This window comes from Scyliorhinus torazame, chromosome 5 (assembly GCF_047496885.1).
Source record: "Scyliorhinus torazame isolate Kashiwa2021f chromosome 5, sScyTor2.1, whole genome shotgun sequence".
NCBI lineage: Eukaryota > Metazoa > Chordata > Chondrichthyes > Carcharhiniformes > Scyliorhinidae > Scyliorhinus > Scyliorhinus torazame.
In genome coordinates, this window is record NC_092711.1 from 126,209,738 (window position 1) to 126,353,916 (window position 144,179).

A 144,179-nucleotide genomic window follows, 5' to 3' on the forward strand; every position below is an offset into this window, starting at 1 on the left:
GCGGAGGGAGGCCAGTTGGTATGGGGCCTGGAACAGCAGGAGTTCCTCCGGCGATGTGTGGAGGAGCTCAAGAAGGAGGTGCTGGCGCTGATGCTGCAGGCGATTGAGGGGCTAAAGGAGGCACAGAAGACCCAAGAGATGGAGCTCCGTGGAGTGAAGGCAAAAGCTGCCGAAAATGAGGACGAGATACAGGGCTTGGTGGTGAAGACGGAGACGCACGAGGCACTGCACAAGAGGTGTATAGAGAGACTGGAAGCCCTGGAAAATAGCTTGAGGAGGAAGAACTTAAGAATCTTGGGTCTTCCCGAAGGGGCAGAGGGAGCGGACGTTGGGGCGTATGTGAGCACGATGCTCCATACCTTAATGGGAGCTGAGGCCCCGACGGGCCCCCTGGAAGTGGAGGGAGCGTATCGAGTCCTCGTGAGAAGACCAAAGGCAGGAGAAATACCTCGAGCAATAGTGGTGAGGTTCCACCGCTACAAGGACAGGGAGATGGTCCTGAGATGGGCGAAAAAGACACTGAGCAGCAGGTGGGAGAACGCGGTGATCCACGTGTATCAGGATTGGAGTGCGGAGGTGGCGAGAAGGAGGGCGAGTTTCAATCGGGCCAAGGCGGTGCTCCACAAGAGGAAAGTGAAATTCGGAATGTTGCAGCCGGCAAGACTGTGGGTTACACACCAGGGTAAACACCACTACTTCGAAACGGCAGAGGAGGCGTGGACATTTATTGAAGAGGAGAAGTTGGACTAGATTGAGAAAGAGTGTTTGAAATGAAGTAGTGAGGTGGTGGCAAGGGACTGTGAATCAGATAGGGGAAAATTTTCTTTCCCCTCGAAGGGGGGGGACACAAAGAAATGTGGGCGCCGGTTGGGGAGGGGGAAGGAGAGAGGGAGCTGCGCCATCAGGGGCGGGGCCAAGAGGGACACGCGGGCTTTGTCCCCGCGCTATGGAAATTGTGGCGGGAAAAGGGGGCGCAGGAAGGAGGGGGCCTCACATGATGGGAGGCTAAGGATAAACGGGGAAGCCGAGGTCAGCCAGAGTTTGCTGACTTCCGGAAGCAATATGGGGGAGCAACTAAGCTAGAGAGGGATCTAGTGGGGGGGGGGGGTGGGGGGGGTTAACTGGGTTGCTGCTGCTAAGGGGAAGGGGGAGCTGTTACGGGATGGGATGGTCGGGACGAGAAGGCGCCGTCGGGGGGATAAGCGGGTGCGTGGGAACCGGGTGAGGAGCTGGTCTAAAAAAGGGGATGGCTAGTCGACGAGGGGGGGGGGGGGGGGGTAAAGTGCCCCCCAACCCGGTTGATCACGTGGAAAGTGAGAGGGTTGAATGGGCCGATTAAGAGGGCAAGGGTACTTGCGCACCTAAATAAGCTAAAGGCAGACGTGGTCATGCTTCAGGAGACGCACCTGAAACTGGCGGATCAGGTCAGACTAAGAAAAGGATGGGTGGAACAGATATTCCACTCGGGCTTGGATGCGAAAAACAGAGGGGTGGCAATACTGGTGGGGAAACGGGTATTGTTTGAGGCAAAGAACATAGTGGCGGACGGTGGGGGTAGATACGTGATGGTGAGTGGCAGATTGCAAGGTGAGGCGGTGGTGCTGGTGAATGTATATGCCCCGAACTGGGATGATGCAAACTTTATGAAGCGTATGTTGGGGCGCATCCCGGACCTGGAGATGGGAAAGTTGGTAATGGGGGCGGGGCGGGGGGGGGGGGGGGGGGGGGGGGGGGACGACTTCAACACGGTGCTGGACCCAGGGCTGGACCGGTCCAGATCTAGGACCGGGAGGAGGCCGGCAGCGGCCAAGGTGCTTAAGGGCTTTATGGAGCAGATGGGAGGAGTGGATCCCTGGAGATTTACTAGGCCAAGCAGTAAAGAGTTTTCCTTCTTCTCCCATGTCCACAAAGTGTACTCCCGGATAGACTTCTTTGTCCTGGGAAGGGCGCTGATCCCGAAGGTCGCAGGAACGGAGTATTCAGCTATAGCCATTTCAGATTATGCTCCACATTGGGTAGATTTGGAAGTAGGAGAGGAAAAGGAACAGCGCCCACTCTGGAGATTAGATATGGGACTGTTGGCGGATGAGGGGGTATGTGTAAGGGTGAGGAGATGTATTGAAAGGTACCTAGAGACTAATGATGACGGAGAGGTCCAGATGGGAGTGGTCTGGGAGGCGCTGAAGGCGGTGGTTAGAGGGGAGCTGATCTCCATAAGGGCCCATAAGGGGAAACAAGAGGGTAAAGAAAGGGAGAGATTGTTGAGGGAGATTTTGAGGGTGGATCGGCAATATGCGGAGGCTCCAGATGAAGGGCTATACAGCGAAAGACGGAGATTGCACACGGACTTTGAATTGTTGACCACGGGTAAGGCGGAGGCACAATGGAGGAAGGCACAGGGAGTGCAGTATGAATATGGAGAGAAGGCGAGCCGACTGCTGGCCCAACAAATTAGGAAGAGGGGGGGCGGCGAGAGAGATCGGAGGGGTTAGAGACGAGGAGGGAAAGATGGAACGGGGAGCGGAGAGGGTGAACGGGGTGTTTAAGGTATTTTACGAGAGTCTATATAAGGCTCAACCCCCGGAAGGGAAAGAGGGAATGATGCGTTTCCTAGACCAGCTGGAGTTCCCGAAGGTTGAGGAACAGGAGATGACAGGACTGGGAGCGCAGATTGAGGTGGAGGAGGTGGTAAAAGGAATTGGGAACATGCAGGCAGGGAAGGCCCCGGGACCGGATGGGTTCCCGGTGGAGTTCTATACGAAATAAGTGGACCTGCTGGCCCCACTTCTGACGAGAACCTTTAATGAGGCTAGGGAAAGGGGGACACTACCCCCGACGATGTCGGAGGCGACGATATCGCTGATCCTGAAAAGAGACAAGGACCCGCTGCAGTGCGGGTCATACAGGCCTATTTCCCTCTTGAACGTAGATGCCAAGCTTCTGGCCAAGGTGATGGCGGCGAGGATGGAGGACTGTGTCGCTGGGGTGGTGCATGAGGATCAAACGGGGTTTGTTAAAGGGAGGCAATTGAATGCTAATATACGGAGGCTGCTGGGGGTGATGATGATGCCCCCACCGGAGGGGGAGGCAGAGATAGTGGTGGCGATGGATGCAGAGAAAGCATTTGATAGAGTGGAGTGGGACTACCTGTGGGAAGTACTGAGGAGATTTGGATTTGGAGAGGGGTTCATTAGATGGGTTCAGCTCCTGTACAGGGCCCCGGTGGCAAGTGTGATCACAAATAGGCAACGATCTGACCACTTCCGACTATATAGGGGTACAAGACAGGGATGTCCCCTGTCCCCGTTACTGTTTGCGTTGGCAATTGAGCCATTGGCCATAGCGCTGAGGGGCTCTAGGAAGTGGAGGGGGGTACTTAGAGGAGGAGAAGAGCATCGGGTGTCATTATACACGGACGATTTGTTGTTGTATGTCGCGGACCCAGTGGAGGGGATGCCTGAGATAATGCAGACACTCAGGGAGTTTGGAGAATTTTCAGGATATAAATTGAATACGGGGAAGAGTGAACTGTTTGTGATGCACCCCGGGAAACAGGGCAGGGGAATAGACGATTTACCGTTGAGGAGGGTAACAAGGGATTTCCGGTATTTGGGGATCCAGGTGGCCAGGAACTGGGGAACCTTGCATAAGCTTAACTTGGCACGACTGGTAGAGCAGATGGAAGAGGACTTTAGGAGGTGGGGCATGGCGCCCCTGTCATTGGCGGGCAGGGTGCAGGCGGTTAAAATGGTGGTCCTTCCGAGGTTTCTTTTTGTGTTCCAGTGCCTCCCTGTACTGATTACAAAGGCCTTTTTTAAGAAGTTGGACAAGAGTATTATGAGCTTTGTGTGGGCTGGAAAGATCCCAAGAGTAAAGAGGGGGTTCCTGCAGCACAGTAGGGACAGAGGAGGACTGGCACTGCCGAGTCTAAGTGATTATTATTGGTCCGCCAACGGGTCAATGATATGTAAGTGGATGAGGGAAGGGGAAGGAGCGGCATGGAAAAGACTGGAGATGGCGTCCTGTAGGGGAACTAGCCTAAAAGCACTGGCGACGGCGCCGTTGCTGTTCTCCCCGAAAAAATACACCACAAACCCAGTGGTGGTGGCAACTCTGAAAATTTGGGGGCACTGGAGACGACATAAGGGAGGGACAGGTGCCTCAGTGTGGTCCCCGATAAGGAACAATCATAGGTTCGTCCCGGGAAGGATAGATGGGGGATTTAAATCTTGGCAGCGAGCAGCAATTGTGAAACTGAAGGACTTGTTCTTAGACGGGACGTTCGCGAGTCTGGGAGCACTGACAGAAAAATATGGGCTGCCACCGGGGAATGCATTTCGCTATATGCAAGTGAGGGCATTTGTGAGGGAATTTCCGCAGCTCCCGGCGCAAGAGATCCAGGACAGAGTGATTTCGGGGGCATGGGTGGGTGATGGCAGGGTGTCAGATATATGTAGGGAAATGAGAGACGAGGGGGAGACGGTGCTAGAGGAGCTGAAGGGAAAATGGGAGGAGGAGCTGGGGAAGAGATTGAGGAGGGGCTGTGGGCAGATGCCCTAAGTAGGGTAAACTCTTCGTCTTCGTGTGCCAGGCTCAGCCTGATACAATTCAAGGTTCTACACAGGGCGCATATGACTGGAGCAAGGCTGAGTAGATTTTTTGGAGTGGAGATGCGCGGGAAGCCCGGCGAACCACACCCACATGTTTTGGTCATGTCCGGTATTGGATGGGTTCTGGGTGGGTGTGGCAAAAGTGGTTTCAAAAGTGGTGGGGGTCCGGGTCAAACCAGGCTGGGGGTTGGCTATATTTGGGGTTGCAGATGAGCCGGGAGTGCAGGAGGCGAGAGAGGCCGATGTTTTGGCCTATGCGTCCCTAGTAGCCCGGCGAAGGATTCTACTTATGTGGAAAGAAGCTAAACTCCCGGGCGTAGAGGCCTGGATAAACGACATGGCAGGGTTCATAAAATTGGAGCGGATAAAGTACGCACTAAGAGGTTCGGCTCAAGGGTTCACCAGGCGGTGGCAACCGTTCCTCGACTCTCGCAGAGCGATAAGGGAAAATAGGAAAGACAGCAGCAGCAACCCAGGGGGCGAGGGGGGGGGGGGGCGGGGGAGAGGGAGGAGGACTAATTTGGGTCCTCAGGGGTTTTATGTGTGTGTTTATATATTAGTTATTTATATTGATTTTATGAAGCTACTATTTTAGTTACTATTTCTGTTATTTCTTATTTTGTTGTTGGCAGTTGCCGTTAGTTAGTATATTCTTTATTTAAAAACGATCAACGTATATATTACTACAAAGTTGTAAAATGGGAAATTTTTGTTTTTGTTTGATCGAAAACTTTAATAAAATATATATATTTTTAAAAACAACCAGAAACATAACAGAGAAAAGGGCGAAGCTGTGCCTGCCCCTTTAATTGGGAGCTGAACAGTGTCAGAGCCCCGACTGTCCCTTTAAGAATGAGTGGTGTCAGCTGAAGATTCCTGTTGGCCGTTTTCTGAGTGGTCTCCTTATTCTGATCATTCTCAGTGATGCTCGGGTGTGTGAACCTGCTCTCCTGTCTCCCATTCACTGATCATCTCTCTTCTCTCTCAGATTCTCACTTAACCTCTCTCCGCTCTCACACTCACTCATTTCACATACCTCCCACCTCTCTCTATCTTTCTCTCACACACTCACTCCTTTAACCTTTCTATTTCACAGAGCGTCTAAATTAACTCAACTTTTCTCTCTCATTATCTCTCTCTGAAGAAGCACCGAACACACTGAACCTCTCCGCTTTCTGAGTGAACATCTCATTTATGGAGACTCAGTCCTTTTTCTCTCTACCTCTCACTTTCTCTCTCTCTGATTGGCTCTGAATCACTTTTAATCTCCTATTTTCTAATAACCCTCTTTGAGGAAAATTTAAGTTTCTATAATGTCCCCTCATTTCTCCCAGTGATAATCCTCAGTCCACCTTCCAATTCAGTGAATAAGTTAAAAAATTAAATAACCTCATGTTTTAATGTTTAAAATGGGAATAGAGGTGAATGTATTGGTGACATCAGCAGCAATCTGTGTGGGGGTTCTTGATGCTGTCAGAGTGAGTTCACCCTCACAGGCAGGAAGACTGTTCACGGTGATAACATGAAACTGACGCCTGCTGTTTCATTCTCAGGTAACACAACTTCCTGTTTCTCTGCTGCCGGTTCCAAACCGCACATCTCACTTCTGAGCAGAAAATAAATCCAGGGACCACAATCTGTTGAGAACATATGTCAGTGCAGCCTATATCTGCCCACAGAGTCAGGGCAGAGTCACACAGATCACATTGTGGTGACATTTACAAATGAGCCGGTTATTTGTGTTCAGAGTCTCCATTCCCGGACAGAACCGGCTGTGTTTGTGGATCAGTAGCTGGGAACGGATAACCTGCTCCCTTATATTTTATATCATTCTTCCTGTGTTACTTGTTTCCTCTATTTCTCAGCTTTTATCTCTTGCCACCTCACCTTTCTGTTTTTTTAAATCTCTCAGTTCTTCTATCAGTCTTTCTTTCTCCTTCCATCTATATTTCACTCCTATTCCTATTTAATTGAGGTGTTCAAAATCATGAAGTGTTTGTGATAGATTGAAGAAGGAAAAAGAGGGAGAAAAACAGAAAATGTTGGAAAAACAGAAAATGTTGGAAAAACTGGGCCATTCTGGCAGCATCGGTACAGAGAGAAACAGAGTTAACGTTTTGAGTCCCTGTGACTCAGAGCAGGGGAAACTGGGATTGTCCCTCTGAGATCAGGGAAAGTGAAGGGGAGATTTAATAGAGGTGTTTAACATGAGGAAGGATTTGTGATGGTGTCGATGGGGAGAAACTGTTTCCCAAGTGCAGGAGGGTTTGTAACCAGAGGACACAGAGATTTAAGATATTTTACAACAGAATCCAAGGAGGTGATGAGGAGAATTGTTTTTACACAGTGATGTGATCTGGAATTCACACTGACAGGCTGCAGGAAGCAGATTTCACAGTAAATTTCAAAGGGAATTGGATAAATTCTTGTAGACGGTAAATTGGCAGAGTTATGGTGAATGGGATTAATTGGACAGTTCACTCATCTTTGTGACATTCTGAATTTTCCTCAAACTGATGTTTTAACATTTGACCTTTTCAATCACAGTGTGTCTCAAAGAGAAGATTAAAACTTTGGTTTTGATGAGCTGTCGGATACATTTCCTGTGTGACTGTAACTCGAGAACCACAAGAAGGAACTGAATATTTTCAGTACCTCTAACAGATGTACCTCAGATGTATCAGAAATCTCTGGAATTCCCCATGTCCTCATTGCTGTCCCCTTGGGTATAACAGCTCTCAGTCAGGTGGAGTCAGTCACACGTGTCTCTGTCATGTTTTCATTCCTATTTTATCACACACCTCCCAGTGACACTCACCACAACACAGAAACCTCAAAATATCATTGCTTCCTTCCACCTTGTCCTCCTATTACAATTGGATATTTACTGGGCCTTTTGACTCCATTAATGTCAGCTTACCTGCAGGTCAAATGACCTCAGAGGCACTGGAACCAGACTCTGTTTATTGTACCAGACTCATTCAGCCCAGGACCTACAGTGGTAACATACACTAGAATTGGAATAAAAGGCAGGTTATTGTCTAATAAAGGGGGCAGCATGGTGGCCGCCTAGTGCTTAGCGCTCAATCATAAAACATAGAATTTACAGTACAGAAGGAGGCCATTCGGCCCATCGAGTCTGCACAGGCCCATGGAAAGATCACGCTATCTAAGCCCACACCTCCACTGTATCCCGGTAAACCAGTAACACCATCTAACCTTTTTGGACACTAAGGGCAATTTTGCATGGCCAATCCACCAAACCTGCAGTACTTAGGAATGTGGGAGGAAACTGGAGCTCCTGGAGGGAAACCCATGTGGACACGTGGAGAACGTGCAGACTCCGCACAGACACTGACCCAACATGGGAATCGAACCTGGGACCCTGGAGCTGTGAAGCAACTGTGCTAACCACTGTGCTACAGTGGCACTGCTGCTTCACAGTGCCAAGATCCCGGGTTCGATCCTGGCCCTGGGTCACTGTCCGTGTGGAGTTTGTAAATTCTCCCTGCGTCGGTGTGTGTCTCACTCCCACAACCCGAAGATGTGCAGGGTAGGTGGATTGGCCACACTAAATTTCCCCTTGGAAAAAAATGAATTGGGTACTCAAAAATTTTTTTTTTTAAAGGTTATTGTCTAATGGGACAGAGTAACACACACCAGAAGCAGATTATATTATGTTGTCAACAAACCATGACTACTTCACTATTATTTGAAAACCAAATTTAGTTTTGGTTCTCTAGATACTGACTGAATCATCATTACATTTGATCCAATGATGTTTTCACTCACATACTGCAGCCTGACTTATTATGAGAACAGACAAATTGCTCTCAAATTGAGTGAATCCTTTGCTGTTTCTCCTCTGGGCCCCATCTCCACTATTATTGTTACTGAGACTCTCACTGTTATTATTGGAGACTCAAGGAGCACGGTGGCACAGTGGTTAGCACTGCTGCCTCACGGTGCTGAGGTCCCAGGTCCCATCCTGGCTCTGGGACACTGTCCATGCGGAGTTTGCACATTCTCCCCGTGTTTGCGTGGGTTTTGCCCCACAACCCAAAGATATGCAGGGTAGGGGGATTGGCCACGTAGTCTAAAGTTATTTTTAAAAACATTATTGGACAATCAGCCTGAGCCTGTGGCGGCTCTCACCATCTGGAACTGTCACAATGCCCGGGTGATTGACAGCGGCTCCGGACCAACAGAAAGAGGAGGGGCGGGACTGGAGGCCCGACCGAGAGGGGCTGGTCTTCCAACCAATCGGAATGAATGAGGGGCGGGTCCAGCTGATATTGAAGCATGCGCAGTATCAGTAATGGCGATGGAGAGCGGCTGCTTCTTCTTTGCATCCATAATTTGTACGAGGCAGTTAACAATATGTAGGGTGCGTGAGATCGCGGAGCAGGTCGGAAACGCTGCGTAAGCACATTGTGTGACCCAGATTGTACTGAGCGGGGCTGCAGCCCCTCATTTTCGGCCTGGATTAACGGCCGCCATCTTTATTGGATTGAGTGTGTACCATGGCGCATGCGTGGTCGCCATCTCGATGAGTGGGAGGAGCTTGTTACCCATTGTTCAGAATGGAGACAACTTGTCCATCAAACTGTATCACCCCTTGAGTCCAAATGTCTGAATGATGGGGCGGTGGATTGATGGAAAGAAAAGGAAATACATCCTCCTCTCCGGATCCCAATACCTGATGGTCTCAACATCTGTGGTTCTGTACACCCATGGCAAAAACTCAAGACCCTGAGTAGACGTCATCCTCAAATGATGGACTGCTGATGACGACGAGGGGCAAAGTAAAAGCGTGGAGAGGGCAGGACAGTGGTTAGCACTGGGACTACGGCGCTGAGGACCCGGGTTTGAATCTTGGCCCTGGTTCACTGTCCGTGTGGAGTTTACAAATTATCCCTGTGTCTGCGTGGGTTTGACCCTCATGTGCAAGGTAGGTGGATTGACCACGCTAAATTGTCCCTTAATTGGAAAAAGTGAATTGGGTAGTCTAGTTCGTTTAAAAAAATGATTGGACAATCAGCCTGAGCCTGTGGCGGCTCTCACCATCTGGAACTGTCACAATGCCCGGGTGATTGACAGCGGCTCCGGACCAATAGGAAGAGGAGTGGTGGGACTGGAGGACCGACCAAGTGCAGCTGGTCCTCCAACCAATCGGAGTAAATGAAGGGTGGGGCCAGGCTGTGATTAAAGCATGCACAGTATCAGTATTTGCCCCATAAATTGCCCCTTAATTGGAAATAAATACATAAATAAATAATTGGGTACTCTAAAAAAAAAAATGTTTTAAGTGCAGTGGGGAGCATGAACAGTCACACTGGATTAAGGAGCAGGAGAAGGAAATGTTGGGAATTTCTGTCCTAGACTGACAATCATAGAATCCCAACAGTGCATAAGGAGGCCATTCAGCCCATCAAGTCTGCACAGATCCTCTGAAAGAACACCCTACCGAAGTCCCCATCTTGTTCCCGTAACCCCACCTAACAAACATATCTTTGGACATAAGGGACAATTTCACACGGCCAATCCACCTTTGGACTGTGGGAGGAAACTGGAGCAGCCTGAAGAAATCTACGCCAACAGGGGCAGACAGTGACCCAAAAGGTCAAAATTGAATCCAGGTCCCTGGTGCTGTGAGGCAGCAGTGTTATTCGCTGTGCCACCGTGCCGCCCCACACAATGGTGGATTTGGGAAACTCCTTTTACAGGAAGTTAGAAAGGGAGAATTTACGCACGACAAACCCAAACCACAAATTTATTTTCTGAATTCCATTTTTGGATTGACATTGATACCTTTTGTAAATTTCATTTTCAGTGTATTAGAATTGGATTTACAGAGAGGAACCTTAAGCAATGTGACAGCTTCACTCGATTCATCAGGAAGTGAACATTATCGTCCTTTGAACGTAAGTGTTTGCGTTTCAGGTCATTACCATTCGCTGTGTTTACACACTCTCACTCACACACACACATACACTCCCTCTCTCTGTCTCTACCTCTCTCTCCCAAATGCTGTCTGTCCCACACACACTCTGTCTCTCCCTCTCTCTCGCACCCTCTCTCTCTCGCACCCTCTCTCTCTCGCACCCTCTCTCTCGCACCCTCACATACTCCCCCTCTCGCACAACTCCCCCTCTTTCAAACACTCCCCCTCTCTCACACACACTCTCCCTCCCTCCTCCCCTAGAGGTGAACCAGTTGTTTTTTATGACAACCCAGCAGTTTTCATGGTCACTTTTTCCCCAGTGCCGGACCCACAAATGACCAGATTCATTCAGCTCAATTTCACAACCTGCCTTTGTGTTTTTGTGGGTTCTCTCTCACTCTCTATTTTCTGTTTTGAATTAATTTCACAGAGTATTAGAAGTGAAGGAACTTCAGTCAGGAAATTCAAACTAAACATCACATCAAGATCGACACTCACCAAAACATTTGTAACATAAACATCATGGGTGTTTGAAGATGGAAGGAAGATGCACCGTTCACAGTGGGGAGAAACCGTACTCGTGTTCTGTGTGTGGACAAGGCTTCAGTCGATCATCTGGCCTTTCGAAACATAAATGCAGTCACACCGGGGAAAAACCATGGGAATGTGGGGATTGTGGGAAGGGATTTGATTATCCATCCAAGTTGAAAATCCATCAGCGCATTCACACTGGGGAGAGACCGTTCACCTGCTTCGAGTGCGGGGAGGGATTCATACACACATACCACTTGCAGGCACACCAACACATTCATGCTGGGGAGAGGCCATTCACCTGCTCAGTGTGTGGGAAAGGATTTGCTCATTCCTCCAATCTGCTGAGACACCAGCGAATTCACACTGGGGAGAGACCATTTAAATGTCCAGACTGTGAGAAGTGTTATAAGAGTTCTGGGGAACTGATGTCCCATCAACGTGTTCACTCTGATGAGAGGCCGTTTAGGTGCTCTCACTGTGGGACTGGGTTCAGACGATCATCTGACCTCTCTGTACACCAGCGAGTTCACACTGGAGAGAAGCCGTTCACCTGCTCAGAGTGTGGGAGGGGATTCACTCAGTTATCCAACCTGCTGATGCACCAGAAAGTTCACAAGTAACTTCAGTGATTGGGGCTCGCTGTTAATCACATCCTGGACTGCAACATGTTCATTGGGGTCAGTTGCTGCTGATGTTCATAAACTCTAATCCAGTTACAAGGAATTAAATTCTGAATAAAAATCAAGTCAAATCAGTTTGTGTGAAATGAAGCGTGTTGTGTCTTTTTAATATCGCTAACACAAGTTAGTTCCTTTTGAAGGTCTCCTCCATCCTCACCTCCAATAACAAGTGTGAGGACCTCACGCAGCTTCTTTGTCACTAAGGTTAAGACAATCCGATCAGCTGCCTCTGCTGCTTTCCTCCACTAACCTACCGGACCAAACTGTCTCTAAAGCCCATTTTTGTCTAAGTTCTGAACTTGCATCTTTCTCCATTTTCTCTCCCGTCAGAACTCACCTTGTCCATGAGACCCCCGTTCTGCTCGATTGATAATTCCCATGAACTGCTGACATCCCAACTTTTCCATGTGAGCTGATATTGTGAACAGCTCTCTCTCTCTGCTGGTACTGTCTCTCTCAGCATTGAATCCACTGTCATCACCCATCCTAAAAAAACACTTGTTCCTCCCATCTTTACAAACTACTTCTCCATCTCCAAACTCCCTTTCCTCTCCAAGTCCTTGTACTCGGTTTCCCCCAAGGATCTACCCTCAGTCCCTCCTATTTTCCCATCTACACACTGCCCCTAGGTGACATCATCCAAAAACACCGTGTTCGTTTTCACATGTACACTGACAACACCCAGCTCTACCTCATCACCATCCCTTTCCATTCCACCACTGTTCCTCAATTATCAAACTGCTTATCCCACATCCAATACTGGATGAGCAGAAATTTCCTCCAATTAAAAATTGGGAAGACCAAAGCCATTGTCTTCAGTCACCATTAGAAATTCCGTTCCCTAACTCCCGAGTCCATCTCTCTCCCTGGGAACTGTCTGAGGCCGAAACGCTCTCTGCACAGATTTGGTGTCAGATTTGACCTCAGGAGGACACTGCTGCCTCGTGGCGCCGAGGTCCCGGGTTTGATCTCAGCCTGTGGAGTTTGCACATTCTTCCCGTGTCGGTGTGGGTCTCACCCCTACATACAAATGTGTGCAGAGTAGGTAGATTGGCCACGCTAAATAGCCATAAATGAATTTTATAAAATCTTCTATTTCTACATTCTGTCCCTTCCTGTCACATTCTGGTTATCATTGTCTGTCTTGCTACCCTGCACTATTGCCTTGTCCCTTCTCATCAACTTTCCAAATTTCTCCTCACCACAACCCTGTCTCCTCACCCACTAATAGGTTTAAAGCTCTCTGCAGCCCTGGTTGTGAGATTCATCCGGGCACTAGTTCCAGCGTGGTTCAAGTGAAGGTCACCCCAATAGTCTGAATACTCTCTTTTGTCACTACTGGTGCCAGTATAATAATTATCTTTATTGTCACAAGTAGGCTTACATTAACACTGCAATGAAGTTACTGTGAAAATCCCCTAGTCACCAATCTCCGGCGCCTGTTCAGGTACACGGAGAATTCAGAATGTCCAAATTACCTAACAGCACGTCTTTCGGGACTTGGGAGGAAACTGGAGCACCCGGAGGAAACCCACACAAACACGGGGAGAAAGTGCAGACTCTACACAGACGGTGATCCTGGTGCTGTGAAGCTACAGTGCTAACCACTGTGCTACCATGAGTACCCTATGAATCAAATCCCATTTATCCAGGCAATCACTGAACAAAGCGAACATCTCATTCACTCTATGCTAATTTACTCATGGCTCAGGTATTCATGTGGAACACATTTTTGATCACTTTTTAATTGAGGTCAGGGCTGTTAGTGCGCCTTTAACAAATTCAGTTAAAGAAGCACGATTAAGATTAAAATCAAAATTTCGTGCCCAGAGATATAGAGATTTTCAGAGAATCAAAAGATTTGGGGAGGAGGGCAGGAAGTTGGAGATTAAACCAAGATCAGCCATGATCATAGTGAATGTTGGAGCGGCTCAATGAGGCTTATGGTTTACTCCTATTTTATATGTTCATATAGAGGCCAGAATCCTGTGTAGGCCCAGACCGGGTGGTAGGCTCCCTTCCCTGAGGCCATCACTGAAACAGTTGGGTTTTCATGACAACTCAGCAGTTTTCATGGTCACTGTTTCCCAGTGCCGGCCCCACAAATGACCAGATTCATTTCGCTCAATTTCACAACCTGCCTTTGTGTTTTTATGGGTTCTCTCTCACTCCCTATTTTCTGTTTTAAATCAGTTTCACAGGGTGTTCGAAGGGGAGGATTTGCAGTTGGGAAACTGAAACCAGACATCACATCAGGATCTGGATATCATCGGATTTTGAACATGCAAGAAAATAGCAATGCTGGCAGTGCGGAGAAATGTGGGCACTGTGAGCAGGGATTCAGATCCCTGTCGGAGCTGGAAGTCCATCAGCCCAGTCACACTGGGGAGACTTCACCTGCCCAGAGTGTGGGAAGGGATTCACCTGGTCATCCAACCTGCTGAGACACCAGCGAGTTCATAGTGGGGAGACGCCATTCACCCGCCCAGAGTGTGGGAAGGGATTCACTCGATCATCAGGGTTGCAACAACACCAGCGGGTTCACACGGACGAGAGACCTTTTAAATGTGTTGACTGTGAGAGGTGCTATAAAAATTCCCTCAACCTAATGCGTCATGAGCGAGCTCACACTGATGAGAGACCGTTCAGGTGCTCGGACTGTGGAACTGGGTTCAGGCAGTCATCTGAACTCATTGTACACCAGCGAATTCACACTGGGGAAAGACCGTTCGCCTGCCCCGAATGTGGGAAGGGATTCACTCGATCATCAGGGCTGCTATAACACCAGCGAGTTCACACTGGGTAGAGGCCATTCTCCTGCTCCAAGTGTGGAAAGGGATTCAGTGATTCATCCACCCTGCTGAAACACCAGCAGGTTCACACTGAAGTGAGACCATTTCAATGCACTGACTGTGGGAGGTGCTATAAAAGTCCTGTGGACCTGATGCACCATCAGCTTGTTCTCACTGATGAGAGACCATTCAGATGCTCTCACTGTGGGACAGGGTTCAGACGATCATCTCAACTGACTGTACACCGGCGAATTCACACCACGGAGAGGCCATTCACCTGCTTCGAGTGTGGGAAAGGATTCACTCAGTCATCCACTCTGCAAAGACACCAGCGAGTTCACACTGGGGAGAGACCATTCCCCTGCTTCGTGTGTGGGAAGATTCGCTCGGTTGTCCATCCTGACAAGTCACCAGCGTGTTTGCAAATAATTAGTGATTATATTTTACTGTTAATCACATCCAGGAATGAACCTTGTTCATAAATGTCAATTTCTTCTGATGATTTATCAAGAAAATTTGTCAGAAGAATCTAAGAAATTTAACTATTTTCTATGTGTAATATTATCATTTTTTGTAACTGGTGAAGTGTGAGAGTGGTCCTTACGGCGGGAGAAAGAGTAGCTGTGTGAATTTAAACTGAGTTTGATGTGTTAATGAGCCCAGCTAGACTTCAAACCAGATGTTTACCGAAAAAATGTAGTCAGGTTGGGTAGAGAACAGAAACAGATGTGAATGGGTGGTTGTGATTCAAAAGATGCAAGGTGTGAAAGAAAAGTGTCAGGAATGAAGTATGGATAAAGTAAATTCACTTTTTAAATTATGAATGTTAAAGTAAAGAGACTATGTTAATCAATTCTGGGAGAGATTAGTTCGAAAGAAATTGGGTAAAACGATGGCGAGATCAAAGGGAAAGAACGTCGTTAAGGGGATACTGAAATAAAAATGTCTTATTGTCACACGTAGGCTTCAAATGAAGTTACTGTAAAAAGCCCCTGAAACCTGTGAAGATACTGTTTGAATCTCAGCCCAGAAAGCTGTGTGAAGGATGACAGATTTGAAAAGCCAGTTAACTGCTGGTTAATCTCAGGAGCAAATTGGAGTAAAGGCACAGTTTGGGACAAGATTTCTGCATTTTATAGATCTTAAAATCTATAAGGCGTTGCTGGACAGATTGAGGAAGGTTAGCTCTGAGGTAGTTAAATTAAGATTGTTTGGAACTGTTTAAAGTATTGGGGTGTGTGAAGCCCTTTTATTTATTTTCCTATTCCATCATAAACATTTTGCTTTGTTAAGAAACCATCACAAGTAGTCGGGGACATCATTTCTGGAGTTCACAACCTCTCCTTGTGCTATACAAATTGCAAAGACAAACTGTGAGGACAAATGTCTCAACTTTCCTTTCTGGCCGTGCCCTTAACAGTAAATAAACTCCAGCTCAGTTATGGGTTAATATTCCAGGTAAAAGTCAAATAAATCAGCATTGCGTGAAACAATGTGCATCAAGTATTTCAAAATATTTCGAACAAAAGTTCTTCCTTCTGAAATGTTGTCCCCCCTCCCCCTGTTCCATCCATCCTCACCTCCGACAACAAGTGTGTGGAGTTCATGGGGTTCCTTTGTCACTGAGATTGAGGCAATCTGATCAGCTGCCTCTGCTGCTTCCCTCCCTCCCACTAACCCACCAGACCAAACTGCATCTAAAGTTCCTCCTCGTCTGAGCCCTGAACTCGGATCTTTCTCCAGTTTCTCTCCAATCTTCTATCTCCCTCTGAGCTTATTGTCCATCAGACCCAACTTCTGTTCCCTTGACTCCATTCTCACAAAACAGTTGACCATCCAACCTCTCTATGTCAGTTGATAGGTTTCCAGTTCTCTCTCATTTGGTTCTGTCCTTCTCACTTTAATGCAACATCATCACCCATCCTAAACAGAACACTTGACCCCACTATCTTTGCAAATTTCGAAGACATCTCCAATCTCCCTTTCCTCTCCAAAGTCCTTGTACTCGGCGTCCCCCAGGATCTATCCTCGGCCCCTCCTACTTCCCATCGACAAGCTGCCACGAAGTGACATCATCCCAAAGCACTGTGTTAGTTTTCACATGGACACTGACAACACCCAGCTCTACCTCACCACCATTCCTCTCCATTCCTCCACTGTTAATAAATGATCAAACTGCTTATCCCACATCCAGTACTGGATGAAAGGTTTTCCTCCAATTAAAAATTGGGAAGACTAAAGCCATTGTCTTCAGTCACCATTAGAAATTCAATTCCCGACTTCCGGGTGCGGCGATGACCAGCTGAGTCGCACGTTTCGGCAGCTGCCTGTGAAACGGACTTTTGGGCTCTTGATAGGAGCCCCAACGGCAATTTTGACGGCTAAAAACACTGTGCGGTAAACCAGAAGGGAATCCCCCCTGGATACGGATGGAAAAAGGAGGAGAGAGTGGCCAGATTGCAGTGGATCCTTTAGAACAGCGGCAAGGAAGGCAAGCAAAAACCAAGATGGCGTCGGAAGGTGGCAGTTTAACATGGGGCCCTGAACAACAAGAGTTCTTGAAATGCTGTGTGGAAGAGATCAAAAAGGAAATGAAGAAAGAGCTGTTGGCCCCGATACTACAGGCGATCGAAGGGCTAAAGGAGGAACAAAAGACCCAGGAGCGGGAGCTTCGGGTCGTGAAGGCAAAGGCAGCCGAGAATGAGGACGATATACAGGGCCTGGTGGTGAAGACGGAGACGCAGGAGGCACATCAGAAACGATGTGTGGAAAGGTTGGAGGCACTGGAAAACAACGCAAGGAGGAACAACCTGAGGATTCTTGGTCTTCCTGAAGGTGTGGAGGGAGCGGACGTCGGGGCATATGTGAGCACGATGCTGCACTCGTTAATGGGAGCGGAGGCCCCGGCGGGTCCGTTGGAGGTGGAGGGAGCATACCGAGTGATGGCGCGAGGACCGAGAGCAGGAGAAATCCCCAGAGCCATAGTGGTGAGATTCCTCCGTTTTAAGGATAGAGAAATGGTCCTTAGATGGGCGAAGAAAACTCGGAGCAGTAAATGGGAGAACGCGGTGATCCGCGTTTATCAAGACTGGAGTGCGGAGGTGGCGAGAAGGAGGGCGAGCTTTAATCGGGCCAAGGCGGTGCTTCATAAAAAGAAGATAAAATTTGGAACGCTGCAACCGGCAAGACTGTGGGTCACATATCGAGGGAGGCACCACTACTTTGAGACGGCGGATGAAGCGTGGACTTTTATTGTGGAAGAAAAACTGGAATGAGCGGGTTATTAAAAAGAACGTTCGAACAAAGTGGTGGGGCGAATGTGGGGGGCAAAGAGGGGTTTTATGTACTAATCCTGCGATGTGGTAACTTTTCTCTCTCCCACAGGTGGTGATGGGGGGAGGAGGGGAGGTGGAGGAGATGGGGCGTTGGCCATTGGGGGCGGGGCCAAGGGAGAAGCGCGGGCTTGGTTCCCGCGCTATGATAATCATGGCGGGAATAGAGAAGCAGGAAGGAGGGGGCGTCGCACGGTGCGAGCCGAGGTCACGGGGAAGCCGAGGTCAGCCAGAGTTTGCTGACTTCTGGGAGCAACATGGGGGGAGTAATTACGCTAGCGGGGGATCTAGCGGGGGGGGTGGGAGGGGGGAATTACTGGGTTGCTGCTGCTGGGGAGAGGGGGGAGCTGGTATGGGAGAGGATGGGCGGGGGGGCACCGCCTGGGGGAGATACAGCTGCGTGGGAACCGGGTGAGGAGCTGGAAAAAGGTGATGGCTAATCGACAAGGGGGGGGGGGGGGGTAGGAAGCCCCCCAACTCGGCTGATCACGTGGAACGTGAGAGGGCTGAACGGGCCGATAAAGAGGGCACGGGTACTCGCACACCTTAAGAAACTTAAGGCAGATGTGGTTATGTTACAGGAAACGCACCTGAAACTGATAGACCAGGTTAGGCTACGCAAAGGATGGGTGGGGCAGGTGTTCCATTCGGGGCTAGATGCGAAAAACAGGGGGGTGGCTATATTAGTGGGGAAGCGGGTAATGTTCGAGGCAAAGACTATAGTGGCGGATAACGGGGGCAGATACGTGATGGTGAGTGGCAAACTACAGGGGGAGACGGTGGTTTTGGTAAACGTATATGCCCCGAACTGGGATGATGCCAATTTTATGAGGCGGATGCTAGGACGCATTCCGGTCCTAGAGATGGGAAAGCTGATAATGGGGGGAGATTTTAATACGGTGTTGGAACCAGGGCTGGATAGGTCGAAGTCCAGGACTGGAAGGAGGCCGGCAGCAGCCAAGGTACTCAAAGATTTTATGGAGCAGATGGGAGGTGTAGACCCGTGGAGATTTAGCAGACCTAGGAGTAAGGAGTTCTCGTTTTTCTCCTATGTCCATAAAGTCTACTCACGAATAGACTTTTTTGTGCTGGGTAGGGCATTGATCCCGAAGGTGAGGGGAACGGAGTATACGGCTATAGCCATTTCGGATCACGCTCCACACTGGGTGGACTTGGAGATAGGGGAGGAAACAGGAGGGCGCCCACCCTGGAGAATGGACATGGGACTAATGGCAGATGAGGGGGTGTGTCTAAGGGTGAGGGGGTGCATTGAAAAGTACTTGGAACTCAATGATAATGGGGAGGTCCAGGTGGGAGTGGTCTGGGAGGCGTTGAAGGCGGTGGTTAGAGGGGAGCTGATATCAATAAGGGCACATAAAGGGAAGCAGGAGAGTAAGGAACGGGAGCGGTTGCTGCAAGAACTTTTGAGGGTGGACAGACAATATGCGGAAGCACCGGAGGAGGGACTGTACAGGGAAAGGCAAAGGCTACATGTAGAATTTGACTTGCTGACTACAGGCACTGCAGAGGCACAATGGAGGAAGGCACAGGGTGTACAGTACGAATATGGGGAGAAGGCGAGCAGGTTGCTGGCACACCAATTGAGGAAAAGGGGAGCAGCGAGGGAAATAGGGGGAGTGAGGGATGAGGAAGGAGAGATGGAGCAGGGAGCGGAGAGAGTGAATGGAGTGTTCAAGACATTTTATTAAAAATTATATGAAGCTCAACCCCCGGATGGGAGGGAGAGAATGATGGGCTTCTTGGATCGGCTGGAATTTCCCAAGGTGGAAGAGCAGGAAAGGGTGGGACTGGGAGCACAGATCGAGGTAGAAGAAGTGGTGAAAGGAATTAGGAGCATGCAGGCGGGAAAGGCCCCGGGACCGGATGGATTCCCAGTCGAATTCTATAGAAAATATGTGGACTTGCTCGCCCCGGTACTGACGAGGACCTTTAATGAGGCAAAGGAAAGGGGACAACTGCCCCCGACTATGTCTGAAGCAACGATATCGCTTCTCTTAAAGAAGGAAAAGGACCCGCTACAATGCAGGTCCTATAGACCTATTTCCCTCCTAAATGTAGATGCCAAGGTCCTGGCCAAGGTAATGGCAATGAGAATAGAGGAATGTGTCCCGGGGGTGGTCCACGAGGACCAAACTGGGTTTGTGAAGGGGAGACAGCTGAACACGAATATACGGAGGTTGTTAGGGGTAATGATGATGGCCCCACCAGAGGGAGAAACGGAGATAGTAGTGGCGATGGATGCCGAGAAAGCATTTGATAGAGTGGAGTGGGATTATTTGTGGGAGGTGTTGAGGAGATTTGGTTTTGGAGAGGGGTATGTTAGATGGTTGCAGCTGTTGTATAGGGCCCCAGTGGCGAGCGTGGTCACGAACGGACGGGGATCTGCATATTTTCGGCTCCATAGAGGGACAAGGCAGGGATGCCCTCTGTCCCCATTATTGTTTGCACTGGCGATTGAGCCCCTGGCGATAGCGTTGAGGAGTTCCAAGAAGTGGAGGGGAGTACTTAGATGAGGAGAAGAGCACCGGGTATCTTTGTATGCGGACGATTTGCTACTATACGTGGCGGACCCGGCGGAGGGGATGCCAGAAATAATGCGGATACTTGGGGAGTTTGGGGATTTTTCAGGGTATAAATTGAACATGGGGAAAAGTGAGTTGTTTGTGGTGCATCCAGGGGAGCAGAGTAGAGAAATAGAGGACCTACCGTTGAGGAAGGTAACAAGGGACTTTCGTTACCTGGGGATCCAGATAGCGAAGAATTGGGGCACATTGCATAGGTTAAATTTAACGCGGTTGGTGGAACAGATGGAGGAGGATTTCAAGAGATGGGATATGGTATCCCTGTCAATGGCAGGGAGGGTGCAGGCGGTTAAGATGGTGGTCCTCCCGAGATTCCTCTTTGTGTTTCAGTGCCTCCCGGTGGTGATCACGAAGGCTTTTTTTAAAAGGATTGAAAAGAGCATCATGGGTTTTGTGTGGGGCGGGAAGACCCCGAGAGTGAGGAAGGGATTTTTACAGCGTAGCAGGGATAGGGGGGGCTGGCACTACCGAGCCTAAGTGAGTATTATTGGGCCGCTAATATTTCAATGGTGAGTAAGTGGATGGGAGAGGAGGAGGGAGCGGCGTGGAAGAGATTAGAGAGGGCGTCCTGTAGGGGGACTAGCCTACAGGCTATGGTGACAGCCCCATTGCCGTTCTCACCGAGGAACTACACCACAAGCCCGGTGGTGGTGGCTACACTGAAGATTTGGGGACAGTGGAGACGGCATAGGGGAAAGACTGGAGCCTTGGGGGGGGTCCCCGATAAGAAACAACCATAGGTTTGCCCCGGGGGGAATGGATGGGGGATATGGAATGTGGCAAAGAGCAGGAATAACGCAACTGAAAGATCTGTTTGTGGATGGGATGTTCGCGAGTCTGGGAGCGCTGACCGAGAAATATGGGTTGCCCCAAAGGAATGCATTCAGGTATATGCAACTGAGGGCTTTTGCGAGGCAACAGGTGAGGGAATTCCCGCAGCTCCCGACACAAGAGGTGCAGGACAGAGTGATCTCAAAGACATGGGTGGGGGATGGTAAGGTGTCAGATATATATAGGGAAATGAGGGACGAAGGGGAGACTATGGTAGATGAACTAAAAGGGAAATGGGAAGAAGAGCTGGGGGAGGAGATCGAGGAGGGGCTGTGGGCAGATGCCCTCAGCAGGGTAAACTCGTCGTCCTCGTGTGCCAGGCTAAGCCTGATTCAGTTTAAGGTATTACACAGGGCACATATGACTGGAGCACGGCTCAGTAAATTTTTTGGGGTGGAGGATAGGTGTGCGAGGTGCTCGAGAAGCCCAGCGAATCATACCCATATGTTTTGGTCATGCCCGGCACTACAGGGGTTTTGGATGGGGGTGACAAAGGTGCTTTCAAAAGTAGTGGGGGTCCGGGTCGAACCAAGCTGGGGGTTGGCTATATTTGGGGTTGCAAAAGAGCCGGGAGTGCAGGAGGCGAGAGAGGCCGATGTTTTGGCCTTTGCGTCCCTAGTAGCCCGGCGCAGGATATTGCTAATGTGGAAAGACGCCAAGCCCCCGGGGGTGGAGACCTGGATAAATGACATGGCGGGGTTTATAAAGCTAGAGCGGATTAAGTTCGTCCTAAGGGGGTCGGCTCAAGGGTTCACCAGGCGGTGGCAACCGTTCGTCGAATACCTCGCAGAAAGATAGACGGAATGGGAAAAAGAAGGCAGCAGCAGCAGCCCAGGATCCGGGGGGGGGGGGGGGGGGGGGGGGGGAGGAGGAACCAGAAGGACTCTCAGGGTTGTTAATATATACTGTATAGTATGTATAGGTCGTTGCTACAGATAATTATATATTGGACTGTTAAATTATATTTTTGGAGAGTGTTACTTGTGACAAGGCAGTTGCCAATTAGGGCTAGTTTTCATTTTTGTTATTTATTATTTATTCATTTTTTGTTTATAAAATAGGTCATTGTTATTTGTGTTGTTATAATATTGTGTAAAGGATGCACAATGTACTGTGTTGGTTGACCAAAAATTTTCAATAAAATATTTAATAAAAAAAAAAAGAAATTCAATTCCCTAACTCCCGAGTCCATCCCTCTCCCTGGGAATGTCTGAGGCTGAACCACACTCTGCACAATCTCCGTGTCAGATTTGACCCCAAGATGAGTTTCTGACCCCATATCCACACCATCACTAATACCAGATATTTCAATCTCCATAATGTGACCTGTGTCCATCCCCACCCCAGCTCATTTGCTGCTCTTATTTTGTGTAACTACCTTTGATGTGGCACCTTGGGAAATACCTTCTGGGAATGCAGATAAAGCACATCTACAGGTTCCCCTTTATTGACATCCCTTGTTACTTCCTCAGAGAACCTTGATAAATTAGTCAGTCACGATTGATTCCCTGAACCCCATTTTCAAACACTGTCAAAAGAAAAATCAAATCTCCTCTGCCCCCTTTGCCAATTACCTTAGAGGGATCACTTTCTGTTAAAGAGCTTGTCAACCCCTCTCACACACTTTCCCGAAAGTGAATAAATTTAATCAGGAAAAGTCCAACAAATTCAAATATTTTCCTGTTAAAAGTTTATTGATGAAACAGAAACATGGCTAAAAAAAACCCCAGAAAATTACTTGAGGATCAAAGACAACCAGAGTATCAGGATGTTCACAATGTTCTGGTCCCAAATGGTTCCCCTTTGGCTTCTCTGTACCGTTCTCGTGACTCCCTGCTTTGGACATGGGGGCGCTGGACCCTGGGGGTCGCATCACCGTCAGCCCCGGTCACCCTCCCCTGAACCCTGATTGGTTGGAGGTGCAGTTCTCAGTCAGTCTTCCAGCACCTTCCTGTCTCTATTATGAAAAATGAAATGAAAATCGCTTGTCACAAGTAGGCTTCAAATGAAATTACTGTGAAAAGCCCCTAGTCGCCACATTCCGGCACCTGTTCGGGGAGGCTGGTACGGGAATTGAACCATGCTGCTGGCCTGCCTTGGTCTGCTTTAAAAGCCAGCTCTTTAGCCCTGTGCTAAATCAGCCCCTATTAGCGACGCCGATGGCAGTTTCCCACCTGGGGAACAAGCCCCGTTATTCTCAGCTAAATTCTGCCCTCAGCTCCATCACCTGGCTGTCACTGACACGAGCAATAGAGACAGAAAGGTGCGCGAGGCTCAAATAGGAATACAAAACCTGTGGATTAGGATCTTCGTAAAGGTCAGCAACTTCTTCGAAAAAATCAAATTCCCAGTCAACAAATTAAAGGATCACATGACGGGACTTTTAATACAACAAACAAACAAACTAGAAGCTACTTTAACTCGGAAACCTACACATTAAACTATAAACTAGAACTTTGCCCTTTTACATAACCTACAATCACACTCCAAGATTATAGTTACTCTGTCCTGGAAGTTGAAACTTAATTGTGTCAGAACCTGTCCAAAGTGATGATTCATTCCCGAGGATTTACTTCCGTTCTTCAACCAAGATACCGAGGAAAAAAAGGGAGAATAGAATAGAATGTGAACTGGCAAAATACATACAAATGGACTGTAAAAGCTTCTGTGGCTACGTAAAAAGGAAATGTTTTGCTCAGACAAAAGGTTTGTCCGCTCCAGATAGAGTCAGGAGAATTCAGAATGAGGAATAGAGATCTCTACAGCCACCTCGTTCAACACTCTGGGATGTGGATCATCAGCTTTTGGGGATTTATTCACTTTCAATCCCATTAATTTCTCCAGTGCTACTTTTTCACCAATACTAATCTCTGCCAGTCCCTTGGTTCTCTGGTGTTTGGGGGACAATTTCTGTATCTTCCTCTGTGAAGACAGACACACATTGTTTAGTTTATCTGCCATTTCCTTACTCCCCATTATAAACTCTCCTGTCTCTGCCTGGAATGGACCAACATTGGTCTTTCCTAATCTTTTTCTTTTCACATTCCTGTGGAAGTTTTTCCAGTTGGTTTTTATGTTTCTCGCCATCAGTTTCTTGGTCCTTCTTTGCTGAATTCTAATGGATCTCATGGAATCTTTAACTTTTCTTGTTAGCCACGGTTACATCACTTTTCCTCTTGGATTTTTGTTCCTTAAAGGAATCTATATTTGTTGTATATATGAGAAATGAAAGTAGCAAAAATCCCAGAGGACCATAGGCTGCGCTCCCCTTTGACAGAGAGAGAGCTGACTGGAGGCGATTTAACCTGAGGGTCAGCACACCTCAGACGAGGGGCCTGGTTGAGAAGGCGGGGCCTTCATGAATAAACTCAACCAGTACGGGAGTTGAATCCTCACTGTGCGCCTTGCTCTGCATCACGAACCAGCCGTCCAGCCAACTGAGCTAACCGACCCCTGATAAATATGTAATAATTCCTGAAATATTAGGTATTCCCTGTGCCAATCAGTTTCCCAGTCCACTCAGACAACTTGCACCTCATACCCTGATAGATTTCTTCTGTGAGGAACACCCAGATAAATTAAACAAAAGAACCATGTAACCACCAGGACCCATCTCCATGGCAACATGGCTTTGGGGGGGTTTGAAACAGAAATGGAAACTAAATATCTCCAAGCTTCCAAACACCCTTTCACTCTGTGATCCTTGTACAATGTGAAGCCAGGTATTAGCAACAAGGTTCAAAGAGCATCAGCCCACTGGAGGCAAAGTGGTGAGACCGGCCAGTCCAGCAGAAAGAAACCCTCCGACCATCCCCACTGACCACCTGTCAGAATGAACAAAATGCAGTCCTGGGTGTAGAGCAGAAACAATAACAGCAGAATCCAACCCGTTATCAATTGTGAAATTGTTGATGTCACAGCAGGTGCGATGAAACATGCAATCCCGTCTCACATTGAGAGGTGGACGGCGTCTCCCCAGCGTGAACTCGCTGGTGTCTCTGCAGGGTGAGATAACTGAGTGAATCCCTTCCCACACCGAGAGCAGGTGAATGGCCTCTCCCCAGTGTGAACTCGCTGGCGTGACTGCAGGTTGAATACTCGAGTAAATCCTTTCCCGCACTGAGGGCAGGTGAATGGCCTCTCCCCAGTTTTTGAATTATTATTGTCACATGTATTAGTATACAGTGAAAAGTATTGCTTCTTGCATGCTGTACAAACAATGCATACCGTACATAGGGACGAAGGAGAGACTGCAGAATATAATGTTACAGTTATAGCAAGGTGTAGAGAAACGATCAACTGAATACGAGGTAGGTCCATTCAAAACTCTGACGGCAGTAGGGAAGAAGCTGTTCTTGAGTCGGTTGGTACGTGACCTCAAACTTTGGTCTCTTTTTCCTGACGGAAGAAGGTGGAAGAGACTATGTCCGGGGTCCTTAATTATGCTAGCTGCCTTTCCGAGGCTGCGGGAATTATAGATAGAGTCAATGGATGGGAGGCTGGTTTGCGTGATGGAATGGGCTACATTCACAACCTTTTGTAGTTTCTTGCGGTCTGGGGCAGAGCAGGCTCCAGACCAAGCTGTGATACAACAAGAAAGAATGCTTTCAATGGCGCATCTGTAGAAGTTGGTGAGAGTCGTAGCTGACATGCCAAATTTCCTGAGTCTTCTGAGAAAGTAGAGTCGTTGGTGGGTTTTCTTAACTATAGTGTCGGCATGGGGGGACCAGAACAGGTTGTTGGTGATCTGGACACCTAAAAACTTGAAGCTCTCGACCCTTTCTACGTCATTCCCATTGATGTAGACAGGGGCATGTTCTCCACTACACTTCCTGAGGTCAATGACAATCTCCTTCATTTTGTTGACATTGAAGGAGAGATTATTGTCGTTGTACCAGTTCACCAGATTCTCTATCTCATTCCTGTACTCTGTCTCGTCATTGTTTGAAATCCGACCCACTACGGTGGTGTCATCAGCAAATTTGAAAATCGAATTGTAGGGGAATTTGGCCACACAGTCATAGGTATATAAGGAGTATAGTAGGGGGCTGAGGACACAGCCTTGTTGGGCACTAGTATTGCGGATGATCGTGGAGGAGGTGTTGTTGCCTATCCTTACTGATTGTGGCCTGTGGGTTAGAACGTTCAGGATCCTGTCGCAGAGGGAGGAGCCGAGGCCAAGGCCACGGAGTTTGGATATGAGATTCGTAGGAATGATGGTGTTGAAGGCTGAACTGTAGTCGATAAATAGGAGTCTGACATAGGTGCCTTTGTTATCTAGCTGTTCCAGGGTAGAGTGCAGGGCCATGGAGATGGCATCTGCTGTGGACCTGTTGCTGCAGTAGGCGAACTGTAGTGGATCAAGGCAATCCGGGAGGCTGGGGTTGATTCGTGCCATGACTAACCTTTCGAACCACTTCATAGTGACGGATGTCAGAGCCACTGGACGATAGTCATTTAGGCACGCTGCTTGGCGTTTTTTTGGTACAGGGATGATGGTCGTCTTCTTGAAGCAGATATGGACCTCAGATTGTTGTAAAGAGAGGTTGAAGATGTCTGCGAATACCCCCGCCAGCTGATCCGCGCAAGACCCGAGTGCTCGTCCGGGTACCCCATCCGGGCCAGTGGCTTTCCGTGGGTTGACCTTCGAGAAGGCTGCTCTGAGTGTGATCTCCCTGGGTCTCCGCGGGTGAGATAACTAAGTAAATCCTTTCCCTCACTAAGAGCAGGTGGATGGCCTCTTCCCAGTGTGAAGTCGCTGGTGTGTCTGCAGGTTGAATAATTGAGTAAATCCCTTCCCACACTGAGGGCAGGTGAACGGCCTCTCCCCAGTGTGAACACGCAGGTGTGTCTTCAGGTGAGATGACCGAGTGAATCCCTTCCCACACTGAGAGCAAGTGAATGGCCTCTCCCCAGTGTGAACCCGCTGATGGTTCCGCAGGGTGGATGAGTCAATAAATCCCTTCCCACATTTAGAGCAGGTTAACGGCTTCTCCCCAGTGTGAACTCGCTGGTGTGTCCGCAGGGTGGATAAATGTGCAAATCCTTTCCCACACTGAGAGCAGGTGAGTGGCTTCATCCCAGTATGAACTCGCTGGTGTGACTGCAGGTTGGATACTTGAGTAAATCCTTTTCCACACAGAGCAGGTGAATGGCCTCTCCCCATTGTGAACTCGCTGGTGTGTCCACAGGTTAGATGAATCACTGAATCCCTTCCTGCACAGAGAGCAGGTGAACGGCCTCTCTCCGGTGTGACTACGTTGATGAGTTTCCACCTCTGATGGGACTCTGAATCCCTTCCCACAGTCCCCACATTTCCACGGTTTCTCCATATTTTGGGTCTCTTCGTGTCTCTCCAGGCGGGACAATCAGTTGAAGCCTCGTCCAGAGGCACAACACGTGTACGGTCTCTCCCCACTCTGAATGTTGTTATGTTTTTCAGGCTGTGTAACTGGTTAAAGCTTTTTCCACAGTCAGTTCACTGGAACACTCTCACTCGGGTGTATGTTGCTAGGGTCTCGGTGCTTTTCCAGTTACACTGATGTTTGAAATCTTTAGCTGACAGTTCGGGCAAACATTTCTCCTTCTTGATTCAAAGGCTGATGATATTCAGGCTCCAGAGAATCGAGTGACTGTCAGATCGAGATGTAACATACATAGATTTACATAGAATTTACAGTGCAGAAGGAGGCCATTCGGCCCATCGAGTCTGCACCGGCTCTTGGAAAGAGCACCCTACCCAAGGTCAACACCTCCACCCTATCCCCATAACCCATTAACCCCACCCAACACTAAGGGCAATTTTGGACACTAAGGGCAATTTATCATGGCCAATCCACCTAACCTGCACATCTTTTGGACAGTGGGAGGAAACCGGAGCACCCGGAGGAAACCCACACACACACGGGGAGGATGTGCAGACTCCGCACAGACAGAGACCCAAGCCGGAATCGAACCTGGGACCCTGGAGCTGTGAAGCAATTGTGCTATCCACAATGCTACCGTGCTGCCCTTAAACGTTTGAGATTTCTGTCTGTAATTCCTCCTTGTCTAATATCCTGTAAAAACAATTTACAAAATTCATCACTGTTAGTACAGGATAGAAACTCAGAACAGACAATTCTAGTTTCTATGTTACATTTTCTCCTCTCTCTTATTCCCTGAAAGCTGTAAATCTCCATCCCACACACTCTCCCTCCATTCTCACTCTGCTGTATCTAATATTCACCCTCCCTATTCTCCTGAAGGTGCTGATTCAGGCTGATTGACAGATCCAAGCTCACAGCTTCCTGTACAGGAGATCACAACAAATATGAGCTACAGTATGCCATTCGGCCCATCGAGCCTGAACCATTCAATGGGATCATTGGCTGATCTACCACAACACCGTTTTCCCACATTATTCCTCATTTCACAGTGGTTAGCACTATTGCTTCACAGAAACAGGGTCCCAGGTTCGATTCCCGGCTTGAGTCACTGTCTGTGCGGAGTCTGCACGTTTTCCCCTGTCTGCGCGGGTTTCCTCCGGTTGCTCCGCTTTCCTCCCACAGTCCAAATATGTGCAGGTTAAGTGGATTGTCCAAGCTAAATTGCCCTTAGTGTCAAAAAAGGTTAGGTGGGGTTACTGGGTTACGGGGATAGGGTGGAGGCTTGGGTTTAATAGAACATAGAACAATACAGCGCAGTACAGGCCCTTCGGCCCACGATGTTGCACCGAAACAAAAGCCATCTAACCTACACTATGCCATTATCATCCATATGTTTATCCAATAAACTTTTAAATGCCCTCAATGTTGGCGAGTTCACTACTGTAGCAGGTAGGGCATTCCATGGCCTCACCACTCTTTGCGTAAAGAACCTACCTCTGACCTCTGTCCTATATCTATTACCCCTCAGTTTAAAGTTATGTCCCCTCGTGCCAGCCATATCCATCCGCGGGAGAAGGCTCTCACTGTCCACCCTATCAAACCCCCTGATAGGGTGCTCTTTCCAAGGGTGGTGCAGATTCGACGGGCCAAATGGACTCCTTCTGCACTGTAAATGCTCTGGGGTACAGAATTTCAAAGCTTCACCACATCCTCAAGAAAATAAATCCCTCCTCATCTCAGCTTTCTCTTCATTTATCTGCCAGTTCCCCATAACCCTCGGCACGTTCATCGATCAGAAATCTGTCTGTGCCGGGGCGTCGGGCATGTGGTGCGGGAGTAGCTGCTTTTCCGCAGGTTTTGGTGCCACTCACCTATAATCTGATCTTTAAATTAATATTGTTATCATGTCCCCTGGAAGACGTCAGGGTTCAGTTTAGTAGGATTCTGCCAAATAAAGTGAAGAAATCTGTTGACAAAACAGCGCAGGTGGATTCAGCGGGGGTGGAGCCACCTCTTCAACATGGCGCCCTGACCCTCAGTAGGTCTCTTGACCCCCGTGCTCTCTGGGGCTCTGGGAGGCGGCAAAAATGATACCTGCCGGCATTATCCATGTTACTGACCAGAGGCGGAGTGTGCTGACTCAATATCTGTGAGCTCATGAGGACCAGCTGCAAAACACCATGAAGAGGCCCAATGATCTGGGCAGCACGGTGGCGCAGTGGATAGCACTGCTGCCTCACGGCGCCGAGGTCCCAGGTTCTATCCCAGCTCTGGGTCACTGTCCGTGTGGAGTTTGCACATTCTCCCCGTGTTTGCGTGGGTTTCGCACCCACAACCCAAAGATGTGCAGGTTTGGTGGATTGGGCACGCTAAATTGCCCCTTAATTGGAAAAAATGAATTGGGTACTCTAAATTTATTTTTTAAAAAGATAAAAAAGAGACTCGATGAACCGGAGGAGAGAATCCTGAACGTTCAGCGAGATGCCTCCGTCGAAATTCAATCCTTTGAAAACCAACCGAGTGGCTTTCGGAGGTCCTGGAGGACTTGGAGAAACGAGGGTCAGAGAAAGAACATACGAATCATCGGCCTGTCAGAAGGTGTGGAGGGTAAAGCTCCCGTTAGATTCTTCGAGGACTGGCTGCCATGTTGGGCGCCACGGTAGCGCAGTGGCTAGCACAGTTGCTTCACAGCATCAGGAACCCCGGTTCAATTCCCAGCTTGGGTCACTGTCTGTGCAGAGTCTGTACATTCTCCCTGTGACTATGTGGGTTTCCTCCGGGTGCTCCGGTTTCCTCCCACAAGTCCCAAAAGACGTGTTTGTGGGAGGAATTGGACATTCAGTGTGCCCGAACAGGCGCCGGAGAGCGCCGGCTAGGGGATTTTCACAATAACTGGCAGTGTTTATGTAAGCCTACTTGTGACAATAATAAAGATTATTATGAATGAGCCGAAGGGCTCCTTTCCGTGCTGTAAAACTCTCTGACTCTAAAGATAGAGGTGGTAGAGGGAGGGAGGGAGGGAATGAGAAGGACTTTATAGAGAAACTGCCAAAGCCCCAACATTCACCAGCTGAGGACACACCTTAGCTCCCTTTCCAATCTGAAAGCAGCCTGAGCTGGATTTACATTCCCCTTAATTGATCATTGCTGGGTGATAATCCTGTACTTCCTGACCTCACACCACTGTGACAGCACCTTCACTACACAGACTGCAGCAACTGACCACACATCACCTTCCCAGTTATTCCTGAAGGCACCGCCTTCCCAACCTGGCCCCTTGCCTGAGGTGCGGTGATCCTCAGGTCACATCACCGCCGGTCAACTCTCTCCCGGGACCAGGCCCTGGTTCACAGCCGCCATCTTGGGGAAGCAGAGCGCATGCGCTGGCGTATTGGTGATGCAACAGCTAGTGGGCGGGACCTGAAGATTTCTGTTCCCAGCCGGGTCCTAGTGCCCGGCCGTACATTCCCGGGCAACAGGTTTTTAAAAAGTATCACCCACTCACTCCCAAGCTGCAGCTGATGTTTGTAGCCTGGAGGTGTCTCTGGATTACGTACTCATTCAGTGTGAGAGGCTGCAGCCTCTGTATAGCTACCGGAAGGGGGTGTACAGCATTTGATTACATTTCGTGGTCCTTTCCACTCCATTATCAGGATGTTTGTGTGATATTTTCTCACCCTCAGGGTGATATTTCTTTATTTAAAATACATTTCAGCAGCAGGCTTACTGGTGATTTTTAAATGAATAAAGTTTATTTATTATCACACTATTTCCCTGGATGTTTGAACATCTCAGTCTCTCGTCTCTTTCACACTCACTGACACATACACAGAAATTAGGGACAGACCAAGTTGAAGCTGTAATGATGAAAATGGAATGTTCACTGAAATCTTTATATCGCTGCAGGTCTGTTGTCTTCTTGTTTAGCTGGTCCTTTAGTTGGAGTGATGGGTTTTTAGAAACATAATTCTCATGAGGCTCTGAAGCTTCTTGTAGATGAATAGCCAGGAGGTTGGTTCTCAGGTGGACTTGGAAGCTGGAATAAGTACATTACTGTGGCTGCACTGGGAGACATTCAACTCTGCTGTTTCAGCTGGTTCCTGGTGCTTCAGATGCTTCTCACACATTTACTTTGTTCAGAGTTTATTGTACTGCATCCCTGACAATTAACTGCAGGGTTAAAACTCTAAGACCCAGAACACCCCAATACAATAGCAGTTTACGATGCTCGCTCACGCTTATCTCTGTCCCAATTCGAGCTCATTCTCCTCTGTTCAATATGACACTTGGAGACCAACACTCCAGAAATTTCATATTCCTTAAATGCTGGTTCATCCTGACACAAGACATTTAAACTTCACTGGTGGCTGCAACGTTTCCTTATTCAGATCCATTTTAAACTAAATTTTGGTCACAGAATCGAATATTACCCACAGTTTAATGTCCATAATAACCTGTTAAGTTGCAGCCATCTTGGCAGAGTTTGTGGATCTTACAGTCTATAATATCTAGTATCCTTGTGCTGAGCGTGACATCTTGAATCTACTCTTGGGTCTGATTAAAACAGTGCATTGTAGCTGGGTGGGATGGGCGGCATGGTAGCACAGTGGGTAGCACTGTTGCTTCACAGCTCCAGGGTCCCAGGTTTGATTCCCAGCTTGGGTCACTGTCTGTGTGGCATCTGCACATTCTCCCCGTGTTTGCGTGGGTTTTCCTCCGGGTGCTCCAGTTTCCTCCCACATGTCCCGAAACGTGCTGTTAGGTAATATGGACATTCTGAATTCTCAATCTGTGTACCCAAACAGGCACCGGAATGTGGCAACTAGGGGCTTTTCACAGTAACTGGCACTGTTTTAAAAAAATTTTTTTTAACAATTTATTCTTCTTTTTCACATTTCTCCCAAATTTACACCTACCAACAATAAACAATAATCAGTAACAAATATGTCAATCGCCATATCAATAACAACAATCCCATCCTCCCACCAAACCCCAAATCACCAAAGCCCGCATGTTCACACAAACAAATGACAAAAAGGAATTTGGGATCACCCATTGTCGCCATTAACACACACAGCCCCCCTCCCCCCAATCCTCCCACCCACCCCAACTAATGTTCAATGCTATCCAGTTCTTGAAAGTGCATAATGAATAATGCCCATGAATTGTAGAACCCCTCCATCCTTCCCCTCAGTTCAAACTTAACCTTCTCAAGAGTCAAGAATTCCAACAGATCCCCCCACCACGCCAGGGCACAGGGTGGAGAGGTTGCTCTCCAACCTATCAGGATCCGTCTTCGGGTGATCAACGGGGCAAAGGCTACGATATCTGCCTCCGCATCAGTTTCCAACCATGGCCGGTCCGACACCCCAAATATGGCCTCCCGGAGACTCGGGTCCAGTTTCACACGCACCACCTTGGAAATTATCCTAAAAACCTCCTTCCAGTAATCCTCTAGCTTTGGACAGGGCCAAAATATATGAACATGATTAGCGCCCCCATGTACCCCCCCCCCCCGCAACGCTCACACACATCTTCTACTCCTTCAAAGAATTGGCTCATCCTCACCCTCGTGAGGTGTGCTCTGTATACCACCTTCAGCTGTATCAGTCCCAACCTCGTGCATGAGATGGAGGATTTCACTCTCCGGAGCACCTCACACCAGAACCCCTCCTCCATATCGTCTCCCAACTCTTCCTTCCACTTTGCTTTGATCCCTTCCAGTGGTGCCTTCTCCTCTTCCAAAATAGCTCCGTAAACCGCCGACACTACCCCCTTCTCCAGTCCCCCTGTCGTCTGCACCTCCTCCAGCAATGTGGAGGCCGGCTCCACCGGTAAACTCTTTCTGGCAAACTCTCGAACCTGCATGTATCTAAACATTTCCCCCTGCTCCAGCCCATACTTCGCTTCCAGCTCCTTCAATCCTGCAAACCGACCCCGAAGAAACAAATCTTTTAGTGTCTTAATCTCCTACTCCTCCCATTTCCGAAAATTTCCATCCCACTTCCCTGGCTCAAATCTCAGGTTCCCCTGAATCGGCATCTCCCTTGACCCTACCCCTAACCTGAAGTGTTGGCGAAACTGCCTCCAAATTCTCAATGAAGCTATTGTTACCGGACTCCCTGAGTATTTCCCCGGGGCCATCGGGAGCGGCGCTGTTGCTCGTGCTTTCAATCCCAACCCCCTGCACAAACTCTCCTCCATTCTGACCCACTGGGAATCAACCCCTCTGACCCAGCTCCGCACCTTCTCCACATTCGCTGCCCAGTATTAGTCCATCAGGTTCGGAAGACCCAAACCCACTGCCTGCCTTCCCCTCTGTAGCAGCACCTTTCTAACTCTGGCCACCTTCCCTTCCTGTATGAACGGAGTAATCCTTCCCTCTACCTCTCTGAAAAAAGCCTTTGGTAGGAAAATCGGCAGGCATTGGAAAATAAACAGAAATCGCGGCATCAAGTTCATTTTAACCGCCTGTACCCGACCCGCTAGCGACAGAGGGAGACCATCCGACCATCCCACCTTGTCAGATCAGCTTTCACTCTCCCCACCAAACTAGAAATGTTGTACCTGCGGAGCCCCCCCCCCCCACTCTCGGGCAACCTGCACCCCCAGGTTTCAAAGGTGAGTCCCTGCTCCACGGAATGGCAGCCCCTCCACCCCTGCCCCCACCCTGGCTGAGACACCTCAAAATACTCACTCTTGTCTAGATTTAGTTTGTACCCCGAGAAAGACCCAAACACCCGAAGCAGCTCCAATATTCCCCCTATCAACACAATCGGTTCCGACACGTATAACAGCAAGTCATCGGCATATAAGGACACCCTATGCTCTATCCCCCCCTCCCCCACACTATTCCTTTCCATACCCCTGAACCTCTTAATGCGATGGCTAACGGCTCAATCGCGAGTGCAAACAGCAGGGGAGACATAGGACATCCTTGCCTAGTCCCACGGTGGAGAGAAAAGTATCTTGAGCTGATGTTGTTTGTGTGGACACTCGCCCTCGGCTCCTTATATAGTAGCTTTACCCAGTTCACAAATCTTGGTCCCATCCCAAACCGCTCCAGAACTGCCATCAAGTACCCCTATGCTACCCAGTCGAACGCCTTTTCAGCGTCCAATGCCACAACCACCTGTTTCCCTCCCCTCCTCCGGTGCCAGATCTACTTTTAATGCCCTTCTAATGTTTGAAAAGAGCTGCCTCCCTCTCACGAACCCCGTCTGATCTTCACCTATCACCTTCGGCAGGCACTCCTCCAGCCTACACGGCAGTGCCCTGAAATAAATTTAAGGAATTTTTTATGGGCTACTGATGAATGCAGAATAGGAGAGGGTGGGCATAGTTATTGTAGTAGATATTGTTGCCAGCAACACAGTTGGAATAAAGCAAAAGGTTCTTCTCAGGGAGTATGAGCAGCTAGATTCGAATTCAAAAGCGAATAAAGAACTAATAACCTCCAGAGTACTATCTGGGCCATGAGCAAATTGGCATTGGGTAAATGGGATCAAAATGTTGAATGTGTGATTTGTGCGGTAGAAATGGGTTTCAATTCATATGGTACTATTGCCAGTAGTAGGGAAAGAGGGAGCTGTATCATTGGGATGTTCTTCACTTGAACCACATTGGGACTCGTGCCCAGGTGAATCACATATTTGGGCTGGAGAGAGAGAGATTTAAACAAAATAGTTGGTGAGGGGACAGGGTTGAGGTGAGGGGAAAGACTGAAAGTTAACGAGAAAAGATTAGATTATAGTTAGAGTAGCAATACAGGCAATGATGCCCAGAGTGTAACAGGAATGGTCAGAACATACAAATACAACGATGAAACAGTAAAGAGGGTCAGAGGAGGAAAACATGATAGAAAGTCAGATTTTAAAACTTTATCTGACTGCATCAGTATTTCTAATAAGATTGATGAACTGATGGAAGAAATAGAAATAAATTTGTATGATATCATAGCCACTGTAGGGATATATTTGTAAAGTTACTAAGGCTGGGGACTGAATATTCAGGTTTGGTTGACTTTTCAGAAGCTTAGGACAAAATGAAAGGGTCTGGTTTAGCTCGGTTCACCAAGTTTGAGATCGATATAGTTGTGAGGAATGATCTTGGCTCAGAAGACGAAGACGTAGAATCAACTTGTTTGGGGATAAGGAAAGTGAATGTAGTAAGTCACTGTTGGAAGTATTTTATATGTCACCTAACAGTAGCAGCATCATAGGATTTATAATAACTGCAGAAATAATGGAGACTTGTAACAAAGATACCTCAATAATCATGGGTATTTAGAACCTGCTTATCAGTTAGACAAAGTGAATTGACAGGGGTAGGATTCAGGATGTGTTCATTGGGTGTATCCAGGACAGTTTAAATTAACACTTTTTTGTACATTCAAAGGACGTGCATTAACTGGCTCGGCCAACATTTATTATGCATCTCTAATTGACCACAAGAATGTGGTGTTGATCTGCCTTCTTGAACAGCAGCAGTCCAAGTGGTGTAGGTACACCCACAGTGTTGTTGGGGAGGGAGTTCCACAATTATGAGCCAGTGACAATGAAGGAATGGCATTATATTTCCATGCTGTGGAGATGCCGGCGTTGGACTGGGGTGAGCACAGTAAGAAGTCTTACAACACCAGGTTAAAGTCCAACAGGTTTCTTCTTCAGGCAGAAGAAGGAGCAGTGCTCCGAAAGCTCGTGTTTGAAACAAACCTGTTGGATTTTAACCTGGTGTTGTAAGACTTCTTACTATTATATTTCCAAGTCAGGATGGTGAGTAACTTGGAGGGGAATTTCCGGGTGGTGGTGTTTCTATATATGTGTTGTCCTTGTCCTCGTGGATGGTAGTGGTTTAGGGTTTGGAAGGTGTTGTGTAGGGAGCTTTGGTAAGTTTCACCAGTGCACACTGTTGATGGCACTACTGCCACTGTTCACCAGTGGAGATGGGAGTGAGTGTGTGGAAGGGGTGCCAATCAAGTGGACTGCTTTGTCCTGGATGGTTTGATTTGATTTGGTGTCAGGTTTCTTGAGTGTTGTTGGAGCTGTACTCAGGCAAAGGCAGAGTATTCCTTCACACTGCTGACTTGTGCAGTGTAGATTGTGGACAGGCTTTGGGAGAAGCAGTTGAGTTCCTCGCTGCAGCATTCCAAGCCTCTGACCTGCTCTGTAGTTACAATATTTATGCAGCTCGTCCAATTCACTTTCTGGTCACCTGCAAATACCTAAATGCACTCGTCCTCGGGACTTGAAATTTCTCCTCCATCTCGTCTAGACCCGGAAATCTACCTTCCACAAACAAATCCCTGACCCTCTCAACCACCCTTTTTCCCCCAGATCCTGTACTTTGAGTCCAGACCTGACGGTGCAAACCTATGATTATCACAAATTGGCGACAGTAATGACATGTCTCTCAGTCCAAAATGTTGTCTAAACTGGTTCCAATTGCTTAAAGGTGCCACTACCACTGGGCTCATCGAGAGTCTGGCCGGGGAGAACAGAAGAGTGGCCGTAACCAATGCCCTTAGACATGACCCTGCACAAGAGGCCTCCTCCATCCATCCCCACCCAGTGTCCGACTCCTCAAACCATCTTCGCACTTTTCCAATGTTCACGGCCCAGTAATAGAGCATCATGATTGGTCGCGCCAACCCACCTGATTGTCGCCCTCTCTGCAGGAAAGCTCTTCTAATCCCGGGAGTCTTTCCCTCCCAAAGGCAGAGATGAATCTATTAACTGTAGTGAAAAAGAGATTTAGGGAGGGAGATCTACAGGCTCCAGAACACGAATAGAAACCTCGGTGAAATGTTCATTCTGACCATATCTCCTCTATCCGCCAAGGTTAGTGGGAGGGCATCCCACCTATTCACGTCCTCCTTCACCTCCTCCACCAGACCGGCCAAGTTCAGCTGATGTGACAGTGTCCAATCGTGTGCCACCTGTCTCTAAATACCTAAACCTGGTCTTGGTCAGTTTAAAGGGCAGCCTCCCCAGATCTGTCCTGTACCCCAGGGAATTTAGTGGGAAGATTGCACTCTCGCTCATGTTCGGTCTGTACCTTAAAAAGGATCCAATTCTTTTCAACAGTTTCATCATTTTTCCCATACCCGAGAGAAGATCAGAAACGTACAACTCATCTGCATAAAGGGGCACTCTCTGTTCCTCCCCCTCTCCCCTCTCAATCCTTTCCGTTTCACTGACGATCGAAGCGCAATGGCCAACCGTTCAATCGCTCGCGCAAACAATAGTGGAGACAGCAGGCATCCCTGTCTCGTACCCGTGTAGTCAGAAATATCCTGAGCTCACAGCATTGGTCTGGACATTAGCCATAGGAATTATATCGCAGTTTCACCCAGGAAATAAAAGTGCGACCAAACCCCAATCGCCCAGACCTCGAAGAGGTAGCTGCCCTCCACATGGTCAAAGGCTTTCTCCAGATCCATGGAGATGGTTACCTCCAGCACCTGCTCCATCGGGGGCGACATGACTACATTCAAAAGCCTCCTGATGTTGGACGATAACTGTGGCCCCTGACAAACCCTGTCTGGTCCTCAGAGATCACTTCCGGTGTGCACTCCTCCAAACATTTCGCCAGAATCTTAGCTGGTATTTTCACATCAGTATTTTACAGTGAAATAAGTCGATAAGACCCACACTCAAGGGGATCTTTGTCCTTTTCCAGGGATTAGAGAAATCTGTGTGGCCGGCAGCACCCCCCTCAGCCGAGAGTCATTGAACATTCCCAGTAAGTACAGCACCAATAAGGCCGCAAACTGTTTGTAAAATTCCACCAGAAAACCATCCGGCCCCAGTGCTTTCTCCGATTGCTAGGAACCAAGACAGTCAATAACTTCCTCCAACCTCAACTGTGCCTCCAGCCCATTGCTTATCACTCTCTCTACCACTTGGAAATCCAATCCATCTAAACATTGCTCCGTCTCCGAGCCATCCTCCAGTGGTTCAAACTTGTATAGCCCTCGATGAATAACCTCAAAAGCTTCATTAATCTTATCCGGGGCAGTAACCAGCTCTACCCCCCTCATCTTTAAGCTGAGCTGTTCCCCGTGTGGCTGCCTGCCGTCTCAATTGATGAGCCAATAATCGACTGGCTTTATCCCCATACTCATAAAATGCCCCTCGCAAATGGTAAAGCTGGCTCACCGCATTCCCCGTTGATTCAAACTCAAACATAATTTGTACATCTTTCTCTCTGCCAACAACTCTGCCGTAGGGCCCGTGGATTACTGCCAATCCACCTCCAACATTAAATCTACCAACCTCTGCCTTTCAGCCCTGCCAACCTTATCCATGAGGGAGATTTTATTTTAATATTTTGAAGCGAGTTGTTCTGATCTGCCTGAAAGTAGATTCATAGAACATAGAACAATACAGCGCAGTACAGGCCCTTCGGCCCACGATGTTGCACCGAAACAAAAGCCATCTAACCTACACTATGCCATTATCATCCATATGTTTATCCAATAAACTTTTAAATGCCCTCAATGTTGGCGAGTTCACTACTGTAGCAGGTAGGGCATTCCACGGCCTCACTACTCTTTGCGTAAAGAACCTACCTCTGACCTCTGTCCTATATCTATTACCCCTCAGTTTAAAGTTATGTCCCCTCGTGCCAGCCATATCCATCCGCGGGAGAAGGCTCTCACTGTCCACCCTATCCAACCCCCTGATCATTTTGTATGCCTCTATTAAGTCTCCTCTTAACCTTCTTCTCTCCAACGAAAACAACCTCAAGTCCGTCAGCCTTTCCTCATAAGATTTTCCCTCCATACCAGGCAACATCCTGGTAAATCTCCTCTGCACCCGCTCCAAAGCCTCCACGTCCTTCCTATAATGCGGTGACCAGAACTGTACGCAATACTCCAAATGCAGCCGGACCAGAGTTCTGTACAGCTGCAACATGACCTCCCGACTCCGGAACTCAATCCCTCTACCAATAAAGGCCAACACTCCATAGGCCTTCTTCACAACCCTATCAACCTGGGTGGCAACTTTCAGGGATCTATGTACATGGACACCTAGATCCCTCTGCTCAGCCACACTTTCAAGAACTTTACCATTAGCCAAATATTCCGCATTCCTGTTATTCCTTCCAAAGTGAATCACCTCACACTTCTCTACATTAAACTCCATTTGCCACCTCTCAGCCCAGCTCTGCAGCTTATCTATATCCCTCTGTAACCTGCTACATCCTTCCACACTATCGACAACACCACCGACTTTAGTATCGTCTGCAAATTTACTCACCCACCCTTCTGCGCCTTCCTCTAGGTCATTGATAAAAATGACAAACAGCAACGGCCCCAGAACAGATCCTTGTGGTACTCCACTTGTGACTGTACTCCATTCTGAACATTTCCCATCAACCACCACCCTCTGTCTTCTTTCAGCTAGCCAATTTCTGATCCACATCTCTAAATCACCCTCAATCCCCAGCCTCCGTATTTTTTGCAATAGACTACCGTGGGGAACCTTATCAAACGCTTTGCTGAAATCCATATACACCACATCAACTGCTCTACCCTCGTCTACCTGTTCAGTCACCTTCTCAAAGAACTCAATAAGGTTTGTGAGGCATGACCTACCCTTCACAAAGCCAGGCTGACTATCCCTGATCATATTATTCCTATCTAGATGATTATAAATCTTGTCCCTTATAATCCCCTCCAAGACTTTACCCACTACAGACGTGAGGCTCACCGGTCTATAGTTGCCGGGGTTGTCTCTGCTCCCCTTTTTGAACAAAGGGACCACATTTACTGTCCTCCAGTCCTCTGGCACTATTCCTGTAGCCAATGATGACATAAAAATCAAAGCCAAAGGTCCAGCAATCTCTTCCCTGGCCTCCCATAGAATTCTAGGATAAATCCCATCAGGTCCCGGGGACTTATCTATTTTCAGCCTGTCCAGAATTGCCAACACCTCTTCCCTACGTACCTCAATGCCATCTATTCTATTAGCCTGGGGCTCAGCATTCTCCTCCACAACATTATCTTTTTCCTGAGTGAATACTGACGAAAAATAATCATTTAGTATCTCGCCTATCTCTTCAGACTCCACACACAATTTCCCATCCCTGCTCTTGACTGGTCCTACTCTTTCCCTAGTCATTCGCTTATTCCTGACATACCTATAGAAAGCTTTTGGGTTTTCCTTGATCCTTCCTGCCAAATACTTCTCATGTCCCCTCCTTGCTCGTCTTAGCTCTCTCTTTAGATCCTTCCTCGCTACCTTGTAACTATCCATCGCCCCAACCGAAACTTCACACTTCATCTTCACATAGGCCTCCTTCTTCCTCTTAACAAGAGATTCCACTTCCCTGGTAAACCACGGTTCCCTCGCTCGACGCCTTCCTCCCTGTCTGACCGGTACATACTTTTCAAGAACACGCAGTAGCTGATCCTTGAACAAGCCCCACTTATCCAGTGTGCCCAACACTTGCAGCCTACTTCTCCACCTTATCCCCCCCAAGTCACGTCTAATGGCATCATAATTGCCCTTCCCCCAGCTATAACTCTTGCCCTGCGGTGTATACTTATCCCTTTCCATCATTAACGTAAACGTCACCGAATTGTGGTCACTGTCCCCAAAGTGCTCTCCTACCTCCAAATCCAACACCTGGCCTGGTTCATTACCCAAAACCAAATCCAACGTGGCCTCGCCTCTTGTTGGCCTGTCAACATACTGTTTCAGGAAACCCTCCTGCACACACTGTACAAAAAACGACCCATCTATTGTACTCGAACTATATCTTTTCCAGTCAATATTTGGAAAGTTAAAGTCTCCCATAATAACTACCCTGTTACTTTCGCTCATATTCAATGGTATCTTTCCAAACATAAATACTTGAAAGGGAATAATTTGCAGGGCTGTGGGGAAGAGCAGAGCAGTTAGATGAATTAGAGTCTTTTCAGAGATAGCAGGAGTGATGGGCCAAACGGACTCCTCCTTCAGCGTGTGCATCAGAGCCTCCTGCCTTTATGCAGGTTAAAAGAGACAGATTTCATTGCAGCCTCTTCCCTGTATATGTATTGAAAGAGAAGGGTTTCCCGTTCGCTCCGAGTGACTGATGTAACCGGTTGGAGGCCCATTTCCCACTCAGTCCTCCAGCACCTTCCTGTCTATTAGTGTGATGCCCACGGCAGTTTCCCAACTGGGGTGCAGGCCCTGTTATTCTCCTCCAAATGCAGCCCTCAGCTCCGTCGCCTGGCTGTCATTGACACGAGCAATAGAGACAAAAAGGTGCCCGAGTCTCAAAGTCGAAAATTGTGGCTCTAAACCAACGCTCTAACATTTGTTGAAGTTAAATCCATGTTATCTAGACTGGGGTCTTTATTATTAGATTTAGGCAAAAGTTGGGGGGTTTTAAAGGGTAACTTTCTCTTTCTAACTTTGTATTGTCTATCGTGTCAGCCATGGCTCAGTGGGTGGCACTCTCACCCTGAATCAGAAAGTTGTGGGATTAAATCCCAGTCCAGGGACCCGAGGACAAAAATGACATCCAATATTCCTCGTGCCAGCACTGAGGGAATGCTGCACTGTCGGAGGTTCCTTCTTTCAAATAAGATGTTCAACTGAAACCCTGTCTGCCCCTCTCAGGTCCTGTAAAAGTTCCCGTGGCCATTATTGTGAAGAGGAGTTGGGGGGTTATCCCCAGTGTCCTGGCAAATATTTATCCCTCAATCAACATCACCAAAATCAGGTCATCTGCTCATTATCACATTGCTATTTGTGGGATCTTGCTGTGTATAAATTTGCTGCTGTTTTTACTACATTACACCAGTTACTACCCTTCAAAAGTACTCGATTGGCTGTAAAGCACTTTGGGATGTCCTGTGATTGTGAAAGGCGCGACAGAAATGCAAGTTATCTGATCTTCTTATCTGTAACTTAATTGATCTCAGCCACCCCCAACATACCATTTAATCAAATCACTTTGTTTCACTGTTTCAGTCACGTTTTTAATCAATTAAAGCAAAAGCAGAATTCTCTGGATAGTAAATTTAAAATGTTTGTTGAAAGAAAAAGGTTTACTGAACGACTTGACGACATTGACGTTTACAACTTCATGCAGGTGATCAGTCTGTGGAAGCGTAACCCTCCCTGGCTCCTTCTTTGACGGTAATTTCCTTGGAACTCGGCCTCGGTTCTTCAGTACTTGGTGAGCAAGGAAGTCCTTCGGAACGTCGACCCTTATCCCCAAAGTGACCATTACCTCATGTCAGAGTTGGGCCTGTTGTAACATGACCATTGGTCAATTGGGCACCAGTATAATTTAATTGGATCTCCAATTACTGACATCACCTTCTCTCATTAACTTAGCCGGAATACAATCGAACTGTTTCATACTATCCCTTTACCTGATTCTGTACAATTCCTTATTCATAGTTTCAAATGTTGAGGCTAATCAGGGCTGGAAGGTCTCTCTTGCCGGTACATTTATCCTCATTGCGCATACACAGCAATTAAGCTTTTACAATTTTACAGCAAATAAAACTCAATCCTTGACTATAACTACTGATTCATTCATTACTACTATTTTGATCACTTATGAGTTCCTTCCTTAATAATAATAATAATCACTTATTGTCACAAGTAGGCTTCAAATTAAGTTACTGTGAAAAGCCCCTAGTCGCCACATTCCGGCGCCTGTTCGGGGAGGCTGGAACGGGAATTGAACCTGCGCTGCTGGTCTTGTTCTGCATTACAAGCCAGCTGTCTTAGCCCACTGTACTAAACCAGCCCTTGTGCTAAACCAGCCCCTTTGATCTAATGGAATATTTCCATTTCCAAGGAACTGATCATCAACTTCAAGAAGCGTAGCACGACACACACTCCCGTCTGCATCAATGGCTCAGAAGTGGAGATGGTCGATAGCTTTAAGTTCCTGGGGGTCACCATAACCAACAGTCTGTCCTGATCCACTCACGTTGATGCAACAGTCAAGAAAGCCCAACAACTTCTCTACTTCCTACGGAAGCTAAAGAAATTCGGCATGTCTACATCGACTCTCACAAACTTCTACAGATGTGCAATAGAGAGCATCCTATCCAGCTGCATCACAGCTTGGTATGGCAACAGCTCGGTCCAAGATCGCAAGAAACTGCAGAGTGTGGTGAACTCAGCCCAACGCATCACACAAGTTTGCCACCCACATTGATTCTGCATACACCTCCCGCTGCCTCAGGAAGGCAGACAGCATTATCAGAGATCCCTCCCACCCAGGCATTGCCTTCTTCCAGACCCTTCCATCAGGCAGAAGGTACAGAAGTCTGAAGACCCGCACATCCAGACATAGGAACAGCGTCTTCCCCACAGCTATTAGACTCCTCAACGACTCCCCCTCGGACTGATTTGTTCCCTGCAAGAACGATGTTCACGACGTCCTAAGCTGCTCTTGCTCATGTATTTGCTTTGTTTGGCCCCTTATTCCGCACTGTAACCAATCACTGTTTATCGATGTACCAATTGTCAAAATTATTCTTTGTGTCTACTATGTACGTACTGTGTATGTTCCCTCAGTCGCGGAAAAAAAAATACCCAGAGATCCACAGGCTGCTTTCCCCTTTGAGCGAGAAAGTGAGAGAGAGCGAGCGAGCTGACTGGCGGCGATTTAATCTGAGGGTCACCGCACCTCAGGCGAGGGGTAATGTTGATAAGGCCGGGCCTTCATGGCTAACCTCAACCGGTGTGGGAGTCGAACCGTGCTGTTAGCCTCGCTCTGTAACACGAACCAGCCGTCCAGCCAACTGAGCTAACCGAACCCCTGGTAAATATATAATAATTCCTCAAATATTTGCTATTCCCTGTCTCCCATCGGATTCCCAGTCCACCTCAGACAACTTGCCCCTCAAACCCTGATAGTTTTCTTGTGTAAGTAACACCGAGGAAAGTGAGTATTTTGTTTTTGAAATTTAGAATACCCAATTCTTTTTTTTCCAATTAAGAAGCAATTTACCGTGGCCAATTCACCTACCCTGGGTTTTGTGGGCGCGACCACTGACATTGCGAGAATGTGCAAACTCCACAAGGACAGTGACCCGGATCCCTGGTGATATCCAGATCAATTAAACAAAAAAAATGTAACCACCAGGGCCCATTTCCATGGCAATGTGGCACGTTTTTTTGGGGGGAGGCTGTTCCAAGGAGAAATAGGAACTAAATATCTTCAAACTTCCAAACACCCTTTCACTCTGTGATCCTTGTGCAATTTGAAGCCAGGTATTAGCAACAAGGGTCAAAGAGCATCAGCCCACTGGAGGCAAAGTGGTGAGACCGGTCAGTCCAGCAGAAAGAAACCCTCCAACCATCCCCACTGACCACCTGTCAGAATGAACAAAATGCAGTCCTGGGTGTAGAGCAGAAACAATAACAACAGAATCCAACCCCTGTAATCCATTGTGAAATTGTTGGTGTCACAGCAGGTCCGATGAAACATGCAATCCCGTCTCACATTGAGAGGTGGACGGCGTCTCCCCAGTGTGAACCCGCTGATGTATCTGCAGGTTGGATAACCGAGAGAATCCCCTCCCACACTGAGAGCAGGTGAATGGCCTCTCCCCAGTGTGAACTCGCTGGTGTGCCTGTAGGTGAGATAACTGAGTGAATCCCTTCCCACACTGAGAGCAGGTGAACGGTCTCTCCGCAGTGTGAACTCGCTGGTGTCTCCGAAGGTCGGATAACTGAGTGAATCCTTTCCCACACTGAGAGCAGGTGAATGGCCTCTCCCCAGTGTGAACTCGCTGGTGTCTCCGCAGATCGGATAACTGAGTGAATCCCTTCCCACACTGAGAGCAGGTGAACGGTCTCTCCGCAGTGTGAACTCGCTGGTGCGTCTGCAGTTCGGATAACTGAGTAAATGCTTTCCCACACTGAGAGCAGGTGAATGGCTTCTCCCCAGTGTGAACTCGCTGGTGTGTCTGCAGTTTGGATAACTGAGTAAATGCTTTCCCACACTGAGAGCAGGTGAATGGCCTCTCCCCAGTGTGAACTCGCTGGTGAATCTGCAGGTTGTATAACTGAGTAAATCCCTTCCCACACTGAGAGCAGGTGAATGGCCTCTCCCCAGTGTGAACTCGCTGGTGTTTCTGCAGGTTGGAAAACCGAGTGAATCCCTTCCCACACTGAGGGCAGGTGAATGGTCTCTCCCCAGTGTGAACACGCTGGTGTGTCTGCAGGCTGTATAACTGAGTAAATCCCTTCTCACATTGAGAGCAGGTGAATGGCCTCTCTCCAGTGTGAACTCGCTGGTGTTTCTGCAGGTTGGAAAACCGAGTGAATCCTTTCCCACACGTAGAGCAGGTGAACGGCCTCTCCCCAGTGTGCCTGCGTCGATGAACCTCCAGCACAGATGGGGCTCTGAATCCCTTCCCACAGTCGCCACATTTCCACGGTTTCTCCATGTTTTGGGTCTCCTCCTGTCTCTCCAGGTTCGACAATCAGTTCAGAATACGGGTAGGGTCTCTCCTCACTGTGAATGGTGTGATGTTTTTTCAGGCTGTGTAACTGGTGTAAGCTCTTTCCACAGTCAGTTCACTGGAACTCTCTCTCTCGGGTGTGTGTTGTGTGGGTCTCGGTGCTTTTCCAGTCACACTGATGTTTGAAATCTTTAGCTGACAGTTCGGGAAAACATTTCTCCTTCTTGATTCAAAGGTGGGAGATATTGATGTTCCAAGGAAGGGAGTGACTGTCAGATCGAGATTTGACTATTGAGATTTCTGTCTGTAATTCCTCCTCGTCTAAAATCCTGTAAAAACAATTTACAAAACTCATCACTGTCAGTACAGGATAGAAACTCAGAACAGACAATTCTAGTTTCTATATCACATTTTTTCCTCTCTTATTCCCTGAAAGCTGCAAATCTCCATCCCACACACTCTCCCTCCATTCTCACTCTGCTGTATCTAATATTCACCCTCCCTATTCTCCTGAAGGTGCTGATTCAGGCCAATTGACAAATCCAAGTTCACAGCTTCCTGTCCAGGGGATCACAACAAATATGAGCTGCAACTGGCCACTCGGCCCATTGAGCCTGCTGAACCATTCAATGGGATCATTGGCTGATCTACCTCAGCACCGTTTTCCCACACTATCCCCATATCCCTCGACATCTTCAATATCTACAGGAGGGACATAGAGAACCAAGTGGAGTGGCGTAGCAGCAACAATCTCTCCGTAAATGTCAGCAAAACTAAAGAGCTGGTAATTGACTTCAGGAAGCGAAGTATCGTACACACCCCTGTCTGCATCAATGGTGCGACGTGGAGATGGTTGACAGCTTCAAATTCCTAGGTGTGCACATCACCACAAATCTGTCCTGGTCCACCCACGTCGACCATACGCCCAAGAAAGCACAACAGTGTCTATACTTTCTCAGGAAACTAAGGAAATTCAGCATGTCCACATCAACTCTTACCAACTTTTACAGATGCACTATAGAACGCATCCTATCTGGCTGCATTGCAGCCTGGCATGGCAACTGCTCGGCCCAAGATCATAAGAACCTCCAGAGAATCGTGAACACAGCCCAGTCCATCACACAACCTGCCTCCCATCCACTGACCCTGTCTACACCTCCCGCTGCCTAAGGAAAGCGGGCAGTATAATCAAAGACCCCTCCCACCCGGGTTACTCACTCTTCCAACTTCTCCCATCAGAGAAAAGTCTGAGAACACACAGTGACAGGGTCAACAACAGTTACTTCCCCGCTGTTACCAGACTCCTGAATGATCCTCTTATGGACTGAACTGATCTCTTCACACATCTTCTCTACGGAGTAGTAATGCACTCTGTATGCTCACCCCTTGCCTGTGCATTTATGTAAGTCCTATGGGTTTTCTTTCATGTATGGAACGATCTTTATGGACTGTCCGCAGAACAATACTTTTCACTGTACCCCGGTACACGTGACAATAAATAAAACCAATCAATAATCTCTGAGCGTAACCTAACCCCTGTAGTCCAGGTATTGTGGCGTATCGTTTTAGTCAACCGATATTGCAGTCCCTCCAAGGCCACAATATCCTCCCGAAGGTGTGGTGCCCAGAATGGCTCACAGTTCTCCAAGTGGGGTCTTACCAGGGTTTTGTATAACTGCAGCATAACCTCTGTGACTTCATACTCCAATCCTCTGGATATAAATGCTAGCATTCCTTTTTGATTATTTTCTGCACTTGTTCGTGGCATTTTAAGGATCTGTGCACCTTCGCCATCCACTGTACTCAATCCCTTTCCATTTAGAAAGTCCTCTGTTCTATTCTTTTTTGGTTCAAAACGGATAACCTCACACTTGATTATATTGAATTTCATCTGTCACAAATGTGCCCATTCACCTGGTCTGTCAATATCTCCGTGCAATTTTATGCCTTCATCTGGGCTGTCAACAATGCCACCTAACATTGTATCAACAGCAACAGTGAAGAGGCCTTTCGCCCATCAAGTCTGCACGAGTCAGAATACAGGAGGGAGATAGAGAACCTAGTGGAGTGGTGCAGCGACAATAATCTATCCCTCAATGCCAGCAAAACTAAAGAGCTGGTCATTGACTTCAGGAAGCAAAGAACTGTACACACCCCTGTCAGCATCAACGGGGCCGAGGTGGAGATGGTTAGCAGTTTCAAATTCCTAGGGGTACACATCTCCAGAAATCTTTCCTGGTCCACCCATGTCGACGCTACCACCAAGAAAGCACAACAGCGCCTATATTTCCTCAGGAAACTAAGGAAATTCGGCATGTCCACATTAACTCATACCAACTTTTGCAGATTCTATCTGGCTGCATCACAGCTTGGTATGGCAACTTTTCGGCCCAAGACCTTAAGAAAGTCATGAACACTCAGAGAGTCATGAACACAGCCCAGTCCATCACACAAACCTGCCTCCCATCCATTGACTCCATCTACACCTCCCGCTGCCTGGGGAAAGCGGGCAGCATAATCAAAGACCCCTGCCACCCAGCTTACTCAATCTTCCAACTTCTTCCATCGGGCAGGAGATACAAAAGTCTGAGAACACGCACGAACAGACTCAAAAACAGCTTCTTCCCCGCTGTTACCAGACTCCTAAATGACCCTCTTATGGACTGACCTGATTAACACTACACCCTGTATGTTTCACCCGATGCCGGTGTTTATGTAGCTACATTGTGAACCCTGTGTTGCCGTATTATGTATTTTCTTTTATTTCCTTTTCTTTTCATGCACTTAATGATGTTGAGCTGCTCGCAGAAAAATACTTTTCATTGTACCTCGGTACACGTGACAATAAACAAAATCCAAACCCAATCCAACACTGACACACGAAAAACACCTGACCTACCTACCTAACCCCATTTGCCAGCAGTTGATCCATAGCCTTGAATGTTATGACGTGCCAGTCTTCATCCAGGTACTTTTTAAAGGATGTGAGGCAACCCGCCTCTACCACCCTCCCAGGCAGTGCATTCCAGATCGTCACCACCCTCTGGGTGAAAAGGTTTTTCCTCAAAACCCCCCTAAACCCCCTGCCCCTCACCAGTCCCCTTGTGACTGACCCTTCAACTGAGGGGAACAGCTGCTCCCTACCCACCCTGTCCATGGCCCTCATAATCTTGTGCACCTCAATCAGGTCGCCTCTCAGTCTTCTCTGCTCCAATGAAAATAACCCACGCCTATCCAACCTCGCTTCATAAAATGTTCCATCCCAGGCAACATCCTGGTAAATCGCCTCTTCACCCCCTCCAGTGCAATCACATCCTTCCTATAATGTGGCGACCAGAACTGCACACAGTACTCCAGCTAATAATAATAATCTTTATTCGTGTCAGAAGTAGGCTCACATTAACACTGCAATGAAGTTTCTGTGAAAATCTCCTCGTCACCACAGTCTGGCGCCTGTTCGGGGACACAGAGGGAGAATTCAGAATGTCCAATTCACCTAACAAGAAGCCGTTCCCCATTTAGAAAATAGTCGCCTCGATTCTTCCTTCCAAAGTGCATAACCTCACACTTTTCCATATTCTATTACATCTGCCACTTCTTTGCCCACTCTCCTAACCTGTCCAAGTCCTTCTGCAGCCTCTCCGCTTCCTCAACACTACCTGTCCCTCTACACATCTTTCTATCATCTGCAAGCTTAGCAACAGTGCCCTCTGTTCCTTCTTCCAGATCGTTAATGTATTGAATAGTTGTGGTCCAGCACTGACCCCTGTGGAACACCAATAGTCACCAGGCTGCCATCCTGAAATAGACCCCTTTATCCCCACTCTCCGCCTGTCAACTAATTCTCTTAATCATTCAAGTACCTTGCCCCTAATACCATGGGTTCTTATCTTTATTTAGCAGCCTGTTGTACAAAACCTTGTCAAAGGCCTTCTGGAAACCCAAATGGATCATATCCAGTAGCTCTCCTTTGTCTAACTTCCTTTTTACCTCCTCAAAGAATTCTAACAGATTTGTCAGGCATGACCTCCCCTTGATGAAGCCGTGTTGACTCCGTCCTATTTTACCATGCACTTCCAAGAACTCCGGAATCTCATCCTCAACAATGGACTCTAAATCTTATCAACAATCAAAGTCAGACTAATCGGCCAAACATTTCCCATCTTCTACCTCTTGCCTTTCTTAAACTGGGGTGTTACATTAGTCACTTCCCTGTCCCCCGGGAGCCCCTTGACTCCAGTGATCCCTGAAGGATCACCACCAATGGCTCCACAACCTCCGCAGTTATGTCCTTCGGAACCCTGGGGTATAGTCCACCCGGACTGGGTGATTTATCCACCTTCAGACCTTTCAGCTTCCCCAGCACCTTCTCCTTAGTGATGGCCACTACACTCACCTCTGCCCCCGACTTTCTTTCCTCTACTCCCAGTTTTCTCTTTCCCTCCCCTCTGTTGGATTGCCCTTCTTGCCCCTGGATTTGGAGCATCTTGTGAAGGCACTGCTGGAAGTACTGCTCCAGTGCCTTGGAGGTGCCTGCTCTAGGTTTTCCAAGTTTCTGAAGCCTTTCGAGGGTAGAAAGAGTGAGGGATAGCCAACAGCTCATGGAAAGCAATGGCATGCACGGTTTCACCAGCGCTGCCAATACAATTGATGACCTAAGCAGTCAATGGCCCATCCCACTGAGAGCAAAGTGTGGAGGGGAACTCATCAAGGACAGAGAGTCAGTCAGTGCTCACTGGAGGGAACATTCTGAAGAACCACTCGACCGAGACTCTGTCTTTGGCTTTAACGTCCTCAAATCCATTCCTCAATATCCTGTCCGGCTCAGTCCCCGTGGTACCCCGGTCTGGAGTGGAGTGAAAAAGCCATTGAACAGCGGTAAAACACCACGGCCTCTGGAGCAGAATGAATCCCTGCTGAAATTCTGAAGCATGGCGGGGTTACATTCCTGGCATAGCTACACAATCTCATATTCCTCACCTGGGAAGATCGATGCATACCGGGGATCTCAGAGACACTGTGACTATATTCAAGAAGAGAGACAAGTCTGATTGTGGTAACTGCACAGGCGACTCCCTGCTGTCTGCCACAGAGAAGATCACTGCCAGGATCCTCCTCAATGATCTCCCCTTCGTGGCCAAAGAGCTCCTTCCAGAATCACAGTGAGGTTTTCTCCCTTCACGAGGCACCAAAGACATGATCTACACTACTTGACAATCCCAAGGAAAATACAAGGAACAGCACCAATCGCAGTTCTTGGTCTTTTCTGACCTCACAAAAATGCTTTACGCCGTCAAAGTGATGTTTTTTTCAGTATGTTCTTCAAATTTGGCTGTCCTCAGAAATTGGCCACCATCCTCCGCCTGCACAATGATGACACACAAGCCATGATCCTCATCAATGGAAACACCCCAGACACTATCTCAGTGAAGACTGGGATCAGACAAGGCTGTGCCACTGCACCAACCCTCTTCCCCGTCACGGTAGCACAGTTGTTAGCACTGTTGCTTCACAGCATCAGGGACTTGGGTTCGATTCCCACTTGGGTCACTGTGCGGAGTCCACACGTTCTCCCCGTGTCTGCGTGGGTCTCCCACAAGTCCCAAAAGATGTGAGCTGAATTGTAAGTTGAACTGGACATTCTGAATTTTCCCTCAATTTACCCGGACAGGCGCCAGAGTGTGGCAACTAGGGGATTTTCACAGTAACTTCATTGCAGTGTTAATATAAGCCAAATGTGGGGGACTTCCGGTTGCGGCAGGGATGAGCTAGCCGCACGTTTCGGCGGCTCCAGCTCCGACGGAACTTCGGGCTCTTTTAAGAGCCCCAACGGGGACTTGGACAGCCGTAAAACCCGGTGCGAGGCGCGAGGGAAGGGAGCCCCCCCGAAAGACGGAGGGAAAAACCGGCGCCGGCGGCTGCAGCCCGAAGAATCTGCAGCCAGAAGATCAGAGAGAGAGAGAGAGAGGGAGTGAAACAAAATGGCGGCGGAGAAACCACAGGTGACATGGGGGCCTGAGCAGGACGAGGTGGTGAGACGGTGCGTGGACCTGCTGAAGAAGGAGGTAATGACCCCGTTGTTACAGGCAATTGAGGGGCTTAAGGAGACTTTAAAGACCCAGGAGACGGAACTTCGCGTGGTGGAGCACAAGGTATCAGGTATTGAGGACGAGGTCCTGGGCCTGGCGGTCAAGACTCAGACGCACGAGGCACTTCATAAAAAGTGTGCTGACAGGATTGAGGCCCTTGAAAATGGAGCGCGAAGGAAGAACCTTAGGGTACTAGGTCTCCCGGAGGGTGTGGAAGGAGTGGACTGTGGAGCGTACGCAAGTAAGATGCTGAGCTCACTGATGGGTGCTGAGGCCCCTGCGGGCCCCATGGAGGTGGAGTGGGCAAATCGGATCCCGGCGAGAAGACCAAAAGCGGGAGAACCACCGAGGGCGATAATCGTGCGATTCTACCGTTTAAGGACAGAGAAGAGGTCCTGAGATGGGCCAAAAAGGTGCGGAGTAGCAGATGGGAGAATGCGGTGGTAAGGATCTACCAGGATTGGAGTGCGGAGGTGGCGAGAAGGAGGGCGAGCTTCAACCGAGCCAAAGAGGTTTTGCACAAAAGGTGAAGTTTGGGATGCTGCAGCCGGCAAGACTATGGGTCACGCATCAGGAGAGACATTATTATTTCGAGACGGCGGAGGAATCACGGTCCTTCATCAATGAAGAGAAACTGGACCGGAACTGAGGGACTGATGCTGCAGGGAACTGTTATTGTTGTTATTATTGTTTTTGTTAATGGGAAGGTGAAAGTTAAGCGAGAAGTAAACAGGGAAGGGGGGGGAGGGACACTGGGGAAATGTGGGCGCCGGTGAGGGGGGAGAGGCGGGACATAGTCAGAGAATGGGGAAGGAGAGGGGGAGGGGAAAGGGAGCTGCGCCATAAGAGGCGGGACAGGTAAAGGGATGTTCCCGCGCCAGAAAGAATAAGGCGGGGAAACAGGCGCAAGGCGGATGGGAGTTCCCTCACACCGGGGGGGGCCGAGGAGCGAGCAGGAGTAGCCGGGGTCAGTTGAAGTCAGCTGACTTACGGAAGTGATATGGGGGGAGCAATCAAGCTAGATAGGGATCTAGCAAGGGGGGGGACAACTGGGTTGCTGCTGCGGAAATCCAAAAGGAAATGGCTAAAGAGAAGGTGGTCGGGGGCGGAATGCGACGCTGGGGGAGCGAGCGGGAGCGCGGAGATGGGATATGGGACTGGCCTAGAGAAGGTAATGGTTAGTCGACACGGGAGGGGGGCAGGTAGCCCCCCAGTGAGGCTGATCACGTGGAACGTGAGAGGCCTGAATGGGCCGATAAAAAGGGCCCGAGCGCTCGCGCATTTGAAAGGACTAAGGGCAGACGTGGTTGTGCTCCAAGAGACGCACCTAAAGGTGGCGGACCAAGTTAGGCTAAGGGAAGGATGGGTGGGACAGGTGTTCCACTCAGGACTGGACGCAAAGAATAGAGGGGTGGCCATATTGGTGGGGAAACGGGTAGCATTTGAAGCAAAGAACATCGTAGCAGATAGTGGAGGTAGATATGTAATGGTGAGTGGTAGGCTGGAGGGAATGGAGGTCGTGTTGGTTAATGTGTATGCCCCAAATTGGGACGATGCGGGGTTCATGAGACGGATGCTGGGGCGTCTTAGACCCAGGGCTAGGGAGTATTCCTTCTTCTCCCACGTCCATAAAGTGTACTCCCGGATAGATTTTTTTGTTCTAGGAAGGTCGTTGATCTCTAGGGTGGAAGAAGCTGAATACTCAGCCATAGCGGTTTCGGATCATGCCCCACATTGGGTGGACCTGGAAGTAGGAGAGGACAGGGAGCAGAGAACACTCTGGCGATTAGATGTGGGACTGATGGCGGATGAGGGAGTGTGTGCAAGAGTGAGGGGGTGTATCGAGAGATACCTGGAGGTCAATGACGACGGCGAGGTCCCTGTGGGAGTGGTCTGGGAAGCACTAAAAGCGGTGGTCAGAGGAGAGCTGATTTCTATTGGGGCCCACAAAAGGAAAACAGAGGCCAAGGAAAGGGATAGATTACTGGGGGAGATTTTAAGGGTGGACAGGGAATTTGCAGAGACCCCTGAGGAGGAGCTGTACAGGGAGAGGAGACGACTCCAGACCGAGTTTGACCTTCTGACCACCAGAAAGGCGGAGGTACTGTGGAGGAAGGCACAGGGGAGGAGGTATGAATATGGGGAAAAGGCTAGTCGCCTGTTGGCGCACCAACTGCGAAAGAGGGCAGCAGCGAGGGAGATAGGAGGAATTAGGGATGAAAGGGGAGACACCGAGCGAAGGGCAGGAAAGATAAATGAGGTGTTTAAGACCTTTTATGAAGAACTGTATAGGTCTCAGCCCCCAGAGGGAGAGGAGAGGATGCGGCAGTTCCTGGACCAGTTGAGGTTCCCGAAAGTGGAGGAGCAGGTGGTGGCAGGCCTGGGGGCTCCGATTGAGGTGGACGAGGTTATTAAGGGACTGGGAAGCATGCAAGCAGGGAAGGCCCCGAGGCCAGACAGGTTCCCGGTGGAATTCTACAGAAAATATGTGGACTTGTTGGCCCCGTTGTTGGCGAGGATTTTCAATGAGGCCAGGGAAGGGGGGACACTACCCCCGACAATGTCGGAGGCGACGATATCGCTAATTTTGAAGAGGGACAAAGATCCGATGCAGTGTGGGTCCTATAGACCTATTTCACTATTGAACGTGGACGCCAAACTGCTAGCAAAGGTGCTGGCATCGAGGATAGAGGACTGTGTCCCAGGGGTGGTAAAAGGGAGACAATTGAATGTTAACGTGCGACGGCTATTAGGGGTGATAATGATGCCCTCAGTGGAGGGGGAGGCAGAGATAGTGGCGGCAATGGACGCAGAGAAGGCATTTGATAGGGTGGAGTGGGAGTATTTATGGGAAGTGTTAAGGAGGTTTGGGTTTGGGAACGGATTTATTCGCTGGGTTAGACTACTTTATGGGGCACCAACGGCAAGCGTAGTTACAGGTCGACATAGATCGGAGTATTTCCGATTATATAGGGGAACAAGACAGGGATGCCCGCTGTCTCCATTGTTGTTTGCGCTGGCAATTGAACCTCTGGCCATGGCGTTGAGACACTCCAGGAAATGGAGAGGGGTGACTAGAGGGGGAGAAGAACACCGAGTCTCGTTATACGCGGATGACCTATTGCTATACGTGTCGGACCCAGCGGGGGGGGGGGGGATGATAGAGGTTATGTGAATCTTGAGGAGGTTCGGGGAATTTTCGGGGTATAGGTTAAACATGGGGAAGAGTGAATTATATGTGATACATCCAGGGGACCAGAGTAGAGAGATAGAAGGCTTACCGCTAAGGAAAGTGGAAAGAAACTTCCGATACTTGGGGATTCAGATCGCTAGGAGCTGGGGAACCTTGCACAGACTTAATCTGACACGGCTGGTAGAACAAATGGAGGAGGACTTTAGGAGGTGGGACATGCAGCCTTTATCGCTGGTGGGCAGGGTGCAGGCAATTAAGATGATGGTCCTCCCGAGGTTCTTATTTGTATTTCAATGTCTCCCTATTTTAATTACCAGGACCTTTTTTAATAAAATAGAGAGGAGCATTACGAGCTTTGTGTGGGCAGGGAAAGTTCCGAGAGTAAGGAGGGGGTTCCTGCAGCGCAGTAGGGACAGAGGAGGACTGGCACTACCGAACTTGGGAGATTATTATTGGGCCGCCAATGTGGCAATGATACGTAGATGGATGATGGAGGGTGAGGGAGTGGCGTGGAAAAGACTGGAGAGAAGGTCCTGTAAAGGGACGAGTTTAGAGGCGCTGATGACGGCGCCGCTACCGTTCTCACCTAAAAAGTACACAACGAACCCGGTGGTGGCGGCAACACTGAACATATGGGGACAGTGGAGGCGACAGAGAGGGGTGCGGGGAGCCCTGGTGGGGTCCCCTATCAGGAACAACCATAGGTTCGCCCCAGGAAGAATGGATGGAGGATTTCAGAGCTGGTACCAGTTGGGAATTAGGAAGGTGGGAGATTTATTCATAGATGGGACTTTTGCGAGCTTGGGAGCACTGGAGGAAAAGTATAAGTTACCCCGGGGGGATTTCTTGAGATATATGCAGATGAGGGCGATTACTAGACAACAGGTGAGGGAATTTCCGCGGCTCCCGACACAGGGGATACAGGACAGGGTGCTTTCAGGGGTGTGGGTCGGAGAGGGCAAGGTGTCAGAGATTTATAGAGAGATGAGGGAAGAGGGGGAGGAGTCGGTGGGCGAACTAAAAAGAAAGTGGGAAGAAGAATTAGGGGAGGAGATAGAGGAGGGTATGTGGGCTGATGCCCTAAGCAGGGTAAATTCCTCTTCCTCATGCGCCAGGCTTAGCCTGATTCAATTTAAGGTGCTACATAGAGCACACATAACGGGAGCAAGATTGAGCAGGTTCTTTGGAGTGGAGGACAAATGTGGGAGGTGTGGCGGGAGCCCGGCAAACCATGCACATATGTTTTGGGCGTGCCCGGCACTGGAAGGGTATTGGAAGGGAGTGACGGGAGTGATTTCGCAGGTGGTGAAGGCCCGGGTCAAACCAGGCTGGGGGTTAGCTCTATTTGGAGTTGCGGAAGAGCCGGGAGTGCAGAAGGCGAAAGAGGCCAATGTCGTGGTCTTTGCGTCCCTCGTAGCCCGGCGCAGGATCCTACTCATGTGGAAGGAGGCGAAACCCCCCGGACTGGAGGCCTGGGTAAACGATATGGCGGGGTTTATTAAACTGGAGCAGATAAAGTTTGCCCCAAGAGGATCGGCTCAAGGGTTCACCAGGCGGTGGCAGCCATTTCTCGACTACCTAGGGGAATGTTAGAGGGAAGACGGATGACCAGCAGCAGCAACCCAGGGGGGGGGGGGGGGGGGAGGGGGGGGGGAGAGGCAGTTGAGTATAGGGCAATAGAGTACGGGGTTTTGTTACTTGTATATTATTACTATTGTTAAAAAGTTTAAAAATTTCTGTTTTGTTACTGTTATCGTTTCGCTTGTTTTGTAAGTGGGAAAAATGTTGCTCAGGGAAAAAAATTTCAATAAAATATATTTTTTTAAAAATATAAGCCAAATGTGACAATAATAAAGATTGTTATTATTATTATGGTGTTCATAAACTCCAACCTTGTTATAAGAAATTAAATTCTGAAAATAAATCAAGTGATATCAATGTGCTAATCATATTTAATCACTGCACTGTTAATGGAAGCCTACTCATGACACAAATAAAGATTATCTCACCTCCAGCAAATTACCCACGGGTGTGGAGATAATCGACAGGACAGGAAACCGACACCACCTTCAAAACAAAACCAGAATCAGTTTAACCTCAGACATTAAGCTCCAGTTTGCAAATGTCTGATCTGTTTGTTAAATTCATCCAACTCCCTTGATTTTATAACCATTAATACTCTCGTCTCACAAACTTCTAAGAATCTCAGTTTTTATAGTTTCTATTGACAGAATCTGATCAGAATTGCAGATTTCACTATATTTTCTGTGAAGTGATTTCTGACATTGCTCCTGAACAGCCCAGTCTCAGTTAAACAAATAAATATCACTGACTTGGACATTTAAATGGTGACAATTGTTTTACTCTTAACAGGTTATGTAACAGAATTTCAAAAACATAATAATTTGAGTAAAACTCTGCAGAAGCTGGAAATGTGAAGTGAAAACAGAAAGTTGTGGAAATCCTCAGCAGGTTTGGCAGCTTCTGTGAAGAGAGAGAAAGAGAGTTAACATTTCCAATGCAATCTGATTCTTCTTCAGAACTGAGTGTTTGCAGCATTGTGATTTCATTTAACAAACATACTGAATGTGAACTTTGTGGTTCTTACAGATATCTGGCTGTAAATCTGATTTCAGACCTTCCTCTGAACACTTTCCAACCTCAGCTCCAGCTCATTGTCCTTCACTAAAGACCCGGATAGAGAATCACCGCCACAAAATGGCGGCGGCCGCCGGGTGTTGTCACCGGAGCGGAAACCCCACCCACTTCCTTTTCCCATACTAAGTTGGCCGCCCCAGCGCTCTGCTCCAAGAACAAAAGACTCGACTTCCATTCCCAGGATGGAGGCGGTTGCCCCGGGGTCTGTCATCGGGGATGAAGCCCCGCCCACTCCCTCTTCCCTAACCAAGATGGCCGCCCCAGCGCTCCACGCCAGGAACAAAAAACCCGACTTCCATTCCCAAAGTGGTGGTGGTCGCCGGTGGCCCCGGGCCTGTCACAGGGGAGGAAGCCCCGCCCACTTCTTCTTCCCATGCTAAGATGGCCGCCCCAGCGCTCCATTTCAACAACAAAAGACCCAACTTCCTTTCCCAAGATGGCGGCCAGTTGCAGGGTAAATCCAGACCGGGATTACCTTCTTCTTATTGGTCGGGACCCGCCGTCAATCACTCCACAGCCATTGTGAGCTGGAGCATGCGCAGTGCAGGTTGAAGCTGGACTCAGGCGGGTGAATGGAAGCCCAAATCCCCCAATAAGACCCATTGGTTTTATTGTCAATCTGCAGACAGGAGCTGGAGAACTGAACCCAGGCAGAGGAGAGGGAGGGAGAAAACTGGCAGTGGAGAAAAGAAATGGTGCAGATGGGTTTGGATTTCAGCCCAGGGAGGAGGGAGAGTGTGTGGGACGGGGATTTACAGCTTTGGGGGAACAAGAGAGGGAAAATGTTCCAGAGGAACTAGAATTGTCTGTTCAGAATTTCTATCCTGGACTGACAGTGATGGCTTTTGTAAACTCCTTGTCCAGGATATTAGAAGCGGAAGATTGGCTGACAGAAAACTCAAACCAAACGTCAAGATCTGCCAGAGTCACTCAATTCTTTCGAACCTGACTATCACAGTCTTTGAATGTGGAAGGAGTAATGTTTGTCTGTTAAGTTTGTGGGAAAAGATTTCAAACATCCATGTGATTGGAAAAGCACAGAGACCCACACAGACAGTGAGTGTTCCAGTGAACTGACTGGAAAGAGCTTTAACCAATTACATAGACAGAAAAACCATCACACCATTCACAGTGGGGCGAAACCATCCATGTGGTCTGTGTGTGGACGAGAGTTCAACTTGTCATTCAACCTGGAGAGACACAAGGACACCGGCACCATGGAGAAACCGTGGAAATGTGGGGACTGTTGGAAGGGATTCAGTTACCCTTCTGAACTGGAAATGCATCGACGCAGTCACTGGGGAGAGGCCATTCACCTGCTCCACCTGTGGGAAGGGATTCACTCAGTCATCCAGCCTGCTGACACACCAGTGTGTTCACACTGATCAGACACCTTTCAAATGTTCTGACTGAGAAGAAATTTAAAAGTAAAATGTATTTGTTGAGACACCAACTCATTCACAGTGAGGAGAAGCTATTCACCTGCTCCTTGTGTGGAAAGGGATTCACTGCTACATCTAACCTGCAGAAACATCAGCGAGTTCACACCGACAAAATACCTTTTAAATGTCCAGACTGTGGGAAGTGCTTTAAAACTTCCGGGGAAGTGACCTGTCATCAACGTGTTCACACTGACGAGAGACCATTCAGATGCTCTCACTGCGGGACTGGCTTCAGGCGATCATCTGAACTTACTGTACATCAGAGAATTCACACTGGGGAGAGACCGTTTACCTGCTCTGTGTGTGGGAAGGGATTCATTCAGTCTTATCACCTACTGAAACACCAACAAATTCACTCTTGATATAAAACCTTTTAAATGTTTTGACTGTGAGCAGAGCTTTCGAAGCAGCAATGGCCTAGTGATGCATCAGCGAGTTCACACTGGGGAGAGACCGTTCACCTGCTCTGTGTGTGGGAAGGAATTCACTCAGTCATACAACCTGCTGAAACACCAACAAATTCAATCTGATATAAAACCTTTTAAATGTTTTGCCTATGAGCAGAGCTTTAGAAGCAGCAATGAGCTGATGGTACACCAGCGAGTTCACACTGGAGAGAGATCGTTGACCTGCCCCGAGTGCGGGAATGGATTCACTGACTTACAACTTATGCTGAGACACCAGCGACTTCATGAGTGTCTCCAGGGATTGGATTCGGCTGTTTTTGCTGCTGTCAATCAGATCCAGGACTGAATGTGTGGGTTAACCCTGAGGTGTGTAAGAAACATGCCCCAGTCACTCTCTTCCATGGTTCAGACTCCGAGATACAGACAGAAGACTCCTTTACAACTGTGTTTAGAGTCAACAAGATTAATTCCCATACCAGCCTCCCGGAAGAGGCACCAGAATGTGGCGACTAGGGGCTTTTCACAGTAACTTCATTGAAGCCTACTTGTGACAATAAGCGATTTTCATTTCATTTCGTGATGAATGCTGGAAACTGCAAGATTTTAGTCCAGGAGTCAAGAGTTTACCCAAAAAGGGGATCCAAGTCATTGGTGATTTTAAAGCAATTTATGAAAAAGCGACAGTTTAGATTTGGTACACCAGCTAAATCGGCAGGAAATACATGTGACCCACAACATGTGAGAATGGTTTACTGGTCCCGGATCAGGGAGATGCTGATCTCCGAGGCTGGAGGTGATATTCTCCTTGGAATGGTTTGCTGATCCCGGATCAGACACTCGGACAGATGGAGCGATCTCCGGGGCGGAGGTGACAGTCTCCTCGGAATAGTTTTTTAAAAATATATATTTATTAAAGTTTTTTTAACACAATTTTTCTCCCTTACAAACAATAACCCCCCCTTCATGCAGAGCAAGATATATACATGGCAAAATGATATATTTACACAGCTTTGTACACTGGCCCTCACCCATAGGTGCCAGATTCCCCAACCCTTCATGTTATCCCCTTGCTCATCCACCCTCCCAGGCAGTCCCCCCTTCCCCCCGCCCCCCAAGGTTGCTGCTGACCGACCTTCTTCTAACGCTCCGCGAGATAGTCTAGGAACGGTTGCCACCGCCTGTAGAACCCCTGCGCAGACCCTCTCAAGGCGAACTTAATCCTCTCCAACTTTATGAACCCAGCAATGTCATTTATCCAGGCCTCCAGGCTGGGGGGCTTCGCCTTGTTCCACATTAGCAAGATCCTTCGCCGGGATGCAAAGGCCAGAATGCCGGCCTCTTTCGCCTCCTGCACTCCCGGTTCGTCCCCTACTCCAAATATTGCTAGCCCCCAGCTTGGCTTGACCCGTACTTTCATCACCTGAGATATTGCTCCCGCCACTCCTCTCCAGAACCCCTCCAGTGCCGGGCATGACCAAAACATATGGACATGGTTCGCCGGACTCCCTGAACACCTTCCACATCTGTCCTCTACCCCAAAGAACCTACTCAATCTCGCCCCCGTCAAGTGCGCTCTGTGGACCACCTTAAATTGTATCAGGCTGAGCCTGGCACACGAGGCTCCTCGGAATAGTTTACCGATCCCGGATCAGTCACTCGGACAGATGGAGCTGATCTCCGGGGCTGGAGGTGACAGTCTCCTCGGAATGGTTTACTGATCCCGGATCAGACACTGGGACAGATGAAGCTGATCTCCGGGGCTGGAGGTGACAGTCTCCTCGGAATGGTTTACTGATCCCGGATCAGACACTGGGACAGATGAAGCTGATCTCCGGGGCTGGAGATGACGGTCTCCTCGGAATGGTTTACTGATCCCGGATCAGACACTCGGACAGATGGAGCTGATCTCCGGGGCTGGAGGTGTCGGTCTCCTCGGAATGGTTTACTGATCCCGGATCAGACACTCGGACAGATGGAGCTGATCTCCGGGGCTGGAGTCTCTTGTGTTCTCCTTCCTCTGGATCCAGTCAGAGTGTTTGGTGTTAGTCTGAATCCAGCACCGATCACTTTGACAATCTTTCCTGTCCAAAGTGATTTTCCTGTCGAACCGTTTTAACCTTTACTCAGACAGTTGGTTTATATTTGGGTCGTCAGATCCAACCTTCTCCAGTTTAGAAATCTGGTTTCAGGGTTTGTGACAGAGAGAACAGGCCTGTGCTGTGTGTGTCACCCAGCAAGCTGCTGTGGAAGCTTTGTTACTGAGAGCCAGAGAGAGCTCATTCTATTCACAGTCAATGAATTTCTGACATTTATGAACATTATTAGATGGTGAATTTTTTTACAAAATGTGCTGTCCAATCCGAGATTGGTGTAAAGCTGTGATCTGTTTCTGACTGAAAGTGAAGTTTCCAGCTGAGAATCTTCGGCCTGAAGTTTCCGAGTGTTTTTGTGACATTCCTGAGTTTTCCAATGTGAGGCAACGACAACAACAACTGGCATTTACCCATCAACAGGTTGAAATGTCGGGGACCCTTCACAGAGGGACAGAAGCTGGGTGGAAAAGGTAAGGAGACAGGTTTAGTGAGGGGCTTCCAGCCCTTAGGACCTCGGTAGGTGAAGGTGCCTCTGCCAGTGGTGGAGTGAAGCAAGTCGGGGGAGCTGAAGGTTTTTTTTATTTTGATTGTTTTATGGGATGTGGACGTCACTGGAAAGGCCGGGATTTGTTACCCATCCCTAATTGCCCTTCAGTGGAGTGGCCAGCTTGGCACTAGAGTCAACCACATTGCTGTGGGTCTGGAGTCACATGTGGGCCAGGCCAGGTAAGGGCGGCAGATTTCCCTCCCTAAAGGGCATTAGTGAACCAGATGGGTTTTCCCAACAATCGATGATAATTGTCACGGCCGCTGAGACTAACTTTCGAATTCAGGTTTATTCATTGGATTTGGGATTTGAATCCGTGTCTCCAGAGCATTAGCCTGGGCCTCTGGATCACTAATCCAGTGACATTACCACGATGCCACCTTCTCCCCTAATAGGAGGAGTGCAGGGAGCTTGGAGGGTTGTAGGGCTGGAGGAGGTTCCAGAGACTGTGTCATGGAGAGAGTGGCTGCCTCCATGGAGCTTCAAGCACGGCTCTGAAATGGGTCAGTGCAGGTCATGACCTCGGCCGTGCAGGAGATGCCTGCTGCCTTGAACAGGATGACAGATACTGTCAACACGTCACTGATCTAGAGCAAAGGGCTCCCGCCTTAGACCCGTTATCCCCAAACCCACAGGCAGTATCCAACACGCCGCCCCGTCTCCAGCTGAATCTGCCCGGCACAGGTAAGATGGTTCAGACTTTCCCAGGACCCTCAGGAGCTCTGAAACCCAGAGGGTGGAGACCCTCCAATGATGTGCAGGTTAGGTGGATTGGCCATTCTAAATTGCCCTTCGTGTCCAAAAAGGTTAGGTTGGGTTATGGGGATAAAGGGGAGAGGATGGAGTTGTGGGGCTTGAGTAGGGTGCTCTTTCCAAGGGCCGGTGCAGACTCGATGGGCTGAATGGCCTCCTTCTGCACTGTAAATTCTATGATTCTGTGGCAAGCCTTTGGGCAGTGAGGGCAGGGATGTGAGCAGCCTGTTCTACCTCTGCTGAAACCACACAGGGCAGCACGGTAGCATAGTGGTTAGCACAATTGCTTCACAGCTCCAGGGTCCTAGATTTGATTCCCGGCTTGGATCACTGCCTGTGCCGAGTCTGCACGTTCTCCCCGTGTGTGCGTGGGTTTTCTCCGGGTGCTCCGGTTTCCTCCCACAGTCCAAAGGTGTGTAGGTTAGGTGGATTGGCCATGCTAAATTGCCCTTAGTGTTTACAATTGCCCTTAGTGTTGGGTGGGGTTACTGGGTAATGGGGATAGGGTGGAGGTGTGGGCTTGGGTCGGGTGCTCTTTCCAAGGGCACGTGCAGACTTGATGGGCCAAATGGCCTCCTTCTGCACTGTAAATTCTATGATCCACCAAATAGAAGCACCAGGACGGGTCTGGGCTCCAAATTGTAATTCATCAAGTGTCTGAAATGGGGATTGGACAAGATATGAAGTTTCTTTATTTAATAATGATGCACAAACTGTATTGACTGGAACCACTTCCAGCTCTTGTCCATTCTTACATCCCGGGGCCAGCTCAGCCTTTCACTGACTCCATGCTGAATGTGAATCCAGGGTGGGGCCACTGGGTGGATGTGCAATGGGAGGATGAGTGGGTGAAGGAATGTTCAGTGAACAGGGAGGGGAAGGGGGGTTGGTGCTGCTGGTGGGAAGTGTTCATTCTGAAGGAGTCCCCCCTGAAACAGAGACCATTCATTTCTCACTTTGAAATGATCGAGCTGCAGTCTGTCCCCATTTTTGTTCAGTTTTTCAATATTTATATATTTAAATCTCGATTGAAACATAGTCTTGTTGTGACGCTGAGATCCAGAGGATTTTAAATCTGTTAAAGTCAATCCCCATTGAGTGCACAGGAGGACTCAACTGGTCCGAACTTTTTATGTTACAGATAAACCAAGATCTTACAAGATGTTTATCAGGGAATTGTTTTTCTCTGAGACCAGGGATGGTCAAACTCTGTCCCAAAGTTCAGATATGGGCCTTGAGCCTGGGCTATGGGGCCCACGTACATGGAGCATTATTCCTGGATGTCCTTTATCCCTGACTTTAATCACATTCCAATTGGGGGCCGTGCCATCAGCTGGCTGTACTCTAAGCTCTGGAATTTCTTCTCTAAACCTCTCTACTTTTCCACTTCATTTTCCACCTTTAAAACTCCCCTTATAACAAAACTCTCTGACCAAGACTTTGGTCATCGAACCTAATGTGTTCTCATGTTCCTGTGAAACTGCTTGGGACATTTAATAATGTTTAAAATCGTGATGTAAATATAGGTGTTATCGTTCAGTCAGACCTAATCTGATCACTGAGTGAGTGAGTCTGTACAAATGTAACTCAGATAGACGCAGCTTGTGACATAGTTCAGTCAGATCTGATCACTGAGTGAGTTATTTGTTAGGATGAGAGTGAAGGAGTGGGATTGAGCCACAGTCTGAGTCACCAGTTTAAGGACAGGGGGAGAGAAAATCTGGAGAGGGGAAAAGTATCAGGAGGAGACTGGAGACTGAATCTGGAACAATGAGCAGAGAGGGAGGGGAGTGTGTGGGGCTGAGATTCATAGATTTGGGGGAATGTACCAGAGAAACTGGAATGGTCTGTTCTGAATTTCTATCCTGCATTTACACCGAAAACCTCTGTAAACTCCTTTTACTGGGAGTTAGAGGGAGAGGGTTTGCAGACAAAAAATTCAACGTCACAATCTTGACAAGATCTTTCAGAATGACTTATTCCATGTATCTGATTATGAAAGGAGAAATGATTGATCTCTCTGGGGAAAGTTTTGAAATAATTTTGACTGAGAAAGCCTGGGACACACAGACACAAGGGCCAGCAGTGCTTCTCGGATTCAAACATGAGGTGTGCAAACAGGTCTGGTTTAGTGTCAGACGTTACCAGGGAGAGGAATGGAGCTGGTAGCTCGGGAATGAAAACAATGACTTCGGTTTTCCCAATATTTAATTGGAGGAAATGTCTGCACATCCACCACTGGATATCAGACAAACAGGCTGAGAATGTAACAAAGGTGGAGAGAGGTGGTGGTGAGCTGGAGCTGGGAGCTGTCAGTGTAAATGTGACAACTATCCAGATGGTGTTATTGTGGGAACATGTGGACGAGAAAGAAGAGGAGACAAGTCTGGATCCTTTGGGAACACCAGAGGTAACTGTGGGAGTGGGAAGGGAAGACATTACAAGTGATTCTCTGGCTCTGATCAGATGCAGAAGAATGGAACCAGGAGAGAGCAGCCGCACCCAGCTGGGTGACAGTGGAGAGGTGACGGAGCAGAATGGTGTGGCTGACCTTGTCAAAGGCTGAGGACAGAGGGGAGGACAGAGGGGAGAGTTTATCTTTGTCACAGTCACAGAGGATGTCATTTGTGACTTTGATAAGAGTTGTTTCAGCACGGTGACAGAGCAGAAACCTGATTGGAGGGATTCAAACGTGGCTTTCTGGGAAAAATGGACAGGGATTTGGGAGAGGAGAGGGGTGCTGGCGATGGGGCAGTAATTTGTAAGGATGGTGGAGTCAAGGGTTTGCTTTTTGACAAGGGTAGAATGACAGCAGAAGGGGAGGGACAGTACCTGATAGAGAAAAGATTCAACAAAGTCAGTGAACATGGGGAAGTTGGGTGATCAGTTTTGTGGGAATCGGGTCGATGGAGCAGGAGCTGGGTCTCATGGACAAGATGAGCTCTGAGAGGGCATGAGGGGAGATGGGAGAGAAACTAGAGAAAGATGTGGGTTCAGGGCTCGGGAAAGGATGAAATTTAGAGACAGTTTGGTCCGGTGGGCTCGTGGAAGGGAGGGAAGCAGCAGAGGCAGCTGATCGGATTTACTCAATCTCAGTCACAAAGCTCCACAAGCTCCTCACACTTCTTGTTGGAGGTGAGGATGGAAGAGACAGGGGAGAGCGAGAGTACTTCAAAAGGAACTAACTTGTGTCAGAGATATTAAAAAGTTCCAACACACTACGTATTTCACACAAATCTAATTTATTTGACTTTTAGCCAGAATATGAGTCCCTGTAAGTGGCTGCAGTTTATTTCCATCAGCAGAACCAGACCCCAATGAACACGGTTCAGTCCTGGGTGTGATTAACGGAAAATTCCAATCACTGTAGTTATTTATGAACTCGCTGATGTCTCAGCAGGCTGGATGAGGTAGTGAATCCCTTCCCACAATGGGAGCAGGTGAAAGGCTTCTCCCCAGTGTGAACCCGCTGGTGTGTCAACAGCTGTGACAACTGAGTGAATCCCTTCCCACACTCGGAGCAGGTGAAGGGCTTCTCCCCAGTGTGAATTCTCTTGTGCGTCAGCAGGTCAGATGACTGAGTGAATCCCCTTCCACACTTGGAGCAGATAAACGGCCTCTCCCCGGTGTGAATCCTCTGGTGTACAGTGAGTTGGGACGATCGCCTGAACCCAGTCCTGCAGTGAGAGCACCTGAACGGTCTCTTGTCAGTGTGAATACATTGATGGAGCATGAGTTCCTGGGAACTTTTATAGCATTTCCCACAGTCTGAGCATTGAAATGGTCTCTCCCCAGTGTGAACTCGCTGGTGTCTGAGCAGGTTAGCTGAAATAGTAAAACTCTTCCCACACTTGGAGCAGGAGAACGGTTTCTCTCCAGTGTGACTGCGTTGATGTGTTTCCAGCTCTGATGGGGAAATGAATCCCCTCCCACAGTCCCCACATTTCCACGGCTTCTCCCCAGAGTGACTCCGCTTGTGTCTCGACAGGCCTGATGTTTGTCTGAAGCCTCGTCCACACACAGAACACGTGTACGGTTTCTCCCCACTGTGAATGGTGCTGTTTCCTTCCATGTTCAAAATCCGCTGATATTCAGGCTACGGTAAATGGAGCAACTGGAGCTGATCTTGATGTGATTAAGTTTCTCGACTGTAAATCCTCCCCTTCCAATGACCCGTGAAACGGATTTAAAACTGAAAATAGGGAGTGAGCGAGAACCCCCAAAAACACAAAGGTAGGTGGTGAAATTGAGCTGAATGAATCTGGTCAATTGTGGGGCCGACACTGGGAAAAATGAAATGAAATGAAAATTGCTTATTGTCACCAGTCGGCTTCAATGGAGTTACTGTGAAAAGCCCCTAGTCGCCACATTCCGGCGCCTGTTCGGGGAGGCTGGTACGGGAATTGAACCGTGCTCCTGGTCTGCCTTGGTCTGCTTTAAATCCAGCGATTTAGCCCAGTGAGCTAAATCAGCCCCTGTTAAAAAGTCACCATGTAAACTGCTGGATTGTTGTAAAAACCCAACTGGTTCTCAGATGTCCTTCAGGGAATTGAACCTGCCAACCTGGAGTCCCACTCACTCATCATCCCTGTGCTCACTGACCTACATTAGGACTCCGTTAAGCAGCATCTCAGTGGAACATTCACATCCTTGTTTGCAAATCTTGCTGAATCTCCTGTGAAATTGATTAAAAACAGAAAATAGGGAGTGAGAGAGAACCACAAAGGCAGGTTGTGAAATTGAGCTGAATGAATCGGGTCATTTGTGGGGCCGGCACTGGGAAAATGTGACCATGAAAACGGCTGGATTGTTGTAAATACACAACTGGTTCATTGACATCCTTCAGGGAAGGAACCTGCCAACTGGTCTGGATCTACACTGGACTCTGACATTCTGCGAGACGGAGAGAGAAAGGGAGTAGTAGAGGCTGAATGATTGAAACAAGTATTTAATATATCTTCAACATGAGCAGAACTTTGACAGAATCTCCCAAACATCGATCTCCACCACCTCGAAGGAGCAGGGTAGCAGGAATATCTGAACACCATCATTTCCAAGTTCTTCTCCAACTCGCACACCATCCTGACTTATCTGACAGACACTACTGGATGTACAAAGCCATTGTCTTCATTCCCGGTTACAAACTCCGCTCCCTCACCGCCGACTCCATCTCTCTCCCTGGGAACTATCTGACACTGAATCAGACACTTCACAATCTCGGTCATATTTCACCCCAAGCGACTTCCGGGTGCGGCAATGACCAGCTGAGTCGCACGTTTCGGCATCTCCCGTTGGAACTTTTGGGCTCTTAATAGGAGCCCCAACGGCAATTTAAACGGCCAAAAACACTGTGCGGTAAACCAGAAGGGAATCCCCCCCCCGGACACGCATGGAAAAGGGAGAGGATAGCGGCCGGATTACGGAGGATCCTCTGGAGCAGCGGCAAGGAAGGGAAGCACAAAGCAAGATGGCGTCGGAAGGTGGCCGTTTGTTATGGGGCCCGGAGCAACAAGAGTTCCTGCGGCGCTGTGTGGAAGAGCTGAAGAAGGAGCTGAAGAAGGAAGTGTTGGCCCCGATATTACAGGCGATTGAAGGGCTAAAGGAGGTGCAGAGGACCCAAGAGCTGGAGCTTCGGGTCGTGAAGGCAAAGACTGCTGAAAACAAGGATGAAATACAGGGCCTGGTGGTGAAGGCAGAATTGCACGAGGCACAGCACAAAAGGTGTGTGGAGAGGTTGGAAGCACTGGAGAATAACTCGAGGAGAAAGAATTTAAGAATCCTGGGTCTTCCTGAAGGCGCAGAAGGGGCGGACGTCGGGACATATGTGAGCACGATGCTTCACTCGCTAATGGGATCGGAGGCCCCAACGGGCCCTTTGGAGGTGGAGGGAGCCTATCGAGTTCTGGCGCGAAGACCAAAGGCTGGAGAAATACCTCGAGCTATAGTGGTGAGGTTTCTCCGCCACACTGACAGAGAGACGGTCCTCAGCTGGGCGAAGAAAACCCGGAGCTGTAGCTGGGAGAACGCGGTGATCCGCGTATTCCAGGATTGGAGTGCGGAGGTGGCGAGAAGGAGGGCAAGTTTCAATCGGGCTAAGGCGGTGCTTCACAAAAAGAAGGTTCAATTTGGAATGTTGCAGCCGGCGAGACTGTGGGTCACACACCAAGGGAAGCACCACTACTTTGAGACGGCAGAAGAGGCGTGGACATTCATTGTGGACAAGAAACTGGAATAGTCTGGTGAGAGAAAGAGCTTCTGGGATCAAGTGGTGGGGTGATTATGTGGGGCGAGGAAGGGGAAGGGGGGGGGGGGATGATTTTTCAATTTGTTAATTCTGTGATCCTGTAACTTTTCTCTCTTCCCCATGTTTGGGGGGGGGGGGGAGTATGAGGAACTGTGGGCGCCGGTGGGACGGAAAGGGGAAGGACGAGAGAAATGCGCCATTAGGGGCGGGGCCGAGTGGGAAATGCGGGCTTTGTTCCCGCGCTATGGTAATTATGGCGGGAACAGGGACGCAGGAAGGAGAGGGCCTCGCACAGTGGGGGCCGAGGACAAGGGGGGAAGCCGAGGTCAGCCAGAGTTCGCTGACTTCTGGGAGCAACATTGGGGGTGCAATTACGCTAGAGGGGGATCTAGCGGAGAGGGGGGGGGTTAACTGGGTTGCTGCTGCTAAGGAGAAGGGGGAGCTGTTATGGGATGGGGTGGTCGAGGCGGGAGGGCACCGTCGGTGGGATATACGGGTACGTGGGAACCGGGTGAGGAGCTGGGTTAAAAAAGGGGATGGCTAGTCGACAAGGGGGGGGGGGGGTAAAGAGCCCCCCAACCCGGTTGATCACGTGGAACGTGAGAGGGCTGAACGGGCCGATTAAAAGGGCACGGGTACTCGCACACCTAAAGAAATTGAAGGTAGATGTGGTTATGTTGCAGGAGACGCACCTGAAACTGATAGACCAGGTCAGACTACGTAAAGGATGGGTGGGGCAGGTGTTTCATTCGGGTTTAGATGTGAAGATTAGGGGGGTGGCTATCTTAGTGGGGAAACGGGTACTGTTTGAGGCAAAGACCATAGTGGCGGATAGTGGGGGTAGATATGTGATGCTGAGTGGCAGATTGCAAGGGGAGGCGGTGGTTCTGGTGAACGTATACGCCCCGAACTGGGATGATGCAAATTTTATGAGGCGTATGTTGGGACGTATCCCGGACCTGGAGGCGGGAAAGTTGGTAATGGGGGGAGACTTCAATACGGTGCTTGATCCAGGGCTGGACCGGTCGAGGTCCAGGACTGGGAGGAGGCCGGCAGCGGCCAGGGTGCTCAAGGACTTCATGGAACAGATGGGAGGGGTAGACCCCTGGAGATTTATTAGGCCTAGGAGTAAGGAGTTCTCATTTTTCTCCCATGTTCACAAAGTATACTCACGGATAGACTTTTTTGTCTTGGGAAGGGCACTGATTCCGAAGGTGACAGGGACGGAGTATACGGCCATAGCCATTTCGGACCACGCTCCATATTGGGTAGACCTGGAGGTAGGAGAGGAAAAGGAACAGCACCCACTCTGGAGAATGGATATGGGCTTATTGGCGGATGAGGGGGTATGTTTAAGGGTGAGGGGGTGTATTGAAAGGTACTTGGAGCTCAATGACAATGGAGAGGTTCAGGTGGGAGTGGTCTGGGAGGCGTTGAAGGCGGTGGTCAGAGGGGAACTGATATCCATAAGGGCACATAAAGGGAAGCAAGAGGATAAAGAAAGGGAGCGATTGTTGAAAGAACTTTTGAGGGTGGACAGGCAATATGCAGAGGCACCGGAGGAGGGACTGGACAGGGAAAGACAAAGATTACATGTGGAATTTGACCTGCTGACCACGGGTAAGGCAGAGGCACAGTGGAGGAGGGCACAGGGTGTACAGTATGAGTATGGAGAGAAGGCGAGTCGGCTACTGGCCCACCAATTGAGGAAGAGGGGAGCAAAGAACAAAGAAATGTACAGCACAGGAACAGGCCCTTCGGCCCTCCAAGCCCGTGCCGACCATACTGCCCGACTAAACTACAATCTTCGACACTTCCTGGGTCCGTATCCTTCTATTCCCATCCTATTCATATATTTGTCAAGATGCCCCTTAAATGTCCCTATCGTCCCTGCTTCCACTCCCTCCTCCGGTAGCGAGTTCCAGGTACCCACTACCCTCTGCGTAAAAAACTTGCCTCGTACATCTACTCTAAACCTTGCCCCTCTCACCTTAAACCTATGCCCCCTAGTAATTGACCCCTCTACTCTGGGGAAAAGCCTCTGACTATCCACTCTGTCTATGCCCCTCATAATTTTGTATACCTCTATCAGGTCGCCCCTCAACCTCCTTCGTTCCAGTGAGAACAAACCGAGTTTATTCAACCGCTCCTCATAGCTTATGCCCTCCATACCAGGCAACATTCTGGTAAATCTCTTCTGCACCCTCTCTAAAGCCTCCACATCCTTCTGGTAGTGTGGCGACCAGAATTGAACATTATACTCCAAGTGTGGCCTAACTAAGGTTCTATACAGCTGCAACATGACTTGCCAATTCTTATACTCAATGCCCCGGCCAATGAAGGCAAGCATGCCGTATGCCTTCTTGACTACCTTCTCCACCTGTGTTGCCCCTTTCAATGACCTGTGGACCTGTACTCCTAGATCTCTTTGACTTTCAATACTCTTGAGGGTTCTACCATTCACTGTATATTCCCTACCTGCATTAGACCTTCCAAAATGCATTACCTCACATTTGTCCGGATTAAACTCCATCTGCCATCTCTCCGCCCAAGTCTCCAGACAATCTAAATCCTGCTGTATCCTCCGACAGTCCTCATCGCTATCCGCAATTCCACCAACCTTTGTGTCGTCTGCAAACTTACTAATCAGACCAGTTACATTTTCCTCCAAATCATTTATATATACTACAAAGAGCAAAGGTCCCAGCACTGATCCCTGTGGAACACCACTGGTCACAGCCCTCCAATTAGAAAAGCATCCCTCCATTGCTACCCTCTGCCTTCTATGGCCTAGCCAGTTCTGTATCCACCTTGCCAGTTCACCCCTGATCCCGTGTGACTTCACCTTTTGTACTAGTCTACCATGAGGGACCTTGTCAAAGGCCTTACTGAAGTCCATATAGAAAACATCTACTGCCCTACCTGCATCAATCATCTTAGTGACCTCCTCGAAAAACTCTATCAAGTTAGTGAGACACGACCTCACCTTCACAAAACCGTGCTGCCTCTCACTAATACGTCCATTTGCTTCCAAATGGGAGTAGATCCTGTCTCTAAGAATTCTCTCCAGTAATTTCCCTACCACTGACGTAAGGCTCACCGGCCTGTAGTTCCCGGGATTATCCTTGCTACCCTTCTTAAACAGAGGAACAACATTGGCTATTCTCCAGTCCTCCGGGACATCCCCTGAAGACAGCGAGGATCCAAAGATTTCTGTCAAGGCCTCAGCAATTTCCTCTCCAGCCTCCTTCAGTATTCTGGGGTAGATCCCATCAGGCCCTGGGGACTTATCTACCTTAATATTTTTTAAGACACCCAACACCTCGTCTTTTTGGATCACAATGTGACCCAGGCTATCTACACCCCCTTCTCCAGACTCAACATCTACCAATTCCTTCTCTTTGGTGAATACTGATGCAAAGTATTCATTTAGTACCTCGCCCATTTCCTCTGGCTCCACACATAGATTCCCTTGCCTATCCTTCAGTGGGCCAACCCTTTCCCTGGCTACCCTCTTGCTTTTTATGTACGTGTAAAAAGCCTTGGGATTTTCCTTAACCCTATTTGCTAATGACTTTTCGTGACCCCTTCTAGCCCTCCTGACTCCTTGCTTAAGTTCCTTCCTACTTTCCTTATATGCCACACAGGCTTCGTCTGTTCCCAGCCTTTTAGCCCTGACAAATGCCTCCTTTTTCTTTTTGACGAGGCCTACAATATCACTCGTCATCCAAGGTTCCCGAAAATTGCCGTATTTATCTTTCTTGCTCACAGGAACATGCCGGTCCTGTATTCCTTTCAACTGACACTTGAAAGCCTCCCACATGTCAGATGTTGATTTGCCCTCAAACATCCGCCCCCAATCTATGTTCTTCAGTTCCCGCCTAATATTGTTATAATTAGCCTTCCCCCAATTTAGCACATTCATCCTCGGACCACTCTTATCCTTGTCCACCAGTACTTTAAAACTTACTGAATTGTGGTCACTGTTACCGAAATGCTCCCCTACTGAAACATGTACCACCTGGCCGGGCTCATTCCCCAATACCAGGTCCAGTACCGCCCCTTCCCTAGTTGGACTGTTTACATATTGTTTTAAGAAGCCCTCCTGGATGCTCCTTACAAACTCCGCCCCGTCTAAGCCCCTGGCACTAAGTGAGTCCCAGTCAATATTGGGGAAGTTGAAGTCTCCCATCACCACAACCCTGTTGTTTTTACTCTTTTCCAAAATCTGTCTTCCTATCTGCTCCTCTATCTCCCGCTGGCTGTTGGGAGGCCTGTAGTATACCCCCAACATTGTGACTGCACCCTTCTTATTCCTGATCTCTACCCATATAGCCTCACTGCCCTCTGAGGTGTCCTCTCGCAGTATAGCTGTGATATTCTCCCGAACAAGTAGCGCAACTCCACCTCCCCTTTTACATCCCCCTCTATCCCGCCTGAAACATCTAAATCCTGGAACGTTTAGCTGCCAATCCTGCCCTTCCCTCAACCAGGTCTCTGTAATGGCAACAACATCATAGTTCCAAGTAGTAATCCAAGCTCTAGGTTCATCTGCCTTACCCGTAATGCTCCTTGCATTAAAACATATGCACTTCAGGCCACCAGACCCGCTGTGTTCAGCAACTTCTCCCCGTCTGCTCTGCCTCAGAGCCACACTGTCCCTATTCCCTAGTTCTCCCTCAATGCTCTCACCTTCTGACCTATTGCTCCCGTGCCCACCCCCCTGCCATACTAGTTTAAACCCTCCCGTGTGACACTAGCAAACCTCGCGGCCAGGATATTTATGCCTCTCCGGTTTAGATGCAACCCGTCCTTCTTATACAGGTCACACCTGCCCCGGAAGAGCTCCCAGTGGTCCAGATAATGGAAACCCTCCCTCCTACACCAGCTGTTTAGCCACGTGTTTATCTGCTCTATCTTCCTATTTCTAGCCTCACTGGCACGTGGCACAGGGAGTAATCCCGAGATTACAACCCTCGAGGTCCTGTCTTTTAACTTTCTGCCCAGCTCCCTGAACTCCTGCTGCAGGACCTCATGCCCCTTCCTGCCTATGTCGTTAGTACCAATATGTACAACGACCTCTGCCTGTTTGCCCTCCCCCTTGAGGATTCCCTCTACCCGTTCGGAGACATCCTGGACCCTGGCACCAGGGAGGCAACATACCATCCTGGAGTCTCTTTCACGTCCACAGAAGCGCCTATCTGTGCCCCTGACTCTCGAGTCCCCTATTACTATTACTCTTCTGCGCTTTGACCCTCCCTTCTGAACATCAGAGCCAGCCGTGGTGCCACTGCTCTGGCTGCTGCTGTTTTCCCCTGATAGGCTATCCCCCCCGACAGTATCCAAAGGGGTATATCTGTTCGAGAGGGGGACAACCACAGGGGATTCCTGCACTGACTGCCTGCCCTTTCTGGTGGTCACCCATTTCTCTGCCTGCACCTTGGGTGTGACCACATTTACATAACTGCGATCTATGACGCTTTCCGCCACCTGCACGCTCCTAAGTGCATCCAATTGCTGCTCCAACCGAACCATGCGGTCTGTGAGGAGCTCCAGTTCCTCACAGTGAGCAGCGAGGGAGATAGGTGGGGTGAGAGATGAGGAGGGAGAGATGGATCGGGGAGCGGAGAGAGTGAACGGGGTGTTCAAGGCATTCTATGAGAGGTTATATAAGGCTCAGCCCCCGGAAGGGAAGGAGGGAATGAGGTGTTTCCTGGATCAGCTGGAATTCCCGAAGGTGGAGGAGCAGGAGAGGGCGGGACTGGGAGCACAGATTGAGATGGAGGAGGTGGTAAAAGGGATTGGGAGCATGCAGGAGGGGAAGGCCCCGGGACCAGGCGGATTCCCGGTGGAATTTCATAGGAAATATATGGACCGACTGGCCCCGTTTTTGACGAGAACCTTTAATGAGGCCAGGGAAAGGGGGCAGTTGCCCCCGACTATGTCGGAGGCGACGATATCGCTCCTTTTGAAGAAGGAAAAAGACCCGCTGCAGTGTGGGTCCTACAGGCCCATTTCCCTTTTAAACGTAGATGCTAAGCTCCTGGCCAAGGTGATGGCGACGAGGATAGAGGACTGTGTCCCGGGGGTGGTCCACGAGGATCAAACTGGGTCCGTTAAGGGGAGACAGCTGAACACGAACATACGGAGCCTGCTAGGGGTGATGATGATGCCCCCACCAGAGGGGGAGGCGGAGATAGTGGTGGCGATGGACGCCGAGAAAGCATTCGACAGAGTGGAGTGGGACTACCTATGGGAAGTGTTGAAGAGATTTGGGTTTGGAGAGGGGTTTATTGGATGGGTACAGCTGCTATATAGGGCCCTGGTGGCAAGTGTGGTCACAAACAGGCAGAGGTCTGACTACATCCGTCTTTATAGAGGAACGAGGCAGGGGTGTCCCCTGTCTCCGTTATTGTTTGCATTGGCGATTGAGCCCCTGGCCATCGCACTGAGGGGCTCCAGGAAGTGGAGGGGAGTACTCAGGGGAGGAGAAGAACACCGGGTATCTTTGTATGCAGATGATTTATTGCTGTATTGTATGTTGCGGACCCAGTAGAGGGGATGTCTGAGATAATGCAGACACTCAGGGAGTTTGGGGAATTTTCGGGGTACAAATTGAATATGGGGAAGAGTGAGTTGTTTGTGGTGCATCCGGGGGAGCAGAGCAGGGGAATAGATGATTTACCGCTGAGGAAGGTAGCAAGAGATTTCCGGTACTTAGGGATTCAGATAGCCAGGAGTTGGGGAACCTTACATAGGCTTAATTTAACACGATTGGTGGAACAGATGGAGGAGGATTTTAAGAGATGGGACATGGTGTCCCTGTCATTGGCAGGTAGGGTGCAGGCGGTCAAAATGGTAGTCCTCCCGAGATTCCTTTTTGTGTTTCAGTGCCTCCCGGTGATGGTCACGAAGGCTTTTTTCAAGAAAATCGAGGAAAGTGTCATGAGTTTTGTGTGGGCTGGGAAGACCCCGAGCGTGAGGAGGGGGTTCTTGCAGCGTAACAGGGATAGGGGGGGACTGGCACTACCGAGCCTAAGTGAATACTACTGGGCCGCCAATATCTCAATGGTGTGTAAGTGGATGGGAGAAGGGGAGGGAGCGGCGTGGAAGAGATTGGAGATGGCGTCCTGCAAAGGAACCAGCGTACAAGCACTGGCGACGGTGCCGTTCTCCCCGAAGAAATACACCACAAATCCAGTGGTGGTGGCAACATTGAAAATTTTGGGGCAGTGGAGACGGCATAGGGGAAGGACGGGAGCCTCGGTGCGGTCCCCGATTAGAAATAATCATAGGTTTGTCCCGGGGAGAATAGATGGGGGATTTAGAGCATGGCAGAGAGCTGGGATTGTGCAACTGAGAGATCTGTTCGTAGACGGGACGTTTGCGAGTCTGGGAGCGCTGACGGAAAAATATGGGTTGCTCCAAGGGAATGCATTCCGGTACATGCAACTGAGGGCTTTTGCGAGGCAACAGGTGAGGGAATTCCCGCAGCTCCCGACGCAGGAGATTCAAGATAGAGTGATCTCAGGGACATGGGTGGGGGATGTAGGGTGTCAGATATATACAAGGAAATGAGAGATGAGGGGGAGAACATGGTGGATGAGCTGAAGGGAAAATGGGAAGCAGAGCTGGGGGAAGAGATTGAGGAGGGGCTGTGGGCTGATGCCCTACGTAGGGTAAACTCGTCGTCCTCGTGCGCCAGGCTAAGCCTGATACAATTCAAGGTCTTGCACAGGGCGCATATGACCGGAGCAAGGCTTAGTAAATTTTTCGGGGTAGAGGATAGGTGTGGGAGATGTTCGAGAAGCCCAGCAAACCACACCCACATGTTTTGGTCATGCTCGGCACTGCAGGGGCTCTGGGTGGGGGTGGCAAAGGTGCTTTCGAAGATGGTGGGGGTCCGGGTCGAGCCAGGCTGGGGGTTGGCTATATTTGGGGTTGCAGAAGAGCCGGGAGTGCAGGAGGCGAGAGAGGCTGATGTTTTGGCCTTTGCGTCCCTAGTAGCCCGGCGAAGGATATTGCTTATGTGGAAGGAAGCCAAACCCCCGGGCGTGGAGACCTGGATAAATGACATGGCAGGGTTTATAAAACTAGAACGGATAAAGTTTGCACTAAGGGGTTCGGCTCAAGGGTTCACCAGGCGGTGGCAACCGTTCATTGACTACCTCGCAGAACGATAAAGGAAATGGGAAGGTAACAGCAGCAACCCAGGGGGAGGGGTGGGAGGGAGGGGGGCTCGGGGGGGTCCTCAGGGGTGGTTTTGGTATAGATATTTGTACTTGGTCATGTATATTGGATTGTTTGATTTTATTTTTGGAGAGTTATTATTTTTGTTATGGCAGTTGCCATTTAGTTTATATATTATTTATTTACTTGTTAAAACGGTCACTGTTATTTATATTGTTTTATTGTTGGAAAAAGGGAAAAACCTTTGTACTGTTTTGTTTGGCCGAGAAATTGAATAAAATGTATTAAAAAAAAAAAAAAAAATATTTCACCCCAAGCTGTGCTTCTGTCTACATATCACTGTGGCCGCCTATTTCCACTCAGTAACATTGCCCAGCTGTGTCAGGGCATGTGCTGCTGAAACTAATCCATTCCTTTGTTTCCTCTAAACTGGACTATTCGAATGTGGGTCTTGTCGATCTCCCAGATTCAACTTCACAGGAACTGGAGGTCATCCAAAGCTCAGCTGCCCCTGCCCTCACTCTCACCAGGTCTTATTCACCATCACCCCTGTGCTCCCTCACCTACATCGTGGTAATCGCCAGTCCGACAATCCTCTGGGCTCATCGAATTGTGACCCTCCTCCGGCTCCAGTTCCTCCCCTGTGCTCACAATCGCCTCCCTGAGCTACCTGATCCCATCGGTCCGTCAGCCGCCCTGAGCATGCACAGAACACAGCACAGCTTGCTGGGTTCCTTTAGTCACCGATAAGGGACTTTCTGACCTATTGAGAATTCTGGGTAATCCCACCACCATCAAGATCAATCAGTGAACAGGCAAACGTTTTCTCAAGTTGGTAAAAGGGAAGATCCATGGATGATGGGGATAGGGGACAGGAAGCAGAATCAGAGATTCAGACATTGTATTGAATACTCCCAGCATGAGAACATTAATCTGATAGATCAGTTCCACACGAGAAGACAGCAGTGTGAAGCTTCCTGAGATTCTGGTCCCTTCCCAGTCAGTGATTACTGGAGCCGGGTGCAGAAAAGAGTCGTAATGAATTCAGGGATTTATTTGTTCAGTTTTACAAATGGGTCATGAGTCGCATTCGAAGTTTGTTCAGACTGTAAGTACCTGGCTTTATTAACCCTCCCTTTCCAGAACTTTGGGGAAGGTATCTGGTATTCAGGACAAATATTACAGGAACTATTTTAAAGCTTGTGTCATCATTTACGCTTTATGAGTACAGGTCATGACTGAAGCATTCATGGGACCTATTTCTTATAACAGGGGTTAGTTAATAAAGCAGACTAGGTCTTGAGCTGAGGAACTCAAAATCGTCATTTGGTGTCAGAAGTGGGATTTCAAGAGCGAATTCCCGGCTATCCGCGAAATCAGAATTAAACCAGCCTTGGATGGAGAGAGGGGAAATGGGTCCCTGGTGTGAGTAGATTATAAAGGACCACGTCGGTTTTCCCCTGCCTCGTAGTCTGAAGCGGGTTTGGTCACTCGTCTATGGTCGGGTAAGATCGTTCGACGAAATCAAAGGTCAGTCAGGAGGATTAGAAAAATTAATTTCGGTCGATGTAGGTACGGCTGAGAATTAAACGAGACTGAGGGAATATTGGGCGATAATTCAGTTGGAAACTGAGGGAATACTGCAGTGATAGTTCAGTTCCATGCATGTGGGTTGAAAATTTAAATTGGATACATTAAATTACACTTTAATTCGGTTAAGGTCTTTAACGGGCTGAGGGAATGTTGCAGAGACAATTCAGTTAAGACCGCTGATGGAATGTCCTGGAGACAATTCAGTTCCGTACAATTACAATTGGTTAAGTTAAATTTTGTTCTTGGACTATAGGGGTGAATAATGCAGTCCTAGTACTAGTTCGATTATGGAGACAGAGAGTGAGGCAGAGAAACCAATATAGATTGGGAGATGTGTCTGATATCAGAGTTTTTAAAAAAAAGTTGGGAGATGAATGGCCACTAGGGGGAACCAAAGACTTGGAAAATTCAGGAAAGTATCTGAAAACAAAGGAGGGGAGCTAAATTAACAACTCAGAAATGGTTGGAATTATCTTCTGACTGCATATGTGAAATAATTTGGGAAATTATTGGTTTTTAAGGAATATAAGGTTAAGGAGCAGGATAAGCTGTAAAGCAATTGTTCAAGTGCAAGTGTGGGGATTCTGGAGTAGTGGAAAAGCCCCGTCTTTGACATTGTTTTCTTTGCAAATTCAAACTTTTATTGTCCAGTTGGTTGAGATGAATGAAAGTATAATGCTTTGAATTCCTTTCGTTTGAGTGGAAATCTCAGTGGATGAATGAGTGTGTGTTTAATAAGAATTTGTGAACTTCCTCTGGTATTCCTAGTTTTTAAAATGTTGTGTTTTGCAAAACAAAGTTGCACATCAATTAGGAGGCACACACGGCAGTTAAAGTGAGATTTAAAACGGGGTAAGTATTTGAAAGTTCTTTAGAAAATCAGTAATAATGATTAACATTGTGGAAGTTATTTAGAACACAAGTCTCGGGGAGTAAACAAAAAGCAAAAGCAAAATGTATAAATTGGGATTTGTAAATGATTAGTTTGAACTCGGCATAGTCTTGGGTGGTTAAAGAAAAAAAAGAGAGAACAAAGGAACCTAAATTGAAATGCGAAGACAAGGCATTCGGTGTGGGCTGGGTCCATGTGCTCCTTTGTTAAAGGCAGCCATGATATACCTACATTTAAAAATGTTGTTCTCTGTGTTCCAAATTTTTAGAGATTTCAGTATTTTCTCTGTAAACTCACTACACGTCAAATTTACTGATCGGGGATTTTCATACAGCAAAGACTATGGATTTTTAACTTTATTTTAAGATTACACAGGGGAAAGGAAGTAGGCCATTTTAGAGATGCCCAAACCCCAGACCGTAAGAGGGGTTAGGCAAGTACTGGGGACTATTCACTACTGTAGGGCCTTTGTGTATAAGCACTCAGAACTTGAGGGGATGCTACAAGCACTGACCCCAGGGGGGTAGGCAGTCCTGAGAGCAGGTAGAATGGGGACCGTAGCAGTATACCGCTTTCAAGAAAAAATTAATTCAAACATGCCCTCATGTTATATTGGGATAGTGGTGAGGGGTATTGCGGCAGTAAGGGGCCAGAAACACGGGGACCGAATGTGACCAGTATTAGGAGGTAGTCGGTGGAATTGACACGACACAGCTCCACCGGGGTCCTAGTGCCCGCTGACTTACTAGAAAGTCACCAGCAGAAGAAATGAAGTTTAGACTGTTAACTACATTGCAGATGGAGCTTTAGGGAATAAAGATATGGGACCAGAGCTTAGATTAGGAGTATTACTTGCAGTATCAGGAAATGAGAATCTGATGGCAGGGAAAGATTTAATAAAAATAGAGGCAGAAATAAAAATTAAGATATTAAAACCAATTGATAACGTAGAGGAAATAAGGAAACAGGAAGAAAAAGTATTTTACGGATTTTGGAGTGTTCCGTTAGACCCAGACAGCAGGGAAAAGACAGCAATTACCTTTGGCACTAAACATTATGTATACTTTAAATTGCCACAAGGATATGTTCATTCCCCGAACCACTTTCAGGCAAGAGTCAGGGAGCGGATTAAATATGATTTGGCTTTAGTATCATAGAATTTACAGTGCAGAAGGAGGCCATTCAGCCCATCGAGTCTGCACAGGCTCTTGGAAAGAGCACCTTACCCAAGGTCAACATCTCCACCCTATCCCCATAACCCAGTAAACCCACCCAACACGAAGGGCAATTTTGGACACTAAGGGCAATTTTGCATGGCCAATCCACCTAACCTGCACATCTTTGGACTGTGGGAGGAAACCGGAGCATCCGGAGGAAACCCACGCACACACGGGGAGGATGTGCAGACTCCGCACAGACAGTGACCCAAGCCGGAATCGAACCTGGGACCCTGGAGCTGTGAAGCAATTGTGCTATCCACAATGCTACCGTGCTGCCCCGAGCGCCCGTTTCACGAAACGAGGTTCAGCAAATCATGGGAATTTTGGGGTATTTGAGACCAGTAGTGGAAGACTTTAGTCTTCATGCCAGACCCATTTATGAAACTTTGAAAGGGGATTTTAGGTGGACCAGTGAAGCACAGAGAAGTTTGGACCAGTTAAAAACAGCTGTAGCAACATCCGGGCCATTAGAGGAGAGACATGAAGAGGACGATTTGAGCATTAAATTCGATCTGTACGCAAATGGATATGGTATGGTGCTCGCTAGTCATAGTACTCAGACACCCATCAAACATTGACAGGAAATTGGTCAAGGGCTGAACAAAAGTTTCGGACATCGCAAAATGTCTGGCAGCCATAACAAAAAGGATAGCAGAGATTGAAAATTTATCAGCTGGGAAGAAATTATATGTCACAACTGAATTTCTAGAATTGACAGAGTTGACCAAGAGACAGGGTTGTCCGCAAGGCGCAAATACAGCTCAATGGGAAGATGGGGAAATCATTCTTTTAAACCCTGCCTTAATGTTTATTCCTAACATTTAAAAGGGACAGAAACTTGATAAATCAGTTAGCAGAACAGCGTTAGTAAATGCTTGGGTGGTATATACAGATGGTAGTAAAGTTAAGGAGGACGAAGAACAAGCCAGATGGGCATCCATTTTAAGAAAAATATTCAGGAAAGAAAATGGTGGAGAAACAGGGAGTAGCATAAAAAAATGAGACACCGATGGAAGAATGGCCCTTAGAGACTGCAGGACCTCTTTTTTCTAGGAGCAGCAAAGGTCATTTGTACTTTTTAATCAAAGCTGATAGCAGCATGGGGGAAGTTGAATTAGAGAAAGATGGCATCTGGAGCAAAATAAATTGTATCAGAACTAAAACATCCGACCCAATTAAATAATAACAGAGGGATTATTACAATCCATAGGCAACCTATCGGCAGCAAACGAAGAAACAAAATCAGTAAGGAATTGAGAATATGGGATGATAGATCAAGGGCTGTTATTAATGGACCCCAGTTTAAAATGATTCATTGTGAACATAATGAAACATCGTGTCAAGGATGTGGCATGTTCTGTGGCCCAGTTGTTTGGACAGGGAGTAATCATATGAGACCTAGGAGAATGGCAGATACAGAGTATTCAGGTGAGTTGATATTGCATTTAGAACAACAGAAATGGGGAAATGCTTCGGCTCCCAGGGAAATTTGGGGAATTCAGTTTGTCATGATTGGTTTGTGAAACATCAGGCAACACTGATGATTGAAGTTTGGGACCACAAGATAGATTTTGACCATAGGATAGTGTGATAATGACAAATTGTAATTACTGCAGAGAAAACCTAGCTGACGACGAAGTGATTGTGAAAGGATGTGCAGGATTGTGGAGAAGTGACAAACTTGTGGTACCAATTAGTGAGGGAGTACGTAGTTTAAGAGATGTTGGGATGACCCAGGGACGTAAAATTAGCCTAACAGTGTTTAGAGACTGGATCACTGCAATGATGTTGTGCCACAGGATAGATCAGATCCCCAAACTGCTCGGACAAGGGAAAAAGAATGTTGTACTAAATTAATGATTGACCCGGGATATGAATTTGGAAAATATATGAATCACAATAGACCTGGAGAAAGGGAAGGTTTCTGTGGATAAATTCAAAACCCCGGACGATGGACAGGCTTTGGGGGGAAAAAGGAATGTTTGGTTGTGAGTGTCAGGGGCTTACTGCACTTACTAGTATTATGTAATCAGTGGAGTGGGATGCCAGTGAATTGAAAACTGTTAGCAGCATCGATAGGACAGATGATAAAGTGAAACTGTCATGTTCAGAACTTATCTTTCATAAAAATCCTGTCATAATCAGAATTTAAAAACATGGAAGTAAAAGCAGTAGCAATACCCGAAATGCATCAGGGAAAGTTTCGACCTGATTGGACCACTGAGAGAGCAAAGGAGGAGGAGTTTGAGATTTTTCGAGTCTCACTCAGGGGTGCAACGATAAGAGGAGGAGGCCTAACAGGCCTTAATCATATGATGTACGTACATGATCAGGAAAACAAATCAGTTCAAGAAAAAAAAAAGGAATGGTGGCAACAGAAATCCGGAAGTCCTGGAGAGGGCACTTCTGGAACATCCAAACAAGAAATAGGGCCCTCTCCGCCTTTGAGCTGTTCCATTTGGTTTTCAGATGAAGCAAAAATAATACAGATGAAGAACGAGAACTGCACTCCAGAGAAGAATGTTTTAGACTGTATGGGGGGGGGAAACTAATGATACAATTGGCTACATATTTGAGGGAATTAAATGACAAGAGCCTGGAGGAAAAACCTTACGGGTTAGAAACAAATCAAAATATCAAATTATTACTGAATAGTGAAACCTCCGGTCAGACATCTCTAACTGGACATCAGCTGATGGATGATCTGTGGTCTCCACGGGGTATGTACTACGCGGTGGAGTTATTCAGGGTCTCGGCAGACAGCAGCAACTGACGAGGAACCTCCGCATTTTAAATGACAATAGTTTAGGAATTTTGGCAGCTTGATGCCACGACGTGAAATTTGTAACCAATGCAGCAAACAATATTGCAATGGAGAGTGTAATAGTTATTACGGACAAAATGTCCTGTAAATTGTTAGGGACTGTTACGTATGGATTCAATTGGGTTGTAATCCCAAAAGTTGACTATTAAATGTGCAAGTGGTGTTATTGCAAAGTAAAAAAACAAACAAATAATGGCAAGTGTACGCTTCATGCTGTAAGGGAAATGATAACAGACAAAAGGGATTTGAAGAAAACTGAGTTATTGTCTCATGTAAGCCAGGGCTGGCAGACTACATGGTTCAGTCCAATGTTAGACGTTAGTGTGAGGAAGTCAGGAATAGAAACAGGATCGATTGAAGCTTCTGAAATCAATAAAGCAAGATAATCAGTGGATAGTACATATCATCATAATTTACCATTCCAATGAGAAACGGAAAGCACTTCCTGAACAGCCGGTGATGGACAAACGACCCTTTTCGTCGCTGATGGACTGAGTGGTGTGCTGTTTCTAGGGTACATGAAGCTTCTACGGTGCTGCTACCCCAAGGCAGTCAGATGCCTTGGAGGTAGTGGAACACACAAATATAGCTATTGAGTTGCCTCCCTGAGCAGCGACAGCTATGGTTCACGGTGATTGGACTTGAGGATCTATCGACTCTGGTCTGCGAGATGGATGAATTTACAATTGATTTCCGTGCACAGTTTACAAATCACGACATGTACACACAAATGACAAGGATCAGGGATATCTGCTAGTCAGTACAACTAGAAGTGGGATATAAACCCGAAAGCAGGATTCAGCTCAGAGTCAGCTCTCATAGCTTGGTCATGGGGTTTTACCAGATACATGGATTGATAATACTTGTTAGTATAATTGTATACTGTATAATCATTGGATGCCTTAATATGTGTTGTAAGATGACTATGGCTCAGGATGATGCCAACAGACTCGGCCCATCACCAAGATGACATCCCGTTACTGGCGACCATCAAACCAGGAGGAACCCGGACAGAGAGCCAGTGGCTGTAAAAATGTGATGAGGTGTTTTATGTACGGAATGTAATGAATTGCGGCACGGTCTTTCAGACCAGACATTGATGCAGGTTATTAACCTGGGGATGTTTATAACGGACACTGGAAGTTGTATTCCTAACCAAAATCCAAATTTGGACCGAAACAGCAACAGGACTATTGTTGGTCTGGCGAATTGTTAGCACACTTTTTGACCATCAGGGGAATACCTACCCAAACATTTCTCTACCAATAGAGACCCCCGTGGCAGAGGTGAAAGAAAATATAACATGTCTGTTCTCCACCTGCACTGAACGGAGGTGTAGCGTAACCCAGACGTCAGGCCAATGCATCTGCCACAACGCCACCGGCGTCCCGTTGTCGGTGGATAGTGGAAGGGAATGTTGGATAGGAGGCGGAATAGTAGTTATCATAGAATTATAAGAGGAGGGAATGAGGAAATGAATAAAAAGGCATGGTACTAAAGCATGATGGGTAGTTAGGCCAAGTTAGGAGTAAAATCTTACTGCAGTAGAATAAGGAGTTAGGTTAGCGGATTTGGTAAAGATCTCTAGCTTATGCTGGGGAAAATGTGTAGCCTGCAAGTGGGATTCAAGGTAGGAAGAGGGGGGGATGGGCAGCCACTGGGACCATTTCTTTGTTGCAGGAGATACTGGTGAAAGGGGCCTCCCTTTGGTTAAGGGATGTGGGGAAAGCCTATGGGAGCTTTGCATTTGCCACCGTTGCCTTATTTGGGTGTGTGATTGAAACTTGATGCTACATGAATGTATATGAAAACGAGATGCTTTGTCCCTTTGTCTCTCACTTGCTCTGGGAATCTCAGGGACTGTGTTGGTGTCCTGTGTTATCAGAGCGAGTCTAGCTTGCAAGCTGCTTGGAATAAAATAGATTTTTACCGACAAATCTGACTTGGTAATTTTACTGAGTCCAGACTGAGGGCAAAAAGAACTCAAAATCGTCATTTTCAAGAATAATAATCTTTATTGTCACAAAATCATAGAATTATAGAATATCATAGAATTTACAGTGCAGAAGGAGGCCATTTGGCCCATCGAGTCTGCACCGGCTCTTGGAAAGAGCACCCTACCCAAGCCCACACCACCCTATCCCCATATCCCAGTAACCCACTCAACCAACACTAAGGGCAATTTTGGACACTAAGGGCAATTTATCATGGTCAATCCACCTAACCTGCACATCTTTGGACTGTGGGAGGAAACCGGAGCACCCGGAGGAAACCCACGCAGACACGGGGAGGATGTGCAGACTACGTTCTCCTTGCAGACACAAGTCGGCATACATTGCATTGAAGTTACTGTTAAAAGCTCCTTGCCGCCATGTACCAGCGCCTGTTCGGGTGCACGGAGGGAGAATTCAAAATATCCAAATTACCGAACAGCACATCTTTTGGGACGAGTGGGAGGAAACCGAAGCATCCGGAGGAAACCCACGCAGACACGGGGAGAACATGCAGACTCCACACAGACAGTGACCCAGCCAGGAATCGAACCTGGGACCCAGGCATTGTGAAGCCACAATGCTAACCACTGTGCTGCCATATGGCAGAAGCAGTTAGATATAGCACTTAGGGCAAAGGCGATCAAAGGATGTGGAGGGGAAAGCGGGATTAGGCTATTGAATTAGAGACAAGCCATGATCATGATGGCTGGTGGAGCAGGCGCAAAGGGCCAAATGGCCTCTTCCTGCTATTTTCTATTTTTCCATGTAATCCCTTCCGCAGACTGGATAACTGTATGAATCCATTCCGAAAGGGAGCAGATGAATGACTTCTCCCCAGTGTGAATCCGCTGATGTTTCCGCAGGGTGGACGAATCAATAAATCCCTTCCCTCACTGAGAGGTGAATGGCCTCTCCCCAGTGTGAACTTGCTGGTGGCTCTCCAGGATGGAAAAATCACTGAATCCCTTCCCACACTGAGTGCAGATGAATGACGTCTCCCCAGTGTGAAGTCGCTGATGTCTCCGCAGGGTGGATGAATCACTGAATCCCTTCCCACACTGAGAGCAGGTGAATGGCTTCTCCCCAGTGTGAACTCGCTGATGTCTCTGCAGGGTGGATGAATCACTGAATGCCTTCCCACACTGAGAGCAGGTGAATGGCCTCTCCCCAGTATGAATTCGCTGATGTCTCCGCAGGGGGAACGAAGCACGGAATCTCTGCCCACACTGAGAGCAGGTGAATGGCTTCTCCCCAGTGTGAATTCGTTGGTGTGTCTGCAGGCTAGATAACTGTGTGAAGCCCTTCCCACACTGAGAGCAGGTGAATGGCCTTGCCCCAGTATGCACTCGCTGATGTCTCTGCAGGGTGGTTGAATCAATAAATCCCTTCTCACACTGAGAGCAGGTGAATGGCCTTTCCCCAGTATGAACTCGCTGATGTGTCTGCAAGGTGGATGAATGACTGAATCCCTTCCCACACTGAGAGCAGATGAATGGCCTCTCCCGAGTGTGGACTCGCTGATGTGTCTGCAGGCTGGATAACCGAGTGAATCCCTTCCCACACTGAGAGCAGGTGAATGGCCTCTCCCCAGTGTGACTGCATCGATGAACCAGCAGCTCAGAGTCCCCACCTTTCCACGGTTTCTCCATGTTTTGGGTCTCCTCGTGTCTCTCCAGATTGGACAATCAGTGGAAGCCTTGTCTACACACAGAACATATGCACTGTCTCTCCTCACTGTGAATGGTGATGTTTTTTTAGGCTGCGGAACTGGTTAAAGCTCTTTCCACAGTCAGTTCACTGGAACACTCCCACTCGGGTGTGTGTTGTGTGGGTCTCGGTACTTTTCCAGTCACACTCCCAATTAAAACCTTTTGGAAGCCGACAGATCGCACAAAGATTTCTCCTTTGCGCCGATGATATTCAGATCAGAAGGAATCGAGTGAGTTTGTCACATCGAGACGTGATGTTTGAGATTTGTGTCTGTAATTCCTCCTCTTCCAATGTCCTTCAAAAACAATTGGCAAAATTCATCATTGTTGGTATGGATTAGGAATTCAGAGCAGACAATACTAGTTCCTAAGGAACATTATTTCCTCTCGTTTTCCAAAAGCTGTAAATCTCCATCCCACACACTCTCCCTCCATTCTCACTCTGCTGAATCTAATAATCACCCTCCCAATTCTCCTGAAGGTGCTGATTCATGTTGATTGACAGATCCAAGCTCAGCTCACTGCTTCCTGACCAGGACACAGAGATTAGAATAGGAGCAAAAGTAGGCCAATTGGCCCACCGAGATTGCTCAACCATTCAATGAGATCCTTGGCCGATCTACCTCAGCACCATTTCCCACACGATCCCCATATCCCTCGTTATCTCATATCGAGAAACTTACCAATATTTGTCTTGAACATACCTGATGACTGAGGCTCCATATTCCTCTGGGGTAGAGAATTCCAAAGCTTCACCACATCCTCGAGTGAAGAAATCCCTCCTCATCTCAGCTTTCACTCTATTTTCCTGCCTGTTCCCCATAACCCTTAACTCCATTGTCAATAAAATATCTGTCAAACTTGTGCTTCAATATATTCAATGACTCCCAGATACAATTGGTCCCTGTGGAAGAGAAATCCAAAGACTAACAACCCTCTGAGGGAAGAGATGACTGGAAATCTATAACGTAGCTACAGTCTTATATTACAAGGCGAGAAATAATACTTTACTACAAACTGTAAATAATATATCTAGCAAGTGCCATACAAGAACACGGGACATATAATAATTTTTATTGAAGTTTTCACAAAATATCAACAACAAAATGAAAAAGGAACCCAATAGAATTAAATACAAAACAAAATAAAACAACCCCCATGCCCCCTGTACATAAATAATAAATTAACACCCCGAATTAACACACAGCAAACATAGCAAATATATACACCCCCTCAGATCCCCCAGTACAGACAAACAAAAATAAAATAGAACCCCCCCGCCCCTCCGGGTTGCTGCTGCTGCTGACCGTTGTCTACCGTTCTGCCAGGAAGTCCAAGAACGGTTGCCACCGCCTGAAAAACCCTTGCACCGATCCCCTTGAGGCAAATTTCACCCTCTCCAATTTAATAAACCCCGCCATATCGTTGATCCAGGATTCCACGCTTGGGGGCCTCGCATCCTTCCACTGAAGAAGAATCCTTCGCCGGGCTACCAGGGACGCAAAGGCCAGAATACCGGCCTCTTTCGCCTCCTGCACTCCCGGCTCCTCTGCCTCCCCAAATATTGCGAGCCCCCAGCCCGGCTTGACCCTGGATCCTACCACCCTCGACACCGTCCTTGCTACACCCTTCCAAAACTCCTCCAGCACTGGGCATGCCCAGAACATATGGGTGTGGTTTGCTGGGCTCCCTGAGCACCTAACACACCTGTACTCACCCCCAAAGAACCAGTTCATCCTTGTCCCAGTCATGTGTTCCCTGTGCAGCACCTTAAACTGTATGAGGCTGAGCCTCGCGCAAGATGAGGAAGAGTTCACCCTCCCAAGGGCATCTGCCCACGTCCCCTCCTCGATCTCCTCCCCCAACTCCTCCTCCCACTTAACTTTCAACTCCACCACCTAGGCCTCCTCCTCCTCCTGCATCACCTGGGAAGTTGCCGAGATCATCCGCTCTCCAACCCACCCCACTGAGAGCACCCTGTCCTGTACCGTGCGTGGTGGCAGCAGCAGGGGGAATTCCACCACTTGCCGCCTGGCAAACGCCCTTACCCGTAGATACCTAAAAGTGTTCCCCGGGGGGAGCCCATACTTCTCCTCCAGCTCAGCCAGGCTCGCGAACTTCCCATCCACAAACAGGTCCCCCAACCTTCTTCTCGCTGCCCCGTGCCACCCCGTAAACCCTCCATCTATTCTCCCTGGGACAAACCGGTGGTTCCCCCGTATTGGGGTCCACACCGAGACCCCTACTTTCCCCATGTGCCGCCTCCATTGCCCCCAGATTCTGAGGGTCGCCGCCACCACCGGGCCCGTGGTATACCTCATTGGAGGGAGCGGCAGCGGCGCCGTTGCCAGCGCCTCCAGACTCGTACCCTCACAAGACACCGTCTCCAGCCTCTTCCATGCAGCCCCCTCCCCCTCCATCACCCACTTGCGCACCATAGCCACATTGGCGGCCCAGTAGTACCCACATAGGTTGGGCAGTGCCAGCCCCCCCCCACATCCCGACTCCACTCCAGGAACACCCTTCTCACCCATGGAGTCCCTCGCGCCCACACAAATCCCGTTATGCTCCTGTTGACCCGCCTAAAGAAGGCCTTCGGGATAAGAATGGGGAGGCACTGGAACATGAACAAAAACCTTGGGAGCACCGTTACCTTAACTGACTGCACCCTACCCGCCAGGGACAGCGGCAACACGTCCCACCTCTTAAACTCCTCCTCCATTTGCTCCACTAGCCTCGTGAAATTAAGTCTATACGGGGCCCCCAGCTCCTGGACCCCCAAATACCTGAAGCTCCTCTCCACCCTTTTTCATGGGAGCTCGCCAATCCCCCTCTCCTGGTCCCCTGGGTGAACCACGAACAACTCGCTCTTCCCCATGTTGAGCTCGTACCCTGAGATATCCCCGAACTACCTGAGGATCCTGATTACCTCCGGCATTCCTCCCACCGGGTTCGCCACATATAGCAGCAAGTCGTCCGCATAGAGCGACACCCTATGCTCCTCCCCACCCCGCACCAACCCCCTCCAGTTCCTCGATACCCTCAGTGCCATAGCCAGGGGTTCAATCGCCAGTGCGAAGAGCAGGGGGGACAGGGGACACCCCTGCCTCGTCCCTCGATGCAATCAAAAGTACTCAGACCTCCTCTTGTTTGTGGCCACACTCGCCATCGGGACCTCGTACAACAGCCTAACCCACCTGACGAACACCTCCCCAAACCCGAACCTTTTCAGCACCTCCCACAAGTACCCCCACTCTACCCTATCAAAGGCCTTCTCAGCGTCCATCGCCACCACAATCTCCGCCTCCCCCTCCCTTCACGGCATCATAATAATGTTCAGGAGCCTCCGCACATTCGCGTTCAACTGCCTCCCCTTCACGAACCCCGGCTGGTCTTCGTGGATCACCTGCGGCACCCAGTCCTCAATTCTCGTGGCTAAGACCTTTGCCAGCACCTTGGCATCTACGTTTAACAACAAAATCGGCCTGTAAGACCCACACTGTAGGGGATCCTTGTCCCGCTTCAGGATCAAGATCAGTGCCCGGGACATCGTCGGGGGCAAAGCCCCCCCCCCTCCCCTTGCCTCATTGAAGGATCTAACCAGCAACGGTCCCAACAGATCCACATATTTTTTGTAGAATTCGACCGGGAAACCGTCCGGCCTCGGTGCCTTCTCCACCTGCATGCTCCCTATCCCTTTGGCCAGCTCCTCCAGCCCAATCGGGGCCCCTAACCCCGCCACCAGTACCCTCCTCCACCTTCGGGAACCTCAAATGGTCCAGAAAGCGGCCCAACCCTCCCTCCTCCAGTGGGGGCTCGGACCGATACAGTTCCTCATAAAAGTCCCTGAAGACCCCATTGATGCCAACCCCACTCCCTCCCCTATCCTGAACTCCACCGATCTCCCTAGCTTGTGGGCCCTAATGGAGATCACCTCTCCCCTAACCACCGCCTTCAGTGCCTCCCAGACCATCCCCATTCGGACCTCCCCGTTATCGTTGGCCTCCAGGTATCTCTCTATGCTTCCTCGGACCCGCTCACTCACCTCCTCGTCCGCCAACAGCCCCACCTCCAAGTGCCACAACGGGCGCTGGTCCCTCTCCTCCCCCATCTCTAGGTCTACCCAATGCGGGGCGTGATCCGAAATGGCTATCGCCGAGTACTCGGTATCCTCTACTCTCGCTATCAGCGCCCTGCTCATAATAAAAAAGTCAATCGGGGAATAGGCCTTATGAACATGCGAGAAGAATGAAAATTCCCTCGCCCCCGGCCTTGCAAATCCCCAAGGGTCCACCCCTCCCATCTGGTCCATAAACCCCCTCAGCACTTTAGCCACCACCGGCTTTCTACTCATATTAGACCTGGAACGATCCAGTGCCGGATCCAACACCGTGTTAAAGTCCCCCCCCCCCCCCCCCCCATTATCAGGCCCCCCACTTCCAAGTCCGGGATCCGACCCAACATGCGCCGCATAAAACCCGCATCGGCCCAGTTCGGGGCTTACACGTTGGCCAGCACCACCCTCTCCCCTTGCAGCTTACCACTTACCATTACGTACCTGCCACCACTGTCTGTCACAATGCTCAACGCCTCAAACGACACCCTCTTTCCCACCAAGATCGCCACCCCCCAATTTTTGGCATCCAGCCCTGAATGAAACACCTGACCTACCCACCCCTTCCTCAATCTTACCTGGTCTGCCACTTTCAGGTGTGTCTCCTGGAGCATGACCACATCCGCCTTCAGCCCCTACAGGTGCGCAAATACCCGGGCCCGCTTAACCGGCCCGTTCAGTCACCTTACATTCCAGGTTATCAGCCGGATAAGGGGGCTACCCGCCCCCCATCCCCGCTGACTAGCCATAACCCCTCCTCGGCCAGCCACGCGCCGGCACCCCACGCCCGTTCCCCATGGCGGCAGACCCTGTCCCAACCCCCTCTACTCGCTCCAGCTCCCCCTTGACATACCAGCAGCAACCCGGTTCTCTCTGCCACCCCCCCATTGCACTCCCGCAAGTCAGCTGACTCCTGCTGACCCCGGCCACTCCCGCCTCTCCTTCGACTCCTCCCATTGTGGGACACACCCTCCTCCTCCATTACCCATCAGCAGGCTCTCCGCCTCCCCCTTCCATCCCAAGTGCGGGAAACAACCCTCGTTTCCCCGCCCCGGCCCATCAGCCTTCAGCGCGGGAAAAAGCCCGCGCTTTCCACCTGCCCGGCCCCGCCACCTCTGACGCAGCCCCTTTTACAGGCCCAGTCCCCTCACCCCCGACTCGGGCCTCCCCCTCCCCCGCGGGGCCTCCCCCTCCCCCGCGGGGCCCCATTCCCCCTACCAGACATCCACCCTACTCCATTTACTTGCCCCCCTCCTAGAGCCCACCAGACAGACCCAAACAAAACAGTGCCCAACCCACCCTAATAACCCACACCGAATCATAAAGAAAGAAGAGCAAAGAACCCCCCCTCAAAATGTAACACACCAACAGCAATCCCCGACCACCCATCACGACCCTCAGTTTGTGTTCAGTTTCTCAGCCTGAACAAAGGCCCACGCCTCCTCCGGGGACTCAAAATAATGGTGCCGGTCCTTGTAGGTGACCCACAGTCATGCCGGCTGCAGCATGCCAAACTTCACCCCCTTCCTGTGCATCACCACCTCCGCCCGGTTGTACCCGGCCCTCTTCTTTGTCAGCTCCGTGCTCCAGTCCTGATATATTCGAACCCCTGCATTCTCCCACCTGCTGCTCCTCTCTTTTTTGCCCATCTGAGCACACACTCCCGATCAGCGAACCGATGGAACCGCACCAGCACCGCCCGCGGAGGCTCGTTAGCCTTGGGCCTCCTCGCCAACACTCTATGGGCCCCTTCCAGCTCCAGGGGCCCCTGGAAGGACCCCGCTCCCATCAGCGAGTTTAACATGGTGACCACATAGGCTCCCACGTCCGACCCCTCCAGTCCCTCTGGGAGGCCCAGGATCCGCAGATTCTTCCGCCTCGACCGATTCTCCATCTCCTCGAACCGTTCCTGCCATTTCTTGTGGAGCGCCTCGTGCGCCTCCACCTTTACCGCCAGGCCTAAGATCTCGTCCTCGTTATCAGAGATCTTTTGTCTGACCTCGCGGATTGCCACTCCTGGGCCGTCTGGGTCTCCAGCAGCTTATCAATAGAAGCCTTCATCGGCTCCAGCAGGTCCGCTTTGAGCTCCCTGAAGGGCGCTGCTGCTCCTGCACCCACTGCATCCACGCTGCCTGGTCCCCGCCCGCCGCCATCTTGCTATTCTTCCCTCGCACTTTCTTTGGGTTCACCACCACTTTTTTAGTCATCCCGCTCCTGGTCCAAGCCTTACACTGTCGGGGGAATATTGCAATCTTCTTCCCACACCGGGAAATGTCGAAAAAATGCCGTTGGGGGCCCTGAAAAGAGCCCAAAAGTCCGTTCCAAGCGGGAGCTGCCGAACATGCGACTTAGCTCTGCAAAGCCGCAACCGGAAGTCATCTCTGTCCATTATTAATTTACCGTCCACTGAAATGTCAGCCATCTCCTGGGAACCCACCCCTTTAATTGTGAACATTGGGAAAGAGACCATTTAGAATAACTGATTATTCTTTTCCAATTAAGGGGCAATTTAGTGTGGCCAATCCAGCTACCCTGCACATCTTCGGGTTGTGGAGGTGAGACCCACAAAGACATGTGGAGAATGTGAAACTCCTCATGGATAGTGACCCGGGGCTGGGATCGAACCTGGTGCTGTGAGGCAGCAGTGCTAACCGCTGCACCACTGTGCCACCAGTGACCATCCTTTTAGTCAGACAAATAAATGCGTCAACCTGTTCAGGGCATGGGTGGGAGGAGTTGGAAACACTTTGTGGAGCCACAAATCTGCATGAAATTGTGTCTTTCTCCAATTATAATAATATAATAATCTTTATTGTCACAAGTAGGCTTACATTAACACTGCAATGAGGTTACTGTGAAAAGCCCCCAGTCGCCACATTCCGGAGCCTGTCCGGGTCACAGAGGGAGAATTCAGAATGTCCAATTCAACTAACAAGCACGTCTTTCGGGACTTGTGGGAGGAAACCCGAGCACCCGGACGAAACCCACGCATGAGGAGGACATGCAGACTCCGCACAGACAGTGACCCAAGCCGGGAATTGAACCTGGGACCCTGGCGCTGTGATGAAACAGTGCTAACCGCTGTGCAATTTAGCTTGGTTCCAATTTGGGCTCAAGTCATCAATGAGGATTCTGATATCTGCCAAGGAAGGAAACCCTGGCAGGTGGGCGGGGAGGATTCACAAACACCCGCTGGAGGCCCCAAACCCCCACTAAGCCCCATTGATTTTATTGTCAGTCTGCATACAGGAGCTGGAGAACTGAACCCAGGCAGAGGAGAGGGAGGGAGAAAACTGGGAGTGGAGGAAAGAAATGGTGCAGATGGTGAGATGGGTTTGGATTTCAGCCCAGGGAGGAGGGAGAGTGTGTAGGACGGGGAAAAATGTTCCAGAGAAACTAGAATTGTCTGTTCAGAATTTCTATGCTGGGCTGGCTTTTTTTTTTAATTTAAAAATATATATATATTTGGAGTACCCAATTCATTTTTTCCCCAATTAAGGGGTTTACAGAATTTCCAGTGCAGAAGGAGTCCATTCAACCCACCGAGTCTGCACCGGCCTTAGAAAGAGCACCCTACTGGAGCCACACACCTCCACCCTCTACCCTTTCTCCCGTAACCCAGTAATTTTAGCGAGGCCAATTCACCAACCCTGCACATCTTTTTGGATTGTGGGGGTGAGTCCCACACAGACATGGGGAGAATGTGCAAACTCCATACGGACAGTGACCTGGGGCCGGGATCTAACCCGGGTCCTCGGCTAACCACTGAGCCACTTTGCGTGACCCTAGTGCTGAATTTTGAAAACTCCTTTGACAGGATATTGCAAGGGGAGGATTTACTGATGGAAACTCAAATCAAACTTCACATCAAGATTTAACAGAGACACTCCATTCATCAGGATCTGAATATCATTGGCCTGTGAATGTGGAAGCAAAAATGTTTGTCTGTTCTGTCTGTAGGAAAAGATTTTCAAGATCAGTGTGACTGAAAAACCCCCAAAACACACACTGGACTCGTGTGAGAGCGTTCCAGTGAACTGACTGTGGAAAGTGTTTAAACCAGTTACACAAGCTGAGAAAATATCACACCATCCAGAGCGGGGAGAGACCATACACATGTTCTCTGTGGGGACAAGACATAAACTGATCGTCAAACGTGGAGAGGGACAAGGATACCAGCAGCTTGCTGAAACCATGGCATTGTGGGGACTGTGGGAAGGGATTCAGATCTCCCTGTGAGCTGGAGATTCATCACCGTAGTCACACCGGTGACAGACCATTCACCTGTTCGGAGTGTGGGAAGGGATTTACTCAGTTATCCCAGTGAGAGTTTACCAAGATGTGGGAGCTGAGCTGGCGAGGCATGGACTGGGATCCAGTTATCTGTATTGGACAAGATCGACGTTTCCTGGGGGTGGGATGAATGTTGTGATTTCCTGTATTTAGTCTTTGATATTGTCTGATAGAAACACAATGTGTTTCTGTTTGGGGATGAAGGGAAATTTTATTTAGGAAGCACAAGATAGATGTATGGGGGGGTGGGGGGAAGAAGAGGACAGAGAGGGACATCTTTGGAAATTAAGGCTAATAAAGGGACTGCATTCTGAAATGTTTATCCTCCAGGTGGGCAATATCGTTGTTTTCATTTTATTTTTGTCCTGAGAGGGGCTGCCCCACCAGCGATAAGCTGGTGAATGGGAGTGAGATGGTGGTGGGTGGTTTTGGGGGGGGGGGGTTTAGCTCGCTGATGACTATAGAACTGTTTTTCTTCTAATCTGAGGGTGTGTGTATCACGGCCATCTTGGGTGGAGCCTTGGCCTGTATTTTTTGAAGATTTACTGGATAGTCCCTCACGGTGGAAATTTCATACAGTGCAGAAGGAGGCCATTCGGCCCAACGAGTCTACACCAGCCTCCGAAAGAGCACCCCATCCCACATCTCCACCCTATCCCCCTAAACCAGCAACCCCACCTAACCTTTCATCACTAAGGGGCAATTTAGAGTAACCAATCCACCTAACCTGCACGTCTTTGGACTGTGGGAGGAAACCGGAGGAAACCCACGCAGACATAGGGAGAGTGTGCAGACTCCACACAGACAGTGAGCCAAGCCGGGAATCAAACCTGGGACTCTGGAGCTGTGAAGCAACAGTGCTAACCACTGTGCTACCGTGCTGCCCCAAATGGCTGATTTCATGATGGGGAAGGGAGGTGGGAGACCCCTGATTTGGCTGGTCACCTGGAACGTAAAGAAATTGGGTGGACCAGTGAAGGTCGAGGGTTTTCGCTCACCTAAAGAATCGAAATGCTGGTGTGGTGTTCTTGCAGGAGACTCACTTGCGGGTTAGAGATCAGACCAGACTGTGGAGAGGTGAGCCAAGTGTTTCGATAAACAGGTCCCTCTTTCGGTCACTAGGATCGTTGCAGACACTAATGGGAAAAACGTGGTGGTCAGTGGATCGTTCGGTGCTGGTGAATGGCTATGCCCCTAACTGGGTGATGTGGCATTTGTAAAAAAATTGTTGGTATCCATCCTAGACCTGGATACATATCAATTAATTTTTGAAGCAAACTTCAATTGTGTCTTGTATCCGAAAATGGACTGGTCCAAGCCCATTCAACCAGTACAAATACACAAATTAAGAGTGAAATCTGGACGGACCATCTGGCATCGACCCAGGCACCAGAAACAACAGCAAACCCGGAAAAGATAAAGAAATGCTGTTCCCATGTGCAGACTGTAAAGGATTATGGGACACAGATTTAAGATTGTGAGCAAGATCTACTGGGGAGATGTGGAAGAAATTTTACACAGTGAGTGGCAATGATCTGAACTCAACGCTGCCACACAAAGATCGATAATCTCCAGGTCCTGATAACCCGAATGGTGCTGTCAGAATTTGATGTGAGGCTTGGTTGTGAGTTTCCTGTCTGCGAATCCCTTTCTAAGCCCCTGTGAAAGAAGTTTACAAAGGCATCACTGTCTGTCCAGAAATGAAATTCAGGAAAGATAAACATTTCTCCTGGTTTGAGTTTGCTGTGTGTCAATCCTCCCCTACTAATTCGCTTTAAAGGAGTTTCCTAAATTAATCACTTTCAGTCCAGCATTGAAATTCACAACATTCTCCCCTCCTGCTTATGGGTCCAGTTTGACTGCTCATGACCCTCTTGGAGGGTCTAACCTACAACACAGACCCTCTTGGCATCAGCAGTCCCTTGATTTTAGGGTGATGTTGACTCAGGGTTGTGAATTTCTATCCTGGGTCTTCATGTGACTGAACAGAGCCGCAGAGCTTTGGACACATGGGACAGAATGTCTAATAAGACAGTGAAATCCGGAGAGCAGGATTTCTTCCTTTTCTTTCCATCTCTGCCACCGCTTTGCCTCATCAATAAGACATTGGGACTCAAAGACTAATGCAGTTTGATGGACAAGTTGTCTCCATTCTGAACAATGGGGAACAAGCTCCTCCCACTCATTGAAACATCGCCCCGACAAAGATGACAAACGCGCATGCGCCCTGATGCACATCCAATAAAGATGGCGGCCGTTAACCCGAGCCGAACATGAGGAGCTGCAGCCCCGCTCGGTACAAACGGGGTTCCGTAAACATTTACGAGGTTTACGATTGCAACAGCTTTACACAATGTTTCCGCCCACCCCGCGATCTCTCGCTCCCTCCATATTGTTAAACGCCTCTTACCAATTTCGGATCTGAAGACACAATCCTTCTCCTTCGCCATTACCCACACTGCGCATGCTTCAATCACAGCGGACCCGCCCCTCATTCACTCCGATTGGTGGGAGGACCATCCGCCCTCACTCGGTCATCCGGAACCGCCCCCTCTTCCCATTGGTCCGGAGCTGTCCCAATCACTCCACGGACATGTGATTCGGAGCATGCGCGATGCAACGGCTGCAGTTGGACACCTGTGCGCAGGCGCAGGAACGGAGTTTGGAGCATGCGCAATTTCAGTGTTGGCCTCGGGACGAGTCCTTTGTCCTGGAGAAGCGGAGTCAGCGTCAGGCGGTGGGTGGGAGGCTTTGGGAACACTTTGTGGATCCGCAAACCCTTCACAATCATTGTCAGCTCCCTGGTTTGCAGCTGCGGAGCTTCTCCCTCCCTCCCGGGAACAGGCCCAGGTTAACGGGCACCATCCTGCTTCAGACACTGGAGGATGGTTCACATCAGAGGATGGGGGAGGGGCGATAAGAAATAAGAGCTTCCACTTTGCACTCAAATCAATGAGGACTCTCATCTCTGGCAAGGAAGGAAACCCTGGCAGGTGGGCGGGGAGGGTTCACAAACACCTGCTGGAGGTCCCAAACCCCCAATGAGAATCTGCACATCCCGGGTTTGCCGCTCCCGGGCTTGTTTGCTTCATGGGCTGGTTTAGCCCAGGGCTTAATAGCTGGCTTTTAAAGTAGACCACGGCAGGCCAGCAGCGCGGGTTCAATTCCCGTACCAGCCTCCCTGAACAGGCACCGGAATGTGGCGACTAGGGGCTTTTCACTAACATCATTTGAAGCCTACTTGTGACAAGTGATTTTTATTTCATCTGGTGGACCAGCAGGGTGGGCGGGGTTTCAGGGCTCCAGTGGCCAGGAGAGAAAACGATTGATTGTATTTTCACTCTGCACAGAGAAAATTAAGGGACAGCCTGCTTGAAGCCGCAGGAACAGGTGTACGGTGTTGGGTGGGATGCTGCCAGAACTGTGAGTGCAGGGAATGGGCTGGTTGGCAGCCAGAACAGTTGGAAATGGTGCTGCATTGATCCATTGTTCAGGTCAAACAGCATCCAGACACCATGCAGCCTGGCACTGTGGACTCAAAAACAGGATAATCTGATAAAATGTGCAATGGGTGATCTCCATGTGGTTTGGATTCCAGCACCGCAGGAGGGAGAGGGTGTGGGACGGAGATTTACTGCTTTACAAGAACACGTGAAGAAAACATGTTCTGTCAAAACTAGAAATGTTTGTTCTGAATTTCTATCCTGTACTGACAGTGATGTTTGTAAACTCCTTTTACAGGATATTTGAAATCTACAGGCGTGAAATCATCCAACCTGGAAAGACACAAGGACATCGACACCATAGAGAAACTGTGGAAATGTAGGCACTGTGGGAAGGAATTCCATTCTCCATCTCAACTGGAAACTCATCAGCGCAGTCACACTGGGGAGAGACCGTTCACCTGCACAGTGTGTGGGAAGGGATTTAACCGATCATTCAACCTTCGCACACACCAGCGAATTCACACTGGCGAGCGGCCGTTCACCTGCTCTGTGTGTATGAAGGGATTCAGCAGTTCATCACATCTGCTGAAACACAAGCGTGGTCACACTGGGGAAAAGCCATTCATCTGTTCCATGTGTGGAAAGGGATTCACTAATTCAACTGACCTCCTGACACACCAGCGAGTTCACACTGGGGAGAGGCCGTTCATCTGCTCCATGTGTGGTAACAGATACACTCAGTCTCAAAACCTTGTGAGACACCAGCGAGTTCACAAGTAACTTCTGAAGGTAGATTCTCCTGTCATTGAACAGGTAATCACATCCAGGACTGACCCATGTTCATTCTGATAGTTGTGGTTAGTTTCTGCTGCTGTTAATAACCGCTATAATCAACTGGAATTAACTATTCAGTTATTTGTTCTGCAAGTTAAGAGAGAATTGATCAGCCAGGGTCTAACTGAATGGCAGAATAAACTCAAACGGCTGAACAATCTACTCCAGTTCATAGAATTTACAGTGCAGAAGGAGGCCATTCAGCCCATCCAGTCTGCACCGGCCCTTGGAAAGAGCACCCTACTCAAGCCCCATGCCTCCACTTATTCCCCTTTATCCCAGTAACCCCACCTAACCAGTTCCTGTGTAGTTTTACCTGAGACTTCACCCACTCTCTAACTCTGCTCCAGTGCTGAAGCCACTTCCCCAGTCTCTTCCCCAGCTCTCCCATCACTTTCCATTCATCAGCTGGTGTTTGAGTCCAGGTTTATTAGGGACATGGGAACAGGAGGAGGTCATTTATCCCCCTCAAGCCTGTTCTCTTATTCATCGAGGTCATGGCTGATCTGTGACCTAACTCCATTTAGCCAGATATTATTTTAATCCTGACTTCCCCAGTCTGTTACAATGTGATTTAAAACAAACATTTGTTTACATCAGACCATTAATGTAGGAGAGTGTCCCAAGGAAAATCTCAAAAACATCAACTAGACAGAAACTGACACTGAGGGGCACACGCTGACGTAGCAGTTAGCACTGCTGCCTCACGGCACCGAGGACACTGGTCTGATACTGGCCGCAGGTCACTGTCCGTGTGGAGTTTGTACATTCTCCCCGTTTCTGCGTGGGTCTTACCCCACAACCCAAAGATGTGCAGGGGAGCTGGATTGGCCACGCTAAATTTCCCCTTCATTGGAAAAAAAAACTGACACTGAGTCACACGATGGGAAGGATGTGATTGCTCTGGAAAAGTTACAGAGGAGAGTCACCAGGATGTTGCCTGGGCTATTTTACGAGCAGAGAAAGCTGTGGTGGGATATAATTGAAGTGTACAGAATTATAAATGAAATAGGTAGGGTAGATAGGAGGAAACTTTCCCCACAGTACAATAATAATAATCTTTATTGTCACAAGTAGGCTTACATTAACACTGCAATGATGTTACTGTGAAAAGCCCCTAGTCGCCACATTCAGGCGCCTGTTTGGGTACAGAGGGAGAATTCTGAATGTCCACATTACCCAACAGGACGTCTTTCGAGACTTGTGGGAGGAAACCGGAGCACCCGGAGGAAACCCACGCAGACGCAGGGAGAATGTGCAGACTCCACACAGACAGTGACCCAAGCCGGGAATCGAACCTGGGACCCTGGAGCAGTGAAGCAACAGTGCTACCGTGCCGCCGGTGAGGGGGTCAATAACCAAGGGGCACAGATTTATGGTCAGGGGCAAGAGATTTAGAGGGGATTTGAGGAAAACCTTTTCACCAGAGGGTGGTGGGCATCTGGTACTCACTGCCTGAAAGGTTGGTCGAGGCGCGAACCCTCACAATATTTAAGAAGCATTTAGATGAGCACTTGAAATGCCAGAGTCGACACGGCTACGGACCCAGTGCTGGGAAATGGGACTACAATGGATAGGTGCTTAGTGGCAGGTGCAGACACGATGGGCTGAAGGACCTCTTTCTATGCTGTAAAACTCTATGACTCTAAGGGGATGTTAAGAGGGCTGAATAAAGGTTTGGTTAAAGATGTAGGTTTTTCGGAGTTTGTTAAAGGGCAATATCTGTGGACAGGCAGATAGGGTCAGGGAGGAAATTCCAGTGTAGGGACGATGACTGAAGGCACAGTCAAGGGCTGAGAGAGACTGAGGGATGTGTAAGGCCAGAGTTGGAGGAATGCAGAGCTCTGATGGTATCTGACTGGAGGAGGTTACAGATTTGCAGATAAAGGGGAGGGAGGAGTGAGGCCCTGAAGAGATTTGAACAGGAGCTGAGAAGTTTAAAATGGAGGCTTTGATGAAGCCGGGGCCGCTGTCGGTCAGTGAGTGTAGTTGTGATGGGTGAGTGGGATTTGGGGACGGCCGGGGAAAAGGGCGGCAGAGTTTGGATGAGGTCATTAGAATAGGCAAGCAGGCTGACCACACAGAAACACTGCGGGGATCAGGGGGGGGGGGGGGGGGGGGGGGGGGGGGGGGGGGAGATCGAGATGGGGTTATCCCAGGACATGGGAACCTGATGTCCTGTCTTCAGATGGTGGCACAAAGGGGCAGCAGATCAATGAGGAGCAGAGGGGCCATCAATAGGTCGTTGGGAGACACCAAAGGACATGGAGTGAGAAGAGAAGCCATTGTTGGAGATTGATTGGCTCTGATTGGAGAGGTCTGAGTGGAGCCGACTGAGGTCAGTGGCCCTCAGCTGGACAGTGGGGGAGAGGTGATGGAGGACGGTGCTCTCAACTGTGAGGTCAGGAGGTATGAGGAGGGATAGTGACCCACAGTCGCGGAGGATGTCCTTTGTGACCTGGATTCAAGCTCTTTCAATGCTGGGACAGGAACAGAAACCAGTTTGGAAATGTTCAAACATGGAGCTCAGGGAAAAGTGGGTACGAATTTGGGAAGTGTGAAGACATTAAGTGATTCTGGAGACGAATTGAGGGTGAAGATGAGCTGGTAGTTTACAGGAATAGAGATGCTGAGGATGGGGATTTGAGGGGGTGCATGTTGAGGTAGTTTACAAGGATAGAGGGATTGAGGATGGTGGTGAGGAAGGGGTAGTTTGCAGGGAGAGGGGGGTTGAGGGAGGGGGTAGTTTACAGGGACAGAGGGTTGAGGGTGGGAGGTTTAAGGGGTGAGGTTTGATGACACTTTTAAAGGGATCTGCTAGTTTCTGAGGAAAGGGAGCTGTTTCCAATGTCATCCGGCACAAGGACCAGGAAGGGAAGTTGGTGGATTAGCAGTTTAGTGGGAATGGGGGCAAGAGAGACAATAGGGGTGAGTCTCATGGATAAGATAATCTTGGAGTGGACAGGATAGGGACAATCCAGATAAAGGACTGAGGAAGAGGAGACCTCGGAGATGTTTGACTTGGTGGAGAAGAGGAAGATGCAACTGAACAGATAGTCCCAGTGTCGGTGAACAGATAGTCCCAGTGTCGGTGAACAGATAGTCTCAGTGTTGGTGACAAAGAAATCCATGAGCTCTTTGCACTGAGGTCGGGAGAACACTGAGAACGGAAGCTGAGGTTATCCTTGCTTCCAGGAATGATCCCGAAATAGTGAGCAGTTTAGACAGAGGAGAGCAGTGCCAGGTAGAGCTGGGTGTGCTGCAGCTGTGTCTGGTAATGAACTGTTCACCAGATGTGGCCAGATATGTTCAAATCTGCCCTTGAACTTGAGGGTGTGAAGATGGAGGGAGTGACGATGGTGGGAGAGAGTCCAGGTTTTACTGAGGGTAAAGACATCAGAGGCTGAGGGAGGAGCTGAGCTGTTCACCAGTTATGGAAGTATTCTGGCCAATGGTGAGACAGTGGTGAGTTTGAAAGAGCTGTTGTGAGTGAGTTAGGGAGAGTTTCTTTCACAGAGTGGATGCAGAGGGAAGGGGAATGCGAGTGGTGAGGGTCACAAGGAAGTGAAGCGATTTGATCTTGGCTGTGACTGAGAGACTGACATAGTCACAGTGATACTTGGAGTTTTCTGTTTTTCACTAATTTTCCTGTTTTTTAAAGTAAAGAAAAACTTATATTTGAATAACCCCAACATAACCTCAATAAACACGGAAATCTTCAAACTTGAATGTTGAATATTTTAACCGATACTCAACTGATCCTGCACTCATTCATTCTTTGTGAGTGTTCTTTCTGGGGAGAACACTAGATAAAAGCAAAATACTGTGGATGCTGGAAATCTGAACTAAAATCAGAAAATACTGGATAAACTCAGCAGGTCTGGCAGCATCTGTGGAGAGAGAAACATAGTTCCAGTTTGTTTTTACGTGTGTAACAGTCTGGCCATCACTGAGAACAGGAGGATGGTAACTGGAACTTGGCAGAAATAATTGGACACAGATCAGTTGCCCAGAATGTGGTTGTTTTAAAGTCAATAATGATGCAGGAGTATTAAGAAGCTGTTGAAATGCATTGTACTTGGCATGGGCCGTGCAGTGGTTCACACTGCTGCCTCGCAGCTCCAGGGACCCGGGTTCGCTTCCTGCCTTGGGTGACTTTCTGTGTGGAGTTTGTATGTTCTGCTTATGTTTGCGTGGGTTTCCTTTGGGTGCTCCAGTTTCCTCGCATCAGTGATGCTATTTCCAGCTTGGAATGTGAGAATGCTAACCCACTGAACTGAAATTGAACTTTTTTAATGTGAACTTTTCTTTATCTGCTGATTATTGGAGCAGTGAATGATTGAAAATTGGTTACAATTAAATGTAATGGTTATTTCTTTGATATCAGAGTGACCAAATGGATGTTTGAAGTGGCTCGCTAATAGAAAAGAGAAGAACTTTGAAGGGATCTTACCTGAGATGCAGGTGTTAGTACGATTCATTTAAAAAAGAGAAATACAGAACAATATATATTAATGATTTGGATGAGGGAATAAAATATAACATCTCACCGTTTGCAGATGATACCAAGTTAGGTGGGAGGGTGAATTGTGACGAGGATGCAGGGATAGAACATAGAAAAATACAGCACAGAACAGGCCCTTCGGCCCATGATGTTGTGCCAAACGTTTGTCCTAGATTAAGAACAAATTAATCTACACCCCATCATTCTACCGTAACCCATGTACCTATCCAATAGCCGCTTGAAGGTTCCTAATGTTTCCGACTCAACTACTTCCACAGGCAGTGCATTCCATGCCCCACTACTCTCTGGGTAAAGAACCTACCTCTGACATCCCCCCTATATCTTGCACCATTCACCTTAAATTTATGTCCCCTTGTAATGGTTTGTTCCACCCGGGGAAAAAGTCTCTGACTGTCTACTCTATCTATTCCCCTGATCATCTTATAATCCTCTATCAAGTCGCCCCTCATCCTTCTCCATTCTAATGAGAAAAGGCCTACCACCCTCAACCTTTCCTTGTAAGACCTACTCCCCATTCCAGGCAACATCCTTTGCACCTTTTCCAAAGCTTCCACATCCTTCCTAAAATGAGGCGACCAGAACTGTACACAGTACTCCAAATGTGGCCTTACCAAGGTTTTGTACAGTTGCATCATCACCTCACGGCTCTTAAATTCAATCCCTCTGTTAATGAATGCTAGCACACCACAGGCCTTCGTCACAGCTCTATCCACTTGAGTGGCAACTTTCAAAGATCTATGAACGTAGACCCCAAGATCTCTCTGCTCCTCCACATTGCCAAGAACTCTACCGTTAACCCTGTATTCCGCATTCATATTTGTCCTTCCAAAATGGACAACCTCACACTTTTCAGGGTTAAACTCCATCTGCCACTTCTTAGCCCAGCTCTGCATCCTATCTATGTCTCTTTGCAGCCGACAACAGCCCTCCTCACTATCCACAACTCCACCAATCTTCGTATCGTCTGCAAATTTACTGACCCACCCTTCAACTCCCTCATCCAAGTCATTAATGAAAATCACAAACAGCAGAGGACCCAGAACTGATCCCTGCGGTACGCCACTGGTAACTGGGATCCAGGCTGAATATTTGCCATGCACCACCACTCTCTGACTTCTATCGGTTAGCCAGTTCGTTATCCAACTGGCCAAATTTCTCACTATCCCATGCCTCCTTACTTTCTGCATAAGCCTACCATGGGGAACCTTATCAAATGCCTTACTAAAATTCATGTACACTACATCCACTGCTTTACCTTCATCCACATGCTTGGTCACCTCCTCAAAGAATTCAATAAGACTTGTGAGGCAAGACCTACCCCTCACAAATCTGTGCTGACTATCCCTAATCAAGAAGAGAAAGGGATCCTACAGCATGATCTGGACAGTGGGCATATCAATGGCAGATGCAGTATAATTTGGATAAGTGTGAGGTTATTCACTTTGGAAGCAAAAACAGGAAGGCAGCTTACTACCTGAATGGTTGTAAATTGGGAGAGGGGAATGTGCAGTGGGACCTGGGTGTCCTTGTGCACCGGTCGCTGAAGGTAAGCATGCAGGTGCAGCAGGCGGTAAAGAAAGCTAATGGTATGTTGGCCTTCATTGCGAGAGGTTTCGAGTATAGAAGCAGGGATATATGCTGTTGCAAATATACAGGTTCTTGGAGTATTGTGTGCAGTTATAGCCTCCCTCTCTGAGGAAGGATGTTCTTGATTTCAAAAGTGTGCAGCAAAGGTTTATCAGACTGATTCCAGGGGTGGTGGGACTGTCATATGAGGAGAGATTGACTAGGTTGGGATTGTTCTTGTTGGAGTTCAGAAGAATGAGGGGGGATTTCAGAGACTTTTAAAATTCTAACGGGACTAGACAGGGTAGATGCAGGGAAGGTGTTACCAATGATGGGTGATTCCAGAACCAGGGGTCACAGTCTGAGGATTCAGGGTAAATCATTTTGGACAGATATAAGGAGACATTTCTTCACACAAAGAGTGGTGAGCCTGTGGAATTCATTACCACAGGAAGTAGTTGATGCTAAAACTTTGAATATATTCAAGAGGCGGCTAGATAGCACTTGGGGAGAATGGAATCAAAGGGAGAAAGCAGGATTAGGCTATTGAGTTGGATGATCAGCCACAATCGCGATGAATGGCGGAGCAGGCTCGAAGGGCCAAAAGGCCTCATCCTGCTCCTATCTTCTACGTATCTATGTCGGCATCTCCACATCATGGCTATGCATCTGAGTAAGTGGCTTCCTGTTATCTGAAATGTACTGATTGGAAGAAACTGTAGTTAGCGAAGTAACAGAAAGGGAATCCGAGTGACTGATGAATAAATTCATTTTGACATTGTTCCAGGGATCAAATTGAAGACTCAGGTATAGGGGTATCGAACAATCAACAAAGTTGATGTGGGAATTGTCAAAACACCTGTAAAAAAAATTTGCAACATTTTACTGTGACAAAGGCACTGTATAAAACATGCTGTAGTTACTGATGACTCTGGGATGGTGTTCAGTTATTCATTGGGTGGATACAATCATCAGGCAGAAAGGCTGTTCATCAGTTGTATGCAGAAAAAAATTAATTCCGTTTTCACACTTGGTGACATCAGCACAGTCACACTGGAGGCAGACTGTTCAGATACTTCGCAGTTAACAGTCCAGCTTCAAAATGTCAATAGATCTGTTACACGACTGGTGCATTGTGTTTTTGAAAACTCACCACTATTCTTAGAAGTCCCCCTCTACCAAAAAGGGACGACATTCTAATTAGGGTGATTAGGGATTCTCACTCCCTGACTCCGATGCAAGCTTCAGTGGGTGCTATTCAGGTCAAATTATATTTTCAAGTTATCCCCCGGTATAACCCATACCTTCACCGAAGATTTCATCTACTTACCACTTAGTAGCATCGATCCTGGGTCCCGCATTGCTAAGTATGTAAAGTAGACTAATAACCACTGTTTCAGGTTAAAACTTTTAAGTTATTTTATTATTATATTTTTTTTTTTTCTTTTCAAAAGATGCAATCACTGTCTTTACAGAAAAGTATAAAGATCTTGCTTCTGGATCCTTCTGGTTGGTTGAAGGGACCTTCAGGCCCAACCTTTTTAAAAAATATATATTTTATTGAAATTTTTTTCCCCAAACAACAATTTTTCCTCTTACAAAACAAACGCAACAGTAACAATACAGAAATTTTTAACAATACACAAGTAACAAAACCCCATTATCTATTGACCTAAACTAAACTTAAACCCCCCCCCCCTCCCCCTGGGTTGCTGCTGCTGGTCATCTGTCTTCCCTCTAACGTTCCCCTAGGTAGTCGAGAAATGGCTGCCACCGCCTGGTGAACCCTTGAGCTGATCCTCTCAGGGCAAACTTTATCTGCTCCAGTTTAATGAACCCCGCCATATCATTTACCCAGGCCTCCAGTCCGGGGGGTTTCGCCTCCTTCCACATGAGTAGGATCCTGCGCCGGGCTACTAGGGACGCAAAGGCCACAACGTCGGCCTCTTTCGCCTCCTGCACTCCCGGCTCTTCCGCAACTCCAAATAGAGCTAACCCCCAGCCTGGTTTGACCCGGGCCTTCACCACCTGCGAAATCACTCCCGTCACTCCCTTCCAATATCCTTCCAGTGCTGGGCACGCCCAAAACATATGTGCGTGGTTTGCCAGGCTCCCGCCACACCTCCCACATTTGTCCTCCACTCCAAAGAACCTGCTCAATCTTGCCCCCGTTATGTGTGCTCTATGTAGCACCTTAAATTGAATCAGGCTAAGCCGGCGCATGAGGAAGAGGAATTTACCCTGCTTAGGGCATCAGCCCACATACCCTCCTCTATCTCCTCCCCTAATTCTTCTTCCCACTTTCCTTTTAGTTCGCCCACCGACTCCTCCCCCTCTTCCCTCATCTCTCGATAAATCTCTGACACCTTGCCCTCTCCGACCCACACCCCTGAAAGCACCCTGTCCTGTATCCCCTGTGTCGGGAGCAACGGAAATTCCCTCACCTGTTGTCTAGTAAACGCCCTCACCTGCATATATCTCAAGAAATTTCCCCGGGGCAACTCATACCTTTCCTCCAATGCTCCCAAGCTCGCAAAAGTCCCATCTATAAATAAATCTCCCACCCTCCTAATTCCCAACTGGTACCAGCTCTGAAATCCTCCATCCATTCTTCCTGGGGCGAACCTATGGTTGTTCCTGATAGGGGACCCCACCAGGGGTCCCCGCACCCCTCTCTGTCGCCTCCACTGTCCCCAGATATTCAGTGTTGCCGCCACCACCGGGTTCGTGGTAAACTTTTAGGTGAGATCGGTAGCGGCGCCGTCACCAGCGCCTCTAAACTCGTCCCTTTACAGGACTTTCTCTCCAGTCTTTTCCACGCCGCTCCCTCACCCTCCATCATCCATCTACGTATCATTGCCACATTGGCGGCCCAATAGTAATTGCCCAAGTTCGGTAGTGCCAATCCTCCTCTGTCCCTACGACGCTGAAGGAACCCCCTCCTTACTCTCGGAACTTTCCCTGCCCACACGAAACTCGTGATGCTCCTGTCTATTTTATTAAAAAAGGTCTTGGTGATTAATATAGGGAGACATTGAAATACAAATAAGAACCTCGGGAGGACCATCATCTTAATTGCTTGCACCCTGCCCGCCAGCGATAGAGGCTGCATGTCCCACCTCTTGAAGTCCTTCTCCATTTGTTCTACCAGCCGTGTCCGATTAAGTCTGTGCAAGGTTCCCCAGCTCCTAGCGATCTGAATCCCCAGGTATCGGAAGTTTCTTTCCACTTTCCTTAGCGGCAAGCCTTCTATCTCTCTACTCTGGTCCCCTGGATGTATCACAAATAATTCACTCTTCCCCATGTTTAGCCTATACCCCGAGAATTCCCCGAACCCCCTCAAAATTCGCATAACCTCTATCATCCCCCCCGCTGGGACCGACACGTATAACAATAGGTCATCAGCGTATAACGAGACTCGGTGTTCTTCTCCCCCTCTAATCATCCCTCTCCATTTCCTGGAGTCTCTCAACGCCATGGCCAGAGGTTCAATTGCCAACGCGAACAACAATGGAGACAGCGGGCATCCCTGTCTTGTTCCCCTATATAGTCGGAAATACTCCGATCTATGTCGACCTGTAACTACGCTTGCCGTTGGAGCCCCATAAAGAAGTCTAACCCAGCTAATAAACCCGTTCCCAAACCCAAACCTCCTTAACACTTCCCATAAATACTCCCACTCCACCTTATTAAATGCCTTCTCTGCGTCCATTGCCGCCACTATCTCTGCCTCCCCCTCCACTGGGGGCATCATTATCACCCCTAATAGTCGTCGCACGTTAACATTCAGTTGTCTCCCTTTTACGAACCCTGTCTGGTCTTCGTGCACCACCCCCGGGACACAGTCCTCTATCCTCGATGCCAGTACCTTTGCCAGCAATTTGGCGTCCACGTTCAATAGTGAAATAGGTCTATAGGACCCGCACTGCAACGGATCTTTGTCCCTCTTCAAAATTAGCGACATCGTCGGGGGTAGACTCCCCCCTTTCCTGGCTTCATTGAACGTCCTCGCCATCAACGGGGCCAACAAGTCCACATATTTTCTGTAATATTCCACCGGGAACCCGTCTGGCCCCGGGGCCTTCCCTGCTTGCATGCTTCCCAGTCCCTTAATAACCTCGTCCACCTCAATCGGTGCCCCCAGGCCTACCACCTTCTGCTCCTCCACTTTCGGGAACCTCAATTGGTCCAGGAACTGCCGCATCCCCTCCTCTCCCTCTGGGGGTTGAGACCTATACAGTTCCTCATAGAAGGTCTTGAACACCTCATTTATCTTTCCTGCCCTTCGCACCGTGTCTCCCCTTTCGTCTCTAATTCCTCCTATCTCCCTCGCTGCTGCCCTCTTTCGCAATTGATGAGCCAACAGGCGACTAGCCTTTTCCCCATATTCATACCTCCTCCCCTGTGCCTTCCTCCACAGTACCTCTGCCTTTCTGGTGGTCAGAAGGTCAAACTCCGTCTGGAGTCGTCTCCTCTCCCTGTACAATTCCTCCTCCGGGGTCTCTGCAAATTCCCTGTCCACCCTTAAAATCTCCCCCAGTAATCTTTCCCTTTCCTTGGCCTCTGTTTTCCTTTTGTGGGCCCCAATAGAGATCAGCTCTCCTCTGACCACCGCTTTTCGTGCTTCCCAAACCACTCCCACAGGGACCTCGCCGTCGTCATTGACCTCCAGGTATCTCCCAATACACCCCCGCACTCTTGCACACACTCCCTCATCCGCCATCAGTCCCACATCTAATCGCCAGAGTGTTCTCTGCTCCCTGTCCTCTCCTAATTCCAGGTCCACCCAATGTGGGGCATGATCCGAAACCGCTATGGCTGAGTACTCAGCTTCTTCCACCCTAGAGATCAACGACCTTCCCAAGACAAAAAAATCTATCCGGGAGTACACTTTATGGACATGGGAGAAGAAGAAAAACTCCCTAGCCCTAGGTCTAAGAAATCGCCATGGATCCACTCCCCCCATTTGGTCCATAAACCCCTTAAGTACCTTGGCCGCTACCGGCCTTCTTCCGGTCCTCGAGCTGGATCTATCTAGCCCCGGGTCCAGCACCGTATTAAAGTCTCCTCCTAAAATCAAGTTTCCTACCTCCAGGTCCGGTATACGCCCCAGCATCCGTCTCATAAATCCCGCATCGTCCCAATTTGGGGCATACACATTAACCAACCCGACCTCCATTCCCTCCAGCCTACCACTCACCATTACATATCTACCTCCGCTATCTGCTACGATGTTCTTTGCTTCAAATGCTACCCGTTTCCCCACCAAAATGGCCACCCCTCTGTTCTTTGCGCCCAGTCCTGAGTGGAACACCTGTCCCACCCATCCTTTCCTTAGCCTAACTTGGTCCGCCACCTTTAGGTGCGTCTCTTGGAGCATAACCACGTCTGCCCTTAGTCCTTTCAAATGCGCGAGCACTCGGGCCCTTTTTATCGGTCCGTTCAGGCCTCTCGCGTTCCACGTGATCAGCCTCACTAGGGGGCTACCTGCCCCCCTCCCGTGTCGACTAGCCATTACCTTCTCTAGGCCAGTCCCATATCCCGCCTCCGCGCTCGCTCCCCCAGCGTCGCACACCATCCCCGCCCGCCCACTCTTTAGCCATTTCCTTTTGGATTTCCGCAGCAGCAACCCAGTTGTCCCCCCCCCCCCCCCCCAGCTAGATCCCTATCTAGCATGATTGCTCCCCCCATATCACTTCCGTAAGTCAGCTGACTTCAACTGACCCCGGCTACTCCTGCTCACTCCTCGACCCCCCCCCCGTGTGGGGGAACTCCCATCCGCCTTGCGCCTGTCTTCCCGCCTTATTCTTTCTGGCGCGGGAACATCCCTTTACCTGACCCGCCTCTTATGGCGCAGCTCCCTTTCCCCTCCCCCTCCCCATTCTCCGACTATGTCCCGTCTTTCCCCCCTCACCGGCGCCCACATTTCCCCAATGTCTCCCCCCTTCCCAGTTTGCTTCTCAATTAACTTCACCCATACCATTAACAAAATCAATAACAATAACATTTCCTGCAGCATCAGTCCCTCAGTTCCAATCCAATTTCTCTTCTTTGATGAAGGACCATGCTTCCTCCGCCGTCTCGAAATAATGGTGTCTCTCCTGATACGTGACCCATAGTCTTGCCGGCTGCAGCATCCCAAACTTCACCTTCCTTTTATGCAACACCTCTTTGGCTCGGTTGAAGCTCGCCCTCCTTCTCGCCACCTCCGCACTCCAGTCCTGGTATATCCGTACCAGTGCATTCTCCCATCTGCTACTCCGCACCTTGTTAGCCCATCTCAGGACCTCTTCTCTGTCCTTAAGGCGGTAAAATCGCACGATTATCGCCCTCGGTGGTTCTCCCGCTTTTGGTCTTCTCGACGGAATCCGATTTGCCCACTCCACCTCCATGGGGCCCGTAGGGGCCTTAGCACCCATCAGTGAGCTCAGCATCGTACTTACGTACGTTCCACAGTCCACTCCTTCCACACCCTCAGGGAGACCTAGTATCCGAAGGTTCTTCCTTCGCGCTCCGTTTTCTAGGTCCTCGATCCTTTCAGTACACTTTTTATGAAGTGCCGCGTGCGTCTGAGTCTTAACCGCCAGGCCCAGGATCTCGTCCTCAATATCTGTCACCTTCTGCTCCACCACGCGGAGCTCAGTCTCCTGCGTCTTTAATGTCTCCTTGAGCCCCTCAATTGCCTGTAGCATCGGGGTCAGCACCTCCCTCTTCAGCAGTTCCACGCACCGTCTCACAATTTCATCCTGCTCAGGCCCCCATGTCGCCTGCGCTTTCTCCGCTGCCATCTTGTACTTCTCTCCCTCTGACCTTTTGGTCGACGATTCCTCGGGCTGCAGCCGCCGCCGCCGGTTTTTTCCTCCTTCGTTTGGGGGGGACTCCCTTCTTACACACCCCACACCGGGTTGGGTGGTCAAAAAATTCCCCGTTGGGGCTCTTCGAAGAGCCCGAAGGTCTGTCGGAGCTGGAGCCGCCGAAACGTGCGGCTAGCTCGGCATCACCGCAACCGGAAGTTCCCCCTTCAGGCCCAACTTGACAATCAATCTTCTTTAAAGTCTGGTCTTCTTGAGATGTATCAGCTATTTTAGCTCGTCTGCTGTGCCCTGTCCATTTCCCATAGCTGAGCTGATATAATCTGAGTGTAGCTGCTTGTTCCTTCTCTGCTTCTCTCTCTCTCTCCCTCTGAGCTCTGGTTCTGGATCTGGATCTGAATCTGATCGTTCCTGCCCTGGTCTCGAGGTTTATATTTGCTTTCTAACGATTACGTTTTTTGATGTTATTGTAAAGTAACTCTTATTTTCTTTGATTGTAAAAAGGACCTTTTGATCTAAACCTTTTAATCCAACTAAGTGTACATTTTGACATGACTTCATCTCATAGATCTGATTACATTGTGTCCTTTGTGGTGTTCAAAATGCTTTGGTTTCAATAGGTGTTACTTTTAATTCCTGTCATTTCTATAGTTTTATTTTCCAATTGTGTCCTCAGCTCAATTTTGACTTTGATTTTGGCTTTGAATTATGTTTCTCGTAGACTGATAAACCTCCAGTTCTCTTTAATTTACCTGGTATTAGCAAATTTTCACACCTAGGACCTCATCCATTCTTTTCCAGATCCTTACTAAGTTAGTTACTTTCAATGAAGGTGTGAGCCATTGTTTTTGGCTTCATTCAAAATCCTGTTTGTCTTGTTTGCTAAGCCTGCTTGACCAAGGATATCTGCATTTTACAATCCTTCCCTGACAGCTGCTGTTAACCCTTTGTGGGATCTTGCCCTGTATTCTCTCACATTTCTCTCAGACCAGATATTGCCAGACTTCCATGTTTCAAATGACACATTTTTCCATATTTCCAATAACAATTGTGATTGGTGAGAGGCTGTTTAAATGTCGTGCGTGTGGAAAAAGATTCATTCATCCCACTTGATCACTCACGAGTTGTTTCAAATTTGACCAGCTTCTAATGTTTTTATATCCAGGACGGGGTGGAATGTGGCGCAGTGGTTAGCACTGGGGCTGTGACGTTGAGGACCCGGGATCGAATCCCGGCCCTGGGCCACTGTCCATGTGGAGTTTGTACATTCTCCCCATGTCTGCGTGGGTTTCACCCGCACACCCCAAAAGATCTGCAGGTCAGGTGGATTAAATTGCCCCTTAATTGGAAAAAATAAATTGGGGACACTAAATTTAAAAAAAGAAAAACAATTATATCCAGGACAGCACTATGGTACAGAACCAATACACTGGAGCTTTTCAAACAATTACTTACTAATTTCCTATCTGGGCCCTTTAGCTAATCAGATCACAAACGGTAATTTAGACTTCACCAAGATTACTATTAATGGTGGAACGCTTACCCATCATTCACAGCGTGTCAGAATGTGACCTATGTTCTCTACAAGGAAAGACTGCGCAGGCGTGGGGAGTGTTTGGAGCATGCGCAGTTTGGTTAACGGGTTTAGAACCCGCGGTTTCGGGTGAGAAAGGACTGGAGAGGAATGGGGCTGGCGGGAGAAATGGAACTGATTGTGGGCCAGGGGAGCGGGAAAACTTATTGAAAAACCATGTTTAGGCCTCAGATCACGAATTCCAAACTATCGGGCCCCGCGTGCGGCTCCTCCCGAGACTTTTGTTGGAGCCGGTTTAACGACCGCCATCTTTATCGGGTTAAGGGCGCATGCGCGGTGCTCCTTGTCCTGTCAGCAGGAGGAGAGAATGTTGTGACTTTCTCTCCTGGACTGACAGGGATGGATTCTGAAAACTCCTTTTACAGGGGGTTGGTCAGAAGGAGGGGGTTTGCAGAAGAGAAACCAATGTCTTTTTCTTGTGGATCATTCTACTGGAGTCATGTTTTGGGCATTTCCAAACTCTGTCTCCCTATTCGGGTCATGTAAGTGGATTGTAGATTGCTGTGAGTGTTTGACTGTATTGCCGCACCTCATTCACCCCCTACTTCCATGCCAAGTTCCAAGCTGCAGGCTCCTGCTGATCAATGTCTGCCTCCAGTGGGGATGTGGGACAGCTGTCAGGCGCAGAAGTGTTGGAGGAAATTATACTCTGTAATATACAGTACTCCATATGCTTCACCCAATGTCTATGTATTTATGAAATGGAAATCGCTTATTGTCACAAGTAGACTTCAAATGAAGTTACTGTGAAAAGCCCCTAGTCGCCACATTCCGGCGCCTGTTCGGGGAGGCTGTTACGGGAATTGAACCGTGCTGCTGGCCTGCGTTGGTCTGCTTTCAAAGCCAGCGATTTAGCCCTGTGCTAAACAGCCCCTGATTTATGATGTGGAGATGCCAGCGTTGGACTGGGGTGAGCACAGTATGACGTCTTACAACACAAGGTTAAAGTCCAACAGGTTTGTTTCAAATACTAGCTTTCGGAGCACTGCTCCTTCCTCAGGTAAATGAGCAAGGAAGGAGCAGCGCTCCGAAAGCTAGTGACATCGAAACAAACGTGTTGGACTTTAACCTGGTGTTGTAAGACTTCTTACTGTGTATTTATCGTATGTCCTATGTTTTTCATTTATGGAATGATCTGCCTAGACTATACGCAGAACAATACTTTTCACTGTACCTCGGTACACGTCTCAACTTTATGTAGGGTTGAAGGTGGGAGGTGGGCCAGGAGTGGGTTAGAATAATCAAGTTTAAAGGTAACAGTTGCGTTTATATATTTATAAGTTTCAGAAGCATTTAACCTGAGGCAGGGGTTAAGTGAGACAATGTTCCTGAAGTGGAAATAGGCGGTCTTAGTGATGGTGCAGATACATAGTCGGAAAATCAACTTCTGGTCAGATATGACACCAAGGCTCTCAACCGTCTTATTCAGCTTCAGAAAGTTGCTGGGGAAAGTGATGGAGTTGGCAGCTCGGGTTGAAGCAGGGACTGAAGAAAATGGCTTCAGTCTTTCCAATATTTAATTGGAGGAAATTTCTGTTCATGCAGCACTAGATGTCAGAAAAATCAGGACAATGTGTGAGTTGGGGGGGAACTTGGAGATGATGATGCTACTCTCGTCCATCTGAGGGTTTGGAAGACTGTGTCTGGTTGTAGATATATAGATCTTTCTCCTTCAACCCCTGCTTTTCCCACTTCTCTCTCCTTCACCCACAGAGACCAGAGTCTTGTGTCAGTCCAGACTGGGTGGCAGCCTCCCTTCCCTGAAGGACATGAGTGATCCAGTTGGGCTTCTGCAACAATTCAGCAGTTTTCCAGGTCACTTTTTCTGAGTGCTGGCCTCACAAATGACCAGATTTATTCAGCTCAGTTTCAGAAGCTGTTTTTGTGGTTTCTTTCTCACTTTTTCTTTCTGTTTTAAATCAATTTCACAGGATGTAAGAAGGGGAAGTACGTACAGTCGGGAAACTTCACCTAATCATTCCATCAAAATGTGACAGTCGCTGAAATTTTTGAAACCTGAATATCATCGGATTTTGAACAGAACTGAAAAACACCGTTCACAGTGGGGAGAAACCGTTTTCTCGGTGGATGAGGTTTCCGTCAACATCTGGCATGTCAAAACAGAAGTCCAGTCACTCCATGGAGAAACCATGGAAATGTGGGGACTGTGGTAAGGGATTAAGTACCATCCAAGCTGGAAATTCATCAGCGTAGCCACACTGGAGAGAGCCGTTCACCTGCTTCACATGTGGAAAGGGATTCGTTAGGTCATCCCACCTGCTGTCACACCAGCGAGTTCACACTGGGGAGAGAGCATTCACCTGCTCCAAATGTGGGAAGGGATTCACTCAGTCATCCAAACTGCTGTCACACCAGCGAGTTCACACTGGGAAGAGACCATTCACCTGCTCCGAGTGTGGGAAGGGATTCACTGCTTCATCCTACCTGTTGACACATCAGCGAGTTCATACTGGGAAAAGACCATTTAAATGCCCAGACTGTGGAAAGTGCTGTAAAAGTTCCAGTGTACTGATGCGCCATCAACATGTTCACCGTCAGGAGAGACCATTCAGGTGCTCTTACTGTGGGACTGGGTTTAGACAATCATATAACCTCATTGTACACAAGCGAGTTCACACTGGGGAGAGGCCGTTCACCTGCTCCGATTGTGGGAAGGGATTCACTCAGTCATCCAACCCGCTGAAACATCAAAGAATTCACAACTAACTACAATGGTTGGATTCTGCTGTTAATCACATCCACGACTGAAATATGTTCAATGGGTCTGTTTCTGCTGATGTTGATGAATCCAGGGTGGCAAAGTAGCACAATGGTTAGCACTGTTACTTCACAGGGCCAGGGACCCAGGCTCGATTCCCGGCTTGGGTCACTGTTTGTGCAGAGTCCGCACTTTCTCCCTATGCCTGCATATGTCTTTGTATTGATTGGATAGTACAATTATGGACATGTGCTTGCTAGTATTGCAATTCCATCAGCATATCGATGCTGTAATTGGTTAACTACAATCATGGGAGACAAATGAGGTAATTGGAACCACCAGTTGTGATTGAGTATCGATGGGCGAAAAACAAATGCAAACCTCTGATTGGTATATGTAAATTACCAATTACCTTCCTGTAAGACGACCTGAAGGTATAATAATGTATTGTTGAGAGAGTCTGTATGCTATTCTCTGGAGATAGCTCCCATATGCATATGTCTGAATAAAAACCGAGAAAGATACTCCATGTGTCGCCTGGTCAGTTACATGAGCAGTAAGTTCGACAACTGCAAGTTCCCCAAACACCAGATATTATTTCTGAATCCTCCCCGCCCACCTGCCAGGGTCTCCTTACTGCGCAGGCTCCGTTCACAGCCCGGTGTGTGACTGACGGCAGCTCCTGACCAATAGGAAATGAGGGAGTGCCTGGAGGACTGATGGGTTGGTCCTCCAACCAATCAGAATGCGAGGGCGGGACTTACAGTTGACAATGGGCGACGCTGATTGGCTGCGCGACACAATCGCCCAGCTGAAGACGGCAGCCGTTAACCCGGGCCGTTCTGCGGAAAGATCCCCAACAATGACCGCTGGTTTGAACCCAGGACCAGCTTCTTATTCGGGTTGGGAGCCTGATGGGGTGTATTTGAAACTTTCCTTTCTGACCCACCCACCGGCTCCATTCCACCCGCTCACACGGCAGCTTTTAACGGCTGAGAATTTCCACATGGCGGCCTGAGGTCAGCTTCATATTCACACTGCGCATGCTCCAGATCACAACGCCCGGGTGAGTGACGGAAACTCTGGACCAATAGAAAGAGGGGCGGGGCTGGAGGACCCAGCGGGAACGACTGACCCTGCAGCCAATGGGAGTGAATAAGAGGCGGGATTGGAGGCGGGAGCGGCAGGTTCTGCAGCCAATGGGAGTGAATCAGGGGCGGAACTGGAGGACCCAGCGGGAGCCCCACTTGTGTTTGTCCAGCATATGAGAAACATATTGCTTTTCCCACATGGGACTGGATGTGCTCTCCACGGGACCAGGATGCCGTACCATGCCTTTATTTTATCTGACTATTAAGTAAAACAGGATAAATTTCATTTTAAAATAAATACCGGTTTATCAGCTTTTACCATTGTGCTGAAGTCACCTTGTTGTATGGAGTTAACTGAAATGCTTTTCATTATTATTATTATCTAAACACCTCAGAATTTAATTTATTGAAAAATTGAGATTTCTTCATTGTTGCAATCCTTAGTTAGTGTTATCTTTATCCCCGAGATTTGATTAAATGAACACTGAATGTAACAATATGATAAATAACCAATTTGTCTTTAGTTTTACATTAGTTGATTAATATATTCTTACCTTACGGTTGATTAATGTAGTGACCAGAACTGTACTCAGCACTCTAGCTGTGCTCGATGTTTTATCAAGTTCAAACATAATCTCCCTGTTCTTTCATTCTGGGCCTCAGACAAGAAAGAAAAGTGTCCCAAATGCCTCTTGACCACCTGTCCAGACACCTTCAGGAATCTGTGGTTTTTGAATCCAAGGTCACTGTTCCTGTATAATTCTCAGCATCATCCCATTTATTCTTCATTCCCTTCTCTTATTTACCCTCCAAACTCTTGATGTCATACTGCTCCAGATTGAATTCCGTTTGCCATTTTTCTGTCCATCTGACCCATAAGACATGGGAGCAGAATTAGGCCACTCGGCCCATCGCGTCTGCTCCGCCATTCAATCATGGCTGATATTTTTCTCATCCCAATTCTCCTCCCTTCTCCCCATAACCCCTGATCCCCTTATTAATCAAGAACCTACCTATCTCTGTCTTTAATAAACTCAGTGATTTGGCCTCAACAGATTTCTGCGGCAAAGAGTTCCACAGATTCACCACCCTCTGGCTGAAGACCCAGTCCACTGATATCTTCCTGCTGTCCACAGCTTTATTCTGCACTGTCAAACACACAAATAACTTTTGTACCATCTACCAACTTCTTAATATATTTCACTCAAAATCATTGATATTTACCACAAAACTGGAACCCCACACAAAACAGGATTCCAAACATAATTCAGAATTCAGTCCTCCATGTGATTAATGGTAGCAGTAACAGCAGAATCCAAACCCTGATGCTGCCTGTGAACTTGCTGGTGTCTGAGCAGGTTGTTTGACTTTGCAAATGCCTTCCCACACGCGGGGCAGTTGAATGGCCTCTCCCCAGTGTGAACTCGCTGGTGTTTCAGCAGATTTGGTTTACTTTTAAATCCCTTCTCACAGTGCGAGCATTTAAACGGTCTCTGATCAATGTGAATAAGTTGGTGTGTAGTCAGATGGGATGACTGAGTGAATTTCTTGTCACACACAGAGCAAGTGTACACTCTCTGCCCAGTGTGAACTCGTTGGTGCATCAGAAGATTGGATGAATCAATTAATTCCTGTCCACACACAGAGCAGATGAATGGCCACTGCCCAGTGTGAACTTGATAGTGTCTCAGAAGGTGAGCTAACCGAGTGAATACCTTCCCACAGATCGAGCAGGTGAATAGCCTCTCCCCAGTATGAGTGTGTTGGTGTTTCAGAAGATCTTTTTTGCTTTTAAATGTTTTCTCACAGTCAGAACAATTAAAAGGTCTCTGATCAGTGTGAACAAATTGGTGAATCAGAAGGTGGGAGGAACAAGTGAATCCCTTCCCATACATGGAGCAGGTGAACAGGCCTCTCCCCAGTGTGCGCGTTGATGTGTCAGTAAATCATTTCTGCTTTTAAAGCTCTTCTCTCAGTCAGAACACTTAAAAGGTCTCTGATCAGTATGAACACGTTGGTGTGTCAGGAGGTGTGATGACGGAGTGAATCCCTTCCCACACACAGAGCAGGTGAATGGCCTCCCCCCAGTGCGCGTGCGTTGGTGTAACAGTAAATCTTTTCTGCTTTTAAAGCTCTTCTCACAGTCAGCACATTTAAACGGTCTCTGGTCAGAGTGGACCTGATGGTGAGTCCGGAGGTTTGATAAAGCATTAAATCCCTTCCCACAATCCAGACAGATGAATGGCCTCACACCAGTGTGAGCATGCTGGTGAGTGCAGAGTCTGGATGACTGAGTGAATCCCTTCCCACAAACAGAGCAGGTGAATGGCCTCTCCCCAGTGTGACTGCATCGATGAGTTTCCACTTCAGATGGATAATTGAATCCCTTCCCACAGTCCCCACATTTCCACGGTTTCTCTATGGTAGTGGTGTCCTTCTGTCTGTCCAGGTTCGACAATGAGTTGAAGCCTGGTCCACACACACAGTCTGAGTACGGTCTCTTTCTGATGTGAAGCCTGGTCCACACTCACAGCCTGAGTACGGTCACTTCCTGATGTAAATGGTGCAATATTTTTTCAGGCTCTCTGACTGGTTAAAGCTCTTTGCACAGTCAGTACGCTGGAATAATCACTCAGTGTGTATGTGCCTCAGTGCTTTTCCAGTCGCACTGATGGTTGCAATCTTTTCTTTCAGGCAGACAAGACAAACATTTCTCCTTCCACATTGAAAGGCCGATGATTTTCAACTCCTGATGAATCGATAGACTCTGTTAGGACTTGCATGATGTTTGGTTTGAATTTCCCATCTGCAATCCTTATGTTCTGTAAATTAATTTTACATGAATTACTTAGATTCTGCAATGCACAAACAGGCCAGTTGGTCCAACTGTTCTGCTGCTGATTATCCTCGACACACATCTCCTTCTATCCCATCCACCTCATCTCAGCCTGTCAGCAGATCTTTCCATTCCCTTTTCTCATGTGCTTGTCCCATTTCCTTTTGGAAACATAGAACATAGAAAATACAGCATAGAACAGGCCCTTCGGCCCACAATGTTGTGCCGAACCTTTGTCCTAGATTAATCATAGATTATCATTGATATTTACAGTGCAGAAGGAGGCCATTCGGCCCCCTGAGTCTGCACCTGCTCTTGGAAAGAGCACCCTACCCAAACTCAACACCTCCACCCAATACCAAGGGCAATTTTGGACACTAAGGGCAACTTATCACGGAATCGAACCTGGGACCCTGGAGCTGTGAAGCAATCCCAGCACTTTCCTCAACTCCTTCCCTGGTAACAAGTTGCACATTCTAATCCAGTGAATGAAGAAACATGTCTCTCTCTCCCTCTTGGATTTATTAGTAACTCTCTTGTATTTATGACCTAGTTTATAATAATGATAATCTTTATTATTGTCACAAGTAGGCTTACATTAACATTGCAATGAAGTTACTGTGAAAAGCCCCAGTCACCACACTCCGGTGCCTGTTCGGGTACACTGAGGGAGAATTCAGAATGTTCAATTCACTGAAAAAGCACATCTTTCAGGACTCGTGGGAGGAAATCCGAGCACTCGGAGAAAACCCACGCAGACACGGAGAGAACATGCAGACTCCGCAGACAATAACCCAAGCTGGGAATCGACTGGCGCTGTGAGGCAACAGGGACCCTGGCACTATGATGCAACAGTGCTTGTCAGCCTCCTGAAGCACAAAACCAGCAAATCCCACACTATTTCTCAGTGCTAACCACTGTGCTACACGGTAGCATAGGGGCAGCACGGCTGCATAGTGGTTAGCACAGTTGCTTCACAGCTCCAGGGTCCCAGGTTCGATTCCCTACTTGTGTAGAGATGTGCAGGTTAGGTTGATTGGCCATTCTAAATTCCCCTTGGTGTCCAAAATGGTTAAGTGTGGTTACTGGGATAAAGGGGATAAGGTGGAGGCATGGGGCTTAAGTAGGGTGCTCTTTCCAAGGGCCGGTGCAGACTCGATGGGCTGAATGGCCTCTTTCTGCACTGTAAATTCTATGACACCGTGCCGCCCATGTTTATTCCTGGCTCCCAGTTTTCGACTCCTTTACAATTGGCAGCATCCGCCCCACCTCTCCCCTGTCCAACCCACAGATCATTTTAAAGACTTGTATCAGGTCACGACTGAGTGATTTGTTTTCTCAAGAAAATAAGGCCCAATCTGTTTAATTGTTGCCCGATAGCTGTAATCTCTGTTTACAAAAATCATCACTATGCATCCAGGTCACAAATTGAGGAGAGGAACCTTCCTTTGTTTGAGTTGCCACGTGCGCCTGCGCGGTTGCTTCTTCTGCAAAGATCCGGCATCCCGAGAGCCCCGCCCTTCATTCACTGATTGGTTGGAAGACCAACCGCCCCCGTTCGGTCCTCCAACCAATCCCCTTCTCCATTTTGCCAGGAGTTGCCGTCAATCACTCCGGGCATTGTGAGGTATCGGGTGAAAGGTCAGTGTCGGGGGGCGGTGTTTACAAATCCCGAGCCGAATGTGAAACAATGTTATTATTGATCAATCAGCGAGTCAGCCTGAGCCTGTGGCCACTCTCACCGTCTGGAACCGTCACAATGCCCGAGTGATTGACGGCAGGTCCCGACCAATAGGAAGAGGAGAGGCGGAACTGGAGGACCTACTGGGAGCGGCTGGTCCTCCAACCAATCGGAGTGAATGAGTGGCGGGTCCACTGCGATTGAAGCATGCGCAGTGTGGGCAATGGCGAAGCAGAAGGGCTTCAGATCCGAAATTGGTAAGAGGGGTTTTCCAATATGGAGGAAGCGAGAGATCGCGGGGGGTGGGCGCAAACGTTGTGTAAAGTTGTTGTAAGCCGCAAACCGCGGAAAACTTTACGCGACCCCGTTTGGACCGAGGAGCTGCAGCTCCTCATCTTCGGCTCGGGTTAACGGCCGCCATCTTTATTGTGGAGATGCCGGCGTTGGACTGGCTGGGCTCAGTAAGAAGTCTTACAACACCAGGTTAAAGTCCAACAGGTTTGTTTCGGTGTCACTAGTTGGTAGGATTTTGCAGGCCAGATGGTGGGGGATGAATGTAATGCGACATGAATCCCAGGTCCCGGTTGAGGCCGCACTCATGTGTGCGGAACTTGGCTATAAGTTTCTGCTCGGCGATTCTGCGTTGTCGCGGGTCCTGAAGGCCGCCTTGGAGAACGCTTACCCGGAGATCAGAGGCTGAATGCCCTTGACTGCTGAAGTGTTCCCCGACTGGAAGGGAACATTCCTGCCTGGTGATTGTTGCAGTGTCTGCATGGTCTCGCCAATGTACCACGCTTCGGGACACCCTTTCCTGCAGCGTATGAAGTAGACAACATTGGCTGAGTCGCACGAGTATGTACCGCGTACCTGGTGGGTGGTGTTCTCACGTGTAATGGTGAATCTCAGAATCACCAAGCAGAAGCTTATAGCCAAGTTCCGCACACCTGAGTGCGGCCTCAACGGGGACCTGGGATTCATGTCGCATGACATTCATCCCCCACCATCTGGCCTGCAAAATCCTACCAACTGTCCGGGCTTGACACAATTCACACCTCTTTAACCTGGGGTTACCCCATCTCTGGATCTGTAAAGATTTAATCACCTGCCAATGCTCGCGTTCCAAGCATTGTCTGGCATCTTTGAATCTGTCTATATATATATATATATATATATATATGTTTCTGGAACATACCTCTTCATTCACCTGAGGAAGGAGCAGCGCTCCGAAAGCTAGTGACATCGAAACAAACCTGTTGGACTTTAACCTGGTGTTGTACGACTTCTTACTGTGCCATCTTTATTGTAAGAAGTCTTACAACACCAGGTTAAAGTCCAACAGGTTTGTTTCGCCTGAATCACCTGAGGAAGGAGCAGTGCTCCGAAAGCTAGTGTTTGAAACAAACATGTTGGACATTAACCTGGTGTTGTAAGACTTCTTACTGTGCTCACCCCAGTCCAACGCCGGCATCTCCACATCATGGCTGCCATCTTTATTGGATGTGCATCAGGGCGCATGCGCGTTTGCCGTCTTTGTCGGGGGTGATGTTTCAATGAGTGGGAGGAACTTAGTTCCCCATTGTTCAGAATGTGGAGATGCCGCATTGAACTGGCTGGGCTCAGTAAGAAGTCTGACAACACCAGGTTAAAGTCCAACAACCTTGTTTGGAATCACAAGCTTTCAGAGGGCAACTCCAGAGGGTGAGTGAAAAGGTCGGTTACACAAACACAGCCAATGATGAAAGATGATACTTTGAATGTGAGTCTTTGCAGGTAATTAAGTTTTTACAGGATTTCTCAAGCCCAGATGGTGGGGGAGGTTAAAATTTGTAAAATGTACATGAATTCAAGATCCCGGTTGAGGCCATACTCACGTGTGCAGAACTTGGCTATCAGTTTCTGCTCGGCGATTCTGCGTTGTCAAGCATCCTGAGGGCCACCTTGAAGAACACTTACCTGAAGATCAGAGGCTGAATACCCTTGAATGCTGAAGTGTTCCACAACTGGAAATGGACATTCCTGCTTGGTGATTGTCGTGCGATATCCATTCATCCGTTATCTTGGATTCATGTAGATTTCACTACATTTAACCCCCACCACATGGCCTGGGCTTGCAAAATCCTTCCACTGTCCTGGCTTGAGACAATTCACACATTTTTAACCTGTGATTACCCCTCTCTCCAATCACACCATAAGGACCTGTAAAGACTTAATTATCTGCAAAGACTCTCATTTAAAGTATCACTGGTTTAGCACACTGGGCTAAATTGCTGGCTTTTAAAGCAGACGCAGGCAGGCCAACAGCACGGTTCAATTCTCGTACCAGCCTCCCCGAACAGGCGCTGGAATGTGGCGACTAGGGGCTTTTCACAGTAACTTCATTGAAGCCTACTTGTGACAATAAGTGATTTTCATTTCATCTTGCATCATTGGCTGTGTTTGTGTAGCCTACCTCTTCACTCATCTGATGAAGGAGCTATGCTCTGAAAGCTCGTGATTCCGAATAAACTGGACTTTAACCTGGTATTGTAAGACTTGCTATTATTCAGAATGGAGACAACTTGTCCATCAAACTGCCTCACCCTTTGAGTCCCAATGTCTTATTGATGATGCAAAGCTGTGGCAGAGATGGAAAGTAAAGGAAGAGATCCTGCTCTCCAGATTTCACTGTCTCATTGGACTTCCTGCCCCATGTGTCCAAAGCTTTGCGGCTATGTTCAGTCACATGAAGACCCAGGGCAGAAACTCAGAACCCTGAGTCAACATCACACTCAAATGACAAGAGGGGGACATGAGCGGTCATCCTGGACCGTTAAGTAGGAGGGGAGAATGTTGTGAATTTCAGTGCTGGACTGACTGTGATTAATTTTGGAAACTCCTTTTACAGGGGATTAGTAGGGGAGGATTTACACACCGCAAGCTCAAACCGGGAGAAATGTTTTATCTTTCCTGAATTTCATTCTGCACTGACAGTGATGCCTTTGTAAACTTCTTTCACAGGGACTTAGAAAGGGATTCGCAGACAGGAAACTCACAACCAATCCTCACATCAAATTCTGACAGCACCATTCAGTGATCAGGACTGGGAGATTATCGACCTTTGTGTGGAAGCATTGAGCTCAGATCATTACCACGCACTGTGTAAAATTTCTTCCTCATATCTCCCCTGTAGATCTTGCTCAAAATCTTAAATCTGTGTCCCGTAATCCTTTTACAATCTGCAGCTGGGAACAGTTTTTCTTTAATTTTTGCTGGGTTTGCCGTTGTCGTTTCCGGTGCCTGGGTCGTGCCGGGTGGCCCGTCCAGTTTCATAGAATAGAATTTACAGTGCAGAAGGAGGCCATTCGGCCCATCGAGTCTGCACCGGCTCTTGGAAAGAGCACCCTACCCAAGGCCAACACCTCCACCCTATCCCCATAACCCAGTAACCCCACCCAACACTAAGGGCAATTTTGGACACTAAGGGCTATTTATCATAGCCAATCCACCTAACCTGCACATCTTTGGACTGTGGGAGGAAACCGGAGCACCCGGAGGAAACCCACACAGACACGGGGAGGATGTGCAGACTCCGCACAAATAGTGACCCAAGCCGGAATCGAACCTGGGACCCTGGAGCTGTGAAGCAATTGTGCTATCCACAATGCTACCGTGCTGCCCACAAACCCTGAGTCATTCCTTTTTTGTGTATTTGTAGCGGTTGAATAGGCTTGGATCAGTCCATTTTTGGATCCAATTCACACTTGAAGTTTGCTCCAAGAATTAATTGATGTGTATCCAGGTCTGGGATGGATCCCAACAATTTATTAAAAAATGACACATTATCCCAGTTAGGGGCATAGCCATTCACCAGCACCACCAATGTACCTGCCAATGACCCAGTGACCACTACGTGTCTCCCGTTAGTGTCTGCAATTGTCCTAGTGACCAAAAGAGGGACTGCTTTATTGATTAAAATTGCAGCATATCGAGCCCTTCTGTCAAATACTTGGCTCACCCCTCCGCAGTCCGGTCCGATCTCTAACCCGCAAGTGAGTCTCCTGCAAGAACACCACACCAGCATTTAGAATCTTCAGGTGAGCGAAAACCGTCAACCTTCACTGGTCCACCCAACTCAGCTTGCCGAACCAGCCAAAACTGGTTCAATGGCTGCAGCTTCGCAACCCCCCTCCCACTCTCCCATCCCACTCCCATTCACCAGCTTACTGGTGGTGGGGCAGCTCTCTGAGGACAACAAGAAAAGCAAAACAACACTGAAGGTAAAACATATTTCGGAATGCAGTCCCTTACTCGACCGAGTTTCCAATGGGACCACCTCCCTCCCCTCTCTCTCACTCTTTCTTTCTTTCTCTCTCTCTCTCTCTCTCTCTCTCCATTGCCCGTTAAGTGGAAAAAAAAATAATTGGGTACTCTATTTATTTTAAAAAAGAAAATCTTTTCCTACGGACAGAACAGACAAACATTTTGTCTTCCACATTCACAGGCCAATGATATTCAGGTCCTGATGAATGGGGTGACTCTGTTAAATCTTGATGTGAAGTTTGATTTGAGTTTCCATCTGGTTCACCGAGGACCCAGGTTTGATCCCGGCCCGGGTCACTGCCCGTACGGAGTTTGCACATTCTCCTAATGTCTGTGTGGGACTCACCCCCGCAATCCAAAAACACCCCCGCAATCCAAAAAGATGTGCAGGGAAGGTGAATTGGCCACGCAAAGATTACGGCTCAATTGGAAAGAAAATTGGGTACTCTTTAAAAAAAAAAACTGTTTTCATTAAAAATAAACACAAGCCATCACTGTCAATCCACGATAGAAATTCTGAACAGACAATTCTAGTTTCTCTGGAACATTTTTCTGGAACACTCCTTCCCTCCTTCCTGGGCTGAAATCCAAACCCATCTCACCATCTGCACCATTTCTTTCCTCCACTGCCAGTTTTCTCCCTCCCTCTCCTCTGCCTGGCTTCAGTTCTCCAGCTCCTGTCTGCAGACTGACAATAAAATTAATGGGTCTTATTGGGGGTTTGGGGCCTCCAGCGGGTATTTGTGAATCCTCCCCGCCCACCTCCCGGGTGGCCACGCTAAATTGCACCTTAATTGCAAAAAAAAAAATTATTTCAAAAAAGGCTTGTCTCTTTCCTATTGTTCACAGTTAAAGGGGTGGGTTCCCCAGGAGATAGCTGACATTTCAGAGCAATTGAATTAATAATGGACAGAGATATGTCTACTGTGTTACATGGTACAGATTGGATATATTATTTATGGTTCAGTAATAAAGTAAATATTATTATTTCTCGTCTTGTAATATAAGACTGTAGCTACGTTATAGATTTCCAATCATCTCTTCCCTCAGAGGGTTGTTAGTCTTTGGATTTCTCTTCCACAGGGACCAGTTGTATCTGGGGGTCATTGAATATATTGAAGCACAAGTTTGACAGATATTTTTTATTTTTAAAAAATATTTTTATTCTCCTTTTTCACATTTTCTCCCACATTTACACCCATCAACAATAAACAATAATCAGCAAGTTTTGTCAATCCCCATAATAACAACGATCCCATCCGCCCACCAACCCCCAAACATCAGCCCGCATGTTTACAATAACAAATGACAAAAAGGAATCAGGGATTACCCGTAGTCACCCTTAATCTACACAGCCCCCCCCCCCCCCCCCCCCCCAAAACTAATGTTCGATGTTATCCAGTTCTTGAAAGTGCATAGTAAATAGTGCCCGTGACTTGTAGAACCCCTCCGAGCTTCCCCTCAGTTCAAACTTAACCTTCTCAAGGGTCAAGTATTCCAACAGGTCCCCCCGCCACGCCAGGGCACTGGGTGGAGAGGCTGCTCTCCATCCCAGCAGGATCCGCCTTCGGGCGATCAACGAGGCGAAGGCTATGATATCTGCCTCCGCTCCCGTTTCCAACCCTGGCTGGTCTGACACCCCGAATATGGCCTCCTGGGGACCCGGGTCCAGTTTCACACGCACCACCTTGGAAATTACCCTGAACACCTCCTTCCAGTACTCCCCTAGCTTTGGACAGGACCAAAACATATGAATGTGATTCACGGGCCCCCACCCCGCAACGCTCACACACATCCTCTACTCCTTCAAAAAATTGGCTCATCCTCACCCTCGTGAGGTGCGCTCTATATACCACCTTCAGCTGTATCAGCCCCAACCTCGCACATGAGATGGAGGAATTCACTCTCCGGAGCACCTCACACCAGACCCCCTCCTCTATAACCTCTCCCAGCTCTTCCTCCCACTTTGCTTTGATCCCTTCCAGTGGTGCCTTATCCTCTTCCAAAATAGCTCCGTACACCGCTGACACTGCCCCCTTCTCCAGTCCCCTTGTCGTCAACACCTCCTCCAGCAATGTGGAGGCCGGTTCCTCTGGGAAGCTCTGTATCTCCTTCCTGACAAAATCCCGAACCTGCATGTACCTAAACACTTCTCCCTGCTCTAGCCCATACTTCGCTTCCAGCTCCTTCAATCCTGCAAACCGACCCCGAAGAAACAAATCTTTTAGCGTCTTAATCCCCTTCTCTTCCCATTTCCGAAAACTTCCATCCCACCTCCCTGGCTCAAATCTGTGGTTCCCCCGAATCGGCATTTCCCTTGACCCTAACCCCAACCCCCTGCCTGCCTTCCCCTCTGCAGCAGCACCTTTCTCACTCTGGCCACCTTCCCTCCCCATATGAATGAGGTAATCCTTCCCTCAATCTCCCTGAAAAAAGACTTTGGCAGGAAAATCGGTAGGCATTGAAAAGTAAACAGGAATCGCGGCAACACATTCATTTTAACCGCCTGTACCCAACCCGCCAGTGACAGAGGAAGGCCATCCCACCTTGCCAGATCGGCTTTCACTCTCCCCACCAAACTAGTGATGTTGTACCTGCGAAGCCTCCCCCACTCCCGGGCAACCTGCACCCCCAGATACCTAAAATGAGATCCTGCTCTACGGAATGGCAGCCCCCCCCCCCCCCCCCCCCCACCCCCGGCCGAGACACCACAAAGTACTCACTCTTGTCCAGGTTCAACTTGTACCCCGAGAAAGACCCAAATAACCGCAGTAGCTCCAATATTCCTCCTATCGACGCACCCGGCTCCGACACATACAGCAGCAAGTCGTAGGCATATAAGGACACCCTATGCTCTATCCCCCCCCCCCCCCCCCCCCCCCCACTATTCCTTTCCATGCTCCCAAACTTCTCAATGCGATGGCCAACGGCTCAATTGGAAGTGCAAACAGCAGGGGGAACATAGGACATCCCTGTCTCGTCCCACGGTGGAGAGAAAAGTATCTCGAACTGATATTGTTTGTGCGGACACTCGCCTTCGGCTCCTTATATAATAGCTTTACCCAGTTCACAAACCTTGGTCCAATCCCAAACCGCTCCAGCACTGCCATCAGCTACCCCCATTCTACCCGATCAAACGCCTTCTCGGCGTCCAATGCCACAACCACCTCTGTTTCCTTTCTTTCCGCCGGTGTCATAACAACGTTCAAAACCCTCCTAATGTTCGAAAACAGCTGCCTCCCTTTCACGAACCCCGTCTGATCCTCCCCTATCACCTTCGGAAGGTACTCCTCCAGCCTACCCGCCAGTACCTTCGCCAACACTTTTACGTCCACATTCAGAAGTGATATGGGCCGATACGACCCACACTCCGTCGGATCCTTATCTTTTTTTAGTAACAGGGAAATCGATGCCTGCCCCAAGGTTTGCGGCAACACCCCCTTCCCTATCTCCTCCTCAAACATCCCCACCATCAGGGGTGCCAACCTATCCTTAAATTTTTCATAATATTTCACCGGAAACCCATCCGGCCCTGCCACCTTCCCCGACTGCATCCTCCCAATCGCATCCTTTATCTCCTGCTCCACTATTGCTCCTTCTAATGTAGCCCTGTCCCCCTCCCCTAGCCTCGGGTACTCCAACCCATCTAGAAATTCCTGTATCTCACGGTCGCCCCCGAATGGCTCTGACTTGTACAACCTCTCATAAAACTCCTCAAAAACCTTGTTAATCAGCACTGGGGCCACCACCAACCTCCCTGCCCTATCCTTCACCTGAAGAATTTCCCTTGCCGCTGCCTCCCTCCGGAGCTGACCTGCTAACATACGCCTTATCTCCATGTTCATAAACTGCACCCTTGCTCGTCTCAGTTGGCGCACCGCCTTCCTGGTGGACAGTCGGTCGAAGCTCGCCTGTAGTTCCTTCCTCTTTTCCAGCTTTGACGGGTCCCCATCCTCTGCATACCTCCTATCTACCTCCAACATCTCATCTATTACCCTCTGCCACTCCAACCTCTCCTCTTTATCCACCCTGGCCTTAAACAAAATTACCTCACCTCTCACCACCGCCTTTAGAGCCTCCCAGACGACTGCCTTCGACACCTCACCCGTACAATTGAAACCTACATTCCTTAATTACCTTTTCAATTTTCTCACAGAATACTTGGTTCCCCAAAAGCCCCACATCCAGTTCCCACCCCGGTCTCTGCGCTGCCCCCTTCTCCGGCACCATATCCACCCAATGTGGAGCGTGATCTGACACTGCAATTGCAGAGTATTCCGACCCCTTGACTCCAGCCAGTAAAGCCTTCCCCACCACAAAAAAGTCGATCCGCGAGTATACCTTATGGACCACTGAGAAAAACGAATACTCCCGTTCCCTTGGGTGCAGGAACCTCCAAGGGTCCACCCCTCCCATTTCCACCATTAGCCCAGCCAGCGCCTTCACCCCCCCTGATGGGACCAGCGAGCGTGGCCATGATCTGTCGAACCTTGGCTCCTGCACCAAGTTCCAGTCCCCCCCCCCTCACAATCAGCTCATGCGTGTCCAAGTCGGGAATAGCCCCAAACACCTTCCTCGCGAATCCCACATCGTCCCAATTGGGACCGTATTCATTTAACAGTGCCACTAATCTCCCCTCCAGTGCCCCTGTCACAATCACATATCTACCCCCCTGATCTGCCACCACCTTCTCCATCTGGAAGCGTACCCTTTTGCTGACCAGCACTGCTACCCCTCGAGCCCTTCCATCAAATCCGGAGTGAAACACTTGGCTAACCCAGCCCTTTTTAAGTCTCACCTAGTCCTTCACCCTCAAGTGAGTCTCCTGCAGCATTGCTACATCGGCTTTCAAACTTTTAAGATGTGCAAGCACCCTTGACCTCTTGACCGGACCTCCTATCCCTCTCACGCTCCACGTGATTATCCTTACCGGGGGTCTCTCATCCCCCACCCCCCACCCCCCCCCCCCCCCCCCCACCTTTCTTATCCACCATCACCATACCACCGGGCCCTGCCCCATAAGCCTGACCCGCCCCTGTCCATTGTTAACATCGAACCCCTTCCACCCCTCCCAAGAACCCCCCCTACAAAAACATCCCCCAACATCCATCCCTCCACCCACTCTTGCTCGCCTCGTAGGCCCATTGAAGCCTGCTATCCAGGCTCCAACATCCACAGTCCTCCTCTCACCTCACCCCCGTTCACTAACTGACTTTAGTTAGCTAGCGCGGGTGGCTCCCCCGCCAATACCTCTCACCCCCTTCCACCCAGTCCCAGAGAAAGAAACACCAAAAACAAACCCAACAATCCAACCCCTACAATTCACTAACATAACATTGAACCGTCGCAACACAGAACGCCATTAACTTGAACTCTGTAACAATGCAAAGAGAAGTAAATTTCAATACAAATCAGTAAAAAGAAAGTTGTAACATTTGTACATTTTCCAGCCGCTCAAACACAGTCCACAGTCTCTCTTCCAGTTCTGCTCTTCACGTCTGTCCCAAGCCTTCTGCCCTCACGAACGCCTCAGCCGCCTCCGCTGTCTCAAAATAAAAGTCTTTGGCGTTATATGTTACTCTCAACTTCGCCGGGTACACCACACCAAATCGCACCCCCTTCTTGTACAAAGCCGCCTTCACTCGCCCAAACACCGCTCGTCTTTTTGCCAACTCCACCGTCCAGTCCTGGTAGATCCAAACCGCAGTACCATCCCACAGCACCTCACGTTCCTGCTTCGCCCAGCTTAATACTTTCTCCTTCATGCAAAACTTATGGAAGCAGATAATTACTGCCCTTGGCGGCTCGTTCACTTTGGGCTTCAGCCTTAATGACCGATGAGCTCGGTCCAGCTCGTACAGGGTGGGGCTCTCACCCTCCCCCATCAGCTCCGCCAACTTCTTAGCAAAGTATTGCGTTGGCCTTGGGCCCTCTGCCCCTTCGGGCAAGCCCACAATTCTCAAGTTGTGCTGCATTGAGCGGTTTTCCAAGTCTTCCAGCTTTGCTCGGAGTCCTCTGTTAACCTCCATCACCCTCCGCAGCTCGTCCCCCATCGAGGTGACCTGGTCGCTGTGTCGTGTCACGGCCTCCTCCACCTCCTTCATCTTCTCGCCCTGCTCTCTCACCTCGGCCGATACCTTTGCCACCTCCACCCTCATCGGGCCGATTGCCTCCTCCAACAATGACCTCAACACGACCGCCATCTCTTTCCTCAAGACCTCCATGTGCCTCACAAACTGTTTTTCCAGCTCCACCGCCATCACCTCGGTCATCTTCTCCACCGTAAGTAGTGCGGCCCTTCCTTGCAGTTCGGCTTCCGTCATCCTGTCAACACTTTTGCTTTTGCTCATCTTCTCCTTCGGCGGCGAACCTGCGTTTCCTCCTTTCTTCGACACTGCTTTTCGCATCCTTTAGCGGCTTATTGTTTTTTATCTTCTTTCCTTTCTCCTCTCTCCCCCTTCACCCTCCTGCCCTTCATCAATCTGACATTCTTTTTTTTAAAAAAAAACTTTCACCAAACTTCCTTAAATCTTCTTTGTTTCTCCTCTGCATTCACCTGGGACCGGGCTTCAACTTTCTTCTTCCTAGGTGGGAGCCATCCGACGTGGAGCACCCTCCCTACATGGCGCCCTGGCCTCGGGTCTGCCGCCTTGGCCTCCTCGTAGCTCCGCCCCCGCTGCTCTGACCTGCTGGGCCCGGCGCCTCAGCCTCCGCCGCCCGACACCCGCGCGGGGTTCTTCGCCGGTTTTTAAACCGGCCCCGCTGGCTGCTCGTGGCAGCCCCAAAGGCAGACGATTGTCGGGGGGTGCGTGAGTACTCGGGGATTTCCCCGAAATCGCCGCGTATCGCGGCCACCGGCGGGAGCTCCTGTCGTTGCGGCCGCCCTGCTCGCTCACGCCACCGGAAGTCTTCTATTTCCTTTTACCAAAGTTATATAATTAGAGGTAAGAATATGCTTTACAAGTCACTTCATTCATGACTTGGGCAGCACGGTAGCATAGTGGTTAGCACAATTGCTTCACAACTCCAGGGTACCAGGTTCGATTCCCGGCTTGGGTCACTGTCTGTGCGGAGTCTGCACATCCTCCCCGTGTCTGCGTGGGTTTCCTCCGGGTGCTCCGGTTTCCTCCCACAGTCCAAAGATGTGCAGGTTAGGTGAATTGGCCATGATAAATTACCCATAGTGTCCAAAATTGTCTTTCGTACTGGGTGGGGTTACTGGGTTATGGGGTTAGGGTGGAGGTGTGGACCTTGGGTAGGGTGCTCTTTCCAAGAGCCGGTGCAGACTCGATGGGCTGAATGGCCTCCTTCTGCACTGTAAATTCTATTAAATTGTGACAGACATTAATCTGAATCACCCTGACTGAGCAGACAGAATAACAGATGTGAACCTGGTGTCCAGAACTGACCATGTGGTGATTTGATGAGCCATCGCAAAGGTCGTTTCTCCAAATCTTCCAGGGTTTCCTTCGTTCTTCCTCTCCCCCTCAAACTAGGTTTTACCGGATATCAGACTCGGGGCTTATTCTGGTTCTCTTCCTGCTGACTAAATAACTTCAATCAAATATGGAGAAGACTGAATCCACTGTTCGGACCCTGCTCCAATCTCCATTCCTGACATACCGACTCTATCCCTCTCCCTGGCAACAGTCTGAGACTTAGCCAGTCTCTTTGTAAATTTGGTTTCATACAGATCCAATATGACCTTCTGACCTCATAGAATTTACAGTGCAGGAGGCCATTCGGCCCATCTAATCGGCACTGGCTCTTGGAAAGAGCGTCCTAACTAAGCCCACACCACCATCTATCCCTGTAACCCCACCTAACCTTTTTTTAGATACAAAGGCAATTTACCATCGTCACCTCCCAATTCGACAATTCCATTACACACCTGGCTGCTCTCCCACATTCTACCTCTGGAAACTTAAAGCCATCCAAAAGTCTGCTACCCATGTCTTAATTCACAGCCAGTTCCTTCCCCCTATGATCCCTGTGCTCCGAGACTTGCATTCGCTCCCAGTCAATTCTCACCCTTGTTTTCAAATCCCTCCATGGCCTCATCTCTCCCTGTGTCTGTATCTCCTCCAGCTCCACAACTCCCTGAGATATCTGCACAGCTCTGATCCTGGACTCTTGCACCTCCCCGATTCTAATTACTCCGCCATGGTTTTAATTTCCCTCGGCCCCAAGCACTGAATTCCCTCCCGAAACCTCCCCGTCTCCACCTCACTCACCTCCTTTCAGACTCTTTAAAACTCACCTCTTTGACCAAGTTTTTGGTCACCTGCCCTAATATCTCCTTTTGTGTCTGGGTGTCTCACTTTGTTTTATAATGTTCCTGTGAAGTTGACTGGGATGATTTATGATGTTAAAGGTGTTATATAAATAGAAGTTGTTGTTGTTGACTGTAACCCTGACCTCCTGCTTTACAAAATCCCATTGGTTTCACAACAAACTCTCTCTCTGATGTTTTGCCCCCTGCGGGTTTGCAGCCTCTATAAAGACGGCGGCCGGTAACTCAGGCCTGTCACCGGGAGCAGGCCGCAGCTGTCCCGCCGCTCGATGCAAACCCGGGCCCGGAAACTTCTTATTGGGGTTTGGAGCCTCCACCGGGTTTCAGTGAAACCTCCCGACCGAGTCCAGCATCGGCACTGCGCATGCTCCAGCTCACAATGCCCAGGGAGTGATTGACGGCAGCTCTGGACCAATAGGGAGAGAGGGGTGGGCCTGGAGGACCGAGTGGTTGCAGCAGGTCCTCAAACCAATCGGAGTGAATGAGGGGCGGGGCGGGGCTGAGCCTGGTCTCCCACGGGAGCTGAAGCATGCGCAGCACCGATGACAACTCAGGATTCAGGCGGTCGGGTGGAAATCATCAGCCAGTCAAATTCGGTGGGTGAGTCATCCGGGAGGGATGGAGCAAGCGGATGGGTCTGGAGCCTTCATAAACACTCCGTGTACCCCAAGCCCCGAATACGAAGCTAGGATACAGCAGCTGAACCGGCGAAAGCTACTCGGGCTTTTCCCCGAGGCAGGCCCGGGTGGACGGGCGCATGTGGAGGGAGCGAGAGCCCCGGCTTTGGTCCACCTCCCATTCAGTCTGATTGGCTGGAGGACCAGACGCTCTTCTTTGGTCTTCGAGCTGCCTCTTCCTATTGGTCCGAACCTGCCGTCAATCAGTCCCCGGGCATTGTGAGCTGCAGCAAACCCTTCACAATCATTGTCAGCTCCCTGGTTTGCAGCTGCGGAGCTTCTCCCTCCCGGGAACAGGCCCAGGTTAACGGGCACCATCCTGCTTCAGACACTGGAGGATGGTTCACATCAGAGGATGGGGGAGGGGGGATAATAAATAAGAGCTTACACTTCGCACTCAAATCAATGAGGACTCTGATCTCTGGCAAGAATGGAACCCCTGGCAGGTGGGCCGGGAGGATTCACAAACACCCGCTGGAGGCCCCAAACCCCCAATAAGACCCATTGGTTTTATTGTCAGTCTGCAGACAGGAGCTGGAGAACTGAACCCAGGCAGAGGAGAGGGAGGGAGAAAACTGGGAGTGGAGGAAAGAAATGGTGCAGATGGTGAGATGGGTTTGGATTTCAGCCCCGGGAGGAGGGAGAGTGTGTGGGACTGGGATTTACAGGCCTCTTTACAGTTCTATCATCCTTGTTTTCTTTTTAAAATCAATTCTACAGGCTAATAGGAGAGGAGTTGCAGTGAGACATCAGAAACATCACTTCAAGATTTGACAGCTGCTCCATTTATTGAAACCTATCATAGAAATTTGAACATGGAGCCAGAAAGCACCATTCACAAGAGCGAGAAACCCTATACATGTTCAGTGTGTGGCCGAGGCTTCAGCCATTCATCCGGCCTGTCGAGACACAAGCGCAGCCACACCATGGGGAAACCGTGGAAATGTGGGGACTGTGAGAAGGAATTCAATTACCCATCGGAGCTGGAAACTCATCGCCGCAGTCACACTGGAGAGAGGCCATTCACCTGCTCAGTGTGTGGGAGGGGATTCACTGCATTATTCATCTTCCAGTCACACCAGAGAATTCACACTGAGGAGAAGCCATTCAGCTGCTTATTCTGTGGAAAGAATTTCAGGCAGTCATTCGCCCTCACTGTGCATCAGCGAGGTCACACCGGGGAGAAACCATTCATCTGCTCCCTGTGTGGGAATGGATTCACTCAGTCATCTCAGCTGCTGATACACCAGCGAATCCACACTGGCGAAAGGCCATTCACCTGTTCTGTGTGTGGGAAGAGATTTACTCAGTCATCTGCCCTGCTGACACACCAGAGGGTTCACACTGGGGAGAGGCCATTCAGTTGCTCCAAATGTGGGAAGAGATTTATACAGTTAGCCAACCTGCTAACACATGAGCGAGTGCACTGGTAATTGGAGAGTTTGGATTCTGTTTCTAATGCTGCCGTTAATCACACTCAACCTTGTTCATTTTGATAGTTTGAGTTTCTTTCTGCTGATGTTCAATGTTATTTAGTTAGTGATGGTTGTGCTGTGGTAATGTCACTGGAATAGTGATCCAGAGTCCCAGAGTAATCCTCTGTGGACATGGGTTCAAATTCCACCACACTACCTATAAATTCAATTACTAAATCTGGAATATAAAACTGGTCTCAGTTCAGAATTATTGATTTTATTGTCAGTCTGCAGACAGGAGCTGGAGAACTGAACCCAGGCAGAGGAGAGGGAGGGAGAAAACTGGGAGTGGAGGAAAGAAATGGTGCAGATGGTGAGATGGGTTTGGATTTCAGCCCAGGGAGGAGGGAGAGTGTGTGGAATGGGGATTGACAGCTTTGGGGGAACAAGAGAGGGAAAAATGTTCCAGAGAAACTAGAATTGTCTCTTCAGAATTTCTATTTGATGAATCATTTTAATATCTTGAATGCAAGTTTATTCCTTTGAAGGTCTCTTGCTCTCCCGTTTCCTCCATCCTCACCTCCAACAACAAGTGTGAGGAGCTGATGGAGCTTCTTTGTCACTGAGATTGAGACAATCTGATCAGCTGCCTCTGCTGCTTCCCTCCCTTCCACCAGTCGATCGGGCTAAACTACCTCCAAGGTTCCTCCGTTCCCGAGTCCTGAACTCACTTCTTTCTCTTGTTTCTCTCCCCTAACATCCTCTCAGATCTGATCATTTTCATTAGACCCACCTCCTGCTCCATCGACTGTGTTCCCACTAAACGGCAGATGAATATATGTGTATACAGACCGGAGTGGGTCATTCAGCTCCTCAAGTCTGCTCTGCATTTGAAAAGATCTTGGCTGATCTGATTGTGGCCTCAACTCTACTTTCCTCTGTATCCCCTCTAACCTTTGACTCCCTCGTCCATCAAGAATCAATTTAACTCTGCCTTTATAATTATTCAATAACCCTGATTCCACTGCTCTCTCAGGAAGACAATTCCACAGACTAATGTCCCTCTGAGGAAACATTGCTCCTCCTCTCTGTGTTAAATGGTAGACCCGTATTTTTAACCTGACTCCCGAAGGTTTCGTCTCTGCCACAAGGGAAACAATCCTTTCAGCATCCACCCTGTCCGATCCCCTCAGGATCTTGGATGTTTCAATAAGATCACCTCATTCTCTGAACCTCACTGGAGACAAGCCCAAACTGTCCAATGTTTCTGCATAAAATAAATCCCCCCTCATCCCAGAAATCAGTGGGTGTGAACCTTCTCTCAACTGATTCTAATGTCATTATAATCCTTTCTCATCAGTAAGGAGAACAAAACTGTGCCCGTTATTCCAGCTGTGGCCTCACCAACACCCTGTACAACTGCAGCAAAACATCCCGGCTTTTACATTCTGTTCCCCTTTGTTTTTGAAAACTCACCACTATTCTTAGAAGTCCCCCTATACCAAAAAGGGCCGACATTCTAAATGGTGAACAGGGATTCTCACTCCCCGACTCCGATGCAGGCTTCAGTGGGTGCTAATCAGGTCAAACTATGTTTTCAAGTTATCCCCCGGTATAACCCATACCTTCACCGAAGCTTTCATCTACGTACCACTTAGTAGCATCGATCCTGGGTCCCGCATTGCTAAGTAAGTAAAGTAGACTTTGAAATAACCATTATTTCAGGTTAAATAAAGTTATTTTATTATTATATTTTTTCTTTTAAAAGCTGCAAATACTTTCTTTACAGAAAGGTAAAAAGATCTTGCTTCTGGATCCTTCTGGTTGGTTGAAGGGACCTTCAGGCCCAACTTGACAATCAATCTTCTTTAAAGTGTGGTCTTCTTTAGATGTATTTGCAGGTTAGCTCGGTTGCTGTGTCCTATCTTTCCCATGTACCGAGCTGTGAGAGCTGGCTCTGCTGGCTATCTCTGAGCTGACTCTGCCTACTCTTTAAATTCTAGTCTTCCTTAGATGTATTAGCTGTTTTAGCTCGGCTGCTATGTCTTATCTTTCCCATGACCGAGCTGACTGTAATCTGACTCTGAGCTGCGTGTTCCTTCTCTGCTTCTCCACTCTCTCTGAGTTCTGGTTCTGGTAGTTCCTGCTCTGGTCTCTAGGTTTATATATTTTTCTCACAGTTATCTGGTTTTTATGACTTTATTGTAAAGTAACTCTTGATTTTCTTTGATTGTAAAAAGTATGTTTGATCTAAACATTCTAATACAACATAGATCTGATTACATTGTGTCCTTTGAGATATTCAAAGTTCCTTTGTGATATTCATAAATGCTTTGGGTTCAAGAGGTGTTACTTTTAATTCCTGTCATTTCTATAGTTTTATTTTCCAATTGTGTCCTCAGCTCATAATTTTGACTTTGATTTTGGCTTTAAATTATGTTTCTCTTAGACTGATAGTCTCCAGTTTTCTTTAATTTACCTGATATTAGCAAATTTCACACTTAGAATTGTCACCAAATTCAACTGAACCTCATCCATGCTTTGCAAGATGCTTACTAAGTTAGTTACTTTCAATGAAGGTGTGAGTCATTGTTTTTGGCTTCATTCAAAATCCTGTTTGTCTTGTTTGCTAAGTCTGCTTGACCAAGGATATCTGCATTTTACAATCCTGCTCTTTGCAGCTGCTGTTAATCCTTTGTGGGATCTTTCCCTGTATCCTCTCATGTTTCTCTCAGACCAGATATTGCCAGACTTCCATGTTTCAAATTACACATCTTTCCATATTTTCAATAACACCTTGTAATGAAGAACACTTGCGAATCATGCTAGCTCATTTATGTGCCAGTGCTCCCAGATCACTCTGTCCCACAGAGTGCTGCAACCTCACTCCATTTAAATAGAACCATAGAACCCTCACAGTGCGGAAGGAGGCTATTCAGCCCATTGAGTCTGCACCGACCCTCAGAAAGAGCAGTCTACCTTGGCCCACTCCCTTGTCCTTTCCCCGTAACCATACCTAAGCTGAACATCTTCTGACATTGAACAAATATTTAGAATGGCCAATCCATCTAACTACACATCTTTGGTACAGTACACTGTCCAAACAGAACACTGCTTTTCATAGAATCATAGAATTTACAGTGCAGAACGAAGCCATGCGACCTTTCAAGTCTGCACCGGCCCCTGGAAAGGGCATCCTACATAATCCCACACCCCCACCCTCTCCCTGTAACCCAGTAACCCCACCTAACCTTTTGGACACCAAGGAGCAATTTTATCATGGCCAATCCACCTAACGTTCACATCTTTGGACTGTGGGAGGAAACTGGAGCACCCGGAAACCCATGCAGACACTGGGAGAATGCAGACTCCGCACAGACAGTCACCCAAGGCCGGAATTGAACTCGGAACCCTGGAACTATTGAGACAGCAGTGCTAACCACTGTGCCCCGTACTGCCCCATTCTGCCAAAATGGATACGTTCACCTTTTCCTACATTATCCTCCATCTGACTGAGATGGCCTCTGGATTACAGGGATGTTGAATGTGGGAGGCTGGCGGGAGTGGGTTAGGATAGTTAACTCTGAAGGTAACAGGTAAGGTAAAGTCGCCATAGTGCCTGATGACCATAGGCTACTTTCCCCTTTGAGGGGGAGAGCTGACTGGAGGTGATTTAACCTGAGGATCACAACACCTCGGGCGAGGGGCAGGGTTGAGAAGGCAGGGCCTTCATGAATAACCTCAGTCGGTACGGGAATTGAACCCACACTGCTGGCCTCGCTCTGCATCACGAGGAATGGGTGATGGCTTTGGCACCCAATCAGCTGGGAATAGGGTAGAATTGGGCGATGTGACTGAGGTGGAAATAGGTGATCTTTGTGACTATGTGGATCTGTGGTTGGAAACACAGTTTGAGGTGAAATATGTTGCTGTGGTTGTGAATGATCTGGTTTTGCCTCAGCAGTTTTCAGAGACAGCAATGGAATTTATAGTGGGGCCTAATTAGATTGTAACCAAATTGGGACTAACCGGATGTCAGACAGGTCAGGATGGTGTGTGACTTGACTGGAAGGTGATGGTTTTTACAAACACTTGCTCCCCTGGTTCTTGTGGTGAAGGTCACATATGAACAGATGGGGTTGAGGATTTTAGAAACATAGAAAATAGAATCAGGAGGAGGCCATTCGGCCCTTCGAACCTGCTCTTCCATCCGTTATGATTACAGCTGATTTAAAACAAAGCTTAGGAGATATTACTTCTTTCAAAGGGTCATGAAGTGTGGAATTCGCTACCTCAGAATGCAGTGGATGCCGGGACATTGAGTAAATATGAGGAGATAGACAGATGTTGAATTTGCAATGGATTGAAAGGTTGTGGAGAATGGGCAGGAAAGTTGTTGAGTCCAAGATGAGATCAGCCATGATCGTAATGAACGGTGGAGCAGGCTCCAGGGGCTGAATTTCCTAATCCTTATCCTAGTTCTTATGTTTGCTGCCAATGCCACACATGTGCAGTTTGTGTGTGTTACAACGTGACCTTGTTGCGAGTGACATAAGCAGCGACCAGAACCATAGGTGACACAGCTCAATCATCACAGCTCTGTTTAGGCAGTGGTTTCCTTTCATCCACCCATTTGGCATCCTTCATGTCTCCATGAAGTTAACACAATAGTTTCAACTCCATTAGATGGAAAAATACCCAAGCTTAACTCTATGTATTCAACCAATTATTTAAAATTGCGGTGTAACATTCAGCCCCGTGAGCCTGTTCCACCATTTAATAACATCACGGCTGATCTGATAGTGACGTCAAATCTTAATCCCACCTCCACCTGATAACTTGTCGATAACCATGGAGAAACCATGGAAATGTGGGGACTGTGGGATGGGATTCAATTACCCGTCTGAATTAGAAACTCATCGACGTAGTCACACTGGGGTAAGGCCATTCACCTGCTCCGTATGTGGGAAGGGACTCACTCAGTTATCACACCTCTACACACACCATGTTCACACAGGTGAGAGGCCATTCACCTGTCTGGATTGTGGGAAGGGATTTAATGCTTTATCCAACCTCCGGACTCAACATCAGGTCCACTGTTTAAATGTGCTGACTGTGAAGAGCTTTAGAAGCAGAAAGAATTTACTGAGACATCAATGCACTCACACTGGGGACAGGCCATTCACCGGCTTGATCTGTGGGAAGGGATTCACCCGTTAGCCCACCTTTTGAGACACCATCGAGTTCACAGTGGGGAGAGACCGTTCACCTGCCCTGTGTGTGGGCAGGAATTCATTGATTTATCCGACCTTCTGATACACCAGCGGGTTCACACTGGGGAGAGACCGTACACTTGCCCCGTGTGTGACAAGAAATTCACTTAGTCATCCCACCTTACAACACACCAACTTACTCACACTGATCAGAGACCTTTCAAATGTTCTGATTGCAAGAAGGGATTTAAAAGTGAATGGAATCTGCTGACACATCAGCGAGGTCACAGTGGGGAGAGGCCGTACACCTGCTGTGTGTGTGGGAGGGGATTCGCTCAGTCAAACAACCTGCTCAGACATTAGCAAGTTCACAGTGGGGAGAAGCCGTACACCTGCTCTGTGTGTGGGAGGGGATTCGCTCAGTCAAACAACCTGCTCAGACATCAGCAAGTTGACAGGCGACAGCAGGGGATGGATTTTGCTGTTATTGCTGCTGTGAATCACATCCTGAATGATGTCAGGACGCCTGTTTCCAGTGGGGTTCCACAGTTTTCTGGTATATATGAATGATTATGAAATTTGCAGATAATGCAACAATTGTACATATGGTTGACATTGTTACTTTTCACAGTAACTTCATTGAAGCCTACTCGTGACAATAAGCGATTTTCATTTCATTTCATTTCAGAAAGCCATGGACTGCAGGAAGATATCAGTGGACTGGTCAGATGGGCAGAACAATTACAAATGGATTCAATCTTTTTAAATTTCGAGTATCCAATTTTTTTTTCCAATT

At 48.6% G+C, this 144,179-nt stretch overlaps 2 protein-coding genes and 2 long non-coding RNA genes across 7 annotated transcripts in view; 2 read left to right on the forward strand and 2 right to left on the reverse strand.

The window, feature by feature from the left end:
* Nucleotides 1-16,041, forward strand: part of LOC140421854 (uncharacterized) — a 514,775-nt gene extending 498,734 nt beyond the window's left edge. The window contains exon 3 of the long non-coding RNA XR_011947127.1: nucleotides 13,962-16,041. This is a non-coding gene — a long non-coding RNA (uncharacterized lncRNA). The remainder of the gene's footprint in view (nucleotides 1-13,961) is intronic.
* A 26,604-nt stretch (nucleotides 16,042-42,645) lies between these two features.
* LOC140421827 (uncharacterized) lies at nucleotides 42,646-58,315 on the reverse strand. Of its 4 annotated transcripts, none has more exons than XR_011947110.1 (3): nucleotides 58,018-58,315; nucleotides 57,419-57,476; nucleotides 42,646-42,943 (listed from the first exon to the last, which is right to left on the reverse strand). XR_011947110.1 is itself a non-coding variant. In XM_072506781.1 (3 exons), exon 3 carries the CDS (start codon nucleotides 46,110-46,112, stop codon nucleotides 45,126-45,128), a length of 987 nt encoding a protein of 328 aa, XP_072362882.1. In that variant the 5' UTR covers nucleotides 46,113-46,456; nucleotides 57,419-57,476; nucleotides 58,018-58,309; the 3' UTR covers nucleotides 42,646-45,125. The 4 variants fall into 4 exon arrangements, 3 of the variants coding, with proteins under 3 accessions (XP_072362882.1, XP_072362883.1, XP_072362884.1); XM_072506781.1 differs by having other exon boundaries at nucleotides 42,646-46,456; nucleotides 58,018-58,309; XM_072506782.1 differs by having other exon boundaries at nucleotides 42,646-46,456; nucleotides 57,993-58,309.
* Nucleotides 58,316-66,532: 8,217 nt separating this feature from the next.
* Nucleotides 66,533-98,844, reverse strand: LOC140417902 (uncharacterized). Its single transcript, XM_072501334.1, has 4 exons — nucleotides 98,793-98,844; nucleotides 97,381-97,518; nucleotides 87,172-88,271; nucleotides 66,533-67,405 (listed from the first exon to the last, which is right to left on the reverse strand). The coding sequence occupies exons 3-4, from the start codon at nucleotides 87,913-87,915 to the stop codon at nucleotides 66,680-66,682; spliced, it is 1,470 nt and encodes a 489-aa protein (XP_072357435.1). The 5' UTR covers nucleotides 87,916-88,271; nucleotides 97,381-97,518; nucleotides 98,793-98,844; the 3' UTR covers nucleotides 66,533-66,679.
* Nucleotides 98,845-99,019: 175 nt separating this feature from the next.
* Nucleotides 99,020-118,402, forward strand: LOC140421850 (uncharacterized). The gene is made up of 3 exons (XR_011947122.1): nucleotides 99,020-99,119; nucleotides 100,124-100,641; nucleotides 117,091-118,402. It is a non-coding gene; the product is annotated as an uncharacterized lncRNA (long non-coding RNA).
* The last annotated feature ends 25,777 nt before the right edge of the window (nucleotides 118,403-144,179 follow it).

What these genes read in the sequence shown, in the direction of transcription:
- LOC140421827 (XM_072506781.1), bottom strand. Translation starts at nt 46,112, where the DNA reads ATGGAGAAACCGTGGAAATGTGGCGACTGTGGGAAGGGATTCAGAGCC.
- LOC140417902 (XM_072501334.1), bottom strand. Translation starts at nt 87,915, where the DNA reads ATGGAGAAACCGTGGAAAGGTGGGGACTCTGAGCTGCTGGTTCATCGA. An exon ending in TTCACACTGGGGAGAGGCCA is followed by an intron (nt 67,406 to 87,171) that starts TTCACCTCTCAG and finishes CATTTACCGTAG; the next exon opens with CCTGAATATCAGCGGATTTT.